Consider the following 115,674-nt stretch of genomic DNA (forward strand, 5'->3'; position numbering starts at 1 on the left):
TGTAAATAAACGGAAGCCCTTTACTCATCCAAATAAAAAGTTTTCAGGAGAGAAATCTGTGTACACTAACATCCAGCACTCGTTTGACTTTAAAATAATTTACTTAGCTTAGCTTTTAGTTAACCCACCATCACCCCCCGGCGGCAAGCCATGCTGAACTAAAAGGAAAACATGGCGACACCCCTGTGCCTTGATAGTGTTGCATAATGCGCTTTATAATCCGGTACACCTTATGTATGAAAATAGACCAGAAAATAGATGTTCATTGATAGTGCGCCTTATAATCCAGAAAAATAACAACAAAAAAGACAGGCAGCATTTTCATCTTTAGTGTATTTTATTGCATCTCAAAAGGCTTACATGCACTGGGTCAGGGAGTCATAGATATCTGAATAAATAAAATAAATAAATACATAAATAAATAAATCTGAAAAATAAAAATAAAAAAACGAAAAGAGATTATCTTCCGCCGTTTCCTACCAATCATTTTTCACAATAACCGAAGGTTTACAGTTATCTGATAGAAGAACAAGCAGAACATGGTCTATTGTGGGAGCAAACGATACGGAACAGACTGCACTGGGTCCACATGTCCATTACCAGTAACACTGTTTAACAGTGAACTCTTCTGGAAACACACTCACACACATCTACCACCTCTGAACAGCCTGGACAAGGCCAAATAAACCTGATCTAAAACCCTACTGGAACTACATTAGTTGGGTGATCCAGTATGTTGTAATTGTGAAGTGAATTTTATCCATTATGAATCTGCAGTGTCTCTAGTTTTACAGTCTGTAATAACTGTGAAGTGATTTAAATCCAGTATGAATCTGTATGTAGTGCAGTGTGTGCAGTCTGACAGTAATAACTGTGGACTGATTAATATCCATTATGAATCTGCAGTGTGTGTGGTGTTGACAGTTTACCTGAATCATATCATCATAATAAACCAGTATGAATCTGCAGTCTGTGCAGATTTTACAGTCTGAGTTTAATCCAGTATGAATCTGTAGTGTGTGTAGTGTTTAAAATCTGACAGTAATAATTGGACAGTGGTTTACTCCATTAGGAATCTGTAGTTTGTGTATAATGTCTAAAATCTGACAGTAATAACTGGACAGTGGTTTAATTCAGTATGAATTTGCCGTTTGCAGTGTTTATAATCTGAGAGTAGTAACTGGAGAGTTGTTTACTCCAGTATGAATCTGTGGTTTGTGTGTAATATTTGATATCTGACAGTAAAAGTTGCACGGTGGTTTAATCCAGTATGAATCTGTAGTATGTGCAATGTTTAAAAACTGACAGTAATATTTGGTAATTGGTTCAATCCAGTATGAACAGCAGTCATTAGAGTAGTAATTGGAGAATGGTTTAATCCAGTATGAATCTGTAGTGTGTGCAGTGTATAAAATCTGACAGTAGTAATTGGATAATGGTTTATCCAGTATTAATCTGCAGTAATTTTGGTGTTTACAGTTTAACAAAAAGAATGTGAGTTATTTTAAAATCTGACACTGGTTTAATCCAGTATGAATCTGCTGTATATTTGCCGCATATTTGGGAAATTACCCATATACTGGCCAGCCAAAGTCAGATAACATCCTCTAGGAAAACTAATCTAGCTCCAATAGGGTTTTAGACACAGACAGATGAAAACAGTCACTGACTCCTCTTTCATTATAAATCTACTGTACCTTTCACCAACACATGGTGTAAGATTAATGCAATTTCAAAATTACACAGAACAGACTGGATCCTGGATCAATATCGTGGTCAAGTGGGGTCAAATGGGGACGGGACCGAACATTTTTGTCTACATTTATACAAAAATAACACCGACCATCTTACACTTGGTATTTAAACATCACAAGCAATTATGAAAACCAAAACACCACTGAAACAGAAACAGTGGGGGATTGTGGGGGATTTTATTTCTGTCCCCTGAAACATGGGCAGTTTACCGGGGTTAGCATAGTAGAACTGGTTCAGGACAACCTGGAGCCCCAATAATCAAAAACATGTTTTGAAAACAGTTGAAATCTTTTAGGAGCTGATATGAAATGCTAACATAGCTTACAATTAGCATTATTAGCTTTATTCTTTCTTTGTTAGCTATGTTAGCATATTTGGTCTGCCTATTTCCTTAACATTGAGGCCTGTAAAGTTTCATCATCTAAACATTTTTATCAAAAAGTTAGAACAGGAAGGGAAAAACACAAGTGACCATCCAAAACCAACGAATATCTGTATTTAAGAGGGTTTTTATATATAGAATTTAGAAGCCCAGATTTGATACTCATTCATACATATACTGCGTATGTGTATCTCATGAAGTTATATTGAGAAACAAATATGTAGATAACCAATGAAGCGAGATGACCACGCCAAAGTTTCATAATCAGGTTCACGTCAATAAGCTCATCCACAGATACAGAGCGAGACTTTTAGATTTTTTTTTTTTTTCCAACTATATACACATTAGTACCTTCTGCATATGACACAATGGCACACGCTGCTCCGAAATGGACATAAAACAGGAAGTGGGACTGTGACTCCCCCCACCACAATAAACTGGGGCATACACACACACACACACACACACATACAGACACACACGCACACTCAATTTTCATTCAAACTCAGATGCTCAACACTGGAAAAAACTCATACTCTACATACACTTTTTTAAATCGTTCATTTTAGATTCTTTTTTTGGGTTTTGTTCAGTTTCAAAAATTGATTACATCGACATAAGCACACCTTCGCTGTTTTCTTTTTGTCTTTTTTAAACTTTTTTCTCTACGGTTCACTTCACAGTTTGTGCTACGACATAACATGGAGCGGGAGGGGGAGGGCAAGGGTGTGTGTGTTTTTGGGTTGTGGCTAACTGAAGGTGTGTAAACGATCAGCGGACCCACCACTCTCAAATCTCACTGGAGCCCAGCACCAAAACACTGCAAAGAGAAAAGAGAAAGAAAAAGAGAGATTATGAATCTGTTCCACATCTGTCCAGCTGGGATTTTTCTTAGATATTATCTTAATGATTAGTTCTCATAGTCAAAGTGTTAGGCCAGGTTCAAGTTGCAAAAGATTCTTTGAATTCTGCCATGATTTGGGCAGCAGTGGTTTTATGTTTTTTGGATACAATCTGGATTAGCACCCGAACATCCCTTTCAGACAGCTTCCTCTTGCGTCCACAGTTAATCCTGTTGGATGTGGTTGGTCCTTCTTGGTGGTATGCTGACATTACCCTGGATACCTTGGCTCTTGATACATCACAAAGATTTGCTGTCTTGGTCACAGATGCGTTACATGAGTTCTCCCAGTTTTTATAACAAAACATGCACACAGACTTGACATGAGTTCTTGCTGGTGAAACAAATCTGTCCCTGAAACATCTCACATGCGCACATTGATATGTGTATAAACGTCACCTTCTTTACTAACAACAAAAAACATCATATTAGAGAGATGACTCATAGCTTTATAAAGGGAAATAGATGTGTTAGCAGCTCATATGTGGAGGATCTTTTCCTGGAGTGGAGAGTAAACAGCTGGTCTGAAGTTCATGCTCAGGTCAAGGAGGTGAAAAAGACCAGGCGGTTTGCTTTTGCTGTTTTTGCAGCTATAGCTGCACAGCTGCATCAGCTCCAAGAGATGTGTGGGTACGAGAGAGGCATGAACTCATGTCGCATATCCATGAATCGGATACGTATCCAATTCAGGACCACATAGGAAAGAGACTTAAATCTGATTTGGCACGTTCACACAGCCATGAAAAAAATCAGATCTGAGCCACACTAAGCAAAAAATCTGATTTGAGTCACTTCAGCTTTGTAATGTGAACGTAGGATTTTTAATAGTTTATGAGGCAGGTTGGGGTGGGCTCTAATCTAAACATCTACAGATTGATTCAATGGCTTCCATTAATTCCATGACTATTTCAATGTATGAGGAAGTTTAAATGGTAACAGGCCTGAGCTGGACAAAAGAACTATTGTGGCCTAGAAATCATTGTGGTTTAATCCTGTCATAACACACAGTGTAGTGTTCGCTGTTGCATAATGGGCTGCGTAGCTGCAGGCCAGTCAGGGTGCCCATGCTGTGGACCTACAGTGGATATGTCAGGAGTGTCAGAACTGGACTGCAGAGCAGCAGAAGAAGATGGCCTAGTCTGATGAGTCCTGTAAATGTACCATTTAGCTTTAGGCTCAACTGCATAGCAGATACTAGCAGTATATGTTACCTGGGAAATTACAAGAAGTCCTTAATGTTGAGGTCAGCCAAAGGGTCTTTAGTTGGAGGCTTTTTAGGGCTCTGCACTGCTGGGCCTGGAGAAATCTGAAGAAGTAAAAATAAAGAAAATCGATTGTAAAGATGGCGATTGTGCATTAGCATGAAACTTCTCATATTTTTGAAAGAGAATGAGACATTTTTGCTGTGAGTACAAATACATACCGGAGCTGCAGGTGCAGCTGCTCCTGCAAAAGGTGGCCTCATCATAGGCTGACCCATCATCATCGGCTGGCCCATCAAGGGAGCTCCAGCACCAGCAGCTGGGGGCTTGAGAGAGAGAGAGAGAGAGAGAGAGAGAGAGAGAGAGAGAGAGAGAGAGAAAGAAAGACAGAAAGAAAGAAAGAAAGATATGCTTAAAATCACAAACTGAACATTAAACCCTTTGAACCCCAGCCTATTTTGGTGTGTTTTCTCCATTTCTGTTAGTTCCCCTTTAACTTATTATAACACAGTTATGTTAGGAGACAGCCACATGCTTTTATTTTTCTTTATACCAGAAGACATTAAGGGTGAATCCCATTTCTCCCCTTGGCCCTACCCCTTACCCCTACCCCTTCTTTTCGAGTGTAATCCTTCCCCTTGGAACGGAGTTACAAGGGGAAGGGGTAAAATCCTACCCCTAGGATTTGGGACAACCCTTCAAGCACCCGGTGAAAGGTGAATCTTATTGAAAATAGCCTCCATAATATACTAGAAATTGTATATCACACTGTTTCCCAACACTGGTCCTGGAGCAGGTAATGTGTTACAAAAACAATATAATGTGCAAGAATATGGGTCCTCAGTGACAGAGGAATCACTGGTATATCACAATGACGTTTGTCAATGAACAATAAATACATAAATAAATAGCACTGATTTATGACCAGGCTACTAGCAGTGGGGTGTAGGTGACCCTGCTGGGCTGATGTGATGATAGCAGTGGAGCGCTAAAGTTCAGTAGCCTAGCTGCTGGTTAACTAGTTAACTTTAGGGCATTGTATGTGTACAGAAAGGGGGCAGGAGGTGCAGAAATTAATTAATATTGTCCATTCCTTAATTCCTCTGTGATGGGGAGCTGAAATTAGCTCTGATTATTTTTTATTTGATTTATTTTTTCCGTTCCGCCTTAAATGCGGTAGCGCCTGCCGTCTGTTGCACCATTTAAGGTGGAACGGGAAAGTTAGCTAGCTAGCTAGCTACCGAAACGAACTACTAGCGAACTTTTTATGCTTGTTACGAAGAATTCAGCCATAAAACATCAAAACTACACAATAAACTAAGGTAATACAGTGCTAATCGTAATTTTTAACATGGAAAATACTTTCTTTGGTCGATTGTTCCGCCATCTTGCCAGTCATTCTCATACCCCTCGGTACGAAGTGTGGGTCTGGAAAATCTCCGTTTGAAGGGCTAACTAGCCCTACCCCTTACCCCTACCACTTCATCCTAACAGGAATCGGGACACCCCTACCCCTTGACGTGCACGCGCAAAACAGAGGGGTAGGGGTAAGGGGTAGGGCCAAGGGGAGAAATGGGATTCACCCTAAGCTGCTCAGAAATGTCATGGATCGAGAGGTAAATGCTTGCAGAATTTGAAATTCTTCATGGAATTGATCATGTTTGATCAAAATTTTACCCAGCACCCAGACTACAAATCAATTCACACAAGAGTTTTCTTTCAATGATAGTCAGATTAGAGTGTATATTAGTTAAAAGTATAAGAATTTTGATGATAGTGGCTTATCATGGCTTATTACTGGGACAGAATTCATTTTTATTGATTTTCCCACTTCTAGGATGCAGATTGCTAAGACCTTGATGGTCAGCAGGCTAAGCGTTTGAGTAATTTGTTTAGGGCCAATATTCCTACCTAATGAAAGGGATTTAGTACACTGAATATTTACTATCAGCTGTTTATTATAACAGTAACTACTATAATAAAGAGTTCTTTAACAAAATGATGAAATAAATTCTGTTTTATTATAATGCTCACACAATTAATATAAATTATACACAAATATGCAAATTGAAATGTAAATAAAATTTTGGGGAAAAAAGTACAAACAGTTCAGAATAATAAGTTTGTGAAAGCCGTGTGTGCACCATATCTTTCAAGTTCTGTATGAGGGCTGGCAGTTTCTAAGCTGTTTCTCTGTACACTATGAGGTTTACTGAAATGTTATTTGATTTGATTTCATAACTCATACAAATAGGCACTAGAAGTATATATTATTGTCTGAAAAAGCGTTTTTTTATATTATTTGTATTTATTTATTTATTTATTTATTTTTTCGACAAATCAGCATCAGCAATGACATCATGAGATTTACCGCAGATCCCAGAGTGAAAGCAAACACACGGATTATGGTGTTTTAAGACAATAAATTGCATTATAATGAAAGAATAAAGCATGGAAATGCGAAGGTAAGCCTGTTCTTTAGGTGTATTTCACAATAGATTTCTCAAAAGCACTTCAGTGCTATTTTTAGAAACAATAGGGCTCCAAGTTTGTCACAATGTACAGTATGAATCATCTGGTGTGTGGACGCATTCATGAGTCATTAAGCTGTATAAATGATGCACAAATTTTGACGCAATTTGCATCAATGGGGTTCTAAGATTTAATGTGATTCGCAGAGATCAGAACCTATTCTCCTCACCATGCTAAATCCAGGCTGTGCCCCGATGGCAGGTGGCATGGTTCCAGCAGGGGGAGCTCCGGCAGCGGCTCCTGGAACAGCACCGGGCTGAAAGCACACATCAGGACTGAGATGAGATTCTCAGGAGTCCTTCTAAAAATGGCTCTACAAGTTCTGTCCTAAAAATGCTGTAGTATGATGCCAAAAACCAGACGTACCATCTGTGCTGGAGGTGTGCCCCAGCTGGTGGGTGCAACCTGTGGAGTCCAGTTGGCACCGCCGGTCAGCTTTTTCTCATCCCTGCATCGGGAGTAAGTAAGTTCATTATAAGTCCATTTACAAGGTATTATTACATGATATTAAATTGCTTTAAATTGAAAGAACTCAAGTAGACCACACATACATGGCAACATTCACACAGCAGGTAAAAGTGGACCAAATCTGATGTTTTTTTTGTGACCTATATCTGACATTTTTCACAGTTTACTCCTATGCTCAAATTTATGCACATGCCCAAAAGAGCAATGCTTTACGTAAAGTTTCGGTTTCATCTTCAGCAACCTTACAGGAGCTATCAAGGCATCCCAGCGATTAACTGAGATTAACTGAGATGGTGATTTTTGGTGATTTGGGACGAGCTGGAGCTTCGCAGCTTGAAGGACAAGCAGCAGCTATTGTTCAGCACCTCCAGGAACTACTTCAAGATGCTGAGAAAACTATTCCAGGTGATTCTCCCTCAAGAAGACACTGAGATTAAAACACCAAGAGTGTGCAGATCTGTCTTTAAAGGTTTAAAACATATTCTGGGTTGTTTACCATTTTTGTTTAATATCTTTAACATCTTCAATTTTTAATGTACAATGTAACATTTTTTTTTACTCTTAATTATGTAGGCTAAATGAATTCCTCATTACATATAAACACACAAACACACACACAAACATAATAAGAAATATATGCTTACTTTTTCTGGTTTCCCATTCCCAAATCTGCAAATATAAAAAAAACAGGTCAAATACAGCTTGTAACTAGACAATCCAGTTCACCTTCCACAGACTGAGGATATTTAGCTTATTGCATCACAGCCAGGGTGGATTAGGGTGAACTAGTTTAGGAAGCAAGAAAATGGGTCAGAAGTGTATGTAAAAAGACCTCAAAACAAAAAGACAGAGAATTGGGCTTAAGATGTAGCAAGCTATTGCTAGATATGTGAAAAATAACACTGTTATTGACATTAAATTTAGCTAAAATGCTCAGCAAATGGCTTAGCTGTGTAAGTTGTTAATTTCTGACCAGTATTTAGAGTGCAGCCAGCAACTAATAATAGTTTCCATCTATCCTATTTTTAACCTATAAGGTGCACAATTAATGAAAGTCTATTTTTTTTAAATCTTTTTTCATATATAAGGCGCACTTAAAGAGACACTTCTAAGGATGCCTACATCGAAGTAAGCAAGGCTGTCGCCATCTTTTCTTTCTAATGGCGAAGCACCTAAGTAAACCAAACTGTATTTAAAAAAATATATAATTTTCAAATGAGTGGATGTTAATCTACACAGATTTCTCTCTTGAAAACTGTTTATTTTGGTGAGTAAAGCACTTCCATTTATTTACAGTAAGCTTCCATTTCCAGTGTTTTGTCTTAGGGTGAGTTTTCAGTAAAGTTTGACCAGCACTAAGACTGGGTGTAGCACTATTAGCATTAGCCGCTAACTAGCTGTTAGCGCTAGTAAATGACGCCCAATAGCGTTACACTGAGGAACCCAGGGTGCTATCAGCTAGCGGTTTGTCCAACGTAGCTTGTTTTAACACACCAAACACACAGATTACAGTCCAATATAATCGCCTCTGAATGGCAAAAGAGCTAACCCTACGGTTAGCGGCTTATGCTAATGCTGCTGCTGCAGCTCCCAGGCTGGAGAAAAACTTCACTGAAAACTTACCCTTTTAATTTGACTGCTCCTTAATAACTGACTGGTAGAATACATACATAAGAGGCACTGGATTTGTAAGGTGCTGTCGATTTTTGGGAAAATTTAAGTATTTTAAGGATCTGCACCTTAGAACCAAAACAAATACAGCATACTGTGAAAGCTTACACAGCTTGGAAATCTTTTTAAATACAAAGCTAGCTAGCTAACTTACTCACTATACAACTGCACAGGTTTCAAAGTGATTAATTGTATGTATATTATGTAAAACATTCTCAATAAAAATTTGAGTTAGCATTGTAGTTTTTACATGTAAAGCTCATGTAAGCCTAGGTTTTATTATCCTTTTTTAATATCTTGATCACATTGGTTGTGTTAACCAAGAGCCTGTATTTTACAGCATGGTACTGAATTCTGTTTTAGGACATACTTCCGACGAGGTTCGCAAGAGATGAGTCCAGGTCTCCACCAATGGGTTTGGGTTGTGGAGCTGCTGTGGGCATCATGGTGGGCATCATAGTGGGCATCATGGTGGGAACGGCAGCTGGCATTACTGCTGGGCCCGGGCTTGCAGCCACTGGGGTCCCTCCAGTACTCTGGGGCGTTATGGTGGGCATAAGGAGGTCACCTAACCCATCAAACACTGCAGAAACATGAAAACATGATCAGATTAGCAAACAGAAAGCCTGCATAAAAACAACAGTATAATCTCAGCATAGTCCAGTAGTTCTAATGCAGTGTTTCCCAACTCAGCCCAGATAGACCCCCAACCATTCCCAGTTTTAATAAGACCACCTGTTCCAGGTGTTCTACCAGGCTGAAGATGCTGTAAATATGAACTAGCTGTGAGTCTTTTGAGGACCAATCCTGGTAAACTTTGTACTGGGTGGACAAACAGTCATACAGCAATCAAAGAACACATGGCAGGTCATTCCTACAGACACATTTTTAAGCATGGCATGCACAGGAAATCCTAATTTATAAATCATTTACAATACAAATCACTACAATCACATACAACACACGCAACACATGCGGTACAACACCTTAATAGTTATTCTTAACTATTCATGCTTTACCCACAAACATGTTGCTTTATAGGTACTGTTGCTAGGTTGGACAAGCTTTGCAGAATGCTGCTAAAATCTTATTTAACCTAATTTTTACAGTAGACTTATTTTAACAGAGAGAGACAGAATATCAACAAAAAGTCTGGATAAAAACATTAAATAAAGATTATATATACATGTGTATTTGATTCTGTAAAATACTGTAAGCATTTGATCCTTAAGAAAAATATAACCTAATACTTGGTGGAGAAACACTTTTGGCAATGTTTGCACATTTTGCAAAACTGTGTGGCCACTGGCTAGAAAATGTCCAAATCCTAAAGTTTAAGGACCCTCAAATATTTTTTATTTTTATTTTATTTTTTATATGTTTTGGGTCATTGTCATTGTGGAAGGCCCTTCCACAACCTGCCTCTATGGTACATGGTCCCGTTCATCAGCTCCTCAATGTGGTTAAGTCTCACCGTACCCTCAACATAAAATGTAGCCCAAACCCAGTATGCTTACACCTCCAGGTTGTAGAGTGAGTATGGTTACCCAGCACTTCTCTGCCTCCAAACACGGTAAGAGTTGATGCCAAAGAGCATAATTTTAAGCCTTCTCAAGGGACTACAGGATCTCAAGCCCGTTCGACATAGCAACAGTGGCTACAACAGAATTTTTTTTTGGGTGGAGCCTGTAGAGGGGAGAATCTAAAGCTGAATAAAGAACCTAACAAACACCACACTGTATCTCAACTAAGCCTTGACACTACTGTTCATTACAAGATCTTTCATTATTTATAGAATGCCAGTCAGCACGTGCATAGGCTGGAGTTTTCAGCAGGACAGAGGGAGAGTCAAGATCTGCAGGTTTGGGACAATATGAGGTAAATAACAGGAGCATTCCCAGCATTCCATTCACCAAAATGCTACATAGCTCATGCTGCAAAGCCCTGTGGGGGGAAAAAAAAGCCTGGGAACTCACCGAGCCCACCGAGGAGGCAAATCAGTGAGTGGGCAGAGCGAGAGATAGGAAGAAAGAAAAAAGGAGAAAGAAGGAATATATATGTAGAGAAAGAAAGAGAGAGCAGTAGAAGCAGTGGTTGATGACAGAGATGGACAGCAGATAAACAGAGAAAGAGGGAGGGAAAAGAGCAGTGTGTCAACAGCGCCAGCCTGTCAATATTACGTAAGAGAAGCAGTGGACACAGCAGCGGTCATGCAAAAAGCAGGAAGCTCAGTGTCAGCGATGCGATGCAGCCGGACTCTTTACCGGATTTACTGGCCCAGACAACCCTTTAAGGGTCCTGCCAACCCTTTACAGGGCACAAAAAAACCCTTTATCAGCCCTGCCAATGCTTTACTGGCCCAGTCAACCCCTTACTGGTCCTGCCAACCCTTTACTGCCCCAGACAACCCTTTAACAGTCCTGCTGACCCTTTACTGGCCCAGACAACCCTTTACCGGTCCTGCCAACCCTTTACTGGCCCAGACAACCCCTTACTGGACCTGACAACCCTTTACCGGTCCTGCCGACCCTTTACTGGCCCAGACAACCCCTTACTGGTCCTGACAACGCTTTACCGGTCCTGCCGACACTTTACTGGCCCAGACAACCCCTTGCTGGTCCTGACAACCCTTTACTGGCTCTGACAACCCTTTACCAGTCCTGCCAAACCTTTACTGCCCCAGACAACCCTTTACCAGTCCTGCTGACCCTTTACTGGCCCAGACAACCCTTTACCGGTCCTGCTGACCCTTTGCTGGCCCAGACAACCCCTTACCGGTCCTGACAACCCTTTACCGGTCCTGCCGACCCTTTACTGGCCCAGACAACCCCTTACTGGTCCTGACAACCCTTTACTGGTCCTGACAACCCTTTACCAGTCCTGCCAACACTTTACTGGCCCAGACAACCCTTTACCAGTCCTGCCAAACCTTTACTGCCCCAGACGACCCTTTACCAGTCCTGCTGACCCTTTACTGGCCCAGACAACCCTTTACCGGTCCTGCCGACCCTTTGCTGGCCCAGACAACCCCTTACCGGTCCTGACAACCCTTTACCGGTCCTGCCGACCCTTTACTGGCCCAGACAATCCCTTACTGGTCCTGACAACCCTTTACTGGCCCTGACAACCCTTTACCAGTCCTGCCAACCCTTAACTGGCCCAGACAACACTTTACCAGTCCTGCCAACCATTTACAGGCTCAGACAACCCTCTGCCAGTCCTACCAACCCTTAACTGGCCCAGACAACTCTTTACCGGTCCTGACAAACATTTACAGGCCCAGACGACCCTTTACAGGCCCAGGCAACCCTTTTCCCGGTCCTGCCAACCCTTTACAAGCCAGGAAAACCCTTTACCAGTCCTGCCAGAACTTTATTGGCCCATAAGACCTTCACCCAGTCCTGCCAACCGTTTACTGGCCCAGACGACACTTTACCGTTCCTGCCAACCCTTTACCGGTCCTGCCGACCCTTTACTGGCCCAGACAACCCCTTACCAGTCCTGACAACCCTTTACTGGCCCTGACAACCCTTTACCAGTCCTGCCAACCCTTTACTGGCCCAGACAACCCTTTACCAGTCCTGCCAAACCTTTACTGCCCCAGACAACCCTTTACCAGTCCTGCTGACCCTTTACTGGCCCAGACAACCCTTTACCAGTCCTGCCAACCCTTTACTGGCCCAGACAACCCTCTACCAGTCCTGCCAGCCCTTTACTGCCCCAGACGACCCTTTACCAGTCCTGCTGACCCTTTACTGGCCCAGACAACCCTTTACCGGTCCTGCCGACCCTTTACTGGCCCAGACAACCCTTTACCAGTCCTGACAACCCTTTACTGGCCCAGACAACCCTTTACCAGTCCTGCCAACCCTTAACTGGCCCAGACAACACTTTACCGGTCCTGCCAACCATTTACAGGCTCAGACAACCCTCTGCCAGTCCTACCAACCCTTAACTGGCCCAGACAACTCTTTACCGGTCCTGACAAACATTTACAGGCCCAGACGACCCTTTACAGGCCCAGGCAACCCTTTTCCCGGTCCTGCCAACCCTTTACAAGCCAGGAAAACCCTTTACCAGTCCTGCCAGAACTTTATTGGCCCATAAGACCTTCACCCAGTCCTGCCAACCGTTTACTGGCCCAGACGACACTTTACCGTTCCTGCCAACCCTTTACCGGTCCTGCCGACCCTTTACTGGCCCAGACAACCCCTTACTGGTCCTGACAACCCTTTACTGGCCCAGACAACCCTTTACCAGTCCTGCCAAACCTTTACTGCCCCAGACAACCCTTTACCAGTCCTGCCGACCCTTTACTGGCCCAGACAACCCCTTACTAGTCCTGACAACCCTTTACTGGCCCTGACAACCCTTTACCAGTCCTGCCAACCCTTTACTGGCCCAGACAACCCTTTACCAGTCCTGCCAGCCCTTTACTGCCCCAGACGACCCTTTACCAGTCCTGTTGACCCTTTACTGGCCCAGACAACCCTTTACCGGTCCTGCCGACCCTTTACTGGCCCAGACAACCCTTTACCAGTCCTGACAACCCTTTACTGGCCCAGACAACCCTTTACCAGTCCTGCCAACCCTTAACTGGCCCAGACAACACTTTACCGGTCCTGCCAACCATTTACAGGCTCAGACAACCCTCTGCCAGTCCTACCAACCCTTAACTGGCCCAGACAACTCTTTACCGGTCCTGACAAACATTTACAGGCCCAGACGACCCTTTACAGGCCCAGGCAACCCTTTTCCCGGTCCTGCCAACCCTTTACAAGCCAGGAAAACCCTTTACCAGTCCTGCCAGAACTTTATTGGCCCATAAGACCTTCACCCAGTCCTGCCAACCGTTTACTGGCCCAGACGACACTTTACCGTTCCTGCCAACCCTTTACCGGTCCTGCCGACCCTTTACTGGCCCAGACAACCCCTTACTGGTCCTGACAACCCTTTACTGGCCCAGACAACCCTTTACCAGTCCTGCCAAACCTTTACTGCCCCAGACAACCCTTTACCAGTCCTGCTGACCCTTTACTGGCCCAGACAACCCTTTTCCAGTCCTGCCGACCCTTTGCTGGCACAGACAACCCCTTACCGGTCCTGACAACCCTTTACCGGTCCTGCCGACCCTTTACTGGCCCAGACAACCCCTTACTAGTCCTGACAACCCTTTACTGGCCCTGACAACCCTTTACCAGTCCTGCCAACCCTTTACTGGTCCAGACAACCCTTTACCAGTCCTGCCAGCCCTTTACTGCCCCAGACGACCCTTTACCAGTCCTGCTGACCCTTTACTGGCCCAGACAACCCTTTACCGGTCCTGCCGACCCTTTACTGGCCCAGACAACCCTTTACCAGTCCTGACAACCCTTTACTGGCCCAGACAACCCTTTACCAGTCCTGCCAACCCTTAACTGGCCCAGACAACACTTTACCGGTCCTGCCAACCATTTACAGGCTCAGACAACCCTCTGCCAGTCCTACCAACCCTTAACTGGCCCAGACAACTCTTTACCGGTCCTGACAAACATTTACAGGCCCAGACGACCCTTTACAGGCCCAGGCAACCCTTTTCCCGGTCCTGCCAACCCTTTACAAGCCAGGAAAACCCTTTACCAGTCCTGCCAGAACTTTATTGGCCCATAAGACCTTCACCCAGTCCTGCCAACCGTTTACTGGCCCAGACGACACTTTACCGTTCCTGCCAACCCTTTACCGGTCCTGCCGACCCTTTACTGGCCCAGACAACCCCTTACTGGTCCTGACAACCCTTTACTGGCCCTGACAACCCTTTACCAGTCCTGCCAACCCTTTACTGCCCCAGACAACCCTTTACCAGTCCTGCTGACCCTTTACTGGCCCAGACAACCCTTTACCGGTCCTGCCGACCCTTTACCGGTCCTGCCGACCCTTTACTGGCCCAGACAACCCCTTACTGGTCCTGACAACCCTTTACTGGCCCTGACAACCCTTTACCAGTCCTGCCAACCCTTTACTGGTCCCGTCGACCCTTGACTGGCACAGACAACCCTTTACCGGTCCTTCCAACCATTTACAGGCTCAGATGACCCTCTGCCAGTCCTACCAACCCTTAACTGGCCCAGACAACTCTTTACCGATCCTGACAAACATTTACATGCCCAGACGACCCTTTACCGGTCCTGCCGACCATTTACAGACCCAGACAACCCTTTTCCTGGTCCTGCCAACCCTTTACAAGCCAGGAAAACCCTTTACCAGTCCTGCCAGAACTTTATTGGCCCATAAGACCTTAACCCAGTCCTGCCAACCGTTTACTGGCCCAGGCGACACTTTACCGCTCCTGCCAAACCTTTACTGGTCCTGTCGACCCTTTACTAGTCCAAACAACCCTTTACTGGCCCAGCCGACCCTTTACCAGCCTTGCTGACCCTTTACTGGCCCAGACAACCCTTTTCTAGCCCTGCCAACATTTTACTGGCGCAGTCACCTTTACTGGACCAGAAAAAGTTTTACCGGTCCTACCAACTTTTTACTTGACCAGTTTAGCCAACCCTTTACTTGCCCAAACAACGTTTTACTGTTCCTGCCGACCCTTTACTTTTCCAGGAAACCCTTTATTAGCCTTGCCATCCCTTTACTGGTCCTGCCAAACCTATACTGGTCCAGACAACCATTTGCCAGTCCTGACAATCCTTTACTGGCTGGAACAACCCTTTACTTGACCTGCCTACCCTTTATTGCCCCAGCGGACCCTTTATCGGTCCTGCCAATCCTTTGCTGGCCCAAACAACCCCTTACTAGCTCAGCCAAACCTTTACCGGTCCTGTCAAACCTTTACTGGCTGAAACAACCCTTTACTGGCCCAGACGAACCTTTACCAGTCCTGTGGATCCTTTACACACCCAGCCAACACTTTACTAGGGTAGCCAACCCTTTATTTGCCCAGCTAACCCTTTCCTAGCCCAGTTGACCCTTTACCAGCCCAGCCAAACCAATACTAGCCCAAACAACCATTTATCAGTCATGCCAACTGTTTACTGGCCCGAACGATCCTTTACTGATCCTGACGATCCTTTAACCGGGTTTGTTTTGAACTGTATACTCTCACAGATGGACAGCAGTGACTGTACCTGATGGGTCGAATCCTCCAGAGGGCGCTGAAGAGGTTGGTGCCGTGTCCGCCGCTGTGGAGGCCGGAGGACTGGAGGCAAAGGCATCAAAACCAGAGTCCAGCAGGTCAGCTTGAGTTCCGGATGGAATGGGTGCAACTGGGGCGACTGTTGGGGCCACTGGTGAAATCAGACCTGCAGACACAAGGACCAACACAATAACCAAACATTTGATATGCAATTCATAAATGTCAATAAAAAAACAAATCTTTATAATGATCATATTACAGTACTATTAGTAATGTTTATATCATTGCTATGTAAAATTTGTGTAAGTGTAAACAGTAATTGCTGACAATTATTTTAATTAATAACAATTGTTAAATAGATTAATTCACATTAATTTACATTAATTATAATATATATATTATATATAAATACGTACATATATAATATATATATTATATACGTACTTAAGCTAAATGAATGTTAATGTAAATGACAATTGCAAATAGATATTTGAAAAAAAAAAATCTAAAAAGACTAAATTAATTATTCATTGTTAGAACATGCTAATATAATATGAAAAAATAAAAAATATATATCTATAATATTACAATATTTTTTTTTTTACAATATGTAACTATTACTGCATTTTTACCTCCGAGCAGATCTCCAGCAGGTGCTGTACTCTGAGTACTTTGAGGCTCTGTAATAGGGTCACCAAAAGCATCTGGAAAACATCAGCAACCACAACAATCAGCAACCACAACAACCACACCATCCACAGCATCCGCAGCGTGCAGCCAGAGAAAGAGGTAATTAGCATAAACACTGGACAAAGACCAGACACCACACTAACACACTCAAAACACAAAGAGGACAAAAGCCATGAACTCTTATATAAAATCCGACAAAGCTCATTACTGTGTACCTCCAGCAGATCTGAGGTGATGTAGGTCTAAACCTGCCATCACCAATCACTAAATGCCTCATTGAGCGCAGTGTAAACTCCTATTTCACAGGATAAGATGGACTTTTTACCCACAAGTCGATAAAGGTGAGATTATTATAATCTGAGGTTACAATACACATGGTCTGAGGTTATACAGTATGTGTGTATGGTAGTGTGAGGCTCACACACCCAGCAGATCCAGAACAAGAGCCTCAGGTTTGGGAGGAGATGCAGGAGCTGGAGCTGGAGCCGAAACTGGAGCTGGAGTCGGCTCTGGAATCGGAGCTGGAGTCGGAGCAGCGGCTGGAGCCGCGGTCACAACCGGAGTCGGTGCAATGAAGGAGTCTGAGAAAGAGAGAAAAAGGATGTGAGAAAGAGAGATAGTTTCTGTTTCAGCAGTATGAAGCAAATGAAGCTGGTTGTGGTTAGCATGAAGGCTTTGGGCAAGCTGTTTAGCTAGGGCCTTAAAAAATACATCGTTTTTTAACCAATGCTCCAAACAGGCTTATAACTCTAGCAATAGGGGCACAGAGCTGCTCATGCAAAGAAATCACTATTTTTACACAATTAACAAACTCAAAGTAGCTCCACCAAAAGTTTTTTGGTGTGGTGTGGTGTGGTGTAGTGATCCGCACCAAGTTAAGGACACACTCACCCGATAAAAGGTCACCAGTGACTGGGGCCTCAGGCAAGGGCGAAGGCCCCCGAGAGACAGCAGGAAGGTCTTCATTATAGCAGTAGTAGATACAGTTGTAGTAGAGTAGAGATGAAAGTAGTAGTAAATACGTTTATTTTGGAGAAAAACAGAACGAGCGTGAGGAAGTGTCAGGAAAGTGTGAAAAGCACTGCACACCGAATATTCAAACAGACAGTCATGCTTCTGTAGGCGAGAACATGCACAAGTCCAAAATTCACTATGAGGACAAACCAAGATGTGGTGGGGAAAAGAACAGATGCTGGAGGGAGGAAGAAGACAGGACGAGAGGAAGGAGACGAGACGAGACGCTGCTGGACCGTGGTTTAAAAAGCTACAGTTAGCGATTCAGGACTCTGGTGGCTACAAGTGGCCGTTGCAGCAACTTCTGTTTGCAGGTTTGGGCATTTTTGTGAGAGCTGGTTTAAAAGCTAATGCAATGCTGTAGTAATTAAGTGGTGGATTTTAAGGTGGATTTTCTGTTCTCTTGGTGTCTGACATTAGCCATGCCAATTTTAGCCCTATCAGTGCTTAGCTGTAGCCAGTGTAAATCACTGCACCCCAGATTTACAGCCAGCGGAAGCCTGAATCGAAACGGCAAGCGTTGTTTTTTTTTCCACAGCAGAAGTTGGACAGAGGATATGGGTAACATCTCCTGTACCTGCACCAAACAGGTCTACGTTAGCAGTGGGTGTAACGGCAGCTTTGGACTCTGTGGTGGGGCTTTGCTCAGGCACAGAATCAAACATATCTATAAACAAGGACACACATGTGCATTATGCTTCAAAAACTGCGCATCATATCCGCCATCTTGTTCCGAGAGACACAAAAACACCCACAGGAGTGAAGCGAACAGAGCTCACATCAGTCACACAAGTGCATTGGCTACCTTCTGTGCAAAACATACTATCATACAAAACAAATCTGAAATAAACAGTAGATCAAAAGTGCAATCGAGTGTGTGGGAACAAGACAGGAATTTTTCTCCCAAAAACGCAGGCAATGCTAATAATGAATGAAAGCCTGTAGCGATAGCGATGTTAGCCATATTAGCATTTTTGGGTGAAATAGTCCTTTAGTTTAGCAGGCAAACCCTGGAGGAGAGGGGTTTGGTAGAGGCATTGCAAGACAGCTCTCCACTGGTTTGTTTAAAGGAAGGGCAAATCTGCAGGCCACACGTGAATCAAAGACTTTGACCACCTGACCAATAAAACAAGCTCTTCTTTATGATATCGGAGCACTGAGTTATTGGCGTTTTTGAAGTTTTGAAGAGATTTCTTTCTTTAAAACACTCTACAGAAGTTCTTGAAAGAGCTCTTCACTGTGAATGTTTTTTTGAAACCACACTTCAGGGTGGAGGTCTGTAAATATGCTCTCCAATAAGGAGATTTTTAAGAAAACACTTAAAAAAAAAAAAAAACACTCTTCATGGTGATATTTTTTAGAAAATGCTGTAAAGTGTGGTGGTTTCTTCTTAAAATTCTCCTCAGGGTGGAGGATTTAAAAACATTTCAAAGTAAGAGTATCACTATCTCTCTGGGTGGAGGATTTTACAACTCCCCAAGGTGAAAGTTCTTAAAACACTATCCATAGTGACAGTTTTTAAAAAATATCTTCAGAATATTTTTAAGGGTGAAAGTTTTCGAAAATGATCTTAGGGGTGGAGGTTTTTAAAAACATTCTCCAGGATGGAGGTTTTGAACATGCTTACTATAGTGAAGTTTTTCTGCAACACCCTTCACAATTTAACGTTTAAAAATGTTTTCTGGGCTGGAGGTTTTGAAAAATGCTCTCCACTGAAGAGTGTTTTTTTCTTATTATTCATTAGGGTGAAGTTTTTTAAAACTGCATTTTAGTGTGATCTGCGAAACCACTCTCTATGGTTTAAAAAAAAAACACTGTGTAAAGACAGATTGAGAATTGATTTTTAACTGTACCGAAACAAGGCAACACAATCAAGGTAATCTTATCCATTTTATGTGAGTATATAATCTACAGTTCCAAACAGCACCCCTGGCCAAATGGCACATTTTCTGGTGGTCTGAGTGTAAATTAAAGACCTTTTCATTAATTTACTGAATTGATTACATTAATACATTAAAACATTAATATAACATAGCATATCATTTCATTTATGCTAGTATTTCAAATGCCATATTTACCCAGGTTTTGCTTAATTGATGTCTAAGGTGTGTCTTTGTTTAGAATGGCACTTATTTACACTCAGAAAATCAGAAAATCACATACCATTTGAACAGTGGTGCAAATATGAGATACTGTATATCAGGATATAAAATATGATCAATTTGATTTATCAGGTGGTCATGTTTGTGATTCAACTTAATGCCCTTTAGTTCTAATAATGAGAAGAAATAAAGCAATATAAATGAGAACAAAATAATAACTATAATAATGTAGGGGTAGCTGACTAGTAAGTTACTCAAAATGCAAAGTAATGAGAAGCGAGAGAGAGAGAGAGAGAGAGAGAGAGATAGACAGACAGAGAGAGAGAAAGACAGATAGAGAGAGACAGACAGAGAATGAAAGCAGACTCTTTACCACCAAAGATGTCTAGTGGCGGAGCGGCCGCTGACTCTGTGGTTGTGGTGGGGGTGGTTGTGGTGGGGTCGGCAGGGGCGCTGGGGGCGGCAGCGGGGTCACTGGGGGCGATGCTCGGCTCTCCGTTAGCTGGGCTTTCTGCAGCAGTGCTGCCCTCTGCTGGCTTCATGGCAAAAAGGTCCAGCTCTGGAGCAACGTCCACACTCCCCTCAGAGGTAGCCCAGGGGTCTTTGGGGAGGAGGGTATGGAGGGGGAGAGATGGAGGGCAGATGGTGGGGTGTTTTAAACAACAAATGCTGCAAATAAAGAGGCTTTACTGAAATCGCTCGACTTCAGGAGAAACGGATATCAGGGAAAGAGAAATGAAGTGGATTTAAAAAGCTCATATTCTCAGTTTCTACAGCAAGAAAAGTCCAGCTTTTAAAAGATATGAGCTCTTTAAAACATGTACAGTCACACTCACTGATGTCTAACATTATTACTGCCACTGTAAACAAAGAAAGTTTCCTGTAAAAAAGAGAAATGTGTGTCTAATACATACTGAGGCATCAAGATATTTAAAGGCCTTCACACACTGAACACAGTTTATTCATGCTAATGTCACAAAACACATGATTATTGTATTAGAATGTGGCATTAGTGTGTTAAGTGTGAGTGTGTTAGTGTGTGATTAGTATACATTTGTGTGTTAGCGTGCAATTAGTATGTTGTGTGTTAGTGTGAAATTAATGTATGTTAGTGTGTCTGCGTGTGCATTAATAAGCAATTAGCATGGGTTTGTGTGTGTTAAGTGTGTTCTGGTATGTTTAGGGTGCAATAGTATAATAGTGAGTAATTAGTATGTTTAGTGTATGTTTAGTATGTAACTGGTGTGTGTGTGTCTGTGTTTAGTGTGCATTTGGCAAGTGTTGTGCCGTTGTGCGTTTGTGTCATTGTGTTTTGTTTTCATTTAGTGGGTCACTGTGTGTTCATTGTGGGTGTGTTGTGTGCGCCAATGTGTGTTAGTGTCCCATTTAGTGTAGGTTTGTGTGTGTTAGTGTGCTTCCATTGCATGTTTAGTGTGTGTTTTTGTCTTATGTCCAACACTGTGCAATCATTGTGTGTTAGTAAGTGTTTTGTTTGCATTATGTGCGTGCTATGTGCACCATGGTGCGTTTGTGTGCCATTGTGTGTTGTGTGTGTAAATGTTTACTATGTGCACAAATTGTGTTTGCGGGCTATTATGTGTTTAGTATGTGGTAATGTTTGTTATGTGCACCACTGTACATTTGTGTGGTTACATTGGTTGTTTATTGTGTTTTGTTTGCAGTAAGTACGTTATGTGAACCATTGTACATTTATGTGTCACTATTTGTTTAGTGTGTTTTGTGTGTGTTAGTGTTTATATGTGCCAGTGGGTGTTTAGTGTGTGTTTTGTTTGAATTAAGTACGCTATGTTAACCATAGTACATTTATGTGTCACTGTTTGTTTAGTGTGTGGTTTGTGTGTTAGTGTTTATATGTGCCATTGGGTTGTTTAGTGTGTGTTTTGTTTGCATTATGTGTGTTATATGCACCATTGTGCATTTATGTGTCACATTTTTTTGTGTGTGTTAGTGTTTGTTATGTTCATCAGTAAGTATCTGTGTGTTATTGTGTGTTAAGTGTGCATAAATGTGTGTTATGTACACCATTGCACATGTCATTGTTGGTTTAGTGTGGGATTGTGTGCATTAGTGTTTTTTTATTGTATGTTTAGTTTGTGTTTAGTGTGTGTTATTGTACTATATGTTATGTGCATTAGTTTGTTAAGAGTGCATTTAGAGTGTGATTAGTGTGCAATAGTAAATTTAGTGCAGGTTAGTGTGCATCATTGTGCGTTATGTGTGTGTTATGTGCACCACTATACATTTATGCGTGATTGTGTGTTTAGTGTGGGATTGCGTGCGTTAGTGTTCTTTCGGTGTTTAGTTTGTGTTTAGTGTGTTATTTTACTGTATGTTCTGTGCATTAGTGTGTTAAGTGTGCATTTAGAGTGTGATTAGTGTGCAATAGTAAAGTGCAGGTTAGTGTGCATCACAGTGTGTTTAGTGTGGGTTTTGTGTGCTCTGTGCTTTCAGTGTATGTTTAGTTTGTGTATAGTGTGTTAAGGTTAAGTGTTATTGTTATGTGCATCTGTTTGTTAAGTGTGCATTTAGAGTGTGATTAGTGTGTAATAGTAAACTTAGTGCAGGTTAGTGTGCATCATTGTATGTTTAGTGTTTGACTGTGTGCGTAAGAGTTCTTTCAGTGTATGTGTGTAGTTTGTGTTCAGTGTGTGTTATTGTACTTTATGTTCTGTGCATTAGTGTGTTAAGTGTGCATTTAGAGTGTGATTAGTGTGTAAAAATAGTTAAACTTAGTGCAGGTTAATGTGCATCATTGTGTGTTTAGTGTGGGTTTTGTGTGCTCTGTGCTTTCAGTGTATGTTTAGTTTGAGTTTAGTGTGTGTTAATGTATATTATGTGCGTTAGTTTGTTAAGAGTGCATTTAGAGAGTGATTAGTGTGCAATAATAAGTTTAGTGCAGGTTAGTGTGAGATTAGTGTGCACTGTAATTTGCACATTTTACAATTTACAGGTTTTCTGAACTTATTCTTTTCTATTTTATTTTTCATCGTATTTATTTGTTCTGTTTTCAGTTTGTGAAGGCCTTCACCCCAACACCATAACAATGTATATTACTTACACCAACACTACAACACTCTGACCAGCTTTGAGTTCCATTCACCCTCAGTAAAGAGCAGTCTGACTGAATACAGGTGGAGTTAAAGGTGGAGTTAAAGGTGGAGGGAGAAGAGAACAGGAGAGGGTCTGTCCTGATGGATCTTACTATAAGGAGGATAGTAAGAGGAGGTGGTGGGGGGAGCTGAGCGCAGCGCGAGCATCTTCAACTAGTGGAGCCATGTGATCAAAGCAAAAACCGCAGGAAGTGTACTGATGTAGAAACAACGTCCTATCATACACACACAAACACACTCGCACTCACACACACACACACAATAAGACTACTGTAACTACGTCTGATCACACCACAACCGTTCACACACACACACTTATCCCGGCGTTTGCACCCACCAGATCCGGCACATGCATCAGCAGCGGCTGCAGGAGCCCCGCCGTCAGCTGGCCCGTCGCCTGGGGAGGGGGCAAACGCGTCTGCAGCACCACACAGGCAAACAAAGAAACAAAGAAACAAACAAAACCAGCCAAAGAACAGAAAGAATAAAGAGGTGAGTGAGAGAAATAGAGAGAGAGAAAGAGAGAGAGAGAGAGTCAATGCACAAAATCAGAGCCTGAAAGTAAGCAGTAAAAGAAAAGATGCTTCATGCAGCTTAAATTTTACCCCAAATATAAAACACTGTGCAAAAGGTTGGCGAGAGTGTCTACCTGTAATTAACTCTATATAACATTAAAATAAACCAAAACTGGCATTAAGTCAGTGGTGAGTGACAGCGTCTCCCTGTAATTAACTCTATATAACATTAGAATACTAAACCCAAATATACTAAAAAGTCAGTGGTGAGTGAAAGTGTCTACCTGTAATTATCACTATATATCATTACAATAAACGCAAATAAACATAGTCAGTGATCAGTGAGTGAAAGTGTCTACCTGTAACTCTATATAACATTAACTCTATATAACATTAGAATAAACCCAAATAAACATAAAGTCAGTGGTCAGTGAGTGTCTACCTGTAATTAACTCTATATAACATTAGAATAAACCCATAAAGTCAGTGGTCAGTAAATGTGTTTATACCTGTAATTAACTCTATAGAACATTAGAATAAACAGAAATAAACATTAAATCAGTGCTCAGTGAGAGTGTCTACCTGTAATTAACTCTATATAAAATACAAATAAACCCAAATAAATGTAAAGTCAGTGGTCAGTAAGAGTGTCTACCTGTAATTAACTCTATATAACATAAAAATAAACCCAAATAAATATGAAGTCAGTGGTCAGTGAGAGTGTCTACCTGTAATTAACTCTAGATACCATAAAAATAAACCCAAATAAATATAAAGTCAGTGTAGTAAAGTGTGTAGTAAAGGCAAATAAACATAAAATCAGTGTTCAGAAAGAGTGTCTACTTGTCATTAACTCTACATAACATTAAAATAAACCAAAATAAACATACAGTCAGCAGTCAGAAAAAGTGTTCATATCTGTAATACACTCTATATGTTAGATAAAACCTAAATAAACATAAAGACAGTGGTCAATGAGTATTTATACCTGTAATTAACTCTATATAACATTAAAACAAATCTTTTTTTTAGTTTTACACTGGAGCTATAAGGATAATATAAAGCTAACTACATACTGGAAAATTAGCTCAAATTACTGCTAATGTAGCTAAACCGATTAGCATTATTAAAACTGCATAACTTCGAGGACTGTAAGACAACTTATACAAAAAGTAGACAATTATTAGGTTTCAGAACATCTGCTAGTGTTAGCTTTTAGCTACATTCTTTAAGCTAACATATGTTTAATTCCTTTTTCTAGATACTTATACTCATACAATGTCAGAAACGACACAAGCATTTCTATTACAGATTCACACAGTTTGAGGTTTGCAGCGAGTGCTAACATGCTAGCTACAGTACTTAGCCATGGTGAAACATACTAGCCTTGTTAGACAAAAGGTTAGCAGTTAGCATAACATTAGCCTTTTAGCTCCAGTGTAAAACTAAAAAAAGCTAACATCAGACACCAAACCTGCCCAGTCTATATTTGGGGTAAGTAGGAAATTGTTTAAATCAGATGTAATATTTTCTTTCAGGCTTGCATAGACCTTCATATCCAGTGTCTCCAACCACAGAGCAGCAGCCTGAACACTGTCCTGTCTGTGTGACACCTGAGAAAAGCAAAGCTCTGAAAACAGACAGACCAGTCCAAAGTGTGAGCGTCTTTGTCTGTCTGTCTGTCTGTTTTCAGCAGCAGGCTAAAGCTGTTAGCGTGTCCGTGCTCCACAAAGCACAGAATGATTCAGTCACTTGTTGATTAAACAGCACAGATTTAATCAACCAGCTGCTGCGCTACAGAAGAGCTGCGTTTGGAGAATAACGGAGGCTGTAAAGAAAAAAATCAATACACAATTAGCCTATTAACTACATTTTCAGTTACTAGATAAAGAGTAGCAGGCAAATGTTTGGACACACCTGAAATACCTTAAATGTGTGTCCTTCATAATGTGAAGATATTTTTTAAAATAATTGTTCATGTGTAAATGCCTCAAATCTCTAAAAAAATCGAATTCTGCGTCCATATTGATGGAAATATCATTATTATAAACAGGAACAGGAGCCATAAAACCATATTTCACACTGTTGTTATGGTTATATAGTAGCGATTAATCTGTAGTTTACATAATTCCTGAGCTGAATTGCGCCCCAATTTTTTTTGTTGATTTATCTTTTTATATACAATACCAGTCAAAGGTTTGGACAGACCTTAAATTCAGTGTTATTTACTTTCTAAAAATGTTTAATTGTAGATTAAAGTCACTCAAACTAAGAAGAACTATATTTTGTATTTTATTAATAATAAAATAAAACCTCTTGCTTGGATGACAGTTTTGCACATCTTGGCTGGATTTTTTTATTCAGCTTTATGAGTCACCTGGAATGTTTAGCTTTCAGTGAACAGCTGTGCTGTCAAGAGTTGATTACTTGATGTTCTTCATTTCTTGTCCTCTTAATGTGTTTGAGAGCATCAGTTGTAAAGTTGTGAAGAGGTAGTGTTGGTATACAGTGAATAGCTCTATTTAAGTAATGTTCTAATCCATATTATGGCAGGAACTACTTAATTAAGAAAATAAAAAAAATGAAGAGTTTAAGAAACAAAGGTCAGTCAATTCGAAAAATGTCAAGTGTAGTTGCAAAGATAATCAAAAATGTTTTGATGAAACTGGCTCTCATCAGGGCCGCTCCAGGAAAGGAAGATCAAAAGTTTCCTCTGTTGCACAGGATAAGTTAATCAGAGAGACCGGCCTTATAAAACAGCTTTACCCAAATTAAGCCCAGCTAAATGTGTTCTTTCCTAGTCTAAAAAAAAAATAATAAAAAAAATTAATGAGAAGGTGTGTCCAAACATTTGACTGGTACTGCATAAAATGCATTTTTAAAGCAATTGCATTGCAATTACCGGTATGTCTATTTTTTTTGCATTGTGAAAATAATAGCACCATATTTGTAGGAAATCACTATCTGCAAAGTCAATGTTACATTAACTGACAGACTCCCATGCTGCCAGGTATCACTAATGTTGAGTACATGTTGAGGATGATGTGGCAACTTGTTAATTCGTCAGATAAATATACTTTTACTGTTTCTGAACTTAGTTAACATTATCTACAGAATAAGTATATTTGTCCACAAGTGATAAAAGTTGTAGGTGTGTCCAAACTTTTGACTGTTACAGATGTCATGAGGCCAGGTTTTTCAGGACAAAAAGTATAACTTTTATCCTATCTCAGCCTATCTAGCCTGAGTTGTGGGAGGTTTTCTCATGATCTGATTGGATGGCAGGGGCCATTAATCTGGAACAGCCTTAAGCCTATTAGATCCATTCATGACGAGAGTTTAGCCCGCCTCTATGCCTAACTGACCTCCGAACAGGTCCATGTCTGAGATGGAGGTGGGTGGGGCAGGCGTGGACAGCGAGGCTGGAGCTGCAGGGGCAGCAGTGCTAGCGTTAGCATTAGCCGCAGGTTCCGTTGCAGCCGCAGCAGCGCCTGCTTCTGCAGACTTAGCCGGAGCAGCAGCGTCAGTTTCAGATGGCTGAGCTGCAGCAGGAGCTGAAAAAGAGTCTAGAGGGAGTGAAAGAGAGAGAAAGAGGTGGGAAACAAGTGGAAGGAAAATAAAAGGAAAAAGAGAAGAAGGGGAATGAAAACAGTAGAAGTCAGAAGAAAATAAAGGAGGAGAAAATAGTTGAGAATAAATAAAAAAAGCATAAGTGAAGAGAAGATAAGAAAAAAAATTAAAAAGAAAATTGCAAAATGAGAAAACCAAGAGATAAAAAATAACTTATGAGAATGAGAATGAAGAATAAAAAAATGAAGAAAAATAGAGAAGAAAAGAATGGACAAGAAAAAAAACAAGTGGGAAGAGAAGAGAGCAGACGAGAAGAGAAAAGAAAAATTAGGTGATGGGTAAAGAAAAATGGAAGAGATGAGAGAGAAAAGAGATGAGAAGACAGGTGAAAAAGAGAAGATAAGTAAAATGAGCAAAGATAAGAGAAGGGAACAAAAAAGAAAAAGAAAGGAATGAGGAGAAGGAGATGATAAAATAAGACAAAGAGAAGAATAGAAAGGAGATATAAAGGAGTAAAAGTAAAAAGAGTAAAAGAAATGGGAGAGGATACAAGAAGAAAGGAAAAGAAAAAGAATAAATAATACGAGAGGATAAGAAAAGTAAAAACAAAAAATGTGAAGAGAATAAAGGACATAGGAAAGAAGGGGAGAAAAAAAGAAAGACATGGGAGAAGATAAAAGAAGGGGTGATAAGAAAGGAGAAGAGTTTGGTGAGAATCTTTTTTTATCTGGGCAGAACAGACAGAAAGGCCACAGTCTGCAACTGTCTACCTATAAAGTGCACCTATATCTGATTGGTGTTTCTACTCACCCTCACCCAGAAGATCTGAGCAAACAGCAGAGAAGAAGCCAAACACAGAGGAACCAGAGGTGAAGTGGTCAGGGATGAAGAGATTGAGAAAAAGAAAGAAAGAGAAAGAGACAGATATGTGACATGAATATAGACACACTTGCATGTAAATGTATTCCCGCATAAAAAACACTGAGTCTCTTTTATTCATCCTGCTGCAGGGTGGGGTATTAGTGTGGGAGCTCAACTGTGACAGTCAAACTGAGTGTGTATGTGTGTTCTGTGAGAAGAAGTGAGAGTGTGATGTGCAGAAAGTAGCGTTAGAGGAAAACAGAGAGAGAGAGAGAGAGCTCAGATCTTTAAAAGAAGAAGAAGGAGAAACTAGTCATACCTCCCCATGATGCCGTAGGAGCTGCTAAGGCGCCTCCACTGGGAGCCAGCAAATCAAAATCCACCAAATCATTAAACCCACTGCTGCAGAGAGAGAGAGAGAGAAAGAGAGAAAGGGAGAAAAGAGAGAGAAAGAAAAATTATTGTGTGAACACTAGTACTGCAGTGATGGAGAAGTCATTCTGATGGAAATAATCAGAGTGATGGACTGGCTGAATGATGGTGGACTGTGACGGGTGCTGGAGGAGTAGAGTGAATGAAGGTGGAGTTTTGAGATAAGGTAATGGAGTCAAAGTGAGGAAATGAGAAAAGTGCAGTGATAGAAGTGTACAGAGAAAGTGATGGAGGAGTAAAAAAGTGAGAGAGGAAAGCAGTGATGGAAGTGTAGAGAGAGTGATGGAGAAGTAAAGTGTAGAAAGAGTGATAAAGGAGTAGAGTAAAAAAGTGAGAGGAAAGCAGTGATGGAAGTGTAGAGAGTGTGATGGAGGAGTAAAGTGTAAAGAGAGTGATGGAGGAGTATTGTAAAAACAAGTGAGATAAGAAAGCATTGATGGAGATGTAGAGAGAGTGATGGATGTGTAGAGTAAAAAAAAGTGAGAGAGTAAAGCAGTGATGGAAGTGTAGGGAGAATAATGGAGAAGCAGAGTACAGAAGTGAGGGAGGAGTGTTATGATGGAGTAATGGAGGAGTAGAGTGAAGGATGAATGGAGTGTGTAGGAGTAATGGAGGAGTGCAGTAAAGGAAGTGTAGAGAGTGTGATGGAGGAGTAGAGTAAAAAAAGTGAGAGAGGAAAGCAGTGATGGGAGTATAGAGAGCATGATGGAGGAGTAAATTGTAGAGAGAGTGATGAAAGAGTAAAGTAAAAAAAAGTGAGAGAGGAAAGCAGTGATGGAGGTGTAGAGAGAGTGATGGAGGAGTAAATTGTAGAGAGAGTAATAAAGGAGTAGAGTAAAAAGGTAAGATAGAAAAACAGTGATGAAAGTGTAGAGAGAGTGATGGAAGAGTAAAGTAAAACAGTGAGAGATGAAAGCAGTAATGGAAAAGTAGAGTAAAAAAGTGAGAGATGAAAGCAGTGATGGAAAAGTAGAGCAAAAAAGTGAGAGATGAAAGCAGTAATGGAAAAGTAGAGTAAAAAAGTGAGAGATGAAAGCAGTGATGGAAAAGTAGAGCAAAAAAGTGAGAGATGAAAGCAGTGATGGAAGAGTAGAGTAAAACAGTGAGAGATGAAAGCAGTGATGGAAAAGTAGAGTAAAAAAGTGAGAGATGAAAGCAGTGATGGAAGAGTAGAGTAAAACAGTGAGAGATGAAAGCAGTGATGGAAAAGTAGAGTAAAAAAGTGAGAGATGAAAGCAGTGATGGAAGAGTAGAGTAAAAAAGTGAGAGATGAAAGCAGTGATGGAAGAGTACAGTAAAAAAGTGAGAGATGAAAGCAGTGATGGAAGAGTACAGTAAAAAAGTGAGAGAGGAAAGCAGTGATGGAAGAGTAGAGTAAAAAAGTGAGAGATGAAAGCAGTGATTAAAAGTGTTGAGAGAGTGATGGAAGAGTAGAGTACAGAAGTGAGGGAGGAGTGTTGTGATGGAGTAATGGAGGAGTAGAGTGATGGATTAATGGAAATTGTAGGAGTAATAGAGGAGTGCAGTGATAGAGTGGAGCACAGTAGTGAGGGAGTTGAGTGAAGGTGAAGTGTTGTGAGGAAGTGATGGAATACTGAGTAATGAAGTGATGGAGGAGTGATGCAGGGTGGGAGTAACAGTGATGAAGTGGTAGAGTCTAGTATTAGAAATGAAGTGATGGAGGAGTGATGCAGGGTGGGAATAACAGTGATGAAGTGGTAGAGTCTAGTATTAGAAATGAAGTGATGGAGGTGTAGGGGAAAGAGATAAAGAATGAGAACAGAATGAGATGAGAATTTACTTTTTAAAGTTTCTTTTGACTAGCTACATATAATGTGATGGAGAAGCAGAGCACAGAAATGGAATAGAAGAGTAGAGTGATAGAGTGATGTAGTAGAGTGATAGAGTGATGGTGGAGTGCAGTGCAGTCTCACTTTGCTGCTGCTGCTGTGGCTGCAGGTGGTGCTGCTTTAGGCTCGGCTGCAGGAGCCTGTGGGGCAGCAGCTGCTGCACTGACCGGTGCAGAAACAGCCTCGGCGCTCTTCACAGGAGTTCCTGCAGGAGTCCCGTTACTGGCTGCAGACACTTTCTACAAACACACACACACATATTCATTTAAATTTACTGAAATATTACATGGAACACCGTTTTCTTATTAATATACACTGATATGCCAAAAATCATGGAACAGGGATTAGTATCGTTCCCTAATTTGTTTGACATGTTACAAAGAAGATCCAAGACGCTGCACTGATGTCAGTTCTGTCACTGCCTGTATGCCTGCCACGGACTCTAGTGCTCTGATAAACACTCCATTTCCCAAGATGCACCTGTGCTCAACCTCCTGGACTTGCCGGATTACGTGGTCGGGTTCGCTTTGCTTCAGAGATTGCTTACACCTGAACGTGAGTATATAAATAGCCTCTGCTTTCACTCCATGATTCTATTTTTTTTTTGCCTAACCCTTTGTTATATTGTTAGCTGTTTTGTTACTGACCAATTTTTGTTATTGACCCTGCCTGTCCCTGACTACTCTTATAAGCCTAATCCCTTATTAATAAAGTGTTTGTTTGGTCTGCACTACTTCTAAAAAAAAAAATGAAATGATCCGTCCATATGGCACCCACGATCCACAGTCAAGCCTCACTCTAACTCACCTAAATAATTCACCTTACCTTGTCATGAGCACACTGGCCACTCACAAGATTACACCTCACAACTGTTACAGCTGTGGACATTCTCAAGCTGTCCCATTAGGTAACATTTCGTGATAGATTTAAATTTTACTATCCCAGGACTTTTAGCATGTCAGGAGTACATATTCATTTTATATTTGAATTAGATTTAATTACTTACCTTAGTCGGTGACCTAAAAGTAAAACAGATAAAACAATTGTAAGTGGACAAATCAATTGTCATAATCAATAAGCATAAACACAAACATAATTAAAGAAAGGATTCAGCTATAAAGAAAATGCAGCTCAATAGCAAGCAGAAAGTCCAGGCATTAATCTGTTTACAACATAAATACCACCATATCAATACACCTCCACCCCCTCTGCCCAACACAAATGACTAATTCATTAGCAATCATCTGAAATCGTATGCAAAGATTTCCCTCATAAACAATGACAATGCATTAAACACTTTTTTTGTTGGCATGCACAGCTACAGGGGGTTACAGGACAAACGCTGAAAGATGCTGATATGAACGCTTCAGAACGGCAGAATTCATATCAGACACCAAAATATAGCAAACTTAACTAAATCCATTGGTCAACTTTGACCCTGTTTACACCTGCTCACTTTATGGGTCTTTAGGATCAGAATTATACCTGGATAAGGTTAAGCCACATAAAAAAAATCAAGTGTACACACTTGCAAGACAAATTTAAAACTATTGAAAATCTGATTTAATCTGATTTTTCAAAGGTGGTCTGAGAAACATTTAAGATAGGAATGAAACAATTAGATTATTTGGTTTAAAATATTTAACCAAGAATGACAGGAAAGCAGAGAAAAGACCATATTGTCATAGGTATGTTTCTTCTAGGATTTCTTTTACCACCGGTTTCACTTTAACAACTGGATTGCAAGAGACAAAACAGAGCCAAAAAGATATTAGAGTTGGCTAAAACAGACAAGTGAGTTCCTTATAGTCACAGGGCAGTGAGAAGACTGAGCCAACAAAGCAACGTCATCTATGTCATCAATGCATCAAGTAATACAGCTCAGAAAAACTGCAGTTGCAGTTTGCTAAACCCTCAGCTATTCAATAATTTTGCAGGGTTTGGTTGTAAATGCATTTTCCTGCCAAGTTTAAACGTATGTGGTTTAAATCTTATTAAGATACAGTCCGGCTACACATAAAGTGACAAGGTGTAAACAGGGATTACTAAACAGGTTAATTCTTATCTAGCACAAAGGTAACTTTTAAACTATTACACACTAGACCAAAAACGAAATTCACATCAATTCTATAGATCTTCAGCATACTGAACTTCATTCTTCTGGACCTAAACCTGAAGTCCAAGAATAAATCCATAGAATTGAAAAGTGAAAGTCACAACAAAGATTAAAAACAAAAAACAGGAGTCCTCAAACACAGTCATTCCTATGATAATACTATTTAATACTTACTCATCACTGTCAACAAAACACAGGGGAGGGAGAATGTTATCCATTAGCATTTTAGTATAAATGATTGGCAATCAATAATAAAGTGGTAATAAAGTATTTTAGTGGGACAGTGGAGGTATACTAAAGAGACCCAACTATTCAGATTATCTATAGCCAGAAACATAATATCAAAAGTACTCAGTGCCACTGAACTAAATGTTTCCCAACATCACTAATCCCTAGAATACTCCAATAATGAACTCAACCTCACTCAGCACCACTAAACCCAACAACATCCAGAAACTCTACTCCTAAGAGTATTCAGCACCACTAAACCCAACCACAAACAACAACCCTACTTCTAAAAGTACTCAGCACCACCAAACCCAACCACATTCATCAACTCTACCTTCAAGGGTACTACATAACACCAAACCCAACCACATTCAGCAAGTCTCCTCCCAAAAGTAATCAGCACCACCAAACCCAACTACATTCATCAACTCTACTCCCAAAAGTACTCAGCACCACCGAACCAAACCACATCCAGCAACTCTACTTCCAAAAGTACTACTTGCCACTAAACCCAACCACATACATAAATTCTACTTCCAAGAGTACTACTCACCACCAAAACCCAACCACATCCATAAACTCTACCCCCAAGAGTACTTAGCACCACTAAACTCAACCACATCCAGCAACTCTACTTGCAAGAGTACTTAGCACCACTAAACCCAACCACATCCAGCAACTTAACTTCCAATAGTATTAAGCAAACCTAAACTCAACCACATCCAGCAACTACACTTTCTTGAGAATACTGCACACAGCTAAACCCAACCACATTCAGCAACTATGATTCCAAGAGTACTGAGCACCACCAAACCCAACCATGTCCAACAACTCTACTTCCAAGAGTAACCAACACCACTAAACCCAAGCACATCCATAAACTCTACTTCCAAGAGTACTGCACACACCTAACCCAACCATATCCAACGAATATACTCGCAAGAGTACTGCACACACCTAGCCCAAGCATATCCAACTACACATCACCAAACCCAACCACATCTAGCACCTCACTTTCCAAGAGTACTACACACACCTAAACCCAACCACATCTATCAACTCTACTTTTAAGCATACTCAGCACTACTAAACCCAACCACATCCAGCAACTCTCCTACCAAGAGTACTACTTACCACTAAACCCAACCACATTCAGCAACTATGATTCCAAGAGTATTAAGCACTACTGAACCCAACCATATCCAACAACTCTACTACCATAACAGTACTACGCACCACCAAACCCAACCACATCTAGCACCTCAATTTCCAAGACTACTACACACACTTAAACCTAACCATGTCCAACAACTATACTTCTAAGAGTACTCAACACCACTAAATGCAATCACATGCAGCAACTATACTCACAGAGGTAAACACAGCACAATTAAACCCAACCTCACCCAGCAACTTTGATTCCAAGAGTACTAAGCACCACTGAACCTAACCACATTCAGTAACTCTACTTCCAACAGTTCTAAGCACACCTAAACCCAACCACACCTAGAAACCCAAAAGTACCAAGGACATTTAATGCTAAAACTTCTCAGCACCACTTATCCAACTGGACACACATCCCCAAAACCCATAACAACAATACTCAACTGTCCTCAACCCAAAACTTTTAAACCCAGCACTACCCCAGTAGTAAGAATCTAGAGCCAATTCATATACATAGACATGACATTTCTCACCCTCTTTTTCCCTCCAGAGTGTTCAGATGTGTTTCCAGAGACTCCAGCAAACTCTCAGGTGCCTACAAATATACAACATATAGTCATGTTAACACATCAAGATAAATCCACACAGCTCAGAAACCCTGCTAGTGTAAAGAACAAAGCAAACAAAGCAGTATTGTTTTTAATAGTGAACTGTAGAATATCAGACTAAGATAACATGAGGAAAGCATATGCCATCCCAAAAGTTCTGTGCTTCTTCATTGTGCTCCTGAATTCCACTGCAATACATTTTCCTGCACTAATACCTTTATTGTATACCCAACGGCTTAACTGAGACAATAGAGTTAGAGCTGGAAGACACCAAAATGTGCAGAATTTTGCCTTTCATTTAGGTCTATTTTTAAAAATCTCAGACAGTCTGCTGAATGCTGCCCATGCTTCAGTTCAGCATCCCACGATGCACTGCAGCATGCTTGGTCATGCATTCAGGCACATCAGAGCTAAAATGCGTCTCATTAACTGAATAAATCACAGGACCACAAGTAAATACATGCCATGCAGTTCCAGCTGTAAGTACATAAGAACACAGGAATTAGCAAAACAAGGTTCTTATCACCCAGTACAATGGTATCACGTTAGGGTATAGGTTTAGGGTTAGGTGTAAAGTTACATCTAAAAGAGAATAAATTACATTTAACTAAAAAATCAGTTGCTTTTAAGAAATATTGAGTTCATCTGTGAGGCTTCAACAATGGACCATCCAAAGAAAGTGTTATCCACAAAATAAATCTGACAACATCAAAAGGATTCCAAGTAGGGATGTCCCAATCTGATCCAGTGACTCAGAACTGCAGCTGTTCAGGCACATTATAATAGACTGGTTTCAGCTATTTTTATTCCAACCATAAAAGACCAAGACCATAAAAGTTCAAATACTGAGGATGTACTGAAGATGCACACATGCATGTCTTCCACTAGCAAAGCCTAGACACTGACCGAACCCCAATTTAATCGGTTCACCAACTCACAGCATTATAGCATGCTTTCAGGGCAAGCCAACAAACCAACCCAACATATTAAGGAAACAATCCCTGACCCTGTTTGCAGAGCTTCCACAACCTCAAAACCACTTACGATTCACTGTACTGGAGAATATGGTTAAAACTCTAGTACATTTTTATTTCAAAATAATTTTTGGATAATACTTTTGTGGTGTTTTGTGACCAAATGGAGGTATTTGATGGTATTTCCTTGTGAGACTATTGGATGCTGTAACCAAAACTCTTGCAATATGTTGGCAGAAATTAAACGCATGTGTGGTTGTCTAATCACATCTGGTTCTCTCAAGTCTCCCAAGCAACCCAGCACTGAACTTGTAATGTAATGTAATGGATACCAGTGACACAATATCTACATTTAAGGGTTATAATGGTTGTGGAAACCCCACTGTTGATGCAAACACTGGGCCTGAAGCAGCTAATCTAAGCCACATCTTCTCCTGCAAGCGCTGATTCTCTGCCCCGTTACACTCCAGGTGCATCCACTATCATTAGGGAAGAGAGAGCTGTTGTGCAGTTCTGTTTTTCACTAGCACTATCTGCCTTTCTCTCCCTCTCGTCACGACTGCGTTTCCCCGAAAAAAGCTGTGTGCACTACACTCTACTCACACTCTCAGCCTGTGTGATCAATCTGCACCTCTGCAACAAGAACACAGGGCATATTATCAAACCGTCAAGCGGCAAAGCGGCCGCTGCCGTTGGTTGAATGGGACGGAATGGATCTATGAATACGGACCCTCTCAGTAGTGCAAAGTTTGAAATGGTGACTGGACCCTGCCCCAGTACGGTGTGAAAAGGAATATGGATGTAGTTAAACATGATAACGAGTACAAACTTTTGTCAAATAGCCCACCTCCATTTACTCAGAATTTCAGAAATACAACGCTTTTAGCAGACTTTTCCAACAGGCTTACAGTGCTAGCGATAGAGTTGCCCACACAAAGAAATCATTTTTACACTTTTAACAAACTCAGAGTACCTCCACACTTCATTGGTAGAATTCTGAAGACCCTGCCATTAAAAATGAGGCACTGAGAACTTTGAATGTGCACAGATAGTTTATTAAAAAACACTGTTTATACAAACAGTAACTAGAGGTAGTTCTCTGGACGCCACCATCTTGAAATGAAATCACAATAATTAAATTGACGAGAACAAACTAATAGGTAGGATATGGAAACAGATTTAAAAATAAATTATTTGAAAACGTGGCACCTAGAGAACTACTTAAAGGCACTAAATGAAGGGTCCTCAGAATTTTAGCAATAAAATGTGAAGTTATGCCCCTATCACTCGCATTGTAAGCCTGCTGGGAGCATCGGCTAAAAGCACTGTATTTCAGAATGCTGAGGGTGAATGGAGATATGCTTTTTGACAAAAGTTTGTACTTGTTATCATGTTTCGCTAAACCCCAAGTCCAATTTCTCCTTTAAGTTATCATCACATGTTGCTGGCTGTTTGTAAGACTATCCTAGCTAGCACACATAAATACAACTAGAAACAGAATCAAACTAGAATCAAAAACACTGTTTAGCATACTTATTATACTTATTGCAATGAACTATTCCCAATATATGCTGCACATTGCAATTAAGCCCTGGTCAAGCTAGCCCACAGAAACACACCTAAAACCCATATCTAGTGATATAAAAATTAAAATACTGTGACTAAATGCTAATTATCCAATGCCAAATGTTGAAATTTACAAGCTTAGCCAAGCTATTACACACAAACATAACAGAAACGTTAGCTAGCTAGCTACATAAAAACATATTATGACTAATGCTGCATTCAATTTTAACTCAGATATCAGGATTTTTCTATTTTCATGTAGGAAATATTAAATGGAATGATTTAACAATTCAGATTTTGCACATTGACAGTAGTTACTGCAGTAGTAATATACAGTTTATATCACTGCTATCTATTTAATGTCTCATTAAATTAGTTGTACAAATTTAGCATTTGTACTGTTATTAACAGTATTAATAACAATGCTAACCTGGGATATACAGTGTATACCGTATTTTTGGCACTATAAGGCACACTTAAAATCCTTTAATTTCCTCAAAAATCGCCAGTGTTCCTTTTAATCCAGTGCGCCTTATGTATGAATTTTACCAGTCAGGTATTAAGGAACAGTAAAGCTTCTCTGCTGTAGTACAGCTTTATACCGGAGTTTCAGTGAAGTTCTCCAACACAGAGGCTGGAGTAGTTTTAGCTAAGCGCAGCACCAGCTCTTTCACCGTTCAGAGATCAGTATATCGGACTGTAGTCTGCATGCTTACATTGTTAAAACAAGCTACATGAGACGAACTGCTAACTGAAACGCACCCTGGCTTACTGGAACACTCAGGATTATTCCGTGTAGCGCTGTCGGGCAGCATTTAATAGCGCTAACCACTGCTAGCTGTGAAAATATTCTGTAATTTTTGTAAAATACTGAAAATCTAAGCTTACCTGTTAAATAAACGGAAGTGCTCAAATAGTTTTCAGGACAGAAATCTGTGTAGATTAATATCCAGCGCTTAGCTGACTTAGAAATATATATATATATATATTTTTTTTAAGAATTACAGTTTAGTTTACCTGCTAAAAAGGAAAACATGGAGAAACCCTTGTTAATAATACAGTGCACCTTATAGTACATGAAATGCGGTACATAAGCAATGGCTGTTATAAATTATCTGGATGTTTAACTAGAACACCATTAACTTGGGTGTGATGTCAGTCCCAGCTCCAACATCTGACCTCTGAGGTAAATGGAACACAGCATTAGTTACCTATTGTAATCCATGTCTTATGATATAAATACGAGTAAACTGTGACTTAACATGCATCAATTGCCAATTGTTGCATTAAGAAGGTTAGCTTAGCTATTTTATAAAAACATAACAAAACATTTAGTATAGCTGGCATTACATATCTGAAACCACAACCAACATAGTTTTGCTGATTAGCTCATTAAAAGCTAGTTTCTCACCAAACTGAAATATATTTTTATATTAAGCTTATATACACTGACACAACAAGAAACCACCTTCCTTTCTTGTGCCAAAATGTGTGGTAATCATACACAAATTTCTTAACTATCACTTTTTAAGTATCAGTATGCCCATTTTCTACTGGCTGTATAATGTGGAATATAATCTACTTCTCTGCCCACTTCCAACATATATGAACAGGATGATCAGAAAACTGTTTCTGGTGAATGGATGCTTGTGTTTGGTCTAATTGTCCAACGGGCTCTACGATCCCTGAAAGCTGACAAAAAAAAAAGAGTTTCTGAGATTTGTAGGCTGAGAACCCACTACACATGCAACACCACGTTAAAGAACACCACAACACTGACATGCTATGTTAGTATTTAGATGGAGAAAATGGCAATGAAAGCAAAACAACAAAAATAAATCTACAGTAAAAAGAAAAAATAAGTATACCTGAGTAAGTTCTGGGATATCGTTCTTGTCAATTCCGACTTGCTGTAAAGAGAAAAGGATGTCGTTATTTTAGAAAAGCTGCTTTCAGTAAATAGATCTTTTTAAATAAACAAATAAATTAATATCCAGGCAGCAAAAATACATGTCAAATAGGTAATTAAGGTAACTTTGCAAGAAGACTTTGCAAAATGACTCAACAATTAGTCTAGAGTTAAAGTACAAAAGAGAACACTTTCGGTGGACGCTAAACAGCCTTTAAAGCCATAAAAAGATAGTTTGGCTGGGTTGTCGGAAACACATTAGAACAAAGATGATTCCTAATTTGTAGAGTTAAAATGGACCAGTTAAGATAATGGTAACAGGGCTCGAAGAAACTGGCATTCATCTCTGCTGAAACAAAATCCAGAATGGCAAACTCAAGCTGGTTAGGCTGGTTGATCATATGTTTTGACGTGTTCTGTTTGAAATGAAAAGATTAGCTGGTCCACAAAACCAACTTGAGCTAACTAGTCCACAAATATGACCAGCTCTGCCAACTCAGCTAATCCACCTTTCATCCACCTTGACTAACAAAACTATTGAAGACCATCTCAGATTAGCCAATAATGGATGTCCATGTATGTAGTGCTCAGTGGGTATTCATACTTTGTAACAATATTTGTAATGAAGATAAAGGTTATCAGGAACATAAAAAGATTTTGACTGATATGGACAACACATACTGAGGCCAGTCATCTTGGCATGTAGTTGCAGAGGTTGCTTATGATTTCCTGTGATAATCCTTCCAATTCAAAGTGAATCTTCCTGCAGATTTTTTTTATTCCAAAAGCATCCCACACTTTTTTAGACAGGGACAGATAAGGAGATGTGGCTGCCCAAGGCTTAATATCTGTGTCATTAAGACAAGCTCTTGAGATGGCAGCAGTATGTGGACAACCATTGTCCTGTTGGAAAAAAGGCATCGGAATGTGCACTCAGAAAAGGTAGGACCACTGGTTGTAGGACCTCATTAATGTAACATTGCACCACACACCATGACACCATGCCCTCTGAATATGTGACACTTGACAGCAACCTGTTGATCTTGGTGATGACCTCAGTGTCTCCATGTCTACATATTCACTGGTCATACTGAGTCACTCCAAGATTCATTGTGGTTGGTTCATTCCTTCTGGGTGCATCTATGTTTTTGGATATTAAGATAAAGTAAATTATGCTACTACAGTATGTTACCTCTGCAATTTTGAGGAACTCTGAAACTCTGGTCATTCTCGTCAGGAATCTTTTGTAGATTTCCAAAGCGTCTTTGCACTGTCCTTTTTTCATCTGGAAAAATTTCTCTACATAAAATAAACAAACAAATCCGCAAAGTTAGCCTTTACAATTTGCTGTGTTTTTAGCAAAAATAGCTCATTAAAACATCGGAGTTCCTCCTTGCCTAGAAGATTAATGATTCCATCATTGTAGCAGGCATACAGCTTGATCAGATCCTTGAAGAGCAGTAGAAATGCAGCATTGATCACGCCGTTGATGAGGTCCTTTGGATGGACCTGTAAAACATATCGTGTTAGAACATTACATTACATCATGTACATGATGTTCATGTGTGACAACATGAACATCATGTTGTCACACCCATTATACATTATTCATATCAGATGAGAAATTTAGCATCCTACTGAGAAAACGAGCAGATAGGAGTTTTATAAACCAGCCTTCGTGCTGCGTTTCACAATGACATCATGGAAATGTGTTCCTCAGTCCTCAGTGACTGGGAGCGATATAAACAGTGAGGAAAATTGGTTACTAATGACAGGAAACAGACTCACGTCAAACTCCAGCAGGGCGTCGATCTGACTCTGCAGGGTGGGCATGCCTTTCAAAAGCTTATCTGTAGTCATCGTCCTCATCACACCATCAGCCCTGAGACACACACACACACACACACACACACCCAGTCCTGTTATATGACCTTCACAGCACTACATTTTGTTAAGAGTTATGAGTTATGATTGTCTGTCTTTTTCTCTTTGTTTTCTGTCCCTTTCTAGACACCATTTCAGTGATCTCAATGATCTCTGTGATTTTGAGTCTGGTGTGATAATTGGTGTCAGAAGGGATGATTTTAGTATTTCCTGGGGTTTCCAGCACAATAATCTTGTGATATAATAAAGAAAACACAGTAATTGAGTGGCAATTATGCAGACAGAAATGTCATTGTTGGACTGGTTGGAGCTGACAGAAAAGCTACAGTAGCACTGTATCTTGCTTACCCTTTCTTCACTCTGCCAAAGTCAAAAGCCATCTGTCTGTAAGCAAAGGCTTTCTCATTCAGGTATCTGCTGTAGCGCCTTATGAAGGTAGACATGTCGTAGCCTGAAAACAAACACAGGAAACAGACCCTCAGAAATGTCAAACAATAGTTGAACAAAGAAGGAATCAACTGGCAGGAACACCCCATTGTTACATTAATAAGGTCCTACCTGAACCCACACTCCAATACATTATTCCAACAGGACATAGGAAACAGAAACTGCATGAATATTCAAACTGCATGGCATGGATTATAGCAGCACACCATTAGGAACCTCGACAACTCCATGCTAAGATGTCTGAGGTGTTGTATTACACATTCTGTACATTACACACTTCTGTAAGTGCTGTTCAATAAATATGTCCAGGAGTTGCCCATATCAGTCCAAATGTTTAATAATTTATTGTTCCTGGTATTGTTTCAAACACAGCATCATTCCAATCAGACACTTCTTTCTGGAAGAAACAATTTATAACTATCTATTTCATTGACAATAAGTGTAATACTTAAGTTCACACAGAAAAACAGTCAAAAATGTTTATGTGGTAGGTAATTCCAAACTTTTGACCAGTGCTTCACTAAATATATATGTCTGCTTCAGTGATGAACTAAGGTTGCTGTGACAAAGCTAAGCTAGCATGCAGGTAAAGATAACAGCTAAAGTCACTCACCGTGAGAGCCAGTCTTGTCTAAAAAGTTACTGAGGTTGAAAAGTGTATTCCTGGAGGCAAGAAACTGGATAAATCTCTGAAAGAAAGATAAAATATATGAAATATTAATTTACACAGGTTGCACATACTGTATACAGCTTACTATACTGTTAGGTGATTTTTTTGCCAAGACCCAATGTTCAAAAGTATTTAGACACTCCTTACTCCTTAACTAATTTTAATTATAGATTCCTTAGTTTTCACATATATGTAACATATTCAGGTATCTACTATGTAGAGCTGGACAATATATCAGTATTTTATTGTATTCTGAATAGGAATGTGCTGTATTATACACCATAATATTGTTGATTTTTTTTGTACATCGTTATCGTACAAAATCCTTTTTTTGTAGTTTGTAGCAAAAAAAAAATGTAAACTGTTCTCATTTCCCATAAAAAAAACCTACTAGAAACAGATTATATCTGATTATATCTGTTCACTATCATTTATTTTACTTCAGTTCTGGATACATGCAGTATATTATTAGTATCATGACATGTTGAATCATTGACTTCTGTTACAGACTGGTGAAAATCTCAAATAGGAGTGTGCCATATCATATTGTTTGCAATAATATTGGCAAATAAAATGTAATACTAATCTTGTTTCAGTAGTGTACTTTTGTTTTTTAATAACATTGCCAAGAATTACGTTACAGCAAAAAATAAATGATTTTTTTTGTGCCATTTTAGTGCTATTATTTAATCGTGATAGATGTTCTTAATGTATCAACAATAAGCATATAACATACAAAGAGTGTATAATAATCCTGTTTAATTGGATGATGTGCAGCAAAAATTAAATAAGAATCGCACAATTATTGTGTATAAAAGTATATGACAGTGCTTATGCATTCTGTCTGCATGTCAAAACATGATAAATAATGTGTATTGTAAAAATGTCTTAAAATTAAAATATTATGATATGCTTAACATATCACCTAGCTCTATTACTGCATGATTATATACACCAAGGATGGCTTTTGCACTGATATCATATATATATATATATATATATATATATATATATATATATCGTTGTCAGAATTGTATTGTATTGTATTAACTACTATAGATTATTCAGTAACTACTTTAAATGAATAACTATCTAATAAACAGTACTCAGTAACTACTACAGATTACTAAATAATTACTATTAAATATTCAGTATCAAGTATATATTACTTAGCAACTACTATGAATGATTCATAATCAGTTCATAATTCATAATTCAGTAACTAGAGTTTTTTTTATTTAAAATACTGATGTGTGTACTGTATGTTTGTTTAGTACACTGGTGTTGCAGGTCGAATAATCCCTCACCTCATTGCCATGAACCATGAGGTGGTGTGTGGTGACCAGAGCCTTGAAGACAACAATCCAGCTGGCGTTCCCTGCCCTCTCGAACAGCGTGTCGGCCATCTGCGGGATGTTCACATTTGACTCCTGTGTCGCCTGGATCAAATCTATAAATGAAAAAAAAAAAGCTCAAAAACAATATCCACTTCCTCAAATCCACCAAATGTACCGATAATTATCTTGTAAGAAAGATCAGAAACAGTGGAAGCTCTAGAAGCTTATTTTTTTGTAAGCTTCAACAAATTCCACTACTTGTATTTGCTGACTTCAGTATCTTTCTATGTGCCGATCCAGGTGGGTTTTGTCTCAATTTCTGCAGTTTATAAATGTTCATGTATCATCATCTGCGAATATATATAATATACTAACAATACTGGTATTGACACTATATTGGTGTTGGTCCACTATTTCCATATCAGTGCATCCATATAAAGCCATTGTTCTCTAAGTGGGATCCAGCGATTCCTGGGGTTCCATGATGTAGAGCCAGAAGATCTCAAAAGCTCTTTGATGCCAATGAGTACCCCACCTCACTTACAACTTACAGAACTTAGTGGAGCTGCTGCTAGCATTAATCATGTTGCCAGATTGCACAGGACACCTCCAGTGGTCTTGTGGGGTCCATGTTTTAACAGGTCGGATCTGTTTTAGTGGCAAAAAGAAAGTCTTAACAGTACTTTGTGGTGGAAGGTGGTTTAAATGTATTGCTGTGTTTATGTATTGTATATAATGTGACAGGACTACATTGTGGTACAAAATATACGTAAATGTGTGGGGAATGCTATACAACCACGACTGCATCAGCATGTCAGCATGGTCAAAAACATATCAGGGAAATAGACTTACCACCTACACACTCAGACAGAAACTACTCAACAGTGTCCTTCACTCTCTCTCTCTCTCTGTGTCTCTCTCACACACACACACACACACACACACACACACACACACACACACACACACACACACACAACCACAGGAAGAGATGGCAGAGTAATTTTCCACTAGAAGAGATGAGACAGCAGGAGCAGCACACAGAGCAGAGCCAGAACAAGAGATCAATCTATTCTACATCATTCCTCATAAACTTGTTCTACTTGTATCCTAACTGCGCTCTGGGGTGCAGCCCAGGGGAGGACAAGCTCTAGAGCTGATATTCTGTTCATTTGTTTCCTACCATTTCCTACCATAGTGCATACTTAAAGGTACCACTCCCTAAATAAAACTATATATAACATTTAATATGTACAAAAAATGAGCACACTGTGTAAAATAAATGTACATAAAGACTCATATTTTATTCACAACAGAACATGGAACATATACAGGGGTTGGACAATGAAACTGAAACACCTGTCATTTTAGTGTGGGAGGTTTCATGGCTAAATTGGACCAACCTGATGGTCAATCTTCATTAATTGCACATTGTACCCGTAAGAGCAGAGTGTGAAGGTTCAATTAGCAGGGTAAGAGCACAGTTCTGCTCAAAATATTGCAATGCACACAACATTATGGGTGACATATCAGAGTTCAAAAGAAGACAAATTGTTGGTGCACGTATCCAGGGTAATGTCAGCATACCACCAAGAATGACAGACCACATCCAACAGGATTAACTGTGGACGCAAGAGGAGGCTGTCTGAAAGGGATGTTCGGGTTCTAATAAAAAACAGTAACTAACTTACATGACTGGGTATACAATGACAAATATAGAGAGGCAGAGTCTCTAAGAAACAAAGATTACCAGAAGTTCATCAAAAACTATGTCTACAAATTGTGGAACATTTTCCAAAAAATACGTTCGCATTAAAATGGCAAAACTTTGGATGTCTCACCATCTAAAGTACATAAAATCATCAAAAGATTGGAGAAGAAACTAGAGAAATCCTTGTACAACTGTTGGTCAGTACTGGATGCTGGGGATCTTTTGGCCCTCAGGCTGCACACTGCATTAAAAACAACCTGTACTAAGTCTGCACTGGAAATCAGTGCAATCCACAAATGGTTAAAGGAAAAAGAAAAAAAGAAAAAGCCATGTCAACACCATCACAAAACAACCAACTTCAAGGTCAAAATTCATTTAAAAGGGACTGAACCAAAAAAGAAAACTCTTCTGTGGTCAAATGAATTAAAATTAAACATTTTAAACAAGATCTTTCTGTCTCCTTCCATGCTGTAACTTTTCTCTTTTATATTCAAAAACATCACAGACAAGCCAACATGCAAAAAGCTAAGGAAACGGTAAAAAACATCAAAAATGGCAAAAGTAGCTCAATTCTGAGGTTAAACTTTGTCTACGTTACTTCATTAGCTAACATAATTTTTTTAGAATGTCTAATCATATGATTACACCAGCTTGAGTGCTAACTTAGCAACGTTTAACTAGTTTAGCAGGTTTTGTAAACATAACTGTTGAGACCGTAGAAAAACCAACGCTAGTCGGGTAAAGCCGCTCTTACATTTCTAACTAAAACAATCTCAACGACGAGACACAACACAAATTCTACACACCATGATTTGAAATAATATCACTTAGGGCTTTAAAGCATGTGATATAAAGCATGTTCTCCTCAGCGTAGCTCTATCACCACAAAGCTCTAGGGTTAGCATTAGCATTAGCTCATCTGTACACTGGTCTCCATTACTCAGAGCTGCCTCATCCAACAATAAAGCCTGCTGTTTATCGTCCACTGGCTTGATTAAACTCGTTACCGCCTCCTACACCTACTCAAGATCACTCCCTCGGCTCCTAAATTACAGAAGCCATCACACAGAGGAAGCACAGCTTATCACCCAGTTCACTATTACAAACCGTCTGAGCTTATTACCAGAGAAAGGCCAGTAAAAAGGCTTTACATCTTTGCAAACCATTAGCTATTAGCAGGACCGTGTGTATGAGTGTGTGTGTATGAGTGTATGTGTGCATGTGAGGGTCACAGCATGTCAAGCTGTGTCAGATCTGTCCTCTGAGGATACCACCATTACACACATTAATTACTTACACAAGCCCGGCTATTAGTTAGGCCAGCGCTGTCTAATTAAAGCAGCGGATACACAGCTCGGCTTAGACACTGTGGAGGATTCAGGGTCAAAGCTGTGATACTTTCAGCACCATACGCAAGATATACTATAGTGCGCAAGATGTTGGAGAAAACCATACCTGTAGAAGTTGTGAGGTGTTATCTTGTAAGTCATATTTAACTGATTTCTTGAATGAGAACAAGTGTGGCAGTAATCAGGCCAGGGTGTGGATAAAGACATTTAAATCAGATACGATTACCTAGAGTTAATTAATAATAAAATCATTCACTTAAAAGCTGATTTTTGTGTTTACTTGTGTTGTTTTTCACTAATATTTTAATTTGTTTGAGGAAGAGTGAGAAACATGCAAAAAAAAAAAAGAAATCATGAAAGGGTAAATACAGTTGCAAAAAGAAAATGTGAACCCTTTGGGATTACTTGGATTTCTACATAAATTGTTCATTAAATTTGTTCTGATCTTCATCCAAGTCACAACAATAGACAATCACAGTCTGCTTAAACTAATACCACACAATTATATGTTTGCATGTTTTTTTACATGTTAACATTCACAGTGAGATTTTTTGTGGCATTAGTTTAAGCAGACTGTGTTTGTCTATTGTTGTAAAGTAGATGAAGATCAGAACACATTTATTGACCAATTTATGTAGAAATCCAAGTAATCCCAAAGGGTTTACATACTTTTTCTCGCAACTGAACATTTTCACACCATGCTTCATATATATATATATATATATATATATATATATATATATATATATATATATATATATATATATACAGGTGCTGGTCAACGAATTAGAATAATTTGAAATAGTGCAATCATGAAATTCTTTGAATGCATTTTTTGTGCAGAATGCAAATCAGGTGTTCACTGCACCTGTCCTACTCGTTAGACTAATCACAGAACTCGTTACCTGGAAAAAAATTTGCTCAGCTGTGCTTTCCAAAAGGCCCATTTAGGCCATTTAACTGTGACACTGTTGTTTTATTGAATTAGAATAATGGAGAAACCGTTTCATTGAATTAGAATAAATGCTCAAATTTTTGTTTTCTGTGAAGAGTGTTCACTGTGCAGTATAAAGTCAGGGTTGAGTAGAATTTCTAAGTTGTAAAATCAATCATGGGTAAGCAGCGCGACCTCTCAACCGGAATAGTGGCTCAAATTCAAGCCCTTCGCCAACAAGGCTTGACCCAAACTAAAATTGCTGAGCAGCTCGGCATCAGCCAGTCTTCCGTCTGCAAAGCTCTCAAGAAAAACTGCAGCAAGCGCACCAACTGTTCCGGCGTCCGAAAAACTTCTGCTCGCGACAACAAGCAGCTGAGAAAGATCGCAGTCAGCAACCGGTTCAAGTCCACTTCCGAGCTCACCGACTTGTGGAACAAGCAGACCGGCGCTGACGTCTCCAGATCAACCACTTACCGTCGTCTGCGCGAACTCGGCTTCAAATCTCGCGTTTCAGCAGTAAAACCGATGCTGAACAAGAAACAAATGGAGAAACGGCTGAAGTGGGCCAAAGAACACGGCGAGTGGACTGCTGAAGACTGGCAGAAAGTGGTCTTCAGTGACGAATCACGCTTCTGCATCTCCTTCGGTGACCAAGGTCCTCGTGTCTGGCGTCGTGGTGGCGAAACCTACAACCACGAGTGCGTGAAAAGATCCGTCAAGTTTCCCCAGAGCGTTATGGTCTGGGGATGCATGTCCGCTCGAGGTGTAGGGAAACTCTGCTTCCTCAAGAAGACTGTCAATGCTGCCGTATGTCAAGCGGAAAATTCGCGACAGAAAGCCTACTACGCTGGACCAACTGAAGCAGAACATCGCCACTGCCTGGGAAGCTGTGAGTGCGGAAACTTGCGACAAGCTGGTCAAATCGATGCTGCGGAGACTTCAGGCAGTCATACAAGCCAAGGGGGCAGCCACAAAATACTGAGAAAGTGATGATTGTAATTATAATAAAAATTATTCTAATTCAATGAAACGGTTTCTCCATTATTCTAATTCAATAAAACAACAGTGTCACAGTTAAATGGCCTAAATGGGCCTTTTGGAAAGCTCAGCTGAGCACATTTTTTCCAGGTAACGAGTTCTGTGATTAGTCTAACGAGTAGGACAGGTGCGGTGAACACCTGATTTGCATTCTGCACAAAAAATGCATTCAAAGAATTTCATGATTGCACTATTTCAAATTATTCTAATTCGTTGACCAGCACCTGTATATAGGGAGAGAAAGAAAAAGAGAGCTCGCACTGAATAGAAGTGGACTTTTCCATTAAAACTTGGTGAAAAAAACCTACAACAACATGAAAAATCAATAAAGGTCGGTTGAAGGCGTGAAGTGGGAAGTGAAGGCCCTTTGCTGACTATAAGTTGGAAAATGGCTTTTTCTCTTCTGTGATGGTCAGCAAATACACAGGACTCTACTTCCTACTGACCACTGAGGCAGCAAACAGTTACAAATATAAGACACAAAGTCATTGATATAAGTTCAAAGGTCTAAGAACAATCTGAAATATGAGATTTTTTTTAAACTCAAATTTAAACTCTCATTTTTTATTTTAAATTATTAACACATTCATAACCCCCCTGTACTCTCTCTCTCACACACACAAACACAAACAGCCAGTACAGATGGTGTGAAACAGCCTTTATAGCTGCAACGTGATGAATAATCTGGAGAGAAGACAGGTGGGTGGATGGCTTCCCTACAGACAGTTAGAGAAAATAAAACCCAGAAAAGTCTATAAAGGGTCATCTTGCTCTACAGCAACATATAGTCAACTGATTTTTCCATTCCAAACTAAATGGTATAGGTGAGAAGAATGTAATGCTTGTGCCGTTTGAGGCGGAATGAAAATTTTTCATAAGGTTTTCAAGCGTACCTTAAGAATAGAGTCTTAAGGTAAGTCAAAGAAGTGGCACAGACTTCATCCAAGTCACCTGAAGATCAGCATGTTGTTTTCAAACAACATGTTGCCTCTTGTGCTAACACAATACCCCTGTAGCTCATCTGAAATATATGAGCTGTACAGGGCTAGGATAGTAACATTAGCTGAGGTAACTTTTTTTTACGCATTTGGTTGCTACAAATAACTGGCTATCTATGTAAATTTCAAGTCACACATGATCTACTATGAAAATGTTATGTTATGCATTGTGAACATGCTAAAGAGTATAAGAGTTTTGGTCTATAGGCCTTCACTGCCAATTATTTGTAGCTCAAAAACTGGCTAATTCTGTTACGTTGTTTAGCACTGCCCACATTTACTGATATGGGGAGAAAAGGACCATCCCATCCATCAATCCAGACTTTTGGGAGCCAACCAAAAGTTCTTTCAAATTATTACGAATACTCAACTTTACAACAATTAATCAGCTCGGTCCAGGCTATGCCCTTAATGAATCTTAAAGAGCAATGGGAGAAGGATCTAGATGTTCTGTCAACTGAATGTGATTGGCAGCAAATATTGTACAGAATCCATTCATCCTCCTTCTGTTGCAAGCATAGAATAATTTAATAATTTAATGTAAAGTCAAACTAAACAAAATCTACCCGAATACGAACCCATTACGTGATCGCTGCCGTCAGGATCTTGCCTCCCCAATAGAAATGCTCTGGTTATGCCCATCAACGTTCAAGTTCTGGACTTAAATCTTGTCAACAATATCTGAGGTCCTGGAGATGCAGTTGGATCCTAACCCTGTTACAGCAGTATTTGGTGTCTGGCCATCTAGCCTGTTAATTCCAAAACATCAATCTGATTTCATAGCTTTTGTGACTCTGTTGGCAAGACGGCTAATTCTACTGAAGGGATGTCCTTCAGTATAGCACACTGGAAAAAATGTAATGCACTCTAAATGGTTTTCTTTTAAAACTTAAAAGATCTTGGCAGCCTTTTTTCACTTTTATGGAAAAGCTGCAGCCATTCCAGAATAATGGTACTCAAAGCTTGGAATACTCTACCTAGCCAAAATTACACAAAATATTATTTTTGCAGATCTGGAATATAAAAAGAGGAAGATGGATGATCACAAGCCATCAAACCAAGCTGAACTGCTTGAATTTTTTGCACCAGGAGTGGCATAAAGGTATCCAAAAGCAGTGTGTAAGACTGGTGGAGAAGAACATACCAAGATGCATGAAAACTGTGATTAAAAACCAGGGTTATTCCACCAAATATTGATTTCTGATCTCTTAAAACTGTATGAATATGAACTTGTTTTATTTGCATTATTTGCATTATAAGAAGCTCTGCATCTTTTTTTATTTCAGTCATTTCTCATTTTCTGCAAATAAATGCTCTAAATGACAATATATTTATTTGGAATTTGGGAGAAATGTTGTACGTAGTTGATAGAATAAAACAACAATGTTTATTTTATTTAAACACATACTTATAAATAGCAAAATCAGAGAAATTGAAGTGGTCTCTTAAATTATTTTCTAGAGCTGTGTAATGGTAACTGTATGTGTTTTATATTCTGTGAACCTGAGCAGTGAAACTTGCAATATAATTATTCTGCTCAATGCAAAACCGACAATAAAAGATTTACTCAAATAACTACAAATACACAGATAGTTATTAGTCAATGAGATTTTAAATTTCCAGAAATGTTTATATGCGAGTCCAGGGGATATTTTAAAATCTACTATTAGCCGCATCAGATGAGGGGTAAATAAGAGAGGTTATAAAGCGTTTGTAGCATCCTATCCAGGGAGGTTTCATCTCCCAATTTATCCAATATAATTTCTACAAAACGTAAAATACACTTGATGATGTGTATTTTTTCATGCATTTTTCATTGAGGCTAGTTATGAAGGGTGCAATTGTTTTAACATACAGCAAGATGTTCTGCTACACACATTACATAATCAGAGCTGCTGAACTGATGCTGAGTGGCGTCCCTCCTCCAGGGGTTTTGATGGTCAGCTCACTGCAGCTCACTGAGAGAGAGATAATAAAACTGCCTGACCTTCGCCTGTCCCCTTCATCTCAATAAGAGCCGCCGCCAAACGCTTTCTCCTAGCTTCTGCTGGCATCCGATAAGCAGCATTGCTCCCTGGGGAACAGCAGGATGGAGCTGGCCAAAAGGGACCATTCAGAGCCCGGCACTCAGACGACGAGGAGGAATTAAATATCTGATTTATTGAGTAGTTCACAGCACAGCCCACTAGTGTTATGCTAAAGCAGACACTTTCACAAAACTGCTTTTTAGAATTTACCCTAAAAATTGTTACTTTTGAGATTATTCCATGAGCTACATGTGGGTTTTCATGTGAGCAAATATAGAATTGTTCCATAATTGAAAACTAATGTGTTTTTAATAAACTGCTGCAAAACATTTATTCCATATTTTTGATGTTACTACTATTTTTTTTTTAGGTTTAGTTTATTTTGGTTTTGAAAAACATATAGACACACAAAAGGAGGGATTAAAATTGATAATAAAAAAAGAAGAGAAAAGAGAAATCATCCTAAAATGGATAGGCTGAAGCTTTAGCTAAATTATATTATTATTAGATTAGTTATAACTATATTACTATATAATATATATAGTATAATATAATATAATACTATTGAAGTACACAGGTAGTGCTTCTATAAAAAAAATGCAAAAATTCTTTGCCTGGTAAGATTTATTGGAAATGTATGGGGAAACCCTTTGTACACTGTTCTTTCTCCCCTTCTCTTTTTTGCCAGTTAAAATATATTGTATTTGTACTAACTATGTATTTTAGTTTTTAGTTTCTCATGTATGTTTATAATTGACTGTGTGCATGTATATTCTGTCATAATGTATTACACTGTTGTGCACTTGATTCTGTACAGTACAAAAAAACTGGTTCTTTAGCTTGTATGTTAAATTACTGTCTACATTATGTTCCATTTTTAATGAATTACACAAAGTACCACTGGCATTGCTACCGAACCCTTGAGGATCCCCTTTTTAAAATGTTCTTTTCTTTGCAAAAAGGTTCAACATAGCGCTAAAATAATTTTTTGAGATGTTTAACCCTTTTTGGTGTAACACTTAACCTTTTTACAAGGGTCTTTCAGTTAGCATACAAAAAAATCTACTCTGTTCTTAAGACGTATCATTTTAAATGCCCCAGTGGAATATTTTACTGCTCAAATATTGATTTCTGATGTCTCGGGGCACATATTTGAGATCTTACATTTAATTTAGAGATCAACTTTGTCACAGATGTTTCTCCAAGTTTTTACCCTATTCCAGTGTTTCACTTCAGTGAAAATAAGATTCCATTAAGTGTTACACTTGCCTCCTAGCTCCAGAGTAATTTTGGAACATAAGTGACCATTATGTGTTTTCTAACCTACATTAACCTGACTATTAGTTGTTAGCTACATTAGCATCATACCTCCAGTGCTCCTTGTTGAGAAATATCCAGTACTCCTTTCTGGAAAATATGTCACTATTACTTGTTAGCTACATTAGCATCATAGCTCCAGTGCTCATCGTTGAGAAATATGTGACTATTAGTTGTTAGCTACATTAGCATCATACCTCCAGTGCTCCATGTTGAGAAATATCCAGTACTCCTTTCTGGGAAATATGTGACTATTACTTGTTAGCTACATTAGCATCATAGCTTCAGTGCTACTTGTAGAGAAATATGTGACTATTAGTTGTTAGCTACATTAGCATCATAGCTCCAGTGCTACTTGTTGAGAAATATGCAGCTATTACTTGTTAAGTAAATAAGACTCCTGTGCTCCTTGTAGGAAAATATGCAAATATTTCATAGCTGAAATATACCAAAGCTTTTATTTTTAGGTAGGTTAGACACATAGCTCCAGTATTAACTGCTGGAAATTAAGCTTACATTACCTTTTAGATAGCGTTACATTAGCTTCATAGCTTCACTGTAAATTGTTGGAACATAGGCTTACATTAGCCACAGTATTCACATTGCTCCAGTGTTAATTGTTGGGACTTGTTAGATACACAAGGCTCATAACTATATTGTAAATTGTTGGGGCATAAGCTTCATTTAGGTGTTATCTACTGTTAATCCAGTTTAAACTAAAGAAGACCTTCCAACATTAGAACTTCTTCCAACATTAGGTGAAAGGGTTGGAACACAGTGTCTTGGCTGATTAACTAATTTATTTCCTGTAACATGTTTGTGCTGGATTTGTTCAAAATTAATCTGCTAATTACTTTAGAGTTAGCTGTAACACTTCCCCATGCTCAGCGCAGGGCTGAACAGCAGGACTGGACTCCTCCATAGCTCTTCTGAAACGGCACAGTTTAATGCTTTTCTTGCTCTAACAAACCTGATTCAGCTCACTGTGGGTTTGATAATTAGCTGATGTGATGAATCGGATGAATTAGAGGAGAAGGAGACAGAAGCACACAGACTCTCCCTGAAGCCTTCAGCCCAGCTGCTAGCTTCCAAGGTTTTAAATGGCTGGTAGGAGACCTTTTGTAGACTTCCAATTAAATTATGCACAATTTGGAAGTTGATTTTGGCCCGAATACTTGAATACAGTTATATATGCAATACATAACAATTAGTTCCAACAATAATACATTCATCTTTAACTGAAACAATCAACAATACTGTAAAACTGCACATTTTAGACTGGCCTAAAGGTGGCCCAAGGTACACCTGTGTGTCTAAATAGCATCTTTATTTGCCCCACATGTGACTGGTGGATGGTTTATCTCAGCGAAGGAGAAGTGCTCACTAACACAGATTTAGACTCAATTTGAACAAAATTTAAGAAAAAAAAGGCCTTTTGTGTACATAGGAAACATCTTAGATGTTTGAGTTCAGCTCATGAAAAATAAGAGCAAAACCAAAAATGTTGCGTTCATATTTTTGTTCAGTGTATTTATTTGATGGTAAGTGAATGTGGATATACAGCTCTGGAAAAAAATAAGAGACCACTTCAGTTTCTCTGATTTTGCTATTTATAGGTACACGTTTGAATAAAATGAACATTGTTGTTTTATTCTATAAACTACAGACAACATTTCTCCCAAATTCAAAATAAAAATATTGTTATTTAGAGCATTTATTTGCATTAAATGAGAAATGGCTGAAATAACAAAAAAGATGCAGAGCTTTCAGATCTTAAATAATGCAAAGTTCATATTCATATTCAAGTTTCAGGAGTACAGAAATCAATACTTGGTGGAATAACCCTGTTTTTTAATCATTAAATTTATGCCACTCCTGGCACAAACATTTAAGCAGTTCAGTTTGGTTTGATGGCTTGTGATCATCAATCCTTCTCTTCATTATTTTCCAGAGGTTTTCAATTTGGTAAAATAAAAAATATAACAAACACTATTGTATGTGTTTCATCACTGAAATGTTCTGCAGCAGAACTCTAGCAAACAGCAGCACTGAGTCACACTAACCCAGCATTCGGTTAACCACTGAATAATTCAGACACACACACACACACACAGAAAGACATACAAAAAGAAAGAAAGAGATACAGCATCTCACGGTTCTCGCATTTCACAAAGCAACAGGAGCATTTATGCTGACACAGCTTGAATACAGAGCAAACTAACAGCTGTTACGAAGCACAAACAGCCCCTCCCCCACATTCAAATCCTCAGAGCCCCCCCAAACACACACATACACACTGTCACAGTAGTGCAGTCACTGTAAAGGCAGTTTAGAACACAATCAGCAAGAGCAGCTGTGTCTCACACACACACACACACAAGTACACACACACAGAAAAAAGTGGAGTGGGGGCATTTACCATTTACAAGATTGCTGCATTCAGACTGTATATGCTTGTATCAGCAAGCACACACACAAACACACACTCAAACTCACACAAAGTGAGTCTGTTCTCTATTTATAAAGCTCCACCTGAGGCATCAAAGAGCACTGGATGAGCATCATAACTGTGACATCACTGTACAACTCCTCTGACCGCACACACATCTACCCACACACACACTCACACATTCGTTTTAATGTCATGCCATAAGCTCATATATATGACTGATATATAATGTACATGTATGCATGGGTTGAAAATCTATGAAAACTCTCTCTCTCACACACACACACACACACACACACAAACAGCCAGCAGCTGCATGGTCGAGTGTCACATCAGATCTTGATGCCTTTTCAGTAAAAACAGCACTCACAGACTGTAATCATCCCGACAGAACATGATCACATGACCTGCCCTGACTCCACAGGATTATCATCACCATCGCTAACAACTAGGCCTCACACAGCGGCTAAGCCTCCACACCGGGAAACACTGCAGGATGTGGCGGCAGGAGCCGTACTGTGTGTGTGTGTGTGGTGTATATCAGGGTAAACAAACAAACAAACAAACATGTAGCTAATATTGTATGTAAAACCAATTAAAAGTTTGAACACACCTTCTCTTACAGTGTTTCTTTATTTCCTAATTTAAAGTATTTTCTACATTGTAGATTAATATTAAAGGCATGAAAACAATTAAGGGAATTATGCAGTAAACAGTAAAAAAAAATCCCCTGACCTAAACCCAACTAAGATGGGTGATTTGGGATTAACTAGAGCATGAAGGAAAAGCAGCAACTATTATTCAACACCTTTGAAAATCATTAAAAAGGAAGAAAAGCATGTTAGCAAAAAAAATTAATTGAATGTCTATTTTCTGGTCTATTTCATTCATAAGGCACACCAGATTATAAGTAAGTATAGTAAGGATGTCTAAATCGTTATCTCTAAAATACCCTGAAATATCATGATATTATTTTAGGGCCAAATGGGCCATCAGGTCACAAGGTTCTGTTTTGCTGTTTGTAGCAAAAGAAAAATTTACACTGTTATCATTTCCCAATAAATATTTAATAGAGACAGATTATAACTGAGTATATCTGTCCAGTATCATTTATATAACTGTAATCATGGATATATGGAGTGCAATATTAGTATCATGACATGGTAGCTCACAGACTGGTGAAAATCTCAGTTAGGGGTGTGCCATATCATATTCATACTCCATATCATATTCAATTTTATATATATTTTTAAGCAGTAGTGTATACTTATGTGTACTTATATGTTTTTTTAATTCCATGTTTTATCATATGACCAAAAATAATTGAAATATTTTGATATTATTTAAGGGCCATAAAAGCTTTTAAAGCTTTTTAAATGCTGTGTTCAACATTTATGCCTGACATTCTTCTTTCTCTTTCAGCAGCAAGTGTACATCAGACACGTGCGAAAGGCTGTTGCCACAGCAACCACAGCATTTTCTCTGGAGAGCATTTGGTCGGGTCTAACGTGTAATTAAGTCACACAGGTCGGAGTGTGAGAGTGAGTGTGGGCCTATGAGCGTGTTTACACCTCGCATTAGGAAGGAGTTCAACTGAAGCCACACGGCTCCCTCTAAGATACCTTTGGTTCGAACTAATGCTGGGCGGTTCATCTAATTAATTTGATTATTTTGATTGAAAAAAATCTAAACTATTCTCCAGAGCTTAGAAAAAACACCTCAATAACACCCATCTCCATGCTTCATAGTTTTGTCTGCATGTCTGTCTTTGTGTCTAGGCCAACACCACCAATGGTGTCTGTTGCCAATATTGAGATATTATTTTTTACAATATGGCTTATTGCTAGTCTGAACTAAACAGAAACCTCTCCCCTGATCTGTCTTACTGGAACATCCAACCACAGCTCAGTTATCAAGGTGATGTGGTTAGGTTTTGATTTTAAAAACCTGTTGGTTCTTGATGAAGTCGATAATACCATGTATATAAACCACATCTCCAGAAACCTAAAAAAACACATTATTAACACCCACCACCATGCTTTACAGTTTTTTCTGCATGGGTGCCTTTGTGTCTAGGCCAAAACTGTTGGCAAAAAGCCATATTTTGGTCTTATCTGACCAAAGAAAACGATCCCACAATATACATTCACCCTAAACCCAGTCATTCTTTGAAAAATTACATTATGACTAAAATATCACATTATGCTTAATTTTACCATAGTATTAAAACAAGCTCACTGGCACCCCCTACACTCAAGGAGTGTAATTCACTTTCATATTTTGATAAAACTATTGCATAATGTTGCTTTAAAGTACTCAGATCAGATCTTGGAGCAAAAATCTAAACTACAATATCAGTGTACTAAGCTAAGCATCAGTTCCTCACTTTTCTCACTTCGTAACATTAAGATTAGGCTCTTATGCTGAACATGACACTTTAAATCCTGGTCATAGTACAGACCTGACTGTCAGTGAGGTAATAGAAAAAAGCTTGCTCAACATTAAAGATTCAGACCTTTCTAAAACATTGAAAGTAAACTGGGAACTGTAATTGGACACCATCAACACAGGGTCAGGTGACCAGCATTATACATTCCTGAAACACTGACCCAGTAAACGGTAATTACCCATTAGCGTTAGCATGCTAAGCATAAGCATGTTGATGCTTTTCTGTATTTTAAAAATTATTTAATGGGATTTACGCAAACCTGTTTAGCTCAGCAACCTTAATGAATACCAGAACACAATTTAAAACGGCTAAGGGGAGTGTGTGTGTGTGGGGGGGGGGGGGGGGGGGGGGGGTTGATTTACTGTGTTTGTTAGCAATGTTAGCCTTGAAGAGCAGCACTACAGGAGGAAAAATTAGACTGCAGTGCTGCTAATGTTTGTGTGTGAGTTGTTTTTTTAATGTGTGTTTGTGAGGAGCCATCTTTTGCTGCACATGAATGAAGAATTAGAAGCTTCTGTATTTATAGTTCTCACCCTCAAGCCCAATCCCACAAAACTACCCACAATCCTTCAGTGCCACAGAATGCACCAGAGAGAGATGGAGTGAGAGAATAAACTGTCACACAAATATTTGTAATAAACTCATGTGTGCTGCCTTTACTGTATTTATTTTAGTGTTGTAATGTTGCACAATTTGTTGCACGTTTGCAATTTATGTCGTAAATATGCTACTGTTTGTATGCTGCTTCATGTTGGTCCTGGAGGAACATCATTTTGTTGCACTGAATCCTGACTTGGCTAACCATTAAAAAAAATAACGATTATTTAACAAAAAAGGACCATCTGAATGTCTGAACACTTTTTTCCCTGGTTATACTGTATTGTTCATATACAAAGTAAACTTCCTGTATGAGGTTCTTTAAAGAATGTTCAAAAACGGTAGCCCAAAAAAGGTTCTACTTTTGTTGCAAGACAAAGAACTCTATTATACAGACTATATAGAATTATTTTTTTACCTGTTTAAACCCGGACACTTTAGGTGACTAGCATGTGGATAATATGCATTTACATTCGGTAGTAGTGCTGGGCAATATGGGAAAAATCATATATCACAACATGGATTTTTTTATAGCACGATAATGATATATCACATTTATATGAATAAATTATTAATAAATGAACAAACACGAAAATGAGGCTATTCAATCTGTAATTCAATCCGTTCCACTTAGTTTTTTTTATTTTAATTACCGTTTTTATTAGTTTCAGTTAAGAAGAACTTTCACTTTCAGTTTTCCTTATTTCGTTCGTTTTCGTTAACAATAATATTTGGTTACTTAGCTATTTGGTGATTATCATGCCATAGCTATATTTAAGACATTCTGTATGCTAAATAACAAAGAAGGCAGCAACAAGCTAGAAGCTAATAAGCTAATAACAACATTTAATAAAAACAGAAAAATAGATATAAAATAGGAAAATAACCAACTAAACTAAGCTCAAAATGCTAAAAGAAATATAATCTAACAAATTCTAAAAGATCAAAACAAAATAGTGAACACTCAAAGCAGTATCTTAAAGACAGAATATAAAGCTTTACCAGACTCAACACCTATAGAAGGAAGGATCAGTGACAGTGTGACGGTTCTAGTGAAATTATTAAAATGTAAAAATACATAACATAGCGCCGTGTACCACATAAAATCTGTCCAAGATCCTCACCAAGAATAAAAAACCATGAGAGAAACCCAACCCTAATGCCAATACGTTTTATTGTAGCCTACTTTATATATTTGCATGAATAATTGATGAAATTACTGTAGAAAGGGTAGGGACGATAGAAGGTAAAAAGCACGATAGATACTTTTCTATCGTTGTTTTCTATCGTTGCTAAAGGTTACAGGTATGACCTGCAATATGGACCTGCTCAGTGTTGGGAAGTAACGGATTACATGTAACGGCGTTACGTAATCAGATTACAAATTATAGGTAACTGTAATCCGTTACAGTTACTGCTTCAGTAAATGGTAATCAGATTACAGTTACTCTGCTAAAATAAAAGGGTTACATTGCGGTACTTTCCTATTTTTGCTCTTCCAATCCAACACTGACAAAACGCAAATAACATTTTGCGGTGAAATCGCTCTGATATGACAGGGAACTGTCTGCCCCTCCTCCCGTCTCGCTGCACACACACACACACAGGGAGGAGGGGCAGACAGCGGCTCCGCACACACAACGAGACGAAATTAACTGACATTTTGGTCAACGAATAAAAACGAGACGAAAATATTTGGCAGGAACGAAATCCAATCAGAACTGATTTAGTTCTGTGAAAGGAAGGGACCAGTTAAGAAGAGATCCAATCACTGCTACTTTAGCGAAGGTGGCGCCGCGCGCTCAGTTACAAACCCGGGAATTAACCTGTCGATACTTACGGAGCTCGACTGGAAGTTAACTCGTTCAGCAGGGAGAGAGAGAGAGGGGAGAGGCGATATATTTCTCCTTTGACGTCGCGAAAAACAAGATAACGTGTAAACCGCGTGGAGCGACTCCATCTCCGGTAAAAACACCACAATTCAGCTTCTGCAGACCAGAGTCACACAGATCTCCATGCAGAGATCAGCGTTTTAATACTGATGTTATTTCATGAGCTGATGTGTTTAACTCAGCAGTGCACTAAAACACAGAACTGATACAGAACCCTAACTCATTAAGATCAGATCATCTGTTTAGTCTCAAAGTGGGAAAGATATAGCTAATGTTAAAGCAGGAACAGGTCAGAAAGAAACTCAATAATATAACCAAAATAAAACAATAAAATAAGTGAATCTATGAACCCAAAAGTCTGTGTAAATTCCTTACAGCACTTTCTCATAAGTTTCTTACTTTAACTCATGAAGTCTCTCAGTACATCCTGAGAGCATCTCTACAGGACAGTGTGTGAAGGTGTGTTTCTGATCTTATTTATAGACTGTAGCCACAGTAGGTGTGCTGGGTTAGTGCTGGAGATAAAACTAGATCATTTAAAAGCTGTTTTTGCATCTACAACGCTATTCAAACTATAATTTAACTATTCAGATTTTTAATGACCTGATTTCTAGAGCAAAATGCTTTAAATGTAAAATATATATAGTCACACACCAACAATAATAATAATATACATTAAATCATATAAAAAATATATTTCACTTTCAAACATTAACAATATTACTCAAGTGGTTATTAAACGTTTCATTTCGTATAAGTGTATAGTTAATAATTCAAGGGAACTGATGAAAAATGCATTTTCATTTACACCCTTTTACAGTTTAGTCGACTAAATTTACTGTAGTTTTAGTCGACTATATTCTTATGACATTAAGTCGACTAAAACTAAAAACATTTCAGATGACTAAATTGTGACTAAAACTAAATGCTATTTTCGTCACAAGACTATGACTAAGACTAAATCAAAATGTGTTGTCAAAATTAATCCTGGTGGCAAACCTGCAAATAGATAACTTACGGTTGTTGTTACATTGTTTGGTTTTAAATGGTTTTATTAGCAATTTATAGAAGTGTTTCATAAAATTGTTTGATGAAATGGTTTCATAAGTATTTTTATAGAGTGATTAAACAGGCTGTTTTATTTGTTTATCTATTTGTTAACTGGAAAGAAAAATAAAAGAATAATATGCAATATGTGTTTGCTACATTCATTCAGGCTTAAAAAAATGACAATATTTAAAGTAATCCAAAGTAATCAGATTACGTTACTCACTTGAAGTAATGTAACTGATTACGTTACAAATTACATTTTGAGTGATGTAATCAGTAATCTGTAAGGGATTACATTTTAAAAGTAACCTTCCCAACACTGGACCTGCTATATATGAAGTTGAATTTTGATAATTTTTCATAAAATCAACACAAAAATGGATACATAAAGTAATGCGTGAAATATACCTCTTTACCTCTATTTATTTTGAGATGTTTTCAAGGTGACAAATAAGTGGGTGCAGATGAGCCCCACCCTGAGCTTAATCTGAGCTCACAGAGCTCTATCAGAGTCGGCGAGGTGTACCTTGCCCTCCCTCTGGAGATTAGAGGCCTTGGGAGCCCGGCTGTGAGCCCAGCTGATTACACAGGAAACACAACCTCCGCCTACATTATTGATGTCACAATGTGTGTGTGTGTGTGTGTGAGAGTGACCAGCCTTGCCTAAAAAAGCTGCAAAAGCACTCTGGACATCTGTGCAATGAATGGATACAAAAGCACATCCTTCTCATTCAGCCTCTTGAGTGTGTGTGTGTGTGTGTGTCTGTGTGTCTGTGTGTGTGTGTGTGCGTTTATGTTGCATAACCCATATCCACTGTGTGAAGCATGGTTTTACAATTCATCTACAGACCAAGTTGAGTTTACCACATTCATAAACACATTTCTAGCAGACCACACATATCAGCTTGCTGTTAAATATATTTAACAATATACTTGCCGACCTGGGTCATGTGCTTACAGTTCTATTGGCCAGTACTTTTCTATAGTATATAGTTTGCTGAGTACGCACAACCGAATTGCTGACAATCTGTGTCAGCAACATGCGCACCTCAAAACAGCTGAACACGATTATTAGAGTGGTCGTCCAGAAACATCTGTACATTTGTACCTACATTTTTTACGCAGAACACTTCTGGAACAAAGAGAGCTCTGGTTGGGACAGTTTCATACATACTATATTTGCAGGGAGTGTGGGATAGAGGTATAAGACAGTCAACAAACGTCAGGCACTGCTGAAGTAAATGTATGATAAAAACAATACTCCTGAAGTACATTTTTGACTGAAATCGCACGGCTGAGATAAACGTATGACAAAAACAACTCATTAAATTTAATTTAACAAATTAAATTTTAGACTAACATTGCACCGCTAAAGTAAATGTAAAGCTAAAATTGCACTGCTGAGGTAAATTTATGATAAAAACAACACTACTAAAGTATTTTTTTGACACAACAGCACTGCTTAGGTACATTTGTACCTAAAATGGCACTGCTGAGGTACATTTATAATTAAAGTGGCACTGCTGGAGTAAATCTACATTTAAATTATAATACTGAGGTGATTGTATGATGAAAACAGCACTACTGAAGTATATTTTTGACACTACAGCACTGCTTAGGTACATTTATAACTAAAATTGCACTGCTGAGGTAAAGGTATGACAAAAAAAACACTATTGAAGTAAATCTTTCACTGCTGAGGTAAATTTAGACTAAAATTGCACTTCTGAGTTAAATTTAGACTAAAATTGCACTCCTGAGGTAAATTATGACATCTGAGATATTAAAAAGGTTAAAGGTTAAATGTTTAATTAATACTATTAAATCACAGTTTAATTACTGTGTTTCCACAAAAACACAGTAACACAAACACAAAAATACATTTAAACTGAGGAAAAATGTTTGGTTTTATACAGATATGTTTTATTTCTTTATTCATTTAACATCTATACACATTTAGACCCTTTTATACCATCTATATATATATACGTATATATATATATATATACGTATATATATATATATATATATATATATATATATATATATATATATATATATATATATATATATATATATATATATATATATATATTCATTTACATCCAGGCCTATCCATACCTACCTAGAGCTATCTATATGATTACCCATCCATACCAGTCCAGTCTCTATATCAATCTATATCCACATGTACTTATTTCCACATATACCCATTATGTATTCAAATGTCTTTGTAAAAAAATTGAGCTCTTGTTGGGACAGCTTTAGGCTAGGCTCGACCGCACACACACACACACACACACACACACACTCCAGTTGAATAAAACACTCCAAGGACACAGTGACCTCTGAGAGGGCTCTGAAGGAGAGTGCAGTGAGTGTGCATCACAGTATGTGTGTCGGGGGTGTCCCTGTCCACAGTGCTGGAATCACTCCACTGTTCACCACACCCACTCTCACTGCAGCACACAGAGACAGAGAGCGAGAGAGAGAGAGAGAGCGAGAGAGAGAGAGAGACAGCTAGAGGGAGAGAAAGATAGAGAGCTGGGAAAAAATATGAGCCATTCAAGATAATCCTGAAGAACACTGCCACACACAAGTGATGATGGCACAGCGTGTGTCCATCAGAGATCTGCTAAGCGTCTGCCCATTATGCCAACACTGTGTTGCTCCCTAAAGCTCCTCACACTGCACTGACCTCTCCCAGTGATAATGGGCCGGAAAAGTCCTCTCCACAGCAGATGGATCATGGTGCTCACCCAGTTTAAACACTGCAATTACCAAGGCAGGAAGGCGCCTAATAATTCCCACACTGTGCAAAGGATGAGTGCACAACTAGAGCACTACAGCATTCGGTACTGTGAGAGTATAGTTGGGTATGGGACAGGTATAGATGGGTATATATCACAGGGTTTCAATACTGGCCCCTAAATCCTGTATCCTACCCTGGATATTGTTTTAGCTGAAGGTTAAATGGGTCAGGGTGGTATGAGTGGGTATGGAAGGGTATTCAAATGGATGGGTAACGCTAGAGTTGGGTATGGATGAGTATATAAATGGATATGAATATGATGGGAATGGAAATTTTAGATGGATATGAATGATATTGTTGGTATATGTATATATGGATGGACATGTATTGAGTCTGGATAGGTATTGATAGGTATATATGTGTCTGGATGGGTATGAATGTGTATACAGTACATTTTATATGTCACACCATAGCCTGTGTCTGTCCCTGTGTTATTATTATCTTGTCTACACCGTAGTCCTGCCCTGCCATCAGTGTTCCCGTCTCTGTTTCTCGTTTTTAACCACGCCTCCTCGTTTCCTGTCCCAGGTGTTCCCAGTGCTCATTGTGTATATTGTCGCTGTCCTATGAAAAACACTCATCTCCATTTTTTTCGATTTTTAGTTTACTACATAATTTGAACAGACAAACTGTCCCTCACACTGTGCCAAAATGTCTTGATAAACTGACCAATAGAAACTCTTCAAAATGACCTGAAATAAACTCTTTTTACATTGACTTCCATTAAAAGTTTACATGTTTTTTTTCTCTCTCCTGTAAAGTTGCTGTGTTGGAGATAAATGTTTTTCATTAGACAGCGACAATATAGAGTCTTTTGTTTGTTTTCCTTGTCGAGTCTTTTGTGTGTTTACTATCTATTTGAATGCTCTTTATCGTTTTGTATGTTCTATGTTTCGTGATTTCAGGTATGGAAGGGTCTTAACATGTTTAAATGCTCTGAATGTGTATAGCTAGGCATGGATTGTACTGATAGGCACAAAAGGGTATGGATGGGTATGGATGGTACAAATGGATACCAATGTATATACTGTAGATGGACAGAGTCTGGATAGGTGTGGATGGGTATAGATGGGTATAAATGGGTCTAAATGAAGAATATGAATGGTACTGATATAGGTGTGTATGAATGGATCTGGCTGGTTTGGGTTAGTATAGGTATGGATGGGTCTGAATCAGTCTAAATGGATAAAGAAGCGTATGGATGTATTTAAACAGATATAGATGGAAATCAATTGATATACTGACTGTTACAAATGGGTATAGATGGATGTAGAGTCTGAACGGGTACAGGTACAGACATCTTTAGATTAGTTTATAAATAAATATGAATAATGCAGAGTTAATACATAATACGTTATTACATATAGGCTGAATAATAGTAGTAGTAACTGATATTTTATAGCTGATGCCAATTGGGAATACTAATTCGATATTTAATAAAAAAGTAAAAGTTGTAATTGTACAGAACTCATCAAGGACCAATTCTTCACTCAGCCCTAAGTTTCTGCCATTCACACAGTCACGGCTGATGACATCTGTGAAAATTGAAAATTGCTCGTACTGTATACGAGCGTGGGGGTGGGGTGAGTCAGCGTTTCATCAAAGAGATTGCTGACACACAGCAGGTCACCAGTGGGGGTGGGTCAGGGGTGTAATTAAACCTGCTGCTGTGTGTATACCGAATACTACACACAAGATCACACTGATTAGGTGGTGTGATGCTCTGTTACATACACTACATCCTGTACTGTGGCTCTGAAAGAGAAAAAAATGTCATGTCTGTTTTAAAACTCAGTGTGGTGTAATTATTCCTCAAGTTTTATGGACATGGCTCCATTACTCTCGGGGCAGAGGCACAGGGCCAGAGATTTCTTACTCACAGGCTGTCAGAGGCACAGGCCGGGGTTTTTATGATGCTAAGCAGTGCCATTTATTAGATACAGAACCTGTAATACACTACAGAAAGCAGAGGAAGTGCTCTATGATGCTCTATAGTGTTCATATGATCCACAACTTCATTATGCCAGACTGTATTCCACTACAGGAAACGTAGGGGAGGCTCTATAATGCTCTTTAGTGTTCATATGATCCACAACTTCATTATGTCAGACTGTAATACACTACAGAAAGCACAGGGAGTGCGCTATAATGCCCTATAGTGTTCATATAATCCACAACTTCATTCTGTCAGACTGTAATACACTAGACTAATACTGTTCATATGATACACAAATTCATTGTATCAAACTGTAATACACTACAGAAAGCAAAGACATTGCTCTATAATGCTCTATAGTGTTCATATGATCCACATGCTAAATCTAACAGACTGTAATAAACTACAGTAAGTACAGGGATGCTCTGTAAAGCTCTATAATGTTCATATGATCCACATGCTCATTCTAACAGACTGGAATTCTTTACAGTAAGTATAAGGTATGTTCTGTAATGCTCTAGAACATTCATATGAACCACATGTTCATTCTAACAGACTGCAATACTCTACAGTAAGTTTAAGGGATGTTCTATAATGCTCTATAGTGTTTATATATTCCATATGCTCATTCTAACAGACTGCAATACTCTACAGTAAGTACAGGGGATACTCTATAATGCTCTATAACGTTCATATGATCCACATGCTCATTCTAACAGACTGCAATACTCTACAGTACATGCAAGGGGTGCTCTATAATGCTCTATAATGTTTATATGATCCACATGCTCATTCTAACAGACTGCAATGCTCTAAAGTAAGTGCAAGGGATACTCTATAATGCTCTATAATATTCATATGATCCACCTGCTCATTCTAACAGACTGGAATTCTTTACAGTAAGTATAAGGGATGTTCTATAATGCTCTATAACATTCATATGATCTACATGTTCTTTCTAACAGACTGCAATGCTCTAAAATAAGTACAGGGGATGCTCTATTATGTTTATATGATCCATATGCTCATTCTAACAGATTGTAACAAACTACAGTATGTACAGGGAATGCTCTGTAATGCTCTAGAATGTTCATATGATCCACATGCTCATTCTAACAGACTGCAATACTCTACAGTAAGTAAAGGAGGTGCTACATAATGTTCTATAGTGGTCATATAATCCATATGCTCATTCTAACAGACTGTAAAAAAAACTACAGTAAGTACAGGGGATGTTCTGTAATGCTCTATAATGTGCATATGATCCACACTCTCATTCTGACAGATGCAATACTTTACAGTAAGTATAAGGGATGCTCTATAATGCTCTATAACGTCTGTATGATCCACATGTTCATTCTAACAGACTGTAATACATTACAGGAAATGTAGTGGGTTCTCTATAGTGTTCTATAGTGTTCATATGATCCACATTCTAATTCTAACAGTAAGTAAAGAGGATGCTCTATAATGTTTTTATCATTCAAACACACATGCTAGACTGTAATGAAGTACAGGAAGTGCATGGGGTTTATACGATAGGAGTAGAGGCTTGTTGCAGGACCAGCACATATTCACCCACTAGACCACGTCCACTGATCCCAACAGCACCTGCCTCCTCTTCCAACCACACACACACACCATGGAAGGCAGCCATGTTCTCTGCTCCGTTCTCAGTGTGTGTAATGACACACACTCCCTGCGAAAGGAATCTTACACACACCAGCTTCCTCAGCCACCACCAGCCCAAACACTGGCAGCCGTGCACTTCTCCCACCCCCACCAGCGCCGCAGCATCTATCACACACTCAATCACACACCAGTGACCTACATACGTGTTTGTATGTGTGTGAGTGTGTGTCTCTGTCTGTCTGTCCATGTGCAATCAGTACACACTTTCTCACCAGAGACTGTGCAAATATATGTGTATGTGTAGAGAGCAGACCCAATAATACACACATACTGTATGTACGTGTACTAGGGATGGAACAATATTATCTTCTATGGTATGGTATGGTTTGATATCATTTTGTATCGTATAGTGTATAGTGTATCTAATTCATTGTATTGTGACACATTGTGTCTTATTTTATTACATTCTGTATTGTATTGCATAATAGTATCATACCTGTATTTATAGTGTCATATTGAATCATAAATCATACTATACTGTATTGTGTCATATTGAATGGAACCTCCTGACTAGCATACTAGCATGCTAACAAGCTAATGACTAATGTGTTATTTTGAAGCTAAATATGGTACTTATAGTCCTGAAGGATTATAAAGCTTATACATCTGTTCCTGAATCAGTTTCTCTGATTTTTCTATTTATATGTATATGTTTGAGTAAAATGAACATTGTTGTTTTATTCTATAAACTACGGACAACATTTCTCCCAAATTCCAAACAAAAATACTGTCATTTAGAGCATTTATTTGCAGCAAATTAGAAACGGCTGAAATAACAAAAAGATGCAGAGCTGTCAGACCTCAAATAATGCAAAGAAAATAAGTAAATATTCATAAAGTTTTAAGAGTTCAAAAATCAATTATTATATATTACTATATATTATATCATATTGTGCGGTACTGTACTGCATCCTGTTATATAATATTCTGTTGTATTGTACCCTAAAATGTGTTGTATGTATGTATCATATTTTATTACATAGTAAAGTATTGTGTTGTACCATATCACACTGTAGCCCCTAAGTAGCATGCTAACATGCTAGCCAGTGGCTAATGCGTTATTTTTAGGATGTCTTTAATATTACAATACTACAATGTAGAAAGTAAATTAAAGAAAGAAAAACACAGAATGAGAAGGTGTGTACATACAACACTATAATATTTGAAGTCATATCCTGTTATATAGGGCTTTATATTATATTGTGATGGACTGTATTGTACAGCATTTATTAAACAACATCTACAGTATCTTATTACATATTCCTGTACTATATTGAACCATATCATCTTGTATCCTCATGAATAGTTGCTAATGTGCTATTGTATTGTATTGTTTTGTATTGTATTGTATTGCAAAATGTATTGTATTGAGATACAGTAGTATTGAATCGAATTGAAGCTTAACAATAATAGAATTGTATTGGCACTGCTCTATACGTTATATGTGTATGAGAATAGATGATATATATGATGTATAGAAATACATTTCCACCCCACAATGCACCATAAAACACTACAATATTTGAAGGTGTCATATTGTGTTATACAGCGCTTTATATCATATTGTGTTGGATGAAAGTGTACAGCATCTATTGAACAGCATCTACAGTATCTTATTACATAGTACTGTATTATATTGTATCATATCATATTGTATCCTCCTAACTAGTTGCTAATGTGCTATTGTATTGTTTGGTATTGTATTGTTTTGTTTTGTATTGTATTGCAAAATGTATTGAATTGAGACACAGCAGTATTGAACCGAATTGATGCTCAGTGATAATGGAATCGTATAGTACTGCTCTATACACTCTATATGGATATAAGAATATTTGACATAGTATAGAAACACACTTCTACTCCAGCATCTAGAGTATCTTAATACAAAGTACTGTATTATATTGTACCATATCATATTGTATGCTCCTGACTAGTTGCTAATGTGCTATTGTATTGTATTGTTTGGTATTGTATTGTATTGTAAAATGTATTGAATTGAGACACAGCAGTATTGAATCAAATCAATACTCAATGATAATGGAATCGTATTGTTACTTCTCTATACACTCTATATGGATCTAAGAATAGATGCCACAGTATAGGAACACACTTTTACACAAGCATCTAGACTAGAGTATCTTATATCTTATACCATGTCATAATGTATGGTAGTTGCTACTGTAATATTTTCTATCGTATTGCAAAATGTATTGAATTGAGACACAGCAGTGTTGAGTCTAATCGATGCTCAATGATAATAGAATTGTATTGGTACTGCTCTTTACATTGTATATAAATATAAGAATATTTGACACAGTATAGAGATACACTTCTAGGGTATCTTATTACATAGTGTTGTATTGTATTGTAAAATGTATCGAATTGAGACACAGCAGTATCGAATCGAATCGATGCTCAATGATACTGGAATCATATTGGTACTGCTCTTTACAATTTATATGTCTATAAGAATAGATGACACAGTACAGGAACACACTTGTACCCCACAATGCTCATCACATCCATCCCCCCACCCCCATCACCCTGCTCTCAATGCCCCTCACTTACATTCCAGGTGTTTCTTCTTGGGTGCCATCACCTCGTGGGTGGTGGCCTTGCAGACAGCCCGGGCCACCTCAGAGCCGGTCAGGCTGTACTGGGCCGCAGCGATGCGGTCTGTCAGTGTCTGCCCAGACATCTTCACCCTTCACTGAGTGAACCACCACCAACAGAAGCAGCAGCAGCACGAGCTTATCCTGCCTGCCTTAGTCCTGCCTGGACCGGAGTGTGGGGGGGGGGGCAGGGGTTGTGGAGGGGGGCTGAGGGGGGATGGGGGGAGCACTTAAGCCTCCAATATGCTCAGGCTTGGCTTTTCCAGGCCGGGGGTCCTCTGTGTTTGCGCTGGATGGAATGGGCAGGGTCCTGTTCCTGCTCTCGGTTCTGGTCCTGATGCTGATCTGCAGTCTCGGTAGATAAGGATGCAGAACAGCAGCAGCAGCAGTAGAGCGCGCGCGTGCAAATGATGCTATTATAGCAGGTTGTGTAACTCCCACGGCGCGCGCATCCACCAGGTCCAGGTTTTGGCTCGTGCGCTCCTATATCCTCCTCTTCTCCTCTTCTCTCCCTTCTTTCTATCCTTCTTTTTCTCCCTCCTTTTCTTCCCTCTCCTCCTCCTCACCTCCTCTCCAGGCGCTCCTCCTCGTGCCTTCCCATCCGGTCGCGCGGACTCCTCTCTGATGGATGCTGAAGGATGGATGGCGATCTCTCCCCCTCTCCTCTTTTCCTTTTTTTACCCCCCTCTTCACTCTCCTCCTTTGCTCCTCCTCTTGCGCGCATGCGTCATGCTCCGCGTCATCAAAAAAAAAAAAAACAGCCCTAGAGCGTCTCGGTTTTTTTTAAACCGCCCATTCCCGGATTAACATGCTTCCTGCACCCGGATTGGCTACAACCATCCTTCCAGCGCTGTGATTGGCTAGTATTAGCATTACTAGTTACTACACATGCTAGCATTGGCTAAAATGATTATTCCTGCTCCAGGATTGGCTGGAATTCTCCTTCCAGATCATCTGGGTTAATAATCAGAGAAACACTGAGTAACAATGCATTTTTCAGTATTTACTCTGAACGAACACTGTCCTAAAATAATGACCTGACTAATTTTGTCAAGTTTTCCTGGAAACACAAAACATACAGCACTGGAAAAAAATAAGAGCCCACTGATTTTTCTATTTATAGGTATATGTTTGAGTAAAATGAACGTTGTTGTTTTATTCTATAAACTACGACAACGTTTCTCCCAAATTCCAAATAAAAATATTGTCATTTAGAGCATTTATTTGCAGAAAATGAAAAATGGCTGAAACAATGCAAATAAAACAAGTATGTTTTCATGTTCAGAAATCAATACTTGGATGATCAACCCTGGTTTTTAATCACAATTTTCATGCATATTGGCATGTTCTCCTCCACCAGTCTTACACACTGCTTTTGGATAACTTTATGCCACTCCTGGTGCAAACATTTAAGCAGTTCATCTTAGTTTCTTGTGATCATCCATCTTCCTCTTAACTATATTCCAGAGGTTTTCAATTTGCCAAAAAAAAAAACATCATTATTAAGTGGTCTCTTTTTTCAGAGCTGTAAAAAAAAAACAGAGCTGTATATATCCTAAGGCTGGGACTGGATATAATATGTCTTCCTGTGCTTTAATTTGTTAGAGTGATCCTTCCTGGACTAGACTTGGCTAGAGTACAGCTCCTTCCTGATATATGATGATGCTTCCTGCTTTTGGGTTGGTTAGAATTCAAGCTCAGTCCTGAGATACTGTTGACTACATTTATCTTACCCAAGCTAGGATAGGCTAGAATGACCCTAAGTCAACTATATTAGACAAAAAATATGTATAATTAATTAAGAAAGGCTACTGTTGTCCAAGCTATACTATTGTCCAATTAGATATTATTAAATTAATTCCTGGTTGCCTAAACTTATGATACTTGTGCAAAAGTAGAAGGGTTGTTTTAGCCAATAATTAAACAGGAAGGATTCCACTTGTTAATCCTACTACGCTGGCCTTGACTATGGGCTCTGAAAAATATATAATAAACTGTATATGGATGTACACAATTTAAACAGCATACAAAAGGACATCAGTTAATCAAAGCTTGGTTTTATTTCAACAGGTCAGTAGATTCTTAGTGACAGTTCTGCATCGCAACGTCTCTTCTCATGGCCTCCAAATGATTTTCACAATTTAAGACATGATCAGTACAGAACTAGAGGAATGAAACATCAGTGCAAATCCGGTCAGTTAATCGGGATAGATCCTGAGGTGTGCTACAAGCTCGCCACAAGGGCTCTCAGAAATACGCGTATGCTTTTTTCATCTTTAATGATATGTCTCTTATGCTAATCAGCACAACATGGAATGATAAAGAAACTTCACATCATCCAGAGGGTGGAGCTCCATCACAGCCGCCCTCTAAATACAAATAAAAGTCTTTTAAATTAAATAGCCTTTGAAAAAAAAAAATACAGTAATTATAAATACAAAAACAAAACCATGTACAAACTTCTGTTTTTTTCGTTTATATTATTTGATCCCTCGTCTCTTTTCTTTTTTTATTTATTTATTTAAAAGGTGAGGTGTTAGTGTTTATTTTTTTTCCACAGGTCAGTTTCTATGTTTTCATGTTCTCTTCTTATCTTCGTTTCTCTGCCAGGTCACGTTTTTATGAGCCCCTCCAGAAAGTCTTTCTCCACCATCTCCTCGATGTCCTGCCGGGCACGGCTCCAGAACACCTTCTGGCTCTCGGGTTTGCTGGTTTTGGCTGCGTGCGGCGTGTCGGAGGGGGAGAGGAAGGGGCAGGATCCCATGCGGCTGCTGGCTTTGCTGCTGAACACCTGGCTGAGGAGGTTGAAGAAGGGGAGGAGCTGCTCCATGCTGCGGATGCCGTACAGAGTCAGGGTCAGCCGGCCTGGTTCCCATGCTAAAGAGCGGCCAGAGCAGTCCTCCTCTGGGTTTTTCTGTGGGGACATTTGGGGTTAGATGTGTTAGAAGTGAGTTTATTAAAGGCAGTGTCAGATGCTTTGTTGGAGGTGACTTTTGTAATGTAGTGTATCAACTGGCAGAACCCCAATAAGTGTGATTTCAGGTGCAAAAAATAAATAAATAAATAAAATTGAAAAGTTACTTTATTTCAGTAATTCAGTTCAAAATATGAAACTCATATTATATACAGCTCTGGAAAAAAATAAGAGACCACAATGATGATATTAATTTAAAAACCTCTGGAATATGATCAAGAGGAAGATGGATGATCACAAGCCATGAAACCAAGCTGAAATACTTGAATTTTTGCACCAGGAGTAAAGGCATAAAGTTATCCAAAAGCAGTGTGTAAGACTGGTGGAGGAGAACATGCCCAGATGCATGAAAACTGTGATTAAAAACCAGGGTTATTCCACCAAATATTGATTTCTGAGCTCTTAAAACTTTACGAATATGAACTTGTTTTCTTTGCATTATTTTAAGTCTGAAAGCTAAGCAACTTTTTTGTTATTTCAGCCATGAAATAACAAAATGTTGTCCGTAGTAGTTTAAAAAATAAAACAACAATGTTCATTTTACTCAAACATATACCTATAAATAGCAAAATCAGAGAAACTGATTCAGAAACTCCTAATTGTTTCCAGAGCTGTAAATGTAATACATACAGAGTGATCTATTTTAAGTGTTTATTTATTTTATTGTTGATATTTATGACTTACAGCCAATGAAAACCCAAAAAAACAGAAAATAAGAATATTATAAAAGATCAATTGGTAGTTTTGGCAGTGTGGGCCGTGTGCCAAGTCCTGCTGGAAAATGAAATCCGCATCTCCATAAAAGTTGTCAGCAGAGGGAAGCATGAAGTGCTGTAAGATTTTGTGGGAAAACACTGCACTGACTTTAGACTTGATAAAACACAGTGGACCAACACCAGCAGATGACATGTCTATGACATGGTCTGTTTGTCTTCCATTGAGAGCTTCTTTAACTGCATGTTTGGGGGTTTACAGCAACTACAGCTTCTAAATGCAAATAACTCACATGGAATCAACTGCAGACGTTTCACCTGCTTAACTGATGATGGATTAATGAAGGAATAGCTTATGCAGCCCATACAATAAAGTTTTTGAGATGATTGAACTCCTGAAATAGGAATGGTTTGTTGAAAAATGGCTGCAGTTCCTGTACCTTTTACATTATATTTTTGTTTTAGCCCTTTATTAATTAAACCTAAAAGTCTACACTTCAACAGCTCCTCATTTGATTCATTTCAAATTCAGTGTGGTGGCAAGCAGAGCCCATGGACCTTACTGTATATAAAAAGAGCTGCATGAGCCAGTGCTTTTAGCTTCCGTGGCTGCATTACCTTTGCTCTTTTCCTCAGCAGCTTGGCCAGCCTCACCACGTAAGGTTTAAACTCCCTCTGGTGCGTTCCCTGTCGCCGCACCTCCAGACCAGAGTCATCTGAGGCTTCTGGGATGAAGGCCCAGCGATACCTAAAGCAAGAAACACACTTTATCACACCTAAATTATTAAATGGCTCCCCATCACACATTTATACCAGTGATTAGGGTGTAAAGGGTGATATGATCTTTCTTCAGACACATGGAGCTCCAACAATGCTTTTGGTGCTGCCAACGCAACACACTATCGGGGCTTAACACACTTGTAGGAGAACACTAATTCACAGCTAATTCTCTTATACTAGCTAACAGACACTGAGCTGTCTTGCGTAGACCGCACATAGTGATGGGATAAATGGAGGGCCATCCTACCCTTGCAATCAGAAACAGGATAGTTACTGTACAGGTGCTGGTCAACGAATTAGAATAATTTGAAATAGTGCAATCATGAAATTCTTTGAATGCATTTTTTGTGCAGAAAGCAAATCAGGTGTTCACCGCACCTGTCCTACTCGTTAGACTAATCACAGAACTCCTTACCTGGAAAAAAATTTGCTCAGCTGAGCTTTCCAAAAGGCTCATTTAGGCCATTTAACTGTGACACTGTTGTTTTATTGAATTAGAATAATGGAGAAACCATTTCATTGAATTAGAATAATTTTTATTATAATTGCAATCATCACTTTCTCAGTATTTTGTGGCTGCCCCCTTGGCTTGTATGACTGCCTGAAGTCTCCGCGGCATCGATTTGACCAGCTTGTCGCAAGGTTCTGCACTCGCAGCTTCCCAGGCAGTGGCGATGTTCTGCTTCAGTTGGTCCAGCGTAGTAGGCTTTCTGTCGCGAATTTTCCGCTTGACGATGGCCCAAAGGTTTTCAATGACATTGAGGTCAGGCGAGTTGGCCGGCCATGCCAAAACTTCAAGCTGTTTTTTAGTGAACCAATCTTTGGTTGACTTTGCCGCATGAGCCGGTGCAAGATCCTGTTGAAATATGAAGTCTTCTTCGCCGAACTGTTCCTCAACAGTCGGAATCAGGAACGTTTCCAGAACATCTTGATATACGGCAGCATTGACAGTCTTCTTGAGGAAGCAGAGTTTCCCTACACCTCGAGCGGACATGCATCCCCAGACCATAACGCTCTGGGGAAACTTGACGGATCTTTTCACGCACTCGTGGTTGTAGGTTTCGCCACCACGACGCCAGACACGTGGACCTTGGTCACCGAAGGAGATGCAGAAGCGTGATTCGTCACTGAAGACCACTTTCTGCCAGTCTTCAGCAGTCCACTCGCCGTGTTCTTTGGCCCACTTCAGCCGTTTCTCCATTTGTTTCTTGTTCAGCATCGGTTTTACTGCTGGAACGCGAGATTTGAAGCCGAGTTCGCGCAGACGACGGTAAGTGGTTGATCTGGAGACGTCAGCGCCGGTCTGCTTGTTCCACAAGTCGGTGAGCTCGGAAGTGGACTTGAACCGGTTGCTGACTGCGATCTTTCTCAGCTGCTTGTTGTCGCGAGCAGAAGTTTTTCGGACGCCGGAACAGTTGGTGCGCTTGCTGCAGTTTTTCTTGAGAGCTTTGCAGACGGAAAACTGGCTGATGCCGAGCTGCTCAGCAATTTTAGTTTGGGTCAAGCCTTGTTGGCGAAGGGCTTGAATTTGAGCCACTATTCCGGTTGAGAGGTCGCGCTGCTTACCCATGATTGATTTTACAACTTAGAAATTCTACTCAACCCTGACTTTATACTGCACAGTGAACACTCTTCACAGAAAACAAAAATTCGAGCATTTATTCTAATTCAATGAAACGGTTTCTCCATTATTCTAATTCAATAAAACAACAGTGTCACAGTTAAATGGCCTAAATGGGCCTTTTGGAAAGTTCAGCTGAGCAAATTTTTTTCCAGGTAAGGAGTTCTGTGATTAGTCTAACGAGTAGGACAGGTGCGGTGAACACCTGATTTGCTTTCTGCACAAAAAATGCATTCAAAGAATTTCATGATTGCACTATTTCAAATTATTCTAATTCGTTGACCAGCACCTGTATGTAATACATAAAGTTTTATTCAGAGGTCACCTACATCTGAAACTGTGGCAGGCTCTCAGAAGGCAAGGCTAAGGCCAGATCCAGCAGCTTGCAGGCAGACAGGTAGAGGTTAAGCCAGCGCTGGCTGTTGTAGGAGGTAGAGAAACCATTTCCTCCGGAGTATGTTGTCTCCAGCCCTGCAATAGAGGGTCCTGAGGTCCTACACACAGAAAAAACACAAAGATCTCAGCAACATGTGCAGATGTGGGACATCTTTCTTTTCTTCTGCATTTTTAAATACATTATAAATGCAAAACAAAAATTTGACAATGATGACCCAAAACATATATCGCTAACATCTATTCCAAATATTTTTGGAACGTAGTTTTTGAAGATTGTATTGTGTATTGGGTTGTTCACCTGGTGATGTCCTCATCTGCTGTGAGCTCCTGCTCCATTAGTAAAAACACCTGAACCTGAGAAGAAAACAAAGTCAAAAACATCAGGTACATTCGTGATGATCTTGAAGGGTATAGAAGTGTTAATAGTGGTGTAGGAGCTATATGTCTATATCGTTGCTGTCCAACAAAAAGCACATAGCTCCAAAACAGCAGCTTTACAGCAGAGAGATAAAACTTTCTTTACTCTTAATTGAAGTCGATGTAAAAAGAGTTTATCTCAGGTAATCTTGGAGAATTTCTATTGGCTTGTTGACACAGGAACATTTGTGGAATGTTTGTGTATTCAAATTGTGTAGTAAACTAAAACTGGACAAAAATGGAGATACATGTTTTTCACAGGACAACATCGATTGTGTGTTGTTATGTAGGTTTTTAGGACAAAACTGCATGAAGAGTATTCTTACCAGCTCAGTGATCATGGTGGGCCACAGTGAAGTGAGGTGTTGGGGGGACATGCGCAGTAGCAGCACCCTGAAGAATAGAAACACCTGCGCATGCAGGATCGGAACCTGAGGGAGGCGCAGACTCTCCACCAACCGCTCTGAAACACGAATAACTGCTTTTAAAGCACAACGGATGAATGTTCTCTCAAAGACTTTTGCAGGCTGAATTGCAGGTGTATATATATATACATAAGGATACATCAGCTCACAGATGTCTTATGCTGATCGACATCACCCTTTGCAGTGATGGGGGGAAAGAGCTCTATCTACCCACCCAGAGAGTGCAAGGCCAATTGTGCTCTCTCAGGGCTCCGGCAGCTGAGGACAAGCTACATAGTAACATACATTTTGGCCAGGTAGGGGTTCCACTGCAGGTATATAACACAAAAAAAACATAAAAAATGACCCAATGTGCTGAAACTTGCTGTATATAAACAAGTACGTATGTACCTTGGATGTCTGGTAGATATTTCTGGTACTGGTCCACCTCGCTGCTGTATATGGTGAAGGCAAGGCGTTTTAGCAGCATTGCTCTCTGCTCCAGCTCAGCATCTCGATTCGTGAACAGATTCAAAGAGCTGCTCTGTGCTACTGCTACTCGCGCTGATAAAAGAGGAATACAAACACATGAACAACAGTAAAACAAACAAACACAAACTCTTATACACCACCCATATCCTCCATCCATAGCATTAACACCACCCCATCCATCTGGCCCCCACTACCAGGCCTTATTCAAATCCTACCCTGATATTTAACATTGCCTTGCTATGAGCACATCAATCAGCTGTTAACCTCGTTCACAAGATAACACCTCACAACTTACACAAACATGCAATTTCGAGCTGGCCCCTGAGCTAACGTTTCCTTATCAATTTACATTATCCCTGCTATTCCACAAATGATTCAGAGATATCAATGGACAAACTTACTCATTAAATCTCTAAACGTGGTCTTATCGTGGGTCATCAGGTGGTCAATGATGGCTCTCCAGCTGAAAAGGCAGAAAAAGAAAAAAAGGAGAAGGCTCAAACCAGTTAAACTCCACCCACTGAAGTTAACAAATTAAATTGATAGGCTCAGAAAGCTGCCACTCACTGGCTAACGCAGGAAGAATCCATCTGAAAGAAGGTGTGGTCCATGAACAGGTCGAAAGCTTCCTTCTTCCAGGCCCTGCGAGTGTACTGATAACCACTCAGGCTGCTCAGGAGCTGGATACATGCACGGTAACTGGGAGCATTGTGGGCACTGGTATGGGAGAACAGAAAGTATTATTTCAAGCAATAACAAACACAACACAGAACATATATTTGTACAAAATATAACATAAAAAATAATAATACCCTTGCTGGAACTTTTTTATTTAAGGAACTCTTTTTTTATGTAAGGAACTCTTAGGATCATTCTACTGTCTGTTTCACCACAGTTGCATAGTGCAGCTAGCAGTGTGCTTAGCTTTGAGTCGAGTTTAGATTCTCTGCCCGAGCCCGACCCGATCCCAAACCCGAACTCGGGCCGGGCTCAAGAAAATGGTCTGTGGCGTAGAGAGTTTTTTAATGCTATTTTTACTTTGTATAAAGCTATCGCGTGTTGATCACAATATAGCTAAGTATTAAATAAAAAAAAACGCTAAAATGAATACAAAGTTATGATCACGCAGCTCTGGGTGCACATGTTGAGCTCCTCCACTTCTCTGCATTACGCACTTGACTTGCAGCACTGTGGGCAGCTGTTCTTAATAAATATGTTTTTCTTAAATAATAGGTCTATGCTTCTTCAGTGTTGCAATGATAATTAACATCATTCCGAACAGATTTCGCTCTTTTAAACATCCAGCCATTCCAGCTCTAATGTCTAGGAACTTGTGCCATAATACTGATGTCTTGTTTTTGACTTTTGGCCACTGCTGAAGGTTTAGGTCATTGAACGCTGGATGCAGGTAAATTCCTTTACTGTAAATGTATTTATAGAAATTGTCATCTATTCAGCATATACCAGATTAAGAGAGACAGATATTGTGACTGTGTGTGTGTGAGTTTTAAGTTTTAAGGAGAGTGCACCTGTGGTTGCGGAGGTAAGGAACCACGTAGTGCATGATGTTGACCAGCAGGGGAATCACCCTCTCTTTTTCATCACTGTAGAACACCATGTCCAGCAGGTGAGCCAACACCTGAAACACACATTAAAACACAGTGAAACAATGCAAAGTCAAGAATATGTGCAGTATACCATTTTTTTTTTTGCACTATAAGATGCACATAAAATTCTTACATTTTCCCAAAAATCGACAGTGCGCATTATTATCCGTTACACCTTATGTATGAATTCTACCAGTTGTAAGGAGCAGTAAAGCCACTCCACTGAAGTACAGCGTTATACAGGAGTTTCAGTTTAGTTCTCCAGAAGTATTAGCATTAGCTGCTAACCGCTGTTCAGAGGTGAGTATTATTGGCCTGTAGCTTGCTGCTAACCCCGGCTAGAGCTGCAGGAGCAGCATCAGCATTAGCTGATAACCACTGCGCTAGCTCTTTTGCTGTTCAGAGGCGAGTATATCGGTCTGCGTGTTTACCATGTTAAAACAAGCTCAGGGTTCCTCAGTGTAGTTCTGTCGGGCGGCATTAGCCACTAGCAGTTGCTAATTGTAATGCTCCAGCTTTAGTGGAAATCTGTAAATCTAAGCTTACTGTAAAGAAACTAGAGCGCTTTACTCACCCAAATAAACAGTTTCAGGAGAGAAATCTGTGTAGATTAACATCCAGAACTCGTTTGACTTTAGAAGGAAAACATGGCAACACCCCTGTTCCTACTACTAGTTACTAGTGTCGCATAAAATGCGCCCTATAATTCGGTGTGCCTTATGTATGAAAATAGACCAGAAAATAAACATTTATTGATAGTGTGCATTATAGTGTGAAAAATATAGTATGTTTATATGGTATTTCACGTCACTGGATAGCACTACATAAATTAATCAAGATATGTTAGTTCAGACAGCTTGGGAATGTCCACAACTGTAGCTGTAAGTTGTGAGGTGATATCTTGTGAGTGAGGCTGAACACTGGCCAGTGTGCTCATGGCAAGACAAAGTGAATTACAAGAGTTGGCGTAAGGCCCGACAGCGGGTGCTTCAATAGTTTAGCTTTCATGGTACATGGCAAAAGTCATGGGATATTATTCTAGTTCCTGTCCCATGACTTTTGACATATCAGTGTATGAAGGCACTTGTTGGCCACTGGCTTAATGGGTAGAACCACCAAGAGACAAGTGCCTGAAGACCCCAGCATGTGAGAAGGGTAGTGGCACGGTGTGTGTGTGTGTGTGTGTGTGTGTGTGTGTGTGTAAGTGTGTGTGTGCGTGTACTAGACTGTAAATTTACCTCTGCTAGCAGTGTGAGGGCATGAACACTGTAGACTGAAGGAGTGAAACTGGATGCCTCCATCACTGTGAGCATCAGATCTGAAACACACACACACACCAGTAAGAGACTCTCCATGTGAACATGAGCTCATGAAAACAGTCTTTTATCCACAGTGTTTATTATCTCTTACCTTCCACATCTGCCTCTAAAGTGGTCCCGTCCACCACTATCTGTGGCGAAGGCTTCACCTCCAGGTTTCTCCTCAGCCAGGTGGTCTGCTCCAGAGAAGACCCCGCTATGGTCCCGATGGCCTCCACTATCTTATGGGTCACATCCTGCATTTTAAACATTAAAGAACAGACAGTTTTAGTTCAGTGTAGAAAACAAGTTTATGATTACAATGATTTGATATGTTGCAATGATTAAAATGGCAACAATCAGAAACATGAAACGATACGTTAAATCTTGGGGTTGGCGATATGGTAAAAACACTGCATCATGGTATTTAAATACTCTTTACAATTTAATATACAGAAGGTAAGTGTTCTTTAAGCACTGATGATAATCAAAATACTCTCAGAGAAATATATTGTGTATCATAATAACTAAATTTAGTATTATAAACCCATAATGGACTTATTATTGATCTTACTGAGAAAAGTACTAATTAGGCACAAATGCAGCACTGAATGTGATCTTTCACCACAAACCTACACACAGACTAAATCTGAAATCTACTATAGTAGCTTTCTGTAAAATGATAAGCTGATGAGCTGTTCTCACCTGTAGCTCCCGCTGGTCTTTCTTGCTCTCCAGAGTAGGATTCTTCAGGATGAATTCGTTTAGAACACTAAAAACAGAAAACAAAAATGTACATCCATAGTTACATTATTTTACATCATTAAACATTGTAAACCAACTAAATATATGTGTATAAAAACGAATGAATAATGTTATGTAAAACAATTAAGATGTTTCTACTTTCAGAACAAACCTAAAATAAAGTCAATATAAAGAGAATTAGAACATTTCTGTTAGTACATCCTTTAAGCATAAAAAAATCTAATTTATAAGTTTGAATCCAATTCAATTTAATTTCATTTATATAGCACTTTTGGCAACAAATGATGGCTGGGAGGGAACATAAGCCTTTAGGAGTGAGTGCAGGTAGGAGGTAGCCAAGCCACCAAAATTATTGATTCATTTATTTACTTTGTTATTGACAAAAGTGGATTTGGTCAGTAGATTTTGTCATTGACAGTGACAATGAATATGTAAAACAAAAAAAATAATGTATTTATTAAAAATGTATGTGTGAGAGTGTGTTTGTGTGTGTGTGTGTGTGTGTGTGTGTGTGTGTGTGTGTGTGTGTGTGTGTGTGTGTGTGTGCGCGCAATACCCTAGAATGAGGAACTGTCCTGGTGCTGGAAGGCCGAGCTGAACGGAATCCTTCAGCAGAGCGAGCAGCGAAGGCCAACTGTCCACCAGGCTGGACACTGGAATCCTGTAGCAGATCAAACAGAGAAAAAACACTTTAAATGTTGTTTTTTTTTTTATGATAAACAAGAAAAATATTGTTATAACAGAAAAAAAACTCTAACAATGCTGAATAAAATCATTCTATAAGAAAATCAGACAATACTGGTGACATTATTTGTTTACAAAGCTAGTCTGTTAGCATCTTCTGTTGACACCAAACATCTCTTGGCTGATAAGTTTCTATCTTCTGTGCTTAGAGATCAATTGTTTTAATAACTTTTTTTTACTGCCACTTTAAGAAAAGACATCTTTTTTGCTGTATCCCTTTTTTAACGCACACTAAAAACTATAAAGTAAGATGAGAAATAAAGATAAACGATCAGCTGTTAGATTATAATAAAGAATTATCAAAAGCCCTTTCATGTCTGATTACATAAGAGATTAAATGACATATGCACTGGAAAGCATTTAACTGATCTGGATGACTCACCTCTGAACGTAGGCATAGAAGAACTGAAGCATACAAACTTCTAGAGAGAGGTGCTTCTGTAGCAAGAGAGAGTGAGAAAAAACGTGCTGTTTTTAGCTGGAACTTTTTAAACAGCATTTATACGTTTCCTTCAATTAAAGTAAAAATCCGGGGTGAAACAGACTTGGGGTTTAGAGAAACATAATAATGAGAACAAACTTTAGTCAAATCGCCCACCTCCGGTCACTCTCAGCATTCCAAAATACAGCACTTTTAGCCGATGCTCCCAACAAGCTTACAATGCTGGTAATAGGGGCATAGAGTTGGTCATTCAAAAAAAAATGGCTGGAACGCACAGAATGAATTCATAGATCCTTCCTATCCATTTGTGCTAAATTACTATCTATGCACTTTCAAAGTTGTCAGTTTGGAGCTACATTAAGCTTGTTAATGGTGTAAAAATAGACATTTATTTGCATGTGTAATGCTATGCCCCTATCACCTGCATTGTAAGCCTATTGGAAGCATTGGCTAAAAGCCCTGTATTTTGGAATGCTGGAAGAGAACAGAGGTGGTTTTTTCAACCAAAGTTCATACTCGTTATCATGTTTCACTAAATCTCAAGTCCATTTCACACTGGATTTCTCCTTTAAGTCTAGAGGCGTTTGGAAGTTATAAAGGGTGTTTCAGGTCAAACTGCTTTCTTGATGTTGCCCAGCACAGTAGAATCAATCAGAAGTGACTAACTTTACACATTATTACAGTATATAATTAATCATAAAATTTCAGAAAAAGAGAGGTTGGAAAATGAAACGAATAATTATGACGCAAAAAAAGAAAAATAATAATCATAGTTAAAGCACCTTCTCTTTTGCGATGGCCGGCGGCTGCTTTAGAACCTCCTTCACAGTCTGCATTACAGTCTCAGTGCGCATGGCGTTCACTGACCGCACCAAATCCACCAGCAGGAGCTGCTCCTCACTGGCTGTGGGGATCACCTGTAATTTACATTTACACTTACTTTTTTTATTAATTAAAAAAGGAAATTAAACAACTTACACAGAATACTCAGAGAATAGCAGATACAAGAGATACAATATACAATACAAGAGCCTCATCATATCAGCTCGTTTTGGATGATACATGCTAAGTTCAGTACTCAGTACGAGTGGGCGATATGGCTCTAAAATAATATTACAATATTTTAAAATGAAAATAAAATGTTATTATTGCACAATATGATATGGCACACCCCTAACTGAAATATAAAAAAAAATACAAGAATTCTTTCAGTTCTGTAACAGAAGTCAATAATCCAGAATGTCATGATACTAATAATGCACTCCATATATCTCCATATATCCAGGACTCAAGTAAAATTAATGATACTGAACAGCTTAAATGTATAGTAGTAAAAATAATGGGAAATGAGAACAGTGTGAATTTTTTTTGCTAAAAACATAAAAAAAAAAAAAAAAGTAGTACCCTGATGTGATAATTAGGGGTGGGTGACATGGTACGATATTTCAGGGTATGATATGGTTCACCAACACCATATTAAAAAATGTTGGTGATATTATTGCCTATGATACGATATTGCACACCCCTAGTAGTCATATTATTGAACTCTTTAAATTACATCATTTGCTGTCTTGTCATTTTTAGTGGGTGTGGTTTGCACATTACACAACATGCAGACACAAACTAGACAATCTCTCACCAGGAGGAACCCGCAATAAGTCTGTGTTCACCCGCAAAACAATTTCACAAAAAACACATGCGAAAACTAACAATGCTCTTGCACAGGAGATTTCTTTCTTCCAAAACTGGTGTACGTAAGAAATAAGCAATACAAATTGTATGCGCATGAAAACACATAAAGAAAAAGAAGTGAATATGGATGAGAAAATTATGAGATACTTATTGTACTCACTGCACTCAACATCCAACATCCAGTTACAGCACTGTTCCCCTTGCTGGATTTAGAATCGCAAACTAGTCCAGATATTAAACCTGCTAGATATGTACCGCTATCACTGAGAGTAAAAAGAAAAATTGTAATATCTTAATCTCTGCATGTACCTTATTCCTGGCAGGTGCTTTGACCTGTTTCCTTTCATTCCAGACGTAAGCAATGGCGGCCATGAAGTGCGTCCCGTGGTTCATAGAAATCGGTCCGAGGAGTTCCAGGATCTGCTGCCGAAGATTCTAGAAGGAATCAGAATGAAAAAAAAAAGTCATCAGAATTTCTCAGCATTTATACTGTCTGAACTGTAAACATCAGCATCCATACATAAATAAAAATAATATAAATAAATATAATACAAATTATATAAATATATATATATTTTTTTTAAAGACTGATTTTATTTATAATTATTTGTTAAAATATAACTCAAAATAATCAACAAAACAACAACTTTAACACAGCTTTCTTAATAAAAGTAAATATTTTATATAAACTACCTGGCCAAAAAAAAAAGTCCCAACGTGCATTTAACTAAGTAAATGATCTGGTGTTTCTGCAGGTCTGCAGGTCTAGGTTCAGCAACAGTATGTGCAGAAAGAATGAGGTCAGCTGACTACCTGAATATACTGAATATATAGACCAGGTTATTCCATCAATGAGTTTTTTCTTCCCTGATGACACGGGCGATTAGAATATGTTATTCTTAAGCTACAGTATTAATATATTTAAATAGTGCTATAGTTACTGCTCTTGAAGCTTTTTTGGACCTCATATCCTGAGTTTCATGAAGTTTTATCTCTTGTGCTGAATAAATGATTCCGCACCCAGGACCGATTCTGTTCTTGTCTGTTCGGAACTTTTCGCCGAACTGCGAATCGATTAGACAATTCCATTAGTCTCTTTCTGAGTAAATATAATTGCTGTTTGCTGTTGTTTTTCTATTTTTCGGTATACCGCCCAGCATTAGTATGGCACCGGTTGTAAGATTAAAACAGGCTAACCAAAAAGGCTGAGACTAGTCATCATCTCAGGTCAGGTCAACCTCAAGGATGTACACTAACTCGTGATTGGGGGAACGAGGGGGAACGATAAGACTTGGCCAGAATAGGCTGGAGTTTAGACTGCGGGAGGCTGAGATATGCAGGCTGAGAACTTCACAGTTCAGGGTGGTTATTTTTTGCATAGTCAGAACTCTGAAGCCTCACTGTCTAGATGTTATTTATTCCATAAACCTTGATTCCTCTTGCTTTTTTCATTATCCACTGCATTCCAAAATCCCTGTTTAGTCTGGAAGATTCTTTGAATAAACTGGCAAAGCTATTTTTGGATTTTTTCAACTTTGTGACAGGCCTAGCCAGGAACACTAGAGCTCCCATAGCAAAATTACTAAATAACTACAGTTCCCAAAATACCATGCAAATCCAACAACTTATAACTTAAGGTTCAGAAATTTGTGCACAAAATACACCCCAGCATATGTATATTTTTTAGCATTTTGGAGCATTTGATGTTTTTTATGCACATATACACTATTTATATACATACATTTATAATATATCTAAACAAATGGTACACTGTTTCTCTAGACTGTGAAATAATACACCGCAAAGAACAATCCAAGCATTTGAAAAAGCCTGTTTCTGTTTCCTTTTCAACCGAGTATTTACATAATGATTACATAACCATGACTCACATTTGCACACGCGTCAGTTTTACAGGCATTTAATGGCTAGAGGTCTCCAAAACAATAATCAAGCCTCACAATAAAAGCCTCTGACTCGCATTCTTATCATGTTACTATTTAACATTTAGAAATTTATTTTCCTTCTGCTCAAAATCTTTCCACTGCTTATTTTACAAACAAGAGTCTCAATATTTAATCAGCCGTTTAATGAAAAGCTATGCTCTTTCCACAAGAAAGCAGGTTTGGAATAGATAACATGACCAAGCAGTCAAACTGTAAATAGTGATTTATGGAAGATGGGAATTTTATTTTTTTTGTAGACATATGTTTTAATAAATTTTTATAATGGGTATTTAAATGAAACAGTGTTAATGTAGATTTGTATTATTAATAATATTTACTACTGTACTATTACTACTACTAAACTGTATTTTTGAGAGGGAGACAGTAATAATGATAATAGTAATAATATATTACTATATATTATATTAGTATATACTTTTTTTTACTGTATAATAATATGCCAGGGTAGTTTTATTCATGCAGAAATATAGAACATAATTTCTTTAGGGTTCCCAACAGATTTCAATAGTGCCCTTTTTATCTCAAAAATCAATAAATCAAACCTGCACTAAGTATTTCTATCTGTTCACATCTTAACCATATTTATGGAGCCATTTTGAAGTAAAGCAGCCCAGATGAGGTTCTCCTCACCTTGGTGGAGCCCAGGTTGATGTTGGAGCTGGAGCAGGCAGCAGCAGCACCAGCAGGCCGGTCAGAGCTGTCCGCCAGGTACAGCACACTCCACAGCAGAGTGACCGAGGACATGATGGTGTGCAGGATGGAGAGAATACCTGCACGAGCCTCAGCCAAGTGCTTCTGATCCACACTCACTTGGAGCTGCACGAGATAAGATACAGAAAACACAACACACTATATCACGAATAATATGCATAATAAACATTCATTCTAAATCATTTTAATTATATAGGCTTTCAAAATGCATATTTTCCTTTATAAAACAGAAATAACTTCACAAGTAAACACATTGTAATTAAAAGGAAGGTTCTGGACAGGTAAAGTGGCTTGTAAAAGTATTCACAGCCCTTTTACCTTTTCACATTGTCACTTTACAACCACAAACTTAAATGTATTGAGATTTTAAGTAATAGACAAACACAAAGTACCACATAATTGTGAAGTGGAACAAAAATCATACATGGTTTTCAAAATTGTAAAATAATCTAAAAAATGCGATGTGCAAAAGTATTCATCCGCCCTATGTCAATACTTTATACAACACTATCAATACTTTGTAGCCCCACCTTTCGCTTGATTTACAGCTGTAAGATTTTGGGGTATTTCTCTACCAGCTTTGCACATCTAGAGACTGAGAAAAGTTCAACTTTGGTCTCATCTGATCGCAGTACCTTCTTCCACATGTTTGCCGTCTCTCCTACGTGGCTTGTGACGACCTGTTTTCTTTTTGACACTCCTCCATAAAGGACAGATTTGTGAAGTACACAACTTATAGGTGTCCTGGGGACTGATTCTCCATCTAAACGGTGGATTTCTTCAGCTCCTCCAGAGTGAGCATCCTTCCTTGCTTGATCTGTCAGTTTGGGTGGACGGCCAAATTTTTTTTGGATGATGGACTGAACAATGTTCCCTGGGATGCTCAAAGTTTGGGATATGTTTTTTATAAAGTAACCCTGCTTTTAAACTTCTCTAAGGCCTTCATAGAACAGGTGTATTTATACTAAGACTGAATTACACACAGTGTGTCTCTGTTAACTAATTAAGTGGCTTCTGAAGGCAGTTGACTGCATTGGATTTTATTTTGGGGGTTCAGAGTAAAGGGGCTGAATATTTTTGATAACACACAATATTTTTATTAGATTAAAATTTTGAAAACCATGTTCATTCCACTTCACAATTATGTGCTAATTTGTGTCGATCTGTCACCTAAAATCTCAATAAAATACATTACCCTAGTGGTTGTAAGGTAAGTATGGGGTATGAATTCTTTTGCAAGCCACTGCAGATGAAGAAAAATAGAGCTATGGCTCCCTCACCTGGTGGTACTGTGATGATGGGTCCAGCAGACAGTAGTGGATGATGGCCGTGACTCCCTCCAGTACAGTGAGAATGAGGTCAGGGGGGATACACAACGCCATCCACTGGGGCCTGAGATAATATAATAAGCACATCCATGCATAATGTTACAGTCACACATTTCAATAATGAATTGTGCTGAAAAATGTCTCTATGGACAGATATTATACTGTATACATGTAGTAACAGTCTAAAGTTTGGACCGTATGTACAAAGGTACCAGTATGTACACAGCAAACTTAATTGTTAATTAAGATATTAACTTAAATTAATTGTTTGTAGAGAAATAAAAATCTCAGTAATAACTAGTGAATAGTGAATAGTGAATGCTTAATTACAATAATGGCGTTTTAAGTAAACATCTGTCTACAGTGAAACTACTTTAAATCATCTTACTAAAACTACATATGTAATTTACAGTAACTGCATTCAAATAAAGTACAGACAGTTATATTATACATTTATATTACTTGTACAATTCAGTTTAAGGTTTTATAGTAAATGGTTACAAGAGGGTGTGTAGAGGGTGTAAAACTGTAAAATACAGCAAACATTGTAAAATGTGTACCTTAAGTATGAAATGTCTTTGGATACTCTCAACAATTCAAAATATTAGACAGAAAAATAAATAATAAACACCTATTAAAATCCCTTAAAATTGACAAATAAAATATCAGCTGCAGATAAACAGTGCCATCTTGTGGATAAATATAGGACTATATATTTTATACACCACAGAACTACGGATACACGCATATTTAAAACCTTTTGGCAACAGGAAGGGATTTAATCTGGAAATAATATAGTGTTTCTTCCTTTAAATACACACATATGATTATTTAGTTTATTTATTGTTGTGTAGTAGTGTGTTATCTTTTTTGATATTTTTGACCAAGTTCTTTTTACAATCTAGATTAGTCAATGAACCCACCCATTTATCAGGACTTTCCCCCATCACTTGAAATAGGAGTGATGGGGGACAGCGAGCACCATCTACCCACCCCCAGAGAAATCATGGCCAATTGTGTTTATTTGGGCTTGTTGTTACTTGTTGCTGATGGTGTCAAACAGAGTAAAAAACTAAATTGAGATAATTGAGATAAGGCTTTAATGTGACAGTAAAGCTAAATAAATACTAGGTCACCTAATCTGTAACCTACAGTACCCACCGGTGATGATAGGGGGCGTACCTGGCATCAGTAAGTCCCGTCTCATAGCGGTACTGCTGGATGAGGTTGTCCAAGTTCCTGCACAGCTGCAAGGTGACCGACGCCACCACACGCCGCAGCACCCGCCCCATGTAGGGCAGTGTGGCTGTGATGAGACTGATCCACTGCGGATGCATCTTGCAGGCATGGTGCTGGTGCAGTGCCCGGATCACGGCACACAGGAACATTCCCTGCGCTGTGATTGGCTGGCCTGGCAGGTACTGTAGCGATGCCATCGGCTGCTGAGGGTTCACATGCTCCACTTCCCCACCCAGAAGTTCAAAACCACCTCCACTGGCACCGCCTCCACTGGCTCCACCCCCGGCAGCCCCTGCCCCCTGAAGTCCTGCTTCCCCACCCTCCTCGCCTGGCACCATCACATGGTGCTCCAGCACCACCAGGCTTTGCAGCAGCCGCAGAAGCTGTGACTGCACAGCGCTGCACCCGTCAAGCTGGTCCTCGGACAGGTTAATGATGCTTTCCTCAGTCATACCTTCCTCCACAGCAGCCACGTTGGAGCCTCGCACCCGCTGATCGTGCCACTTTTGTGCGCTGAAGATGGAGGAGAGCAGGCAGTGCAGAGTCACCTTCTGGACCTTGCACTTGGATAGGACGTCACTGATGAAACTTGCGAATCCTTTGGCCGAGGCGCCAGTTACTTTGGCCAACTCGCAGAAGAGAAGTGTCAGCACCTCCACGCTGGTCAGCTGCATGGAGCGGTTCCCCGCTAAATCCTGCGTTGTGGCCGCAACATGGGCGGAGTAATAGCTACGTAGGAAGTAAAGGCAGAGGGAGATGACAATTTCCAGGTACATGGCACTGCGGAAGGAGTGCGAGTGGGAATCTTGTGGGATCAGGCAGTAGAAGTCTTTGCCCATGACAGAGACGCGATGGCGCGCCAGAAGGTTCTGCAACAGAGAAAGCTGTGGGGTGTAGGTGTTGTTGATGCTAGTAGTGCTAATGGCGCTTACAAAGCTAGCTGGAGCTGTTCGCAGCATGGCTGCTATGGCCGAAAGGGCGTGCAGGGTACGAGACGAGTCATAGAGCTGAAGGTAGAGCAAGACGTGCTGGTAAAGTGGGTGGACATTGAAGCGGGACGGCGATGTGCAAGAACGTGACGCATTGGGAACTCCTGAAGCTCCACCGCTCGGTGATCCTACATCACTCTCGATCTCGGATACCTCACCTTCCCCACAGCTGTACCAGTTCTCCAGGTCCAGGCTGTCCCCAAAGAAGATGCTAGGAGGTCGGCTCTTCTCAGCCTGAATGGCCTTCCGCCTCTCCTCCTCTTTTCTCTTGGCCTTCTTGACTTTAGGCTTGGCACCGGGCGATTTGTCAGCCAGCTTCTCCATTATTTTTCCCTTGAGGCTCAGCTGGGTGCTGCTGTGGCTGCGTTTCCGAGCCTGGGGGTCATCCGGACGCAGGCTGTGCTCTGGCGTGCCACGTCCACTGCTGTCCGGAAGAGTAATGATCGATGGTGACGAGCTGTGCCGAGTCATCCCTTCACGAGGCTCATCGTCCACCATGTCCGTGGATGCCACGGACAAGAATTCTAGCGTACCTCCGGCTACAAGTTCAGGTAACGTTAAAGGCTGGCCACCTGGGAAGAACCCTGGATTAACCTGTGGCTCAGCAGACGCGTCCGAGGAGGAGTTAGAGCTGTCTGAATCCGTCTGAGCCCATGTCTCTGGAGGTGAAGGCGTTCCCACGGACCTTTCCCCCACCATCTGCACTACTCTGTCCACCAGCTCTGCAACAACCTCAGTAACTGACCTGTCTAGAGACTCCTCTTCCAGAGAACCAGTTTGATCCACTGTGGTACAGCTGCCCTCTACCTCATCAAAGCTGCCGTTGTCTATGGTGGAAGACTGAGAGCCACTGGAATCAGAGCTCTGGTGCTCCCCCTGCTGGTCCGGAGGTTGATATTCTCCACAGAGCTGTAGGTTCTCACTGCTAAGGCTCAACAGTGAAAGACTGTCGCTCAGAGGGTTGACCGTAAGGCTGAAAGGCTCCATATCATCTAGGGGAAGGCCTCTAGTCTGCACCACCCTAAGGGTGTCTCCAGACAGTCGACAGTAGGCTGGAAAACATGTAATATATGGTTAAAATAATGGAATAGAAACAATAAAAACAAGTAAAGTTTTCTTCTACTCTTATTTATGACCCACATGTATGGCATTATTACAAAAATAAACTAACACTTACTTTCAGAACACGTGGCATCTCCCATACATGCAGGCACAGGAGGCTCTGTCTCGGCTTCTGATGGGTTGGGGAAAGCCCAGGCCCAGTGGCGCTGGGCTTGCACACGTTGGATAGACACACGGTGGGTTTTAGGGTGTAGCAGCAACAATAGGAGTGGTTCCAAAACTCTGGCAATATCATGCCTCTGCAAAACCTGATTGAGCCAGGCCCGGCCCACGGCACTCGCCGAACCGTCCCAGTAACTCAAACTGTCCAACATAATAAAGAGGGACCTGCCAGGTATAAACAAGAAATAATTAAAAAATATAGGTTGCAAAGATTAGTGTCTTTAATGCAAATAAACACAAGCAACAACAGCTCTTCTCATTTAGTCTTGTGATATTTCAGAGGATAATTCCTCAGATGCATTAGATCAAAAAATAGTCTTTTCAATAGTCGGAAGCTCTTTTCCATGGTGGCAAAAATTACTTATATTCAAGAAATACGGCATTGAGGCATTACCACCCACAGCGGACAGCACAGTGAATGGTAATAATTATAACCAAAGGCACCTGGCAAGAACTGAACGTTCAAACAAGACAAGTAACTCAGAAAAGAAAGAAATCACTTTCGCTTACATGGGACACAATACTAATTTCTGTCTCAGTCTGCGTCATGTCTGTGTACATATATAAGACATTACCTGTCAAAAGTGCGGCTGAACGGGGATGATTTTGTGATGTTTAGGTCTCTGGTTAGATGCCACAAAACAGAGAACTTCACGTGGGCCTCCAAACGAATCCTCTGAGAAGGTAAAATAGTAGAAAAAAGGCAATTAAGGAAGCAAGTACAGTGTAAATGTATAACTGAAAACATTAACCAATAAAATAATTGGTTTAACAATCAAAAATTGGAATTTTACAGTTGGCTACATAAAAACAAAAGCGTTTTAAACTAAACTGTGCTCTTTATTGAACTGCATGTATTTACAGCACTGGAAAAAAATAAGAGACCACTTCAGTTTCGGAATTTGTTTCTCTGATGTTGCTTTTTATAGGTATAAGTTTGAGTAAAATGAACATTGTTGTTTTATTCTATAAACCACAGACAACATTTCCCCCAAATTCCAAACTCCTCCACTCCTGGTGCAAAAATTCAAGCAGTTTATCTTGGTTTGATGGCTTGTTATCATCCATCTTCCTCTTAATTATATTCCAGAGGTTTTCAATTTGGTAAAATAAAAGAAACTCATTATTTTTAAGTGGCCTCTTATTTTTTCCAGAGCTGTAAATACATCAGTCTTAAAGGCACAGTAACTAAACTAGCCTGTTAACTTTTTAGACAACCTCTTAAAGTGGCTTTTAACAACTGGATATGTTTTAAAATATGATTTAAAAGCATTTTGGGTGTGTTTAAAAATAAATATTTATTTTATTTGACCTTATCCAGATCAGAAAGTCCTAATACTCAAGACGAATGAAGTGACCAGGTGTAAACAGCTCTAGTTTGTCCTAAAGGTACTGGATGGAGCTCCATCTCTTCAGAGAATGCCTTTGCATTACTTCACCACCCAGCGATATTGGAAGCACCTCTTACAAACACTTGGAACTGGCCATCTTGAAGTTTAGTTCAAGTGAGACTATTCCAAAACATCTTATTTTTTTGGCAATGTGTATATTGTGTATATATTTTACAGTTTTAGACAGATTTGTTTTAACACGAATCAGCTCAGCTAACCCTGCTGGACGGTGGACGATGTGATGTGTTCTTGTGGTTATTAGGTAAGTTTTGGCAGGGGCAAGAACGCAGATAAAGTAGGTGGTGCTTTCCTGTCGTATGTATACACGTTGGTGTGTGTGTGTGTATGTATGTGTGTTTGTGTCTCTACACACCTTGTCCCGGTGCATGAGCTGCTGGCTGATGACGTCCTCACAGATGCTGGATGAGGGAACCAGATTGTGGAGTTGGTAGAAAAGCTCAACACTGCGCTGATGATGCTGTGGGGTCGACTCCCCCAACTGTTCCCAAAGAATCAGTGCCACGCTCTACAGGGGGCGACAGAGAGAAACAGGAATGATGAACAAAGAAGGTGCAGCTAAAAGGAAAAATGGACGATGGAAAGGTGGAAAGAAATCTAAATCTGCACCTTAAAGAAATTTGTTTTCTCAGCAATGTACTTCAGAATGCCCTGAGTAAGTGGCGGTCTGATCACTACGGCAACTCGCCCCTGGCTGGGACTCATTGGCTGGCCAGAGTCAGGACTGGCCACACGCTCAGCGGTCACCATTGCAACGGACTGTGTGAGGCCCACCAGGTCCATCACCAGGGAAATGGCTACGGCCTGGATACTGAAGTCCGTCGCAGAGCAGCAGGCATCCATCAGAGTCTGCAGCCACGCTGGTGGAAGTATGCTCTCCCCATCTGAAAACGAAATGATTTATAGAAGCAATATGTCAGAATTATTCATTGTCACTTTTACACCACTGCTATAAATACAAATCATGCTTTGAGCTCCCTGTCATGGCCAGCTGTACACATGCTTTTGCTGACAAGCTGTAAGGTGAAAAATGGCAATATAAAGTAAAAAAAAAAAAAAAAAAAAAAAAAAAAAATGTTTCTCAGGGGGATGTCTGTTAAAATATGTCACAAAATATGTCTTAGTGCTAAAACTCTTGCATCCAGACTGCAACAAAAAAAAACAGGAGGACTAGTGAGTTTTTTGGACTTTTTTTTTTTTACATCACGTTTAGGAGCTCCTCTACGTCCACTCACTGTTTTGTTTACGTGGATCACATGCCTAAAGTATTATTATGGTGCGTTGACAAATAGCTATTTTATTAAACGCGAGATGACGAAACTCAGAGATGACTCTGGACGAGACTAAAATTACCCCAGGACCCCCTGAGAAACTAATGCCTTCCAGATTTATGGCTTATGGCTAATGTGCACCTCGACCAAAACTCCATAGTTCAGTAGCAGACTCCAACTCCAACATGTTCATACCCGCTTGCTCTTCTCTGGTGGATGAGGACTTCATGTTGCCCTCTGCGACGTACACAGGGAAACTGGAGCACTCTAGAAAGAGCTGACAGGCTGCAGTGAATGCAGCCGCGTACTCCTTCTGCTCAGACGAACACTCCCTCTCCTCCGGCCCCGCCACTCTCAGCGTGTCCATCCGTAAGCCTCCACCATCGCCAGGGACGATGTACAGTTTCAACAGGCTGCACAGGAACTGCTGGAAGTGCTCCAAGCAGCGCTGCATCACCGGCGTGTCCTGCGGTTTACTGTGGGGGGCAGGAGCGGATCCTTTGGGTTTGGGTCGGACCGGTCTGGGGTCATCGCCCTCTGGAGGTGGAGCGGTGTCGGCATGTTGTCCGTTCTCAGCCTGGTACTGAACAAAGTCAGAGAAGCCGCTCTCTGAAGAACGACTGCTGGGGGGATTCTCCCGGTCCTCAAACACCTCCTCACTGACCGAAGCCTCCAGCGGTGCAGGGAGAGCCTGGTAAAGTGAGAGAGTCAGAGAGACAGAGAAAAAGAGAGAGAGAGACAAGAAGAAGAAAATGGATTACAACAATAATCATTATGACACTTAAACTATGCCAATATTTGTATGTGTCTTTAAAACATACATTATAGATGCACTGATTATTCAGCAAAAAAATCATCCAGACATACAGCACCATACCAACAACAACGTTAATGACACAATCAAATCGCAACCAGGGTAGAGTGTGGTGCTCTTTGGAAATGCATTAATAGTGAAAAGTGTTGCAAATTTATTAAAACTTGTTTATTGAAAATGTTCAATTTACATTTCTGTGGCATTGCAGCACATAAATAAAACACACACACAGACAAAACCTTTAGAACACCCCTATTTTTTGAATGTGTGGGAAATAGTTCTCACTTATCTCCACAATTTTTAAATTGCATTTCCAAAGCTCAGTTTCAGTTTCAGTTTTTAGTTCATCTGTTTTCGTTAAAGGCCCTGGCAATTAACTGCAAAAAAAATCACACTGGATTTTGGACCATTTTATTAAAAAATGTATGAGAAAAATGTATTTATATATATATACATATATATGCAACAACACAAATGGTATAAAATGAATAACAATATACATTATATGGCCCAATCCTTTTTTCTTGTAATTTTGTTTCCTACTTATGTCATTTTTGCACCAAAAAGAAACTTTTACATTAAATATAAAATGTTTGACAAATTTAAATTTAAATGTATTTTACTGAGATTATAAGTAAAAGTAGCACATACTTGTGATGTGGAACGAAAAAAAATACATGGTTAAAAATTGTAATCAAAATCTTTTTTATATTTTTTTCCCATTCTTCTTTGCAAAATAGCTGAAGCATGGCAAGGTTGAATGGAGAGCGTCTGTGAACAGCAATTTTCATGTCTTACCAAAGATGCTCAATTGGATTTTGGCCAAGACTTTGACTGGGCCATTCTAACAAGCTGGAAGGTGAATCTCCTTCCTAATCTCTCCTAAAGTCTTTTGCAGCCTCCAACAGCTTAGATTTTGTTTAGGGGTTTCAGAGTAAACAGGGACGAAAACGTTTGAATGACACATTTTTCAGATTTTTATTTGATTAAAATTACAAAAAACATGTATCATTTTTTTTTCACTTTTTGTTGGTCTAGCACTTTAAATCTCAATTAAATACATTTAAGTTTGTGGATGAAAGGTGACACCATTTATTTTAAGTTTAAGGCATATGAATACTTTTGCAAGTCACTGTATAATATTTGATACTGTGTGTATGCCTGTATCTAGCAGGGGAGATACCCTCTCAGAGTACCACGTTGCTAATTACTGGCCATTTTGAGAGATGCAGCCGGTATGAAGCAAATGGGATCAGTTGAACTGCTGTCCACTACCCTTCATTCATAGTTAACTACGCAATGAGATGTATCGAGTTCCGCTCCAGTCTGACCGTGCCTCTGTTCCTCACAAGCAGGCCCAGCTGCTGCCCAGTCTGTGCTTAACTGCTCCCACAATGCACTGCAGCCCTTTCCACCTAGCCTTGATCCCAGCAGGCTCGCGAACAGACACCCAGGGCACCACACTTCAATGGTTCCCAGCATGTAACCCTGAGGCTCCCCAGTGCTGGACTCAGATGGTAGCAATGCTCGGGGGGCTCTGAGGGGGTTTGGAGCGTTTTCACAGAGGCTGGATGGTGCGTGGAGAGGTTTTATGCTTCGGTGGACCACAGCGCCCCCTGGGAGAGGGAGAATTTGCTTGGCGTCCGTTGAGACGGAGGAGAGCAGCTGAGCACGACACGCTCTGCCTTGTTGCCTCTGCGCCCTGGCACCACCAGGGAGTCTGGCATGGCTTACTTTGTGAGCACACACACAGACATACACACACACACACACATAGAGGCTCAGTCAGGTAGCAGACAGGCCACAGCACATGTACCCTCATACACTCCAGTCAAAGGCCAATGAGCGAGGCCTTTGACTGCCCCACGCAGGTTAGCTGGGATGGAGGCATGTAACAGGATGCATTGGCCGGATGGTTGTTTCTAGGCCAGAACCCATAAGGAATAGTCCGAACAGGCCAAACAAGCCAGGCTTATCCTGCTGGGACTAAAATGGGCATGGTAACACAAAGTTCAGGCCTGCTTTCTAAAGCACTGTAGCAGAATTAATCCCAGCCAGTTTATAATATATGACTATTATTACTACAGATCTAAAGTTTTGTACATTAGAGTGAAGAAATTCTGGCACAACGTGCTGTAGACCTGACTTACAGCAAAGCTGGACAAGGCACAGGGACAAGAAAGGCACCCAAACAAAGCTATGTTTCTAAATCAGAGATTCACGTTTGATGACTACATGCCCCCTATGTGTTGTCCATGACTGATATGAGCTGGACAAAATGGAACGCACTTCTCGTAAAATCCATGGAAAGTAAATGAAGTTAATTTACACACAGGGCATGATGTCTGTATAATAATAATAATAATAACAATGCTTATGTATTTAGTTGCGGTACGTGTCCTCTGGTACTTTTTTTTTTGCAAGGCATGTCGATGTACTGGATCTCCCAGCTCCAAAAAAACATCTAAAGAAGCAGCCAGCCCAGTTCTGGAACAGCATTCTTTGGACAAATGAAACTAAGATCAACCAGTACTGTACTGGAATGATAGGAAAAGTATTAAAATGCAGAAAGCATGGAAAAGGCTTGGAGCGGCTCAACACAAAGCTCACTGCATCTTCTATAAAACATGGTGGCGGTGGTATGGGCGTGCATCGCTTCCAGTGGCACTGGGTCACTCATGTTTACAAAAGATGTGGCACAAGTCAGAAGCAGAAGGATACATTCTAATGTGTAAAGGATTTACTTTCTGCTCAGATTCAACCAAATTCAGAAAGGTCAATTAGACAGTGCTTCACAGTACAGATAGACAATGACCCAAAACATTTTCTAAGGCACAGAAATGGAATATTCCACAGTGCCCAAGTCAATCACTAGATCTCAACCTGATCGAGCAGTATTTTCCTTTGCTTAAGACAAAACTAAACGTAAAAAGAATCACAAACCAGCAACAACTGAAGACAGCTACAGTAAAGGTCTAGTAAAGCACCATAAATGAGAACGAAAACCCAGTGTTTGGTGATGTCACTTCAGGCAGTCATTACCTAAAACAGACTTTTAGCAAAGTATCAAAAATTAACATTTTATTTATGGCAAGGTTTTTTTTGTCCAATTACTTTTCAGCTCCTGAAAAGAGGCTTTGTAGAAAAATGTCTGTAACTCTATATGTTTCATAGGACATATTTGTTCAACCCCTTGAATTAAACCTGAAGGTTTACGCTTTAAAAATCGTATTTATTTTATTTCAAATCCTGTATGGAGGCATGCAGAGGCCAAATCTTGCCAAAAAGTTTGTGTCACTATGGCTGGGTATCAAAATTCAATAAAAAAAACACAGACTAAAATGTCTCAGTTATACCAAGTATCGAAAGGCCTAAAAAAATTATACTTTGGATGACGTGCATTTATGCACCAATGGTGTGCTGAAGATTCTCAGACTCTCAGACTTTCTTTCTCTCTCTCTCTCTCTCTCTCTCTCTCACACTAAACTATTATTTCTATCCCCTCACGATAATACAGGGAATTACCAGAACTAAAAAAAAAATCATGATTATAATTCATCTTTAAGTGATTGACACCACTAATATAATTCTAATTTAATTTTGCCAATCTAATACTGATTTTTTTTTTTACAAATAACTGCATTCAGCAATATGGGTAGGGAAAAATTGCTCATGTCACAATCAAAAAAGCTATCAAAAAATATATTGTTTGGGTATCTGTATCAAATTCAAAGTATTGCATTGGTATCAGTATTAACAATTTTAAAACAATACCCAGCTCTATGCGTCAAGTATTTAAGGCTCTAACTGTATGTCTGAGTTATAACTGTTCAATGCACTGCAATGTCTGGTAAACGTGTTGTTTACTCACCCGCCGGCCCTCAGGGTCCCGGGCTGCTGCCATGGTCCCGGTGGAGGGCAGAGTAAGGGGGGAGACCAGCGGAGGCTGAACTTTGCTGAGGATCTTGGAGCAGAGGCGCAGGCAGTGTGTGAGCTCTCCCAGACACAGCGCCCTCAGGTGGCCAGTCAGAGCAGAGACCATCCGCAACAAGAGCTGGGGCAGGTGCTCGGTCTGTATCTCTATATACGTCTCCTGTAGAGAGAGAGAGAAAAAGAGGTGTGAGAGTCTGCAGTCTGCTGAAAAACTCTTTCTTTAGCTTTAATCAAACTGGCAAATATGGCACTGTGGTGCTTTTAGATATAACATAGTAGGGCATGCGTATAAGTACCGTATTTTTCGCACTAAAAGGCATGCTGTATTATAAGGCGCACTATCAATGAACATTCATTTATTTTCTGGTCTATATTCATACATAAGGCGCACCAGATTTTAAAAGACACTAAGGAACTTTTAATTCAGCAGGTCACGCCACTGGGTGGTGGGAGGGGTAGCTAACTAAGTAAAGCTAAGCTAAGAAAACAAAACTTTAATAATAAAAAAAAAAACATTCTTCAAGTCAAACAAGCGCTGGATGTTAATCTACACAGATTCCTCTCCTGAAGACTGTTTATTTGGGTGAGTAAAGTGATTTTGTTTATTTACGGTAAGCTTAGATTTACAAATTTTTGCAACACAAAAGGCTAGAGCATTAGCATTAGCAGCTAACCGCTCCAGCAGTGCTAGCTGGGGTCAGCAGCAGGCTACTAGCCGACAATACTCCCCCCTGAATGGGGAAATAGCAAGCATGATTAGCGGGTAATGCTAATGCTACTGCAGCAGTGCTAGCCGGGGTCAGCAGCAGACCGCAGGCCGATATTACTTCCCTCTGAATGGGAAAATAGCAAGCGCAGTTAGAGGGTAATGCTAATGCAAATCCAGCAGTGCTAGCCGGGGTAACCAGCAGGCTACCAGCCGACAATACTCCCCTCTGAATGGGGAAATAGTGGTTAGCGGCTAATGCTAATGCTACTCCAGTTTTGCAATTTGGCTGAGTGGTTTTACTGGTCCTTACAAATTGACTGGTAAAATTCATACATAAGGCACACCAGATTATGAGGCGCACTGACAATTCTTGGGGAAATTAAAGGATTAGTGCGAACAATATGGTAAATCTAATTAAATAATTGATATTTTTCAAATATAAACATGATGGGCTGTATTTTATACAATATGTAACCTAAACAAATATATTTTCAATGTAAAACTCATTAGATGGTTAAAAACAGACACAACTCAACCAACACCACTCGTGAAGTACAAACAAAAACAAAAAAACTAAAATGTGTGCAACAAAAACTAAAAATAACCCCTAACTGGACACATGGTGCATAAGAATTAGTAGAAGAGTATATCAGTGCAAAGGAGGCTGAAGAGGAAAGAAGAGCAGTACTGTACCTGGCAGATCACTCTCATGCTTCTAGTGGGCTTTGAGGAGAAAAAGACAGACAGAGAAAGAAAGAAAGCAAGAGAGAGACATAGAGAGAGAATAGAGGTTTTCAACAGAGAAAGGTAAGCAGAGCGTATCGGCAGCAAACAGATAGCAAGCACCCAGCTCTAAATCTCTCACATATTTTAGAGTTAAGACACACTAGAGTCACTATTCTTACTCTACTGACGGCTAATAAAGTTAATGCTGAGCTGAGAGACATTATGAAGGCTTTTCTACAGAGATTTAGCACAGTGGAGAACAGGAGCTGAAGAAGAGATTATCTACTAACAGGAAGCTAATGCTAGCCAATGAACACTGTACTGTACTGTCATATCACACACTACATTCACAGTAACACACATACACAAACACACACACACCAGAGATCACTTGTGGGTGTTCGTAACTGTAAATGAAGTGTGATATAAACTCTCATGTGCTTTCATGTGTTTCATGTGTTAGTGAGTGTGTTACCAGAGAGACGATGTCCAACAGAAAGTCAACCAGCTGACAGAACTCAACCAGAGAGAGTGATGACGGGTCAGAACCGCTCTGAGTCCGCCTACAAGACAGGGCAGAACTTAAATATTAAAAAAGAAGGTCACACATACAATAGCTTGCAAAAGTATTCATATCCTTTGAACTTTTTTTTTACATTTTGCCACCTTACAACCACAAGCCTAATGAGATTTACTGAGATTTTAAGCGATAGACCTACACAAAGAAGCACATACTTGTGAAATGAAATGAATATATACAGTATATATACTTTTTTTTATTTTAATAAAAAGACATTTTTAGCCCCTACCCTACTTTACTCCGAAAACCCAACATAAAATCCAGATCAATCAACTGCCTTCAAAAGTCACTTAATTAGCTAATAGAGTCCAGCTTTGTGTAATTTAGTCTCAGTATAAATATAAACACTTGTTCTGTGAAGAACTCAGTGGTTTGTGAACAAACAGCATCATGAAGAACAAGGAACTCTCCAGACAGGTTAGAGATAAAGTTGTGGAGAGGTTTAAAGCAGGTTTAGGTTATAAAAACATATCCCAAGCTTTAAGCATCCCAAGAAACACTGAAAAATCTATCATCCAAAAAATTAACTAAACTAAAAAAACCTACCAAGACATGGCTGTCCACTCAAATTGACAGATCTAGTAAGGAGAGCACTGGTCAGAGAAACAGCCAACTGTCCACAGGACAATTATGTGTTGTGTACTCCACAAATCTGGCCTTTATTGAACAGTGGCAAAAAGAACACCATTGTTGAAAGAGAGCTATGTAAGGGACACAGCAAACGTGGAAGATGGTGCTGTGGTCAGATGAGGCCAAAGAGTGCTTTGTGTGGCATTAAATTAACCCTGCTCATCACCCTAAACACACCATCCCCACTGTGAAACATGGTGGTGGGAGCATCATGCTGTGTGGGTGCTTTTCTTCAGCAGGGACAACAAAGCTGTTCAGAGTTGAGGGGAAGATGAGCAAGAAAATGACCTTAAACAAAGAGCCAAAGAGCATAGAGCTACAGTGGAATTACTTAGATTGTTAGGTCCTGACCTAAATCGCAGTGAGCATTTGTGGCAAGACATGAAAATTGCTGTTCAAAAACGCTATTTTCCAAAGAAGAATGGGCAAAAATCTCAGTTTCTAGATGTGCAAAGCTGGTAGAAACATAGAAACACCCCAAAAGACTTGCAGCTGTAATTGCAGCGAAATGTGGCTTTACTTAGTATTGATATAGGGGGCTGAATACTTATTTTACACGTCACACGTTTTGAGTTTTTTATTTGATTAAAATTTTGAAAACCATGCAAGCCACTGATTTACACAGATTTTCACTTTATATGCTGTCAAAATTTCATAAAGAATGGATCATACACACCTGCATCCCTCCTCAAAGCAGCGTGCGATATAATCCCACATGTAGTACGGCTCAAACGAGTTGAATAAGAGGTTGGCTGTTTTAATGAGCTCCGCTGTTTTCTTGTTCTCTCTGAGTTTGCTGGAGAAAGAAGGAAAAACAAGAAGACAGAAGAAGGTTATCAGGGGTCAGAAGCTGACCTTACACTGTAACATGGTCTGTGCTGTACCTGCTGAGCTGAGTCTGGTCTTTGCTGAATGGGTTCTGGTTCTGCAGGTCCAGTTCGGCCCGGCACTGTGTGTGCAGCGTCCGGAACACTTCTATCAGGACGTCCTCCAGAATCGCAGGACCTGGAGACACAACAACCACAATTACCTACGTCAATTACCGTATCATCAGCGTCAATGTTATAAACAATAAATGCACTGTCATGCCAAAATCATGAGATAGCAGTGTGTAATTTAAGTAGTGCTACCTCTGGGACAAGTGTTGAGCCCTCTTTTTTTTCCTAAAACCTGTGTTTTTCACCATTTTCTGGATGTTCTCTTAATGCCAGAGCACGTCAGCACATCACCTCGAGCAATGGCAGCCATTGCAGACATGGCAGACATTGGTCTAGGGCTATCAAGTTTGTTAAGGGCATATTTAGCCCTTAAAAAAATCATTTTATGTACAGCCATGGCCGAAAGTGTGAAAAACCCTTAAATATTTCCAGAAAATTAAGTATTTTTCCCAGAAAATTATTGCAGTTACACATGTTCTGCTATATTTATATCCGCAGGATAGTCTGGATGGTGGATATCCAGCCCCAATCAAGTTACAAAGAAATTCAAGCTGTCCTGCAGGCTCAGGGTGCATCAATGTCAGCGTGAACTATCTGTTGACATTTGAATTAAATGTAACTTTATGGCATGAGATCCAGAAAGACCCTACTGGTGACACAGAGACATAAAAAGCTAGACTGTAGTTTGCCAAAATGTACAAGTCCTTCTGGGAAAACATCTTGTGAACAGATGAGACCAAGATAGAGCTTTTTGGTAAAGCACATCATTCAACTGTTTACCAAAAACAGAATGAGGCCTACAAAGTTATAATTCTTCGGGGTTGTTTTGTCGCCTCTGGCACTGGGTGCCTTGACTGTTAGCAAGACATCATGAAATCTGAATATTATTAAAGGATTTTGGGTCGCAATGTAGGGCCCAGTGTCAGAAAGCTGAGTTTGAACTCTGGGCCATGGGTCTTCCAGCAAGACAATGACCCCAAACATACTTTAAAAAACACCCAGAGATGGATGGAAAGAGAGTGCTGAAGAGTTCTGAAGTGACCATCAATGAGTCGGGATCCCATTGAACACCTGTGGAGACATTTGAAAATTGCTGTTGGGAGAAGGCACTCTTGAAATATAAGAGACCTGGAGCAGTTTGCAAAAGAAGAGTGGTCCAAAATTCTAGTTGAGAGGTGTAAGAAGCTTGTTGATGGTTATAGGAAGCAAATGATTTCAGTTATTTTTAAAGGGTGCGCCACCAAGTTGCAAATATTTTTTTTGGTTGTAATTATATACATTTGTTTTTTTTGTCTCTTGTGTGTGTGTGTGTGTGTGTGTGTGTGTGTGTGTGTGATGACAGTCATACCAAGCTCGGGTTTATCCAGCAGGCTGATGAGGATGCGGAAGGGCTTTAGGTCGTGCATGAGGGCACTTTCCTCCTCCCCACCTCGGGCTTTACCTTGCAGAATCCCGACCATGGCCTGTAAAACACATAGACCTTAAATCACATAAATGACACAAACATAAATGCTCATAAAGTCCAAAAAAGTAATTTTACAGATGATTTTATACTGATATTTTTTCACAATGTGATCAATTTTCTAATAGTATCGATATCAATATGCTTTATTAAGAATACAGAGGATATCATCAGTGCTTAAAGAACACATCACAACTGAACATTTTATTATAAAAAATAATGTAAAAAATCCTGTTAAACGGGATGATGCGTACCAACAATTTGACAAAAATCACTGTATTATGCAGAAACAGTACTAAAATAGTAGAATCTGCCACTGCTGATGCATTTTGTCAGCGTTTCAAAATACAATAAATGATGTGTGTAGTGAAAAAAAATTATGTGATATTGTATTTTTAGCCATACCACCCAACTCTTTTGCAGACACCAAGGGCAAAGGCTATGCTGTTCACATCAATATGGGAATTATATCGTGTCAACCAAAATTAGTGCATACCTACTTTCATGTTACATGCAGGACTGCATATGTCAGTGTATACAGTTGGAACCAGAAGTTTACATACACTATATAAGAAGACTGGATTGAGATCAGGGTCTTGTAATGGTCACTCCAAAACATTGACTTTGTTATACTTAAAGCCACTTTGTGACCAGTTTGGCAGTATGTTTCGGGTCATTGTCCTTTTGGAAGACCCAGTTGTGACTAAGCTTTAACTTCCTGGCTGCTGTCTTGAGATACTGCTTTAGTATTGCCACATTATGTTCTTTCCTCATGCTGGTATCTATTTTTATGAAGTGCAGAAAAACAACCCCACAACCCCGTGTTTCACAGTTGGGATGGTATTCTCAGGCCTGCAAGCTTCTCCCTTTTAACGATGATAATATGGCCAAACAATTCAAATTTGGTTTAGTCAGACCACAAGACATTAAGCCTTAGCATCTTCACAAAGTCTTCTGCTTTTGTTCTTGGGTTGATCTGCACATTTCAGCCAAAGCACGTCAATCTCTGGGACACAGTACCCGTCTCCTTCCTGAACGGTATTATGGCTGGACATTCCTATCTTGTTTGTACTTGCGTTTAATAATTGTTTGTACAGATGAACGAGGCACCTTCAGGCATCTGGAAATTGCACTCAATGATGAACCAGACTTGTGCAACTCCACAATTCTGTTCCTGATATTTTGGCAGACTTTCCTAATTGACCTAAAACAGTAAAGGGTTATTCTGATATCATGTCAGAAAGTAAGAAAAACATGTATATGTGTCTATTTTATATAGTGTATGTAAACTTCTGGTTTCAACTGTATGTCTTTCATCTCCAAACCCCAATTTCACGCTCAGGCTAGCACCACACAACCGCAGCAGAAGCTCACTGCAGTAGCTCCCTTTCCCAAATGAGGGCGCTCCAACAAGTGGTTTGAAGCAGATGGCACAGCAACAAAGACAAGCTCCCCCACAAAACCCCCTCTGTTCCAAGCCCAGGAGGACCCAAAACATATCAAACACAAACACATACAATCCTGCAAGAGAGACCAGTGTGTGCTCACAAGCCAAAAAATGCCTATACACACACATATAGCTACTGTACAGGCCATGCCAGAGAGGACATCAGTCATGATAAAGAGAACACAGCACTGTTTTCATCCCTCAAAGAACTTCATAAACTAAGAGCCCCTGCTGATTTCTCATGATCATCATGATCACTTTTAACATCTAGTAGTGACTCATGGTCAAAAAATAAAAGAAAACACAGGGGGAAAAACTGTGGTTAGAGCATCCCCTACTGTTTGCTTTAGTAATGTGTGCCAGTTATGCAATATGTGTAGCTTATTGCTGGAAGGTCTGAATCTTTTTTGTCATTTGTGAATCGATTCAGAATTGTATTTAAAATTTGATAATTTCCCTCAAGCCTATGCTTATTACAATAGTTCAGCTGGCTGTGTGGTTCATATTTAATTAGTGGTATACTGGAGGGGAAATTAGAACTGGTATGCAATTTTTACATACCTCCATACAACTAGAGGTGCTGCGGAGTGCTGTGTAAAACAGCGCTGCCAAAGAAACACACTAAGCAGAGTTCGCCAGCTAATGCTAGCCAGTTAGCATAACAAGCTAACACAATAAAGTAACAGCAGCTCAGCTCTGTGGACTTGTCTCACGCTGTCCTGCCTGGAGAAACATGAACACAATAAAGTAACAGCAGCTCAGCTCTGTAGACTTGTCTCCTGGAGCTTGGACTTGGAACTCCTGGAGCTTCTGCTGCTGCTCCTTGCAATATGAGTAACTATAGCCCTGTTAACAATACTAATACTGTAGCCTAAATGATAATATTAATGCACACTAAACTGAATTTATTTGTTAACTGGATTTAAGCTCAGTTAAGCAAAAAACTTTAAACAAATGATGGTAAAAAAATACAGATGCCAGAATCTTGCAAAATACTGCGATATGCATTTTGGTCATACCGCCCAGCACTATAATAATTTAAGAGAAATTATACGGTATGGTTATAGGATTATAGGATACAGGACTGTAAGCACGTGAGCCTCTGAGCTTCAGTGTATTTCAGTGTGGTTAGTAAGTGTTAATGCACAGACCTGCACCAGTATGTCTTTAGAGTAGGTGTTGAAGTAGTGGGTGGCGTGTTCCTCTGGGTTGCTGAGACGGGTGTTGCGAGGGCCTATTTTCGCACCGTTGTTGTCAAAACCTGCAGAGAGAGATCAACACACACACATAAATAATTAACTATTAATAAACTTCTCCTTAAGATTGACCCATAATTTTAGGCCCGTCACAATAATGCATTATCGACATATCACACAATATATGGAGATGGCCTTAATATTGCCCATTGTATTTATTTACTTGCATGTTTGTTTTATATAAGACTGAATGTCACCAATATTTTAACTAATTGCATTCTGTTCCCTTGTCTGCTCTCTACGGGAGGCGGGCCTTGAGCCTGTAAGCAATAGCGCCACCTATTGTACAGGAAAAAATGCAGTTTGTGCAGTGACCAATGCATCAATAACAGTGCCTCCAGAGCGTGTTAACACATACTGTTAATTTGGAATCAGTAATGCGTTACTATTTTTTTAACGCAAGTTAATTAAGGCACCAGGTTTGACCCCTTCTTCCGCCATAATCTGCCCCGCCCCCACCCAACGCACTGATCTGTCATCCGGCTGAATGATTGAATAGTGTGCTGTGAACTTCCAGCTCAGATCCGGTCAGAGAGCTTTATTTCTCTCTCCATTTCTCTCTCCATTTCTCTCTCTATTACTCTCTCTATTACTCTCTCTATTACTCTCTCTATTACTCTCTCTATTACTCTCTCTCTCTTTCTTTTTTAATCGATTGACACCACTAGTAAAGACATGTTACACAAGCCTAATATTGCTAATAATGTTTCTAATAAATTACCAAAAAAACTTAAATCAGTGGCATAAAATGTCTGAAGATGATGATCATATTTTATAGTGTAATCATTGCGATTGTTATTATCCAAAAAAACAGGCCTATGTTTTCCAGGTCCCATCAGTCACGTAATGAATTTCTTTAGTCCACAAATAAAGCAAATCTGGTAAATTGCTGGTAAAACTGAAAAAACCCACTGTAATATACACATACATGCACGTATACACACTTACCAAGAAGGACATTCCACAGCGTGCGGATTACAGGCAAAAACAGAGCAAGTGTTAAAAGTGTAAATACTAAACACAGTCTGTGTGCACTTTTAGCAGAAAAATCAGCTGTGTGTGCGTGTGTGTGCTGGTAATCTTACCCAGAAGCCAGGCATAAAGCCTGCGGTTTAAGGACATGTCTCTCCTCAGAACCACGTGCAGCGCAGCGGACAGGATTCGGATCATATCCGGACGAGTGGCCTGAGAATAAAGAATCAACAAAAGTAACAAAATAAAATTAATCCAGACCCAGAACAAGTTGTTCACACCTATTTACACCAAAAAAACACAATATGATTTGGAAATTTGGAAATGATGCTTGAAAGAGCTCTGGAGTTCTTAACTCCATTCATAAAGTGCAGAAAGCAGAAATCACATCAGACTTGATATCAAGGTTCCACTACAATACAAATCCCATCTGTTTTTAATCGTCCAAAAAAATCATACTTGATGTAAAAAAGTCTTGTGTATAGGTTGGGTTAAATGGCAGAAATAACATCACAAAACACCTTAAACGTCTTTATGATACATGATATGTATTGTGATATGTATATTTACTTAGAATCTACAGTTATTACAATTATTTTTCATATTTACCATCATCTATGAATTATTCTGTATCCATTAGTAATACAAATATTTTTAGCTACTATGGCAATTTTTAGTAACTACTTAATTAATTTTTATGTACTTACTTTTTTTGTAACCTATATTCAGTAATATATATATAAATATATATATACATATATTCAGTACATATTATGTATTTTAATTATCACTACAAATTATTCATTATCCACTATATATTACTTATTATCTGTTACTTTAAAGAATACAATAAAGGCTTCTTAAAGGATAATAATTGGTTGCTTAATATACTGATGGCAAATTAAAAGCCATTTTTATTAACTAAAAAAATTGAAATAGAAAACTTTAAGTCTTGTTATAACGTGTATTTAATTGTAAATAAAAGAACCAGTGTTATATTGGCTAAATTAAAAATTATTTATATTAGTGTTGTCATTCACTTACAAATTAGTTGTATTAATCACAACAATATTCTGTAATTAATGATTATTAAAGATTATGGTTTATTTATTTTTTAATGCTGGTATTCCCTTAATTGTTGGGAGGGAGTAGTAATAGTAATAATAGATAATAATAATAATAATAATAATAATAATAATAATAATAATAATAATAATAATAATAATAGTATAGTGTGGTTTACTGTGGTTGGCAGACTAGATCCTTTTTTTTACTGTATTATAATATCTGTGTCATGTGCCATGTGTGTGTGTGAGAGCTACAGAGAGAGAGAAAGAGAGAGAGTGAGCAAGCAAACGGAATCGTACAGGTCTGTGCAGGTCTGTGATTATGAATTATTAAATAATATATACTGCAGTTTAAGGGGTAAATTAAAAACTGAAATGGATGGATGGATGGGTGGATGGGTGGATGGATGAGTACCTGACTCATATGGAAAGGGAAGCAGAATAGGATGAGGTCGAGTGTGCTTCGCTGAACCAGCACACTGGAGTCCTGCACAGACGTGCTGACCGCCTCCACCTGCAAACACAGCAAACCAGTCAATACACAAACATCAGTTCACTGCTGAAATAAATCACATAAAACTGAATCATTCCTCAGAATCAAATCAGGTTAAGGGTAATGGGCATGCAGACTGGAATCTTCCCAAGAGATAAGAGTCTGTACCATTAGCTCAATGTCGCTGCCCATCACGTAGAGCTGGTCTTCCATTGAAAGTTTGCGGTTAAGGTGCAGCAGGACAAAGCTGACCCCCGGCAGCCTCACGGCGGGACTGGTCAAGATGCTGCCCCAGAGGGCGCTGTAGAACGCTGGCTGCTCCACGGCTGCTGCCACCTTCTCCAGCAGGGTGTTTGTCCTGTGCAAATAAATAAGGCAACCGGTTACCTCAAATACATAAATTCAACATTATCCAAGCTTACAGTGTAACATATGGGAACATTGTAGTCATGTACAAAGATACATAACAAAGATAAATAAACTAAAACTGCTATCCAACCTGTCATAGTACTCTGAACCCTCCTCCAGACCAGGAAGGACTCCTGTCAGGAGACCCTGCAGGCCTGGCTTTAAAGTTTTTCCCAGGGGCAGGTAGTAGGTCTCATACAGGCCCAACAGGACAGGCTTCACGGACATGGCAGCATTGGACAGCAGAGGGAAGAGCCCAGAGCTAATGCAAAGAAACATTGTGACCAAATAGTGTAAGCTAAGCATGACATTCAAATGAAACATTAATAATAATAATAATAATAATAATAATAATAATAATAACAACAACAATCCATTTCAAACAATTACACTGATTTACAAAAGAGAAATCGCACCAACCAGTAGTTGCTGGAATGTAATGAAACTTTATATATAAATGTAATGATGGGAAAACTGTATAAATGCATAGGCCCTAGTACTCTGTAGGATTCCCATAGCTTGGATATAAGATATGTTTGTGCATGGTTGTTCAGTATGACACATCTTGGCCATGTCCTTCCTAAAAATCCCTTGCGTGTGAGCATTATCCTGCTGAAAAATGTCAGCTGGAAGCCCTGCTGTAAGAGACAACACATATGACTGAAAGATGCCTTTCACACATTGCAGAGCTGTCAGTCCCTAGTAGTCCTTATTAGTCCCTTGTGTCACTTCTAGGGGTTGGGGCAGTGTTTAAAGGGGACATGAAACACTTCAAGTATTCAGTATAATTCACAAGATGTATTTTCACTCTAACAAATCTGATAAGTTTAACAGTTGTCAGTGAAGCGGAATTAAAATAATGAGCAATCTAAATATACTATAATCTGTGAGTCTACCGTAAATTAATTCTTCAATAGATAATAAAATCCAAACCAAAACTCAATGCAGAGCGGGGGGGGCACTTTTGTATTGCCCCTGTGTGTAGTTATACTGGGAGTAGTGAAATTTAATAGGGTGAGGAATGAGAAATATTTACTCTTACTTTCATACCTCGCCTCGGTCAGCTGTTCTTCAGCGGTGGCTCGCAGCGCTGAAGCGCGAGAATCCTCCGGTTAGCTGCAATGCTAGGGGTTAGTGGCGAGCACTTTCTAGACCAGGACTATATGAAGGAGAAGGGCTTGAGTCAGGAGCATTAGCGCTGGATAAATAAGCTGCAGTCCGAGGCTTTTTTCCTCCGTTTTTCATTTTTTCTCTGATCAGCTGACAGACCGTCCGACTGAGGGTAACGTTACTATGAGAGCAGCAGCTGTAGCCGCACGGAACGAGAACAACGCGCTCACCCAGCAGAGCACCGAGAGGTACCGTTACCGAAAGTCTAGATAAACTAATTTAAAATTAACATAGCTAGCGTTAGCTACTTTTCTAGCTATCTTACCATAGCTAGCCAATGCTAGCTAACTAACTAACGCTAACTAGATGAAGCTAGCTGCCCAGTAAGCTTTCTAACTTCTAAACTGAACGGTTTATCAACCAAACAGCGCCTGGGTGTTTCAATATCCACTTAAATCATGTTTGTTTTATTCAGTCTTAATGAACTCTGGACTTTACATTTTAAATTGCTAAATGTATATAATCTAGCTAGTTAACTGGATGGCAGTAGGTTTTCTGCACGGCTCCACATAGAGAGAGAGAATAAACACTCCCAAACGTCTCTCTCTCAGAAAAGCATCTGAAAAGTTCTGCTCAGGTTTATACAGGAAAGATCTCTGAGTAAATGCTCCATGTTAGCCTAGTTCAGTTTCGTCTTCATCCATAATCTCCACAAACAATAAGCTCTTTTCCTCTAGCTATATGCCTGGGATCTTAAACCAACCAACCCCGTGACGTCACCAGTGATGCACGGGCAACATGGCGGCGCCCTAGCTCAAACGTAACAAAAATAAATATATTATAATTTAGTGTGTAAACATTTTATATAAAAAAATCCCCCCCCAAATAAATTCCATTATATTTAATCCCTTAGAAAACTTGTACAAACTGAAATGTTTCATGTCCCCTTTAAGTGCTTACCAAAAGGTCTGCATACCCTTACACGGTCACTGTCGAAACAACCAAATACTTTACTATATAGTCCATACAAAGAGTTCTACTCCCACATGTAGGCCATATAAAGGTGTACATGTAGGTTATATAAAGGCTTGTACAGGCACACAGTTCAAAATATAAGCCATTTTTAAAGCCTACTACTCACAAACAGTGCCGGATATAGGTATTTTAAGGATTTTAAAGTTGCTACAGGAAACCAATGTCCTAGAAAGAGAATATATAGGATTCTGCGCATTCTATACACAATATATAGACTTACACCATAATAATTCAATCTATAATAATCTATGTAATTTACGACTGGCTGATGGATAACCTAGATCAAAATCTGTCAACTGTGTCAACAACATGGCCCCCATTACCTGTAAAGAAACAAGTCCTTAGCCAGCCGCTTGGGGCCGATGATCTTGAATATGATCTCATAGGTCTCCAAGGCCTTGCGGTGGACCCCGCTTGGTAGTGCTGGGTGAAGGCACTGAGCCAGACGCTTGCCAATGGTGAGCTTCTTGGGCACAACCTGGTACTTGGCATTGTTTTGCAGCACCTATCGGATATAGCATGAACAAAACAATGACCATTATTGCAGCATAAGTCCATTACAGAACTAAGACAGCTGAAGAACATTTGGGACAATACTGCACAGATTTTTAAAACTGCAGCAATGATGATTGAATGATAAATATGATAAATCTACTAAAGCATTTTTTCACTACTTTCTATTATAGGTGTCAGAGTCCAGTAGACCATGGAGCTATTCTGGCACTTCCTGATTGGGCTGTTAAACTACAGTAATGTTTTAACTGCAGTGAACAGATTTATGCATCGAAGACAGAGGGAAGGACCTTGTTGAGCTTGCCAAGTGCTGAGATGAGATCAGCCCATTCGCTGGAATACTCAAAGTTCTTCAGTGCTTTATCTACAGCCGCCACATAGTTCCTGTACTTAGAGTCACCGAGCAGCTCCAGCTCCTCCGCGTTCATCCTCCCCGTCCAGCGGCACTAACAGCCAGTTCCTATACAACACAAGCACATCACACCTGCAGATAGAGGAAAAAAGAATGGGTAACGGTTACACTGGGCTTGTGACTTACTGTAAAAAAAAAAAATCATATTATCATAATTATTATTATTTATATAAAGACAGGCTTGCTTACACAAATAATGCACTATATAGACCATATTAAGCCTTCTAAACCCATATACATGTCATATGAAGGGTTCTACACTCCAGCAGTGTACTGGAGTAATAAAGGTTTATAAACCCACATATCGCACTATATTGGCCATATTAAGGATTATTCCCAACAACAATGCACTATAAAAACCACATATGGCTTCTATACCGTAACTGTGTGGTATATGTGTATGCAATAAAAGGTTTCTTGACCAAAATATAAGCCATATAAAGCTTACTACTCCCAAACATTGCACTATATGGGCATTTTAAGGTTCTTAGAAGAAAACAGTGTCCTAGAAAAGCAATCCCTAGGCTTCTGTGCATTATATACACAACATATAGACTTTTACACCGTAATAATTCACTATATAGGCAATACAAAGAATTGTATATCCATATTATTCACTATATATGCCATATAATGAGTTCTATGCATAAATGGACAATTATTTGGACAATGAAAACACAAACAGTGTACTATATAGGGCAAATAATTATTCTACACATTTAATGCACTATATTGGCCATATAAAGGCTTCTACAACTAAACAGTGTACTATATAGACCATATAAAAGCTGGAACAAATAAATAGTAGCCTATATCATAAAGGTCATGCAAAGGTGTACTGTATAAGCTAAATAAAGGCTTCTACACCAACGTAGTGCACTATATAGGCACCATAAAGGCTTCTACAACTAAAAAGTGCAATATTTAGGCTACATCAAGGCTTCAATGACTAAATGGTACACTATAAAGGCAATATAAAGGAAACTAAACAGTGACAGTGAAACACTATATAGACCACATAAAGGTTTCTACAACTAAATAGTGCTATATACAGGCCATTTAAAGGTTTCTAAAACTAAATAGTGTACTATATAGACCGTTTAAAGGCTTGTACAAGTAAACAGTGTACTATATAGACCATTTAAAGGTTTCTACAACTGAACAGTGTACTATATAGACCATTTAAAGGCTTGTACAAGTAAACAGTCTACTATACAGACCATTTAATGGTTTCTAAATCTAAACAGTGTACTATATAGACCATTTAAAGGTTTCTAAATCTAAACAGTGGACTATATAGACCATTTAAAGGCTTGTACAAGTAAACAGTGTACTATATAGACCATTTAATAGTTTCTAAATCTAAACAGTGGACTATATAGACCATTTACAGGCGTGTACAAGTAAACAGTTTACTTTATAGACCATTTAAAGGTTTCTACAACTAAACAGTGTACTATATGGACCATATAAATGCTTCTACAACTAAATATTGTAGACTGTAAACACACATCTTGTGTTATTCATTATTTATACAATCCGTTCTTCCCATTATTTTAACAGGTAACCGGAGTTATGCTAGGTTATGTGTATGTTGTATAAAGGGAACTACACATAGACAATGCACTAGATAGGGGAAATATGGGCTTCTTCACTCAAATAACGCACTACGCTATTAAACAAATTGTGTAATAACCGAAAATAATACAGTTTACTGGTGATATAAGGCTTTTACACCCCCACGGAGCCCTGGTTTGCTAAGATAAGCTAAATAAAGTCTGAATTCTACCGCAGATTAGTGCACTAACGTTACACCTGCTCGCGAACCTACATCTCCTACAGCGAGTCGTTTGGGATGCAGCCGATGTCATCAGTTTGACTGGCCGTGGCTGGCTGGTGTGATCCAGCTGAACAGGCAGAATTTAAAGCGTTATTTATGAAGCTGTGTCTTATAGATGTAAACGGCGGGGAGTCACGGTGTAATTCGGTGTTTTGTAGCTGAACGTTTAGTTAAACTGATTAGTCTCGGCGGAAAAACGCGATGTCAGTCGGTTTTCCCCGAACGACAAGAACAAAGCGCTGGGAATGTGTGATTATCATCAATAAAATCAGGGCTAATAAAGCGTACACTAAAGCAGAACGCCTGTAAATGACTGTAATAATGTTCATTTACCGCATTTAGCGCTGACATTCTCGGCAGCTCCGTGTTTATAGAAGTCGCTGACAGCTGAAGCACAGCGTCAACCACTTCCCGGTCAGAAACACAATATATTTCACAATAAAAGTCACCCTGCATAGGACTTTTATTATGCTGGGTGGAGTAACTAGCGCCTACCAATTTCCTCTCTCTCGCTCTCCCGTTATATCAGTAAATAACCGCACACCGCTAGAGGGAGCCCACGACTCGGTCCAAAGATCTGGCCAAATAGTTATACCTTTAATTTTAGAGAGTATAATGATATATTTTCCTTTTTTCAGTAAACTGATGCTGAAGTTACAGTCAGAGCACTGCGTTTCTGTAAGCAGATCTTCCTCCATCAGCCCACTCCCAGTCATCACACAGCAGACCAATCCAAATGGGAAGACCCATTTATCTTCACTGCTTTATTCTGGTTCTGACCTCTGATGCTTACCAGATCAGAGTAGTTCTTCCTGCAGTAC

The 115,674-nt window shown here is 39.4% G+C and overlaps 2 protein-coding genes across 9 annotated transcripts; both read right to left on the minus strand.

Moving 5' to 3' along the window:
• Positions 1 to 318: 318 nt before the first annotated feature.
• On the minus strand, positions 319 to 70,625 carry snap91a (synaptosome associated protein 91a). Of its 6 annotated transcripts, none has more exons than XM_049478442.1 (28): positions 69,925 to 70,625; positions 43,073 to 43,215; positions 41,709 to 41,784; positions 40,997 to 41,099; positions 40,553 to 40,646; positions 40,162 to 40,273; positions 39,957 to 40,063; positions 38,724 to 38,765; positions 34,241 to 34,302; positions 31,206 to 31,218; positions 30,284 to 30,438; positions 28,237 to 28,316; positions 27,867 to 27,881; positions 26,852 to 27,052; positions 23,309 to 23,389; positions 20,214 to 20,441; positions 18,316 to 18,405; positions 17,616 to 17,684; positions 17,150 to 17,305; positions 16,667 to 16,738; positions 16,027 to 16,200; positions 9,282 to 9,494; positions 7,885 to 7,909; positions 7,139 to 7,220; positions 6,942 to 7,028; positions 4,462 to 4,566; positions 4,250 to 4,344; positions 319 to 2,957 (listed from the first exon to the last, which is right to left on the minus strand). In XM_049478442.1, the coding sequence occupies exons 1-27, from the start codon at positions 70,052 to 70,054 to the stop codon at positions 4,258 to 4,260; spliced, it is 2,802 nt and encodes a 933-aa protein (XP_049334399.1). In that variant the 5' UTR covers positions 70,055 to 70,625; the 3' UTR covers positions 319 to 2,957; positions 4,250 to 4,257. The 6 variants fall into 6 exon arrangements, with proteins under 6 accessions (XP_049334399.1, XP_049334400.1, XP_022534919.2 ...); XM_049478443.1 differs by having other exon boundaries at positions 9,282 to 9,479; positions 28,237 to 28,319; XM_022679198.2 differs by having other exon boundaries at positions 28,237 to 28,319.
• Positions 70,626 to 72,005: 1,380 nt separating this feature from the next.
• On the minus strand, positions 72,006 to 115,265 carry dop1a (DOP1 leucine zipper like protein A). 3 transcript variants are annotated; one of them, XM_007252997.4, is made up of 38 exons: positions 115,187 to 115,265; positions 112,892 to 113,085; positions 112,412 to 112,593; positions 110,035 to 110,205; positions 109,704 to 109,893; positions 109,458 to 109,556; positions 108,089 to 108,188; positions 106,899 to 106,981; positions 104,187 to 104,301; positions 102,785 to 102,905; positions 102,577 to 102,696; positions 101,166 to 101,253; positions 100,658 to 100,687; positions 99,194 to 99,415; positions 94,704 to 95,199; positions 93,847 to 94,121; positions 93,593 to 93,745; positions 92,404 to 92,504; positions 91,722 to 91,993; positions 89,499 to 91,596; positions 88,269 to 88,380; positions 86,908 to 87,093; positions 84,623 to 84,748; positions 83,404 to 83,538; positions 82,562 to 82,617; positions 81,992 to 82,096; positions 81,376 to 81,442; positions 80,783 to 80,927; positions 80,611 to 80,690; positions 79,295 to 79,404; positions 78,333 to 78,482; positions 78,167 to 78,228; positions 77,685 to 77,837; positions 77,196 to 77,332; positions 76,751 to 76,806; positions 76,386 to 76,550; positions 74,274 to 74,403; positions 72,006 to 72,882 (listed from the first exon to the last, which is right to left on the minus strand). In XM_007252997.4, the coding sequence occupies exons 2-38, from the start codon at positions 113,027 to 113,029 to the stop codon at positions 72,580 to 72,582; spliced, it is 7,332 nt and encodes a 2,443-aa protein (XP_007253059.3). In that variant the 5' UTR covers positions 113,030 to 113,085; positions 115,187 to 115,265; the 3' UTR covers positions 72,006 to 72,579. The 3 variants fall into 3 exon arrangements, with proteins under 3 accessions (XP_007253059.3, XP_007253058.3, XP_007253060.3); XM_007252996.4 differs by having other exon boundaries at positions 106,899 to 107,008; XM_007252998.4 differs by lacking the exon at positions 100,658 to 100,687 and having other exon boundaries at positions 106,899 to 107,008.
• Between the last annotated feature and the right edge of the window lie 409 nt (positions 115,266 to 115,674).

Source organism: Astyanax mexicanus, chromosome 4, assembly GCF_023375975.1.
Source record: "Astyanax mexicanus isolate ESR-SI-001 chromosome 4, AstMex3_surface, whole genome shotgun sequence".
NCBI lineage: Eukaryota > Metazoa > Chordata > Actinopteri > Characiformes > Acestrorhamphidae > Astyanax > Astyanax mexicanus.

Bases quoted from the DNA above. Each gene is read 5' to 3' on its own strand.
- dop1a (XM_007252996.4), bottom strand. From the start codon at position 113,029: ATGAACGCGGAGGAGCTGGAGCTGCTCGGTGACTCTAAGTACAGGAAC. The intron at 88,381-89,498 runs GTACGCCCCCTA...ATATTATCTCAG, and splicing joins ACGGGACTTACTGATGCCAG to GCCCCAGTGGATGGCGTTGT. The intron at 79,405-80,610 runs GTAAATTTACAG...TGTGTGTTTCAG, and splicing joins CCCTCACACTGCTAGCAGAG to GTGTTGGCTCACCTGCTGGA.
- snap91a (XM_022679198.2), bottom strand. From the start codon at position 70,054: ATGTCTGGGCAGACACTGACAGACCGCATCGCTGCGGCCCAGTACAGC. The intron at 34,303-38,723 runs GTATACTTATTT...GTATATTTGTAG, and splicing joins ATATCCCAGAACTTACTCAG to GCACCTGAGAGTTTGCTGGA. The intron at 23,390-26,851 runs GTCAGTTAGGCA...GTGGTGCTGCAG, and splicing joins AGACATGGACCTGTTCGGAG to ACGCGTTTGCCCCCTCCCCA.